Genomic DNA, 142,469 nt, shown 5'->3' with positions numbered 1-142,469 from the left:
AGAGCCACCACTCTTTTAACACAAGCTTATTCCATTTCTTTCATTAATGTCACCAAATGTAGTCGAAGCAAATGGAACACTTTTTCATCCATTCTTTCAACTATTCTTTCTCACTATCTCGTTCTTTTTCAGGCAACCTTCCAACACACACACACATCACATGCATTTTTCACTTGTTCACTTAGCAACAGTTGTTCAAAATGGTTTGGTATTTGCGAATCAAACCATTCACTTTCCCTATCAAACTGTCCCTCCATTTTATTTTAAATCGAATCCCCCCTCTCTCTCTTTTTTTGTGGTCAACAGGTCTTTCTATTTGGAACAGAGAGGCAGATAAGTGACAAAGCAACAATAAAGCAGAGGGTGGGCCTCCTTGCACACTCACGCAGCAAACAACTCAAAGAACTCAGCCTTAAAAATGCAAATATATAAAAAACAGGAATGAGAACAGTAAATGTACAAGTAGTGTCGGCTCCGTTGATCTCGCAATCAAACACACACATACACATACGCACGCTTGCCCCACTATGCTACAGTCGTGTGTGTGCGTGCGCGCAAGACACACTCGCGAGCCAGCAGATGCCATAGGATGCTCTTTTTTTCCCTTTTAACTACCACTGGGTATCGTCATACCCTTCTTAGGCCATTTTATGAAGGTCACTTTAATTTCTACAATTTATTTAATCTCTTATTATTGTTATTTTTATTATTATTATTATTTGTATTTATTTTTTCAAAGAGTGCTCGAGCCTCTTTATTTTAATGAAACTGTCCTATGATTTCGAATGAGGAATCCCAGTCTCTAGGATTCTCTGAAAAGAACGAGACAATGTCCCAGTCCAGAAAGTTTTGTGCTGGCCTCAACCTTACCGGTGTGTTCTGCCAGCCACAGGATTTACAACCTTTTTGTGTCGGCACAACCTCCGAACACAGGGCACTTCTTAACCCTTTTTAGAGTGGTACGCCCACACACTCCATGGGTTTTCAACCATTTAGGTGGGACGCGACGGTTACCCACCAGGGCCTCGAACCCAGGACTGTACCACCCAGTTTCCCCTACTGTTCAACCGGCCAGAAACTACTTTTACCATGGACCCATAGATATAAAAACCTTGTGTTACTGGGCAGCTCTTGTCTTCTTCTTTGGGCTATCCTTCCAGAATACACACCTCTCGCGTGCGGCAGATACCTAGATAAGACCCGGACGTTTGTATTGCACATTCCTTTGTAATAAATCCATTTGCTGTTAACTTTTTCTAATCATTTGTCATCCCTTCCTCGATCAGCGAACACGCATAGGTTCCAAACTCGCAAATCCCTACAATTCACACAGTGTCTTGGGAAAGTATTCGGCCCCCTTGAACTTTTCAACCTTTTGCCACATTTAAACAAACATAAAGATATAAAAAAAAAATTTTGTCAAGAGTCAACAAGTGGGACACAATCGTGAAGTGGAACAAAATTTATTGGATATTTCAAGCTTTTTCAACAAATAAAAACCTGAAAAGTGGGCGTGCAATATTATTCGGCTCCTTTACTTTCAGTGCAGCAAACTCACTCCAGAAGTTCAGTGAGGATATCTGAATGATCCAATGTTGACTGATGATGATAAATAGAATCTTCAAGTCTCCGTTTAAATGCACCCACTATGGGATAGTATCAGGGTTCTGTTTAGAGTGCAGAGAGCATCATGAAGATCAAGGAACACACCAGGTAGGTCCGAGATACTTTTGTGGGGAAGTTTAGCGCCACATTTGGATACAAAAAGATTTTACAAGCTTTAAACGTCTCAAGGAGCATTGTGGAAGCAATCATATTGAAATGAAAGGCGTATCAGGCCACTGCAAACCTACCAAGACCCAGCCGTCCCTCTAAACATTTACCTCAAACAAGGAGAAGACTGATCAGAGATTCAGCCAAGAGGCCCATGGTCACTGGATGAACTGAAGAGATCTACAGAGGACAACAATCAGTCATACACTGCACAAACCTGGCCTTTATGGAAGAATGGCAAGAAGAAAGTCATTTCTCAAAGATATCCATAAAAGGTCTTGTTTAAAGTTTGCCACAAGCCACCTGGGTGACACACCAAACATGTGGAAGAATGTGCTCTGGTCAGGTAAAATCAAATTTAACATTTTGGCAAAACGATATGTTTGGCGTAAAAGCAACACAGCTCATCACCCTGAACACACCATCCCCACTGTCAAACATGGTGGTGGCAGCCTCATGGGTTGGCCTGCTTTTCTTCAGCAGGGACAGGGAAGATGGACAAAATTGATGGAAAGATGAATGGAGCCAAATGCAGGACCATTCTGGAAGAAAACCTGTTGGAGTCTGCAAAAGACCTGAGACTGGGACGGAGATTTATCTTTCAACAGGATAATTATTTAAAATATAAAGCTAAATCTACAATGGAATGGTTCACAGATAAACATATCCAGGTGTTAGAATGGCCAAGTCAAAGTCCAGACCTGAATCCAATCGAGAATCTGAGACATACTCCAAGCGACTGACAGCTGTAATTGCAGCAAAAGGTGGCGCTACAACGTATAAATGCAAGAGGGCTGAATAATGTTGAATGCCCCACTTTTCAGGTTTTTATTTGTTAAAAAACTTTAAAATAAACAATAAATTTCATTCTACTTCACGATTTTATCCCACTTGTTGTTGATTCTTGACCAAAAAAAATTATATCTTTATCTTTCAAGTCTGAACTATGGCGAAAGATTGAAAAGTTCGAGGGGGTCGAATACTTTCACAAGGCACTGTATATACAGTATATTACTAAAACTGATTGGACCAGCAGGATATGAATGAGTGAGCTAGCATGGCACAAGGCAGAAAAACAGTAGGTTCGCTGATCAAGAATTCAATGATTTAATTGCAGGTGGGAAAAAACTTTTCAAATGCATGCTACTTTTGTCTTTCATTGATCTGTAGCGCTTTCCCGACGAAAAGAGCTGGTGCCCAGGATGTGGAGGATCTGAAAGAATCCTGCCTGCTCTGGACCGAGTTCGCATTGCGTGTAAGACCTTAAAAGTGGCTGGAGTGGTGCCGATAATCCGTTCAGCCGTTTTGATTGTCCATTGCCGTCGAATTTGTCCTTTTTTCTGGCGGCCCTAAACCAGACTGTGATGGAGGTACCCAGTACTGATTGGATGACCGCTGTGTAGAAATGACTCAGCAGCTCGCGTGACAAACCGTGCTTCCTCAGAAGCCACAAGAAGTACATCCTTTGCTAGACTTTTTTGAGAATGGAGTTGATGTTCGTCTCCTTTCTCAGGTCCTTTGAGACTGGCTATCATGCTGCACACAAATGGAATAAGTTGCCAACAGAGGTGAGGTCAGCCCCAAGTGTGAATGTCTTTTAATCCGGCTTTTTTCTCATGCTTTTTAAGAGTTCCACATCATATTACTTGCACTGTAAATGGTTTGAGTTGTCTTTATATATATATATATATATATATATATATTTTGTTTTCAAATGCTTTTATCATGTAAAGCACATTGAGTTACCTTGTGTATGAAGTGCGATATACAAATAAATTTGCTTTGCTTTTTGCTGTCAATGTTTTCATGTAACTAAAACAGCTTAATTCTTTTTTCCAAGACTGGTATACCATCAGCAATGCTTCGAAGGCCATATATTGCTGGGCAGAGCATTTCCTCCAAATACTGTACATGTAGTGGTTTCATGTTTACTATAGGTTCCACAAACACTTGTCATATGTTTATACATTTTTTGTTAGAATATATGATTATTCAAAGAATTGAGTAAGACATTACTATGTAGTCGAACTCTTAATTACCTGTTGAGGCAGTGTAGGCTTAAATACTTCTCTTTATGTATCTGCATTGTGTATTTTCTTATATTGTCATGGTATTGAACAGGAAACTCTACTATTATTGGGCTTTTTGAAGGAGAACCCAGCCATTTAGTCCCATTAGCCTCTCACTTTTCTTGTTGCAAGTGACATGTTCTTAGAGGCTTCTAAGTACCATATAGAATTCTTTCATTCACGTAGGACTTCGCCTGTCAGGATTTAGCCCTGCTCTTGTTCATGTTCTAATGGGGGGCAGTCCTGAAACGGCTACTGTCACCCTGGAGGACTGCCCAGACCTAGACATCAGAGAAACAATCAATCTTGTATGCCCCCAATTAAAAAAAACAAAATTACAACTTTATGTGTATTACTGTATTGTAGTCCTCGCTTCAATTTACTTTCTGAGTTGACTGTGTTCTTGTTTTGCAGATCGTAGGAGAATCCAGGCTCTCTGATACACAAAAAGAAAAAGTGCAGAGCTTGACATATTCTTGGGACCTTCCTTGCCCCACAGACAACAATAGGAATTGGCTTCTGGAGAAGTTGTTATTTCATCCAGTGAGTCAGTATTAATTTCTCTTGCATGCATTTTTTTTCTTAAACTTGAGCTTTGAAATGTTTTTTTTTTCATACAAATTTGAGTCATAGGAATGGTGCAGTTTAACCATTAATTTTAAATGTTTAAAAGGTCTGCCACCTCTTTATCTTGTTGAGCTTTTTATTTAAACATAATCAAAACCAAAGGCTGCGTTATTTCAAATTGTCTTAAATTGTTCGTCGAATCAGCTCACAGACTAAGGAGACTACTTTTTCAGCTTCAGCTCCTAGCCTGAGAAACGGTCTACTACTTTCTCTGAGGTCTGCCAAAACTCAGTAATTCACTTCTCAAGACTCATCTCTTTATATTTACTGTTAATTCTATTCCTGTATTTCATATAACGTGAATTAGTAATATTTTTGCATACACACTGTTTTATCATCAACTGCTTTGTTCACTGTTATCAGTTTCAGGTATCAGGGCAACACACTGGTTTTGTAATGACTTTAATGTATGAGTTGTTTTGTAATTTTTTTAAATAGGTTCTTGGATGTATCGCAAGACAAATAAAGCAGCTTAGGCGAGGCTTGAAAGAAACTCCAGTATTGGCACAAGTGACTCGGCGGCCAAATGCTTTACCCGTGCTTTTTCCAAAAGAGGATGCAGCCCTGCTGTTAGAGTTATCGTTAATATATTTATTATGGACTTGCAACAAAGCCAAAATATCATCCTTGCTTCGAAGAGTCTTGTTCACGAGCTCCTACACACACATGCAACAGTATCTTCCTACAAGTGGCCAACTACAACTCCATCATAACCAAAGAATGTGCCACATCATCACTAAAACTGTACCTTTGTTCATTTCATCTGCTCACCCCTCCTTTTGACCTTGTGTGTTTTCTAATAAAAAAAATAAGTACGTGAGAAGCTGGTTCAGAACGTGTTTGGAGACTGTAACTGGCCTGTCTCTCACATCCTCCTGATCACAAGAAAGACGACTTCTTGTCCATTATTTGTGGAACTATTCCAGCAAGTTAGGTGATAAACCTAACACCTGTGTCCAGAGGTAACTTTGAAATAATTGGAATTATGGTCATCAAACATCTTTTACAAAACAGACATTCTTCTGCAAACACACTAATGTTTGTGGTTACATTTTTAATTACCTCAACCCTTGTGCTGTCTTGCGGGGTCAAAAGTATTTAGTGGTCCTCAACCCTGGTCTTCAAGAGCCACAGCCCTGCATCTTTTAGAGGTTACCCTGCTTCAGTATACCTGATTCTGATTAACAATCACCATCAGTTTGTCATCAAGGTCTGCACAATTCTGTTGATGACACAACTACATATATCATGGTGTGCTGAAGCAGGGTAGCACCTAAAACGTGCAGGGCTGCAGTTCATCAGAACCAAGGCTGAGGAACACTGTGTACTTTTGACCCTGCAAGACAGCACAACGGTTAAGTGGTGGGCAGAATAGAAATGTTAAGCACAGCACAATTAAAGTGTTCCTGCTGAATTCAGGGTGTACTTCAGCATATCACTTGGCCAGAAACAGAAAACAAAAGTGATGAAGAAGACGACGGCTCAAATGAAACCAAATCCCACATTTCAGGATATCTGAGACAGTTCGTTGCAAACTGTAAGTGTACCAGTGTCTGATTTAGAGGTTTTCAAATACTTTGGAATGAGGCATCGCTTGAGGAATGATTTTTTTTTTTTTTTTTTGGTAGTTAGCACGTGTAACTCACAATTCAGTTTCAATCTTAGCTCCAGATTCAAACTAACAATGGAGTTTGCGTGTTCCTGTGTTTGTATGCACTCTCTTTGTACCTTAGCTCTATAACAACACGTGGATTTTAATCAAATGTAAAACTGTCCTGCAGATTTCCATTTACCGTAAAATCCTTCAAATATACTAATTTACCAAGTAAATCTTCTGGTTGTATGGTAAATAAAATGTAGCATTTTGATTGTATTGTTGTTTTGTCCTCTTTCAAAGCCACACCACCTGAGCTAAAAGATCTCGTGAAATTCTGGAGTGGATGGGAGAATTTATCAGCACGTCTATCTGTGGAGATTGTCCAAAGCAAGTATCCCACGGCTGTTTGAAGCAACCTCAGAACAAAAGCTAAAGACCACGTGAAGATGCTGGATGAAGCTGGTTAGAAAATGTCATTGTCAACAGTTGAACGACTCCTCCATAGACATGGACTGAAAGGCCACTCAGTTCGAATGAAGCCATTACTCCTAAAGGAAAAATAGACAGATTACAATTTGCAAAAAGACACCAGGACAAAGATCTTAACTTCTGGAGACATGTCCTGTGGTCTGATCAAACTAAAGTGGAGGTGTTTGGGCGTGATGACCAACTTTACATCAGGAGGAAAAGGGTGCAAGCTTGTAGACCTGAGAACACCACCGCAACTGTGAAGCATGGAGGCAGCAGCATGATGTTGTGGGGCTGTTTTGCTGCAACATGAACTGGAGCTCTTCATTAAATAGACAGCATCATGAAAAAGTACATGACATGGAGATATTCAGGCAAAATCTCAAGACATCAGCCAGGAAGCTAAAACTTGGCCATAAATGGGTTTGGAAGTATTTGGAAGCAAATGGACGATGACCCTAAGCATGCTGCCAAAGAGGCTTGAGGATAACAGTCAATGTCTTGGAGTGGCCATTACAAAGCCCTGATCTGCATCCAATCCAAGATAAGTGGGCAGATCTGAAAAGGCGTGTGTGAGGAGGGGAACCGTAAAACCTGACTCCTTTACACCAGATCTGTTAGAAGGAATGGGCCAGGATTACAGCATAGTAGAGAAGCTTGTGGAAGGTTACGCAAAATGTTTGACTCACGTCATGCAGTCCAAATGAAATGCTAATCGATACCAAGGAAATGTATGTAAACGTTTGACTTTGAAGACAGTAAAACAAATCTGGAAGAAATTCTCTCATTATTGTGGTATTTAACAAAATGAAATTTTGGTGATCCTGACTGACCTGAAAAATGAGAGGTTTAGTCTGATTTGACTACAGACAGTGAGACAAAAAAAATGACACGTGTTTTTGAACAGAGTATGTCAACCTCTTGCTTCAAATGTACATTTAACATTTCATCTTAGGAAGAGCCCACCAATAAGACAAATGGGAAACAGCAAGATGATCATTTATTCCTTTAGTGTTTTATTGACAATACAAAGTCTGAGACAGTTGATTTACAGAATCACCAGTGCAGTTCTGACACGCTTGTATTTACATGAGTCATGCAGAAGGCCAAATATACACAGGATGCAGTCAGAAGCGAGACAAGCTGGTAGAGGTCACCACATCTTTTTGCTTAGACGCAGAACATCACACATACAAATCTTATGCACTCCTTTCAGTCCTCACAAAGCTCTCTGAAATGATTTAAATCATATTTATATAATCATCATTATGTAGATTTGTGCAGATTATTGCATCCAGTGGTGTTAAAGCAACAATACTACAAGAAAAAAAAAAGAGCGGCGGCCAGCCCCGTGAATATTTTCTGAATAAACAACAGTTATAAAACAAAAATTGCTCTTGCACAGTGTACACATTTTGAGTGTAGTGGCTACAAAGTTCAGTGTAAGAAACACAAACTGACTCATTTCAGTTCCAGTGGGAACAAGATGCCATCTTAAAAAAAAAAAAAAAAAATCACATTAAAGTCGCATTTTCTGGTATTTACAGGTGAAGCGCAAAGGGAGGTCTAAAGACAGAACTTGGTGGTTGTTTCACAGGAATGCACTGGGGTTCGCTCGGGGGTCCTTTTGGTTCCTGTAGCGATATGTGAGCCACACGCCCAGAATCTGGCAGCAGGATACAATGACGGTCATATACTCATCATCACTGAAGTAAGATGGCATTGAAATGTATTCTTTGTGATAAGTAGAACCTCTTTGGTTGGACATTCCTGAGTTCATGTCACAAAAATTTTTACCACACTGACATTTTCAGAGATAAAAATAGATAAAGGATAAAAGTTGGTTTTTTCAACTAAAACTTTTGAACAAGTGTTCATTCATTCATCGCACCGCTTTGCCTATAGTGAAAGTCTATATGTTTTTTTAAGACAATAGGTGAAACTAATGACATTTGTGTAGGTTTGTTTTGTTAAAATTATTCACTGTAATGCTTTGTTGCAGAGGGACGGCACAAGCAGCATGAGGTAAGTGCATGCAGATTTATTTCTCCAAATGACCTCATTGTTTTAATTTGTGAATCAATCATGACGCTAAGCCATTTGAAAAAGAATTTGGGAAGATGAAGTAAGTTTTGAGGAAGCATTTAAGGCTTTTTGTACCGCGGTGCTGTTGTGTGACTGTGGTGGACTTTAATATGCACAGCTTGTTAACGATTAATATCATAATTAATATTGCTTCAATCAAACCCCTGCATATTTGAAAAGTTGCCATGAATGGAAATTCACCTTTTAACTGACTTGTAACCGCAAAATGGGACTGTCATCCCTATAAACATTCTAAGATATTGTAATGAAAAATACATGTAACAGTATTCACTTCTGTGTCTATACGAAAAAAAAAAGTGAGCGGAGAGCGCGTCATCCATGCACAAAGTTGCGCAATTGAGGGTCCCTCGACATCCAAGTGGTCACCATATTCGTCGCATCCTCGGTCCTTGACGTCATCGTCACTTCCGCCGTTGAAAACGCGCAGTGCCTGCTACTATGGAAGCCGAACAACATAGATATTCGCATTTTTCCGACGCCCCTTCTGACACCGAAGCACTTTTCGAAAAGGACAACACCACACAACCGATTGACGTTACAGAGGCAATATTACATTATTGTTAAAAGCCCTCGGGGCAATATTACACTATTGTTTTGAGCCATATTCAATGCAGCTCTATGGGGGCAAATGCAGCTCTGTGGGGGCACAAAACAGTGCAATCTGTAGGCCGGTCCCAAGCCCGGATAAATGCAGAGGCTTGCGTCAGGAAGGGCATCTGGTGTAAAAACTGTGCCAAACAAATATGAGCGTTCATCTAAAGAATCCCATACCGGATCGGTCGTGGCCCGGGTTAACAACGCCCGCCCGGGGCACTGCTAACCTGCAGGGCGTCGGTGGAGATTCAGCTACTGTGGGTTGAAGACAAAGAAGAGGAGGAAACTGGATCCATCGTCAGAATAAAAAGAGGAATGCACAAAGCCTAGAACTGAGTGTAGGGACTTTGAATGTTGGGACTATGACAGGAAGAGCTCAGGAGTTGGTGGACATGATGATTAGGAGAAAGGTTGATATTCTGTGCATCCAAGAGAGCAGGTGGAAAGGTAGTAAAGGAAAGGAAAGGAAAGGAAAGGAAAGGAAAGGAAAGGAAAGGAAAGGAAAGGAAAGGAAAGGAAAGGAAAGGAAAGGTAGAGAATTTCTGGAAGGAACTAGATGAAGTAGTTCTGAGCATCCCAGACAGTGAGAGAGTTGTGATTGGTGCAGATTGTAATGGACATATTGGTAAAGGAAACAGGGGCGATGAAGAAGTGATGGGTAAGTACGGCATCCAGGAAAGGAACTTTGAGGGACAGATGGTGGTGGACTTTGCGAAAAGGATGGAGATGGCTGTAGTGAACACTGATTTCCAGAACAGGGAGGAACATATAGTGACCTAGAAGATCTGAGGAAGAAGCACGCATGTGGATTATATTTTGTATAGACGATGTAATCTGAATGAGATTACTGACTGTAAAGTAGTGGAAGGGGAGAGTGTAGCTCGACAGCATAGGATGGTAGTGTGTAGGATGACTCTGGTGTTGGAGAGGAAGAGTAAGAAGACAGAGGTAAAGCAGAGAACCATGTGGTGGAAGCTGAGAAAGGAAGAGTGTCGTGTGGAAAGAGGTGAGACCGGCTCTCGATGGACAGCAGAAGCTCCCGGAAGACTGGACTACGACAGCCAAGGTAATCAGAGAGACAGGCAGGAGAGTACTTGGTGTGTCTTCTGGTAGGAAAGGGGTGGTGGAACCCCAAAATACAGGGAGTCATATAAAGAAAGTGATTAACGAAGAAGAAGTGGGACACTGAGAGGACTGAGGAGAGGCGAAAGGAGTACATCGAGATGCGACATAGGACAAAGGTAGAGGTGGAAAAGGCTAAACAAGAGGCATATGAAGACATGTACACCAGGTTGGACACGAAAGAAGGAGAAAAGGATCTCTACAGGTTGGCCAGACAGAGGGATAGATATGGGAAGGATGTGCAGCAGGTAAGGGTGATTAAGGATAGAGATGGAAATGTGTTGACTGGTGCCAGTAGTGTGCAAAATAGATAGAAAGAATACTTTGAGAATTTGATGAATGAAGAAAATGAGAGAGAAGGAAGAGTTGAAGAGGCAAGTGTGAAGGACCAGGAAGTGGCAATGATTAGTAAGGGGGACGCCAGAAAGGCACTACAAAGGATGAAAAATGGAAAGGCAGTTGGTCCTGATGACATACCGGTAGAGGTATGGAAGCAATTTGGAGGGATGGCTGTGGAGTTTTTGGCCAACTTATTCAACAGAATACTAGCGGGCAAAAAGATGCCTGAAGAATGGAGGGAAAGTGTTCTAGTTCCCATTTTTAAGAACAAAGGGGATGTTCAGAGCTGTGGGAATCATAGAGGAATAAAGTTGATGAGCCACACAATGAAGTTATGGGAAAGAGTAGTGGAGGCTAGACTCAGGACAGAAGTAAGTATCTGCGAGCAACAGTATGGTTTCATGCCTAGAAAGAGTACCACAGATGCATTATTTGCCTTGAGGATGCTAGTGGAAAAGTACAGAGAATGTCATAAGGAGCTACATTGTGTCTTTGTGGATCTAGAGAAAGCCTATGACAGAGTACCAAGAGAGGAACTGTGGTACTCCATACGTAAGTGTGGTGTGGCAGAGAAGTATGTTAAAATGGTACAGGACATGTATGATGGCAGCAGAACAATGGTGAGGTGTACCTGAGGTGTGACAGAAGAATTTAAGGTGGAGGTGGGACTGCATCAGGGATCAGCTCTGACCCCCTTCCTGTTTGCAGTAGTCATGGATAGGCTGACAGATGAGGTTAGACTGGAATCCCCTTGGACCATGATGTTCGCAGATATTGTGATATGCAGTGAAAGCAGGGAGCATGCAGAGGAACAATTAGAAAGATGGAGACATGCACTGGAAAGGAGAGGAATGAAGATTAGCCGGAGTAAAACAGAATATATGTGCGTGAATGAGAAAGGTGGAGGGGGAAGAGTGAGGCTACAGGGAGAAGAGATAGCGAGGGTGGAGGACTTCAAATATTTAGGGTCAACAATCCAGAGCAATGGTGAGTGTGGTAAGGAAGTGAAGAAACGGGTCCAAGCAGGTTGGAACAGCTGGCGAAAGGTGTCTGGTGTGTTATGTGACAGAAGAGTCTCTGCTAGGATGAAGGGCAAAGTTTACAAAACAGTGGTGAGGCCGGCCATGATATACGGATTAGAGATGGTGGCACTGAAGAAAGAAGCAGAACTGCAGGTAGTAGAAATGAAGATGTTGAGGTTCTTGCTGGGAGTGAGCAGGTTGGATAGGATTAGAAATGAGCTCATTAGAGGGACACCCAAAGTTGGATGTTTTGGAGCGATTCGAGAGAGCAGACTTCGATGGTTTGGACATGTTCAGAGGCGAGAGAGTGAGTATATTGGTGGAAGGGTGCTGAGGATGGAGGTGCTAGGCAAAAAGAGCGAGAGGAAGACCAAAGAGAAGGTTTATGGATGTGGTGAGGGAAAATATGAGGGCAGTTGGGGTTAGAGAGGAAGATGCAGAAGATAGGCTAAGATGGCAAAAGATGACACGCTGTGGCGACCCCTAACGGGACAAGCCAAAAGGAAAAGAAGAAGATGTGAGAGACCGATTACGTGGTCCACCCCAAACTATTATTTTTTTTTTTTTGGAGCTGTATACACACCTACCTGTTATTTGGAACCCACGAACTCTCAACCTCATTTTTTTTTTTTGTGTAGACATTGAAGTGAATATTATATGTAATTTTCATAACAATATTAATTTTACAATGCATATAGGGGTGTTGGTAGACCTTTTAGTATTACATATGTTTCTGGAACATTAATTAGAATATAACTGATTTAACTGATTTTGAAGAATGGTTGAGGCTCACCTCAGTGAAACTGAAAAAAAGTCCTGTCCCTCCTACGAAACGTAGGACTTCATCTGCGTGTTCCTGGATCTTATCAGCACACGGCAAACAGGAGTGATTGGGAAAACAGTCCTGTAGGAAAACACAAGACCATGCACGAACAAAGCTGATAGCTGACGCAGTTGATGGTTGTTTATGATTTTAAAAGTGCATGGTGCATGGCACAGCAAGTCTTTGTGATGATAACGCCCAGACTACAAGAAAAAGGTTAATTTTGTCAGGCTACTATGTTGGAGGAGCACAGAAACAAACGTACGGCATCGCAGGTGGCATTGAGTTCAAGCTGTCTGAAGCCGCAGCAGTTGAGGCTCTTCTCCACGTCTCTTTGGGTGCTGTGGGAGTTATTCCAGCCGACCTCGAGCAGATGATCCTGGAAGTGCACATTAATATCTTCCACATTAATGATATCTGCAGTCAGACTATCTCAGGCTACTGGTCACTACCACCAGGAAAATTTGGATGGATGGATGGATGGATGGATGGATGGATGATGGATGGATGGATGGATGGATGGATGGATGATGGATGGATGGATGGATTTTCTCTTGTTGGCTGATGGTTCCTCACATTCTCAAATTTCACAATTTAACAGTTTGATTTTCTTTTTGCACTCATGTTGCTAGCCTGAGTCCTTAATACTCAGTCATTACGGTCTCATATGCCATTGAAAATAAGGTAACATGCCAGATTTGCCAGATAGACTGTTTGAAGGGCACAAGAGACCTGGCAGGAACAACATATTTCACACACACTCAGCAGTAATATCTATTTCTTCAAAATTTAAGATTCAGAATGCTGCTTAGTCAGAGTTTCAACAAATCACTGTAACTAGAATAGGCTTATTACCATATATCGACTTCTTTTATCAAGCTTGCCAGAAATATTTTTCTTTAGTCCAGATCTCGCGAGACCTGAATGATAAATTTCCCATCTCACTGCAATGTGGAATGCAGCAAGGACTTTTTGCACTAATTAATACCATCTCACCTGTTGCTCTTTGTTGATAGCCAGACATGCACTGGAAACAGAGAACTGCACGATAAACACCATGAACAGGATGATCATGTACTAAGATTCAGAGTCAAGGAATAAGTCCAAGCATTGCACAGTATGAAAGCATCCAGCTTGACACACACGTGTGGAAAAACATCTTAGTGTTGACTTGAATAAACTATGCAGCCTGACACAGAGGACAGCTCTGACCACATAGCTTTGACTAAGGTCCCCCAAAAATGGCACCAACAAAGAGATATGCTTACAAGCGTCATAGGGTTAAAACCCCCATGAATAAACAAGTGTAGCTAATGAACTCGGAGCTTGCTGTTATACTGGGAGTCGACAAGGCGAGGTGGCCCAAGTTGGAATAACAACAAGAGCAATGGATTAATTAACAAAGAACAAACGATCGCCATGAAAAAAAACAAGGAACCAACTTCATTCGCGGGACTTTGCCGTGAACAAAATTAAAGTGAAGTTGAGAGCGATGGATGACAAATGGCGAACACAACATTATCAAGAGGCTGCCGAGTTACGCCATCATTTCTGAAAGGATTGTGGATGCTTGTGCTCACGTGTCTGCTTCCACTTGAGGAAGTAGGAAAATGAGCTTTGCCAAGTCGAGAAGACCAAGCTGAAGTTCTGTGGAAACAAGATGAGGTGGCCCAAGTTGGAAGAACAACACGAGCAATGGGTTAATTAACAAATAACAAACAATCGCCGTGAAAGAAAAACAACATTCGCTCGACATCGACGTGAACACGATAAGCAAAGTGAAGTTGCACGTGGTGTGGGCTATACCATATATGTAGTGAGTTTGGTTGTACTTTATTAATGTCTTTAATAATGTAGCTATACTATAATAGCGATACTCGCTTGAAGCATACGGTAGCATGCATGCACGCTATTTAAAAAGGCACCCGGAGGAAAACCTGAGTTCCGTTGTACTTTAATGAAGTATTTAACATTGTAAACAGTGAACTTTGTTGTACTTTATTGAAGTATTTAAAATGCGTACATATACGCTACCACCGTATGGTTTCGGCTAGTATCTCGATACAGCTATACTGTATAGCTACGTAGTTATAGTTAAATGAAGTACAACTGAACTCACGATTTACACTGTTAAATATGTCAGTAAAGTACGTATCACTGAACTTGGTTTCCTATCCGGTACTTTTTTAAATAGCGTGAATGGATGCTCCCGTATGCTTTAAGCTAATGTTGCTATACGTGTATGTAAATAACGTTTGAAGTGCATGTTTTGTGTTTTATTTTTATTTTATTTTTTTATTTCTTCGCTCATTGTTTTTGTTGTCTGCTGGTTGTGCTGTGGTGTAAAGATTTTGGTGTGGTGTGAAACCATGGATGAAGATGGTGTGTTGACTCGTGACTGCTTCCATCGCTCGTAGTGGGAGGAAAAAAAGTGTAGGTTTGTTCTTCTGCTTACAAAAATAAATCTGCAATTGTGCCTCACTGCTTGGCAAGCGCCACCCTGCCTGCGCCTAATAAATTGGTGCGCCTTGTACTTGTTTTAAATACTGGAATTGCACCCTGGATCTGAGGATGCGCCTTTTTATACGGTGTGCCTTAGAGCCATGGAAATACAGTAATTGATTAATGGATAATTATACCCATTCTTATTTCTAAATCCTGTACACCATAGCAAAAAAAAAAACGTGGCATTTGCATTCAAATAAATATTAAATCAGCTTTAAAATAACAACATGTAGTAATTTTACCTTTACAAATCTTATCTGTATTGTCATCTGAACTGTTTAAAACTTTACACTATTTTAGCTGGAATAGTAATTGCAGTGCCAAACTGCTGGAAGAATATATGCAACCTTATCGGCAAGAAGTGATGTAGCCAACAAATTAAAGTCTGCGAATAGCAAGAGGAATTAGTCATAGTAGTCGAGCAAAGTAACAATGGCGGGAAGCTGTTTTCTTAAAAGACTGGCTTTGTTTGGGGAAAAGCCATTTTGTGTCTGTCATTCCATTCCAATTGTGACACAAAAGAGGCAGTTTTGCATTGACTAACCCTATGTTCCCCAACAGGGAAGGCGCAAGGGTGCAACGAATATCCAAAGTTACCCGTGTGAGTCCAACAAGTCCCATTTTTGACAGAAGTGTAGATGACATGCAGGGTGCCAGCCATGTAAAAGGATACAAAGAAGAGGAGGACTTGATGGTGTTTCATTGCACCAATGAGACCAGCCAGAGCAACAAAGAAGAGGAAGACCCCCACTCCTATGACGCCACCCACCACCTGGAAACTGGAGACTAGACCAAACCACTTTCCCCATGCTGCAATTCCAATCATCAGCAAGCTCACCATCTGCAGAGTAGCAAGCAAGTGTGAATGCTGCTATGAAAGGAATGTTTGGTTATTTGGAAAACACCCAAAAACGTTGAAAAGGGTGCAACATCTGAAGTCAAACACCCCTAAGGTCATGTGATTTAGAATGGGAGACAGATCAACTGTTGTAGTATCTTCTAATACTGTTGCAAAAAATGTATTTAATTATTCCTGAAGAAAAAAAAAAGAACTGCGACATACATTGTTTCTTCACAAATAAGGAGTAACAATCACAATAGTGAATGCAATCTATCTTGAATATAGAACGCCACCAAAAAAATGTAAAATAAAGTCATTTTTCACTCACAGTGAATTTCACTATAAAATCATGAAGATACTTTATAGAGGATCTCGATATTTACACCGAAAGCTTATGTAAAATAAGGAGCTCTACATAATCCATTTTACAGGAAGGAACAAGTATATTTGGTGGGGTCTCAGGTCAGATCTACATTATTAATTAAGAATATTTCAGTGTGTTTTAATAAAAACAACTTTATCCCACCCCAAAAAGCTGTTTCCAAAACACTTTTTAGTTTCAAGACAGACATTGATGCATTCCTGTATGTTCCACACATTAGTGGGAAAACAGGTCTCAAAAGAACAGAACCTAAAAAGAACTATCGCCGTAGCATAGCAACAAGTGTTCCACATGTCACATGCACAGGCCAAATGTAGCTAAATTAAAAATAAGGCTGAGTTTTTATTTTATTCTGCCATATTTCCTAACATGTCTGTTATTTGATAAACCATAAAACGTGTGACTATTGAAATCAATGTTGCCCTCCCCTAACTCCTGCAGTTTTGAAATCAACAATCATTTTTACGTCTTTACGCTCCTGTTATATTTGTCTCACAGGAACAACAACAACAATCTAAATGGGTCAGTTGGACGTGTTGAATTACCCCAAACCATTAGAATAAAAAAAGACCCCTACAACCTGTTCATTTCCCATCATTAACTTCATGACTTTTAATGTCCTTACAATGTATGTTATAATTCTATTTCTTGAACTTAAAAATAGGTCAATTAGACCCACAACACAGTTCTGCTCCATTGCATCACTTTGCTACTGCTCCTGGTGAAGGTTCCTGGGATTGCAGATTACTCATTCATGAGCAGGTGCAATGTTCACAACAAAACTTTAGGTGACGTCATAATGGAGCTCCCTTTGTACCCAGGAATCATGTGGCACAAGATAAAATTTCAGGCAGGTGTTTATCTTCCTGTAGGTGATACACTTTCATGGTTCCCTCATTGACTCAGTAAGAAAACTGAAAGCAACCCACGACTCACTTGTAACATCCATACAATGGGAGGAAATACTACTGTATGTAAACCCTTTAGAATTTATTACATTGCTACATAAAGTGGTCATATAATGTCTGCTCTTCATCTAAATCTACAAAATAAACTGCTTAAAGTTAAAACTGTTTAATTTCATATTTTTGTAGTGCATAATATAAACATTCACATGACGGGGAGGAAAATGTAAGTGAACTTTTGGATTTAATAACTTGTTGACCCTCTAATCGCACCAATTACCTCAACCAAATGTTTCCTGTAGTAGCAGACAAAATGTATGCAATGATCAGGATAAATTTTGGACCATAACCTCTTTCCAAAATGTTTGCACAGCAGGAGGATTCTTGAGGTAGCTGGTGTGAATAGCTCTTTAGAGGTCAGGTTGCAGTCAGGATTTTGACTTGTCAACTCCAGAACACATATTTTCTTCTTTTGAAGCCATTCTATTGTTCATTTGCTTTGATGTTTTGGATCATTGTCCTCTTGCAACACCAGTACTATTTGGAGCTTCAACTCTTGGATGGATGGCCACAATTCTTCTGCAAAATATCTTGATACACTTCATTCTTCCATTGACAATAGTAAGCTGTCCTGGCCCCAGGTAGGCAAGGCATGGCTGCTCAACCCATGATGCTCCCTCAATGATGCTTCAAAGTTAGGATTGGGTTTTGGTGTGGGTGTGCTGCTGCATTGTTTTCCTCCACACATGGGGTTGGTTTTCCATCTATCCATTTTCTTCCACTTATCCAAGGTCAGGTCACAGTATCTTAAGCAAGGACGCCCAGACTTCCCTCTCCCCAGCCGCTTCATACAGCTCTTCCAAGGGGATCCCATGGCGCTCCGAGGCCGACTGGGAAAAGTAGTATCTCTACCGTGTTCTGGGTCGTCACCGGGGTTTCCTCCTGGTACGACGTGCCTGGAATGCCTCACCAGCGAATCATCCAAATCAGATGCACCAGCCACCTCATCTGGCTCCTCTCAAAGTGGTGGAGTACCAGCTCTACTATGAGCCCCTCCCCAATGACTGAGTTTCTCACCCTGACTTTAAGGATGAGCTTCGATATCCTGCAGAGGAAACTGATTTTGGCCACTTGGATTCGGGATCTTGTTCTTTGGGTCACTATCCACAGCTCATGACCATAGATGAGGGCAGGAATGCAGATCGACTGGTAAATTGAGAGCTTCACCTTACTGCTTAGTTCCTTCTTCACCACAACAGACAGATACAAAGTCCCCATCACTGCAGATGCTGCACCGAACCGCCAGTTATCTCCCTAGCCATTCTTCCCTCACACGTGAACAAGACTCTGAGATACTTGAACTCCTCCACTTGGGGCAGAATCTCAACCCTGACCTGGAGAAGGCACATGACCCCTTTCTGGCTGAGGACCATGGTCTCAGATTTGGAGGTGCTGATTCTCATTCCATCCGTTTCACATTCGGCACTCTACTGAGAGTTGGAGATCACGACTTGATGAAGCAAATAGAACATCATCTGCAAAAAGCCACGAATCAATACCGAGGCCACCAAACCGGAACCTCGCTATGCTTTGCCTGTGCCAACACATTCTGCCCATAAAAGTTATGAAGAGAATTGGTGACAAAGGGCAGCCTTGGTAGAATCCAACCCTCACCAGTAATAAGTCTGACTTACTGCCAGCAATGCAGATCAAATTCTGACACCAGTCATACAGGGACCGAATAGCAGGGATTCACTAGCTCACACTGCCGAAGTAACCCCCCACAGGACTCCCTGAGGGACACGGTCAAACGCCTTCTTCAAGTCCACAAAACACTTGTAGACTGGTTTGGTGAACTTCTATGCACCCTTGAGGACCCTGATGATCCTCATCAACTTTCCGATGGACTCTCCTCTCCAGCACCCCGGAATATCCTTACTAGGAAGGATCCCCCTGTAGTTGCAACACACCCTCTGGTGCCCCATCTTAAAAAGCGGTTCAACCACCCCAGTCTGCCAATCCAGAGGCACTGTCCCCATTGTCCACGCAATGTTGCAGAGGGGTGTCAACCAGCACAGACCCACAACTTCCAGAGCCTTTAGGAACTCAAGGCAAATCTCATCCACCCCCAGGGCCTGGACTCTGAGGAGCTTTTTAACCACCATGGTGACCTCAAACCCAGAAATCGGAATTCCCACCTCAGAGAACCCAGACTGCTTCCTCCGGTGAACTGAAGTCGAAGTATTCTCCACAGTGAATCAAAACATCCTGAGTCAAGGTCAGCAGTACCCCATCCCCAGTAGTGTTGATTGTGCACTGTTTAACCCCTGCCTTATTATTAATATTATTTTTTTGCTTCAGTGACTGCCAAATCTAGCTAGCTGGTTGGTTGCCATCAACTGCCTCAGGAGTCCCACAGCCCAAAAAAAAGCCCTAGAGGACTTTCTTCAGCTTGACACAACCCTCACTGCTGGTGTCCCCCAACCCAATGGGTTTAGGGATTTCCACCACAACAGACACCAACCAGCTCACGACCACAGCTCTTGTCAGCTGCCTCAACAGTGGAAGCGCAGAACATGGTCACTCGAACTCGATGTTCTGTCAGAGGTAGGTGCCAAATTTTCTTCTGACTGGAGATTCTGCCAGACGGTCCCAGCAGACTCTCACAATGTGTTTGGGCCTGCCACATTGGACCGACATCTTCCTCTACCTTTGGACCCATCTCACCACCATGTGGTGATCAGTTTACAGCGCCGCCCCTGTCTTCTGCCGAATGTCCAAGAGATGCAGTTGCAAGTCTGATGAGACAACCATAAAGTTGATCGTCGAACTGAAACCTAGGGTGTCCTGGTACCCAATGCACGTGTGGACACCCTTATGCTTGAACATAGTGTTCATTAAGGACAATCCATGATGAGCACAGAAGTCCGATAACAGAAGACCGCTCAGGTTCTGATCGGTTGTGGCGTTCCTCCCAATCACGCCCTCACTGTCTTTGCCCACGTGAGCATTGAAGTCCCAACTAGAACAATGGTGTCCCCAGCGGGAGCACTCTCCAGCACCTTCTCCAGGCATCCAAAAAGGTGGGTACTCTGAGCTACTGTTTGGTGTATAGGCAAAAACAACAGTCAGGACCCATCCCCCAACCCGAAGGTGGAGGGAGGCTACCCTCTCGTCCACCAGAAGGATTTCCAACATACAGGTGCCAAGCCGAGGGGAAAAAAGTATACCCACACCTGCTCAGCGCCTCTCACTTTGGTCAACTCCAGAGTGGAAGAGGTTCTAAACCCTCTGAAGAGGACTGCTACCGGAGCCCAAGCATGTGTGGAGGCAAGCCCGACTAAATCTAGTCGGTACTTCTCAACCTCAGACACCAGCTGCCAGAGAGGTGACACTCCATGTCTCTAGAGCCAACTTCAGTAGCCAGTGATTTGATTTCCAAGGTCCGTGCCTTCGTCCACTACCCAGTTCACAGTGTACCCCATTTGGATGGCCCCTCCCACAAGTGATGAACCCATGTTATCATTTTGGGCTGTGCCTGCCTGAGCTAACACCCATAAGGCCTTTGAGTCCCCCCTTCAGGTCTGGCTCCAGAGGGGAGCTTGGGTGGTGTGTGTCTGGGCAAGGCAAACCTCAATCCGTTAATATTTTTCATCGTAGGGGTCTTTTCCTGGTCTTTATCTGGTCTCTCACTGTGGACCTGTTTGCCATGGGTGACCCTACCAGGAATTTGAATCCCCATGCAACTTCGTTCCTTAGATCACGGACACACAAACCTCTCCACCGTGATACAGTGACACCTTCCATGAGGGTGTTTTTTTCCATGAAATTCTTGAATTGTCTTCCCCAAACAATTGAACTTTTGTTTCATCTGTCCACAGAAGATTTTACTGTGGAGCATTCAAGTGCACTTTAGTAAACGTCTAAAGTTCAGCGATGTTTATTTATTTACTTTTTTAACAAATACAATATTTTTGTTCCTTGGTCTTTTTTTAACTCTTTTTTTAAAATACTCTTTAAAGGATTACCACTCCTTCAGAGACAAGAGAGAGTGCGAGACATTCTCCCGTTATAGACATTATTGAAAATTTGTCTAAGTATGAACAGTTGAATGAATGACATTGGATAAAATAACTATGAACCGAGTAACATTGACTTTTTGAGATACATTTTTAACCTTTTCAAACTTTATACAATCAATAATCAAAAAAATCGACAATTTGTAATTAATTGCAGGCTTTCTGAGAGCTCTTTGAGGAGAGATGGTACACATCAGGCAATACTTCTTGAAGAGACAATTCTACACTGATGTTTTCTAGTCGTCGGAGCAGCATTGAAGGACACCTTCAATCTTGTTTTATTGATTGGATCCACGTTGATTGACACCATAGCTAAGAGGTTCCCTTCCTTCTTCCTCCATCTTGTGGATGTTTATGTTCAGTAAAAATCTTAAAACATAATTGTTTGTGTTATATTAATTTAAGCAGGGTGGGACAGTGGGCGCCGCTGTAGACCGTTGGCCACACAGTTGTGGGGACCGGGGTTCAAATCCTAGCCTCCCACTGTGTGGACTTTACATGTTCTCCCTGTGCCTGCGTGGGTTTTCCCCAGGCACTCCTGTTTCCTCCGATATCCCTTAAACATGCATTAATTGGAGACTCTTTTAATTGGAGACCATTGTCTGTCTACATGTTCCCTGCAACCAGTTCAGGGTGTACCCCGCCTCCTGCCCGATTAAAGCTGGGATAGGCTGCTGCACACTCGTAACCCCTGTGAGGATAAGTGGCTCAGAAAATGGATGGATAGTTTAACCCTAGAGAACCAAAGACATCCAAATCTTCTTTTAAAATTGTGACCTCATGGGTTCTCTAGGGTTAAGCAGACTGTTTATTCTTGTGAAGAACAGACCACATTTTGTGCCCAATTTATGGAGAAATGTAAGAAATTCCAAAGAGTTCACATGCTTGTTTTCCAACCACTGCATTAAAACTATTACAATTTTGATCTTTTTTTTTTTTTTTTTTTTTTCATAAAAATAAAAAAATGTGCTGACTGGTCTCTTCCAGGCAACAACTGGTAGAGGACGAGATGGCAGACAAAGATAAAGAGACAGGACATCCTCTTAAATTTCAGTATAAAAAAAGGGCGGTGGGAGGAAATTATCTTTTAATGACTGACTCTGTTACTATACTGTAATAGCAGACAAGCTTCTATTTTTTTTAATGATCAAACAGGGAGAGGATGCTCAAGGTTCTACGACGAATAAATGATTCAGCAAGTGTGCGACCTTATCACAAGACGTTTTCTATCGCTATATTTACTCGCACCCAAGAGAGGAAACACGCATCGGTATATACGTCAGCAATTTAGTCATGGCAACAATCCATATGTTGGATACTTACAACATAGAGGATGTTGAGCGCACACAGGGAGTGTTTGGAGCAGGTGAATCCAGCGCAACCCATTTTGGACAACAGAGCAAACAAATAAATAGATAATTAAATTGGGAACACAGGCTCACAATAGTGCGATGTCCAATAAAATATCGGTATCGGGACGAGCCTGAACGTTTTTCAGCAGCAATGAAAGTCAATCCGGCAGACAGAACGTCCAACCTAGAAACGCGACGCGTCACTCCGCCTTTAACAGATAGGAGTGAGGAGAGGGAGGTGAGTGGCTCAGACTAACAACGGAAGTGACACAACTTGTTTTCAAAATAAAACAATAACAATTTACGACACACGCTGACTCCCAAATTACAATGACAGAGTACTGTAGTAACAAACACAAGAACAATTGTATGATAGGCTAGAAATGGCCAATAATGGGTTTCACTTCACAATCGTAATAATTTTTGCCACGCACAAAAATAAAGATGATAAATCCCATAGTAACAAAATATAGAGAACAGAATCACAACTGAATTATATTTTGTGTCTATTATAAAGTTTTCACATTTCGCAACAATATTGTCAGCACGCTTTATATAAAAAAGTACAATGTAATTTTGTATGTAACGTCCTTTAAACAATATTAGATTAAATTATTTAGTCCATTATTGCTTTTATTTTCCAAATAGATTGTGTTTCCGGTTGAAATTCGCTTTTAAACTCTACAACTCGACACCCAAACTGTATGACACTAAGAGGGCGGAGCCTCCGGTCCTAACGCACTTTGTATTTATTATTATCTTTGAGGTAAAAAAATAAAAATAAAAATAAAAAAACAGAAGAATCGTTGTTTCATGTGAGACAACCTCTTTACTGTATTTGTTGCGCAACTAGATTCCAGGAATAGTGAGCTGTTAGAATCTCTGTGGAAGAAAATAATCGTAAATACAAGGCCACTTTTATGAAAAGATATTACTAAATAGTACTCGTTGGTGCATTAAAATTTCATGTGTATTGTAAATTACACTACAATAAAATTATACATACACTTTTTTAATATACAGTACCTATGAGTACTTCAGTACCTATATTCGGACGGAACGACGATTGGGGTGTGTGACGTCAGCAGAGATGTAAGATTAGGGAACACAAAAGGACATTTCAGACGATACCAATGACGTAGAATAAAAACTGCACTGCGCACAGGCCTTTTTCACGTGCTCAACTCCCAATCAGGGCAAAATCTTGCTTTGAGTACAATTTCACCTAAAAATTTACGTCCTTTGACATCCTTAAAATTGTACATTGAGAAACATAATACGATCGAATTTAATTGGAATACGGTAGGTTTAGTTTTTTTTTTTTTGCGCTCTTGACTGTCAAAACGGATCACAAAGAACCAACTTTTTACCGTTGTGTTTCAGCTTAACCTTCATAATTAATTATTATATATTTATTGCATCGTTTTCCATATGTGTGTATGTTTACCATACTTTTTGCCCTGACCAGAAGTCAGAGCGTGTTGACCATGGCGGAACCAATGATGTATGCAGAGTGCGCAGTCCAGTTTTTATTCTACGTCATAGGACGAGACTGAAGTGTCATTTGTCATTTGGTATTGAATGTTGGTGCATGACAGAGAATGAAATTGGGTATTTCGCATGCTCACAACCAAGTAAATATTTTTGAGTTACCTACACACACACACTCAAAAACATACTGTATTCGCTGGCTTTTCGATTTTCAATAAATATTGCAGTCCAACATTCATCCAGTCATCCATTTTCTTTGCCGCTCATCCTCAAAAGAGTCGCGGGGAGTGCTGGAGCCTATCCCAGCTGTCAATGGGCGGGAGGCAGGGTACACCCAGAACTGTTTGCCAGGCAATCACAGGGCAAATTGAGACAGACAACAGTCACACTCAGAATCACACCTAGGGGCAATTTAGAGTGTCCAATTAATGTTGCATGCTTTTTTTGGGGGGAGGGGGGGTGGAAACCGGAGTGCCCAAAGAAAACCCACACAGGTACAGGGAGAACATGCAAACTCCACACGGGCAGTTCCGGGATTGAACCTGGGACCTCAGAACTGTGAGCCCAACGCTTTACCAGCTGCGTCACCGTGCTGCCACAGTGCAACATGTAAATTGTAATTTCCTGTTTGTGAACTGATTAAATAAAGTAGAGTTTGCATCAAATCTACTCACCTTATCATTGATTAGATTGTTTCACACTGAAATGACAACAGCGCCCCAACGGGGTTACCAGATTGGTGTTACTTGTGGGTTTCTAACATTTCTCAGCAAAGCATGACTACATGCTGATGATTGGTAGGTCGACTATTCAACCATTTGCAAGCCTTTTTCTGGTAACAAGACTTCCTGATAAAAAAAAAATGGCTGAAAGAAAGGAATTGGAACTCGTTGTTGAACCACAGTGTTAGTGTTAGTTAGCAGTGGTGGTGCAACACCATAAAAGTGTAATTTCATTACTGCCACATAATTATGATTTTCCTTTGTAAGGTGTTAGTTGTTGTTGTTGTTACTTTTTCAATTTAAACATGAGTAATACAGTTTTACTAGCGTGGTCGTAAATCGGTCATGGGGGTTAAAGGACTTCTGTGAAAAAGATCTGGACAATGTAGTGAACTCCTCTTTGATAATCTGATTCTATGATTCAGTCGACTCAAAAAAATTGCTGTGCCCATCACTACTGGAGACTTTTTTTTAATGCCTCTAGTCTCCCACATCATCTAGCTAACTAAAGAAAATCTCACCTGTTCTAAATAAAGAAGACTTTACATCTTGCACATCTGTGACTCTTATAAGGAATAGTTCCTATATACAGAAATGTCTCTTGTTCTTTTGTTCTTGTGACCTTGTTGTTCTTTGTTCTGAATGTCATACCAGGGCACCATAGACTGCCGGAGAAAACTTCCATGTGTGTTTATGCACACTTGGCCAATAAACCTGATTCTGATTTATAGAAGTGAAATAAATTTTAATTTTGCCAAGTCACTGGTGACCTTTTTTCAACTGCAGCAGATGACGTTACCCTGTTTAAAAGATGTAAAAAGAGAGAGGTCAAGTTAACCTTTGTTGAAATCATGATCGATGGACATCTTGGGAGTTTTAATCAGCTCAATAAATGAGGACAGTCACAGAATGGAGGAATCTGAAGCAGGGAGCATTAATGATGAGGCAACATATTCTTGACGCACGATGATGACATCAATGACCTTCCTTTAAAGAGTAGTTGGACTTTATCAGCTCCTAGAAAAAGCAATTCATGTTTTCTATGTGTCCTCAAAAAGCAGGAGCTTACATAGTTAAAAAAATCTATAATTTGAAAAACTGCATAGACGTATGGTCTATATTTTCAATAATTATTTACTCTGTGGGGTTTCTTTATTGTTGTTGTTACTTAGTTCACATTTTTAACACATCTTGACAACAAACAACGTTAGCTGAACTTGCTAACTAGCACTTGGTTTAAAAGAGGAGACGATGATAATGAGATTTTCTTCTATTTTTTTCATTATTACATTATTGTTCTTATTATTTCACTATATAACCCATCTATGGGTGGTTTATGAGGTTATTGAAGCTCAGCCAGAGGGCATAAATCCCTTCCTTACAAATTATACTGATGAAAATTGTTCATCCTTTTTTTCAAATTGGATAGCCATACAATTATTTTACAAATATCCATCCATCCATCCATTTTTTATCCGCTTATTCTCACAAGGGTCACGGGAGTGCTGGAGCCAATCCTAGCTGTTAACGGGCAGGAGGCAGGGTACACGCTGAGCTGGTTGCGAGCCGATTGCTGGGCACATACAGTGAAGAAAATAAGTATTTGAACACCCTGCTATATTGCAAGTTCTCTCACTTACAAATCATTTTCATCCTAGGTGCATCTCCACTGTGAGAGAGATAATTTAAAGAGACAAATCCAGAAATCACAATGTATGATTTTTTTAAAATGATTTATTTATGTGATACAGCTGCAAATAAGTATTTGAACACCTGTCTATCAGCTAGAATTTTGACCCTCAAAGACCTGTTAGTCCGCCTTTAAAAGTCCACCTCCACTCCATGTACTATCCTGAATCAGATGCACCTGTCTGAGGTCGTTAGCTGCACAAAGACACCTGTCCACCCCATGCAATTAGTTAAGACTCAAACTTGTAACATCGCCAAGACCAAAATGCTGTCCAAAGACACCAGAGACAAAATTGTACAATTCCACACGGCTGGAAAGGGCTACGGAGAAATTGCCAAGCAGCTTGGTGCAAAAAGGTCCATTGTTGGAGCAATCATTAGAAAATCGAAGAAGCTAAACATGACTGTCAATCTCAATCGGAGTTGAGCCCCATTCAAGATATCACCTCGTGGGATTTCAATGATCCTTAGAAAGGTGAGGAATTAGCCCAGGATTACACGACAGGACTTGGTCAATGACCTGAAAAGAGCTGGGACCACTGTTTCCAAGGTGACTGTTGGTAATACACTAAGACGTTATGGTTTGAAATCATGCATGGCACAAAAGGTTCCCCTGCTTAAACAAGCACATGTCAAGGCCAGTCTTAAATTTGCCAATGACCATTTGGATGATGCAGAGGAGTCATGGAAGAAAGTTTTGTACTCAGATGAGACCAAAAGGGAACTTTTGGTCATAATTCCACTAACCGTGTTTGGAAGAAGATGAAGGATAAGTTCCATTGCAAGAACACCATCCCTACTGTGAAGCATGGGGGTGGTAGCATCATGCTTTGGAGGTGTTTTTCTGCACATGGGACAGGACGAGTGCACTGTATTAAGGGGAGGATTTTGAGGAACAACCTCTTTCCCTCAGTCAGAGCATTGAAGATGGGTCATGGCTGGGTCTTTCAACATGACAATGACCCGAAGCACACAGCCAGGAAAACCAAGGAGTGACTCTGTAAGAAACATATCAAGGTTCTGGCATGGCCCAGCCAGTATCCAGACCTAAACCCAATAGAAAATCTTTGGAGGGAGCTGAAACTCCGTGTTTCTCAGTGACAGAACAGAAACCTGTCTGATCTACAGAAGGTCTGTGTGGAGGAGTGGGCCAAAATCCCTCCTGCAGTGTGTGCAAACCTGGTGAACAAGTACAGGAAACGTTTGACCTCTGTAATTGCAAACAAAGGCTACTGTACCAAATATTAACATTGGTTTTCTCAGGTGTTCAAATACTTAAATACTTATTTGCAGCTGTATCACACAAATAAATCTTAAAAAAAATCATACATTGGGATTTCTGGATTTTTCTTTTTAGATTATCTCTCTCACAGTGGACATCCACCAACGATGAAAATGTCAGACCCCCCCCCCCCCCCGCCATGATTTCTAGGTTGGAGAACTTGCAATATATCAGGGTGTTCAAATACTTATTTTCTTCACTGTAGAAACAAACAGCCAGACTCCCAATCAGACCTATGGGCAATTTAGAGTGTCCAATTAGAGTTGCATGTTTTTGGGATGTGGGAGGAAACCGGAGTGCCCGCAGGCACAGGGAGAACATGCAAACTCCATACAGGCAGACCCGGGATTGAACCTCGGACCTCAGAACCGTGAGGCCAACGCTCTCCAGCTGAGCCATTGTGCCACTGTTACAAATATGCTTACTGTAAATGGAAGAGACCATTTGGAAAGTACATCACATGCAAGTGGGCTGGACGCAGCTTGCCTTCATATTTAATGTTTTACATAACATTTATATATATAATTTTTTTGTATATGTGTTTACCGAGCCAATGAAGTAATATGAGTTACCAATGCAAATAACAACATATGCTACGCCCTTTGTTTGCTCGTGGTATGATCCAAGAATGGCTCAACCTTCTTAAGTAGACTTGTTTCCTGCACTTCATTGGTTCTTTTGAGAAGATTTCTTATAAGGGTTTAAGCAAGGTTTGTTCACATTGACTGAAGAGAGCATTAATATTTGAACAGAACTAAAGAATGGCTGTAATTAACAAGGGAGAACTTACAGCATCTGAGAGGAAAATTTTGCAAGTAATTGAAGCTGGTGAGTAGAATTTCAATGTACCTCTATATGTGATACCCTATGTCTTGTTATGAACAGTATCATATCTGTTTATCAACATATTTAGTTAATATTTATGGCTAACATGAGTTATATCCTATTTAAGTGACTGTCATTTGTTGTAGTGCTCTTTTTATAAAATACAACTTTTTTTGTTTTAATACAGCATACAAATTTCAGTCCCTGAATGGAAACGCACGCATGCAAAGAAATATGTTCCAGTCATGTGGTCTACAAACGGGACTGCATCCTTGAGCTTAGTCTGGAGGTTTCGAATTAAATAAGTTAGCATCTCTCCAACCACTTTTATTTGTTGAGATGTTTTTTTTCTCCATAGGCCTATTCAAACAATGAGCTTCTCATTATAAAGATGTAATTGTTACAGGTGACATCATACGGACCCAAAAATGACAATATTTGGGGTATAAATATAGTATATATATATATATATACATACTATATTTATATATATATATATGTTAAATATATATATATATACTATATTTATATATATATATATATATATATACACACACATATATATAGTATATAGTAATGAGTAAAACAGTATTTTGTATATATATGTATCATTATGTCTTACTCCTAAATTTCTGATCAAATTCATTTGTCAAAATATCGTGCCCTAATTCAGTCACCAAGACATTTATAGAAGTGCAGCAGTGTATGTTTTATTTCTTTTTTTCCATGCACATTCCTTCTCAGCTTGCCCACATTGCACAACAAATTAATACATGTTACACCGTAGCTTGGCTGCTGCTCCTACCTAAATAAGTATTTATGTTGTATTTTTGGTCTGCAGGTGATGTGCAAGAAGCAGCCCAACTGCTTACGAATGAAGACGTTCGAGTCAACTGTTTGGATGAGGTATTTAAACAAATAAATATTCATGTATCAGAAGATGGCAAAAAAAACATACAGAGTGAAAGAGAGAATCTAATTGGAAGCAATTGTAAAGATGCATCGTTGACCATCACAGCTCAAGCAAAGCAATAATTCCACATTTATTAATGGGCTTTCTGTGGCAAGTTAGGAATCATAAATTCTCTTGGCCAGGTTATGAATAACAGAACAGTTATTGCAGCGAAACATATGTTGTCCATTGTGATGGAGACATATGGAGATGACTCATGAGAGGCAGATGTCGCCTTCAGAGCTTTTGGTTGTAGAATGGCACCACTACAAAGGCTCCTTCAAACTGTCTGTCTGTCACAATCAGGTGACAGAGCTTCACGCCGTCACCCACAAATATAGTAGACAAATAAATGAGTGTGACATTATTTTAAGTAAACCAAAAGGAAGTGGAGAAACCAATCATGGGAAACATAACTTTTGCTTCCTTTTAAAACCAATGTGCAAGGGACTATTGTGTTTGTTAGATGCGATGATTAAAAAAGAAATTAACCCACTTTTTTTGTTTCCCCATCTTCTTTCATTAAGTGTGGGATGACGCCGCTGATGCACGCGGCCTATAAGGGCAAAGCCGAGATTTGTCGCCTGCTTTTGCAGCATGGGGCTGATGTCAACTGCAACCAACACGAGTACGGCTACACCGCACTAATGTTTGCCGGTTTATCAGGTGAAAACAAAACACCCCAAGAAACATTTCATTTGTCATTTGCCATTAATAGTTTAATGCATGAATGTGGAAAATACTTTGGAAAATATCATGAGAACATAGCAATAGCCTATTAATTAATTGATTGCTTCACTTTGCAGGGAAGACAGACATCACATCTATGATGCTGGATGCCGGGGCCGAAACGGATTTGGTGAATTCTGTGGGTCGCACTGCTGCTCAGATGGCAGCCTTTGTAGGTAAGACCGGCACAAGTTTGGAGTACGAAATGTCGAAGAGAAGACAAATGCGTCAGTGTGAATTTCATTGACAGGCCAGCATGACTGTGTGACAGTCATCAACAACTTTTTTTCACGGGCCAGGCTGGAGTATTACACAAGACCACAGGGGCTGGAAAGGGAGCCCAAGCTACCACCAGGGTTAGCAGGACCCCTGCACAAGATCATTATGACAACCAACCTCAACCCAGTCAAAGTGAGGCCTGCTAGACTCTGTCTTGCTAGTGTACCAAAACTTGATGTGCATACAGTCTATCTACAATATGTGCTGTATCTCACAAAAATCTGCACACTCCACTCATTTTGTTGATATTTTTATAGTTCCATCATTAGACAATAAATAAGACTTTGTTTCAGGCTAATGTAGTCAGTGTACAGAGTGTATAACAGTGTAAATTTTATGCCCCCCTCAAAATAACTCCACACACACACAGCTGTTAGTGTCTAAACACTGGTAACAAAGGTTAGTGCATGCCTAAGTGAAAATGTCCAAATTGGGCCCAGGGATCCGTCAGTGTGATATAAATAGCTTACACTGAGAGCAGTTGGGCGGCGCGACAGGTTAGAACATAAGCCTCACAGTTCTGAGGACCGGGGTTCAAATCCCGGCCCTGCCTGTGTTGACTTTATATGTTCTCCCCATGCCTGCATGGGTTTTCTCCAGGCACTGCGGTTTCGTCCGATATCCCAAAAAACATACATGGAGACTCTAAATTCCCCCTAGGTGTGATTATGAGTGCGACTGTTGTCTGTCTCCGTGTGCCCTGCGATTGGCTGGCAACCTTGCCTCTTGCCCGATGATGGCTGGGATAGGCTCCAGCACTCCCGCGACCCTTGTGAGGATAAGCGCCAAAGAAAATGGATGGAAGAATATTTATTCCTTCAATAATTGTTTTATTAATATCAATATTTGTATTTTTCAAAATATTTATGGATGGGTTGTTTTTTTACTATCTCACATGAGCCTCCCTGGTCTATTGGGTTCCTCCACTATATCAATTTTAGATACAGAGTGTATGATTGGTACTTTGTTGAAAATATATCTCCAATTTCACAAAGAATGAAATTGTGGCTTGGGTAGGTTAACGTACAAAACATTTCGGGTCATACATGTATAAATATTTATCTAACACTGCGATCTGACAGATAGTCATGCTGGTGAGGGAGAACCCGGCTCTTGTGGATGTCGGGGCCCTGGAAAAGTGTTACCAGGTGATGGACCTGCTGTGTGAGCAATGTGTGACGCAGCAAGACATGAACGAGGTCCTGGCCATGAAGATGCATTACATCAGCTGTGTGCTACAGAAATGTGTCGCCTTTCTACAAAAGCGAGATGACAAGTTGGACGCGCTTGTGAAGAGGTGACGAGATGATTTGAAAAATTAAGTACAGGTACTAATTAAAGTGTTATGTATAAATATCTCACTGGACCGTAGTCTCCTAAGGGGGAGAGACAGTGACGGGTTCCCACAGTACCAGGAGAAATTCATTCGAGACTGCATCAGGAAGTTCCCTTACTGTGAGACCACACTGCTTCAGCAGCTGGTGAGGAGCATTGCGCCGGTAGAGATTGTAAGTGAAGATTAGAACTGATCATTGAAGAGGTCCATGTGCATACAATGTGTGTGTTTGAAAGACAAACAAGTCAAGATCATTTTAGAACTATTAGGTTATATTGAATGAACCGAACCTTAATGGTCAAGTGTCATCCCAATAAACATTCTAAAATAGATATTGAAATGAAAAATACATATCACATTATCCACTTCAATGTCCATATGAAAAAATAAATATGAGCGGAGAGCGCGTCATCCGTGCGCAAAGTTGCGGAAGTGTCATTCGACATCCAAGTAGTCGCCATATTGGCTGCCTCTACTGTCCGTGACGTCACCTCGGACATTTGCCATTGAAAACACACTGTGTCCCCTATTATGGGACACACCCCTTCAGACACAGAAGCTCAGATGCGAGTATCCAGGGCAATATTAGCCTATCGTTTCGAGCCATGTTTAGATGATATGCGGATTTCTTCTAACAACAGACTCCCAGACAGTATATATGACTCAGCCCGGCCGAAGCCGTGCTCGTCCGCGAGGCATGGCTTGGCCGGCAGCTCGTCCGCCCACCTACCAAGAGATACAGAAGCTCTTTTCAAAGAAGAGAACATCTCACAATTGAGTGAAGTGTCCGGGGCAACATTACCCTATTGTTTCGACCCATATTTAGGTGATATGCGGATCACTTCTAACTAACAATAGACTCCCAGAGAGTGTGTATGAGCCAGGTCAGCCAAAGCTGTGCTAGTCCGCAGGGAATGACGCAGAAGCCTTCGCCAGTGAGCCCAATGCAGAAGCCTTCACCAGCGAGCCTGACGTGGAAGCCTTCGCCGGCGAGCCCAACGCGGAAGCCGTCCGACGCGCACATCGACACATTTAGCACCCCTGTCATACGGACGCGTATCTTTTGTTACGTTATGAGAGATGGATTACGTGGTCCAACATAAACTATTATTTTTTTAGTAACTTTATACACATCTATCTGTCATTTGGAACCCACAAAGGTCTTATCCTTTGCACTTGTGCAATCAATTTTTCACGACGAACCGGGTCTCTTGGAAACTTATGAAGGGCAAATCCATCCTCTCAAGTATTCGAGCTATATCCACCAATGCAACTAGCCGGGATTTTGGCTAACACTAAGGAACGAGCTATCTTCCCGCAGGTAAAACTAATAGAAACAAACGAGTCCGCTTGAGCGCGCTACTGCCTTCACTTCCTGCTTCTTGTCAAAAACAAATCCCTTGAGAGGATTTTCATGGCAGGAGTTACAACAAGCCATATAAATCAAAATCATGTTTTGTGGTTAGAAAAAGGATGGGTCCATACCGGCTGCCATTTTTTTTTTTATTAATAACATACTAAAAATCATCCATTTCATGACACTTGACCTTTAAAAAGAATCCTATGGATGAGTGTGTTCATTTCAATGTACATTTGCCCTTTTTTTAATTCAGGGCAACGACCCGACTGCGTACTCAGTACTAACTCAGGCACTGACGGGTCAGATGGCCTTTGTGGATGCGGACTACTGCGCTACATGTGGAGAGCGGGGAGCTGACAAGCGCTGCTCCCTCTGTAAATCTGTAAGTGAAGCTGTAACATACAAGTAATAATATACATACAAGACATATATACATATAGTATACCATACAAATAATATAATACCAAAATATCAGCCTTCTGGGTCATCAAACACAGATGCGCTCTTGTTTGGCACTGTAGCAAACTTACAGTGCCGTGAAAAAGTATTCATCCCCTTCCAGTCCAGAGTCAGTAACCAGGCAGGCAATCCACATAGAGCAGCAGTGATAATTACGACAGGCATACAGGGCAGGTCAGGAGACAGGCAGGGGTCGGTAGGCTGGGAGTCAAAATCAGAGTCGAGGAAGTGCGGGAATGAGGCATCACTGGCAACGATCCGGCAAAGCCAGACCGTCCACTGGATCCTATAAGTACTGCAGGTAATTACTGGGGATGAGGCGCAGGTGTGGGCCTCCTGATGACTGCCGGTGTGTCAGGGGAACTGCACAGCCAGGGCTAGGACCGGCAGGATCATGACAGTAAACCCCACCCTCCCCCACCCCCCTTAACGACCGGCCCCAGACGGCCCAGGCCCATGGAAGTCCCTAATGAGCTTGGGATTTACCACAAACTGGAACGGGATCCAGGAAAGCTCTTCCGGGCCGTCTCCCTGCCAGTCTGGTGGACTGGACCCCCCTCGCTCTACAGCGGGACGACAGGAGCCGATGCACCGAATATACCGAGCCTCCATCAACCATGCGGTGGGGTGGAGGGGGCTTGGCCGGAAGGACAGACGGAGAAGGGCGAGCTGGCCTGAGCAGGCTCACGTGGAATGTGGGATGGACTCTCATAGACCTGGGGATCTTCAGGGAGACAGCGACTGGAATAATTGCTTTGGTGATGGGGAACGAACCCGCGAACCTGGGAGCTAGCTTGCGAGACTCCATTCAGAGTGGAAGGCCCCTTATGGACAACCAGACGTGTTGTCCCACCTTGTATGTCAGTGCCCTCCTCCTCTTGCTGGCTATTCGAAACATCATCCTTTTGGCTCGCTCCCAGGTCCGCTTGCAGCATCTCACAACCGCCAACTCAGATGGCCCCGGGGACTCGGCGCCAACGAATGAGGAGGGAAAAGGAGGGTATCCATGGACAACATGGAAGGGAGCCATATCTGTTCCTATGGAGGGCAGCGAATTATGGGCATATTCCACCCATCCAAGGTGCTGGCTCCAGGTGCTGTGGTCGTGTGAAGCCAAGCAACGTAGACCGTATCGTGGTTGATCCCCTCAGTCTGACCTTTGGACTCCAGTTGTTGGCCCGACGTTAGACTTGCCTTTGCCCCGATAAGGAAGCAGAACTCCTTCCAAAAGGGTGATACGAATCGGGGCCCCCTATCCAAAACCACGTCGCTCAGTAATTCGTGATAGCGGACGACCCTATCAAGCAGGAGTTCACAGTACGTTTGTCAAAGGGGATTTTCGGTAGTTGTATCAAATGGACCATCTTTGAGAATCGAACAACCACCGAGAGGATGGCAGTGTTACCCTTAGAGCATGGCAGGGCAGTCACAAAGTCCAGGTGTATGTGGGACCATGGGCATGAGGGAACAGGCAGGGGGCGTAGCTTACCCATAGGTCGCAGCCGGGAGGTCTTGTTGGCCATGCAAACCGGACATGCGTTGACGTACTCCCGTACATCCCTACCGAGATTCGGCCACCAAAACCGCTGTTCTATCAACAAACGGGTCTTAGCCATGCCGGGATGCTAAACAGTCCTATTTGTGTGAGCCCAGTCTATGACACTCCCCCTCAATGAGGGTACAATGAACAGTCGATTGGCGGGACATCCAGCGGGCCTGAGAGAGTCTTTCAGAGCATCCCTTACCCCGGTCTCGATCTCCCATGTGAAGCCCGAGACAAAGCAAGACTCAGGGAGGATTGGAGCGTGCTCGTGGATTCGGGATAACGCATCAGGCTTGCCGTTCTTTGAACCAGGACGAAATGACAATGTAAACTGAAACAGGGTGAAAAATGGAGCCCACCTGGCCTGACGGGCATTCAGCCTCCTGGCAGTCCTGAGATATTCGAGGTTTTTGTGACCGGTTAGCACCAGGAACGTCACCTGGGACCCCTCCAGCCAATACCTCCACTCTTCCAAGGCGGTCTTGACTGCAAGCAGCTCACGGTCCCCAACATCACTGCTCTGCTGGAGTCAGCCTTTGGGACAAGAAGGTGCAAGGGTGTAGTCTCCCATCCCTTGCGCTCCTCTGGGAGAGCACTGCCCCCATCCCTGAATCCGACATGTCCACCTCTACGACAAATAGTCTCTCCGGATCAGGTAGGATGAGGACCGGGGCTGACGTAAAGCTGGATCTGAGGCTGCTGAGCCTGGCAGGCTGTGTCCCACTCAAATGGGTTGTGAGGTGAGGTGAGTGCGTGCATCGGCGCAGCTATGGAACTGAAGTTCCGGCTGAACTTACGGCAAAAGTTGGCAAAACCGATGAACCTCTGAACCTCCCTGCGGTTGGTAGGAGTAGGCCACTGGAGGACGGAGTCGACCTTGCTTGGGTCCATGGGGATCTCTCCTTCTGCTAAAATGAAGCCCAGGAATGTGACAGAAGGCTGATGAAACTCGCATTTCTCCACCTTGACGTAAAGGTCATGCCGCAGTAGTTGCTGTAACATCTCTCAAACGTGCTTGACATGGGAAGCCTCGTCTGGTGAAAAAAAAACAAAATATCGTTGAGATAGACAAACGTGTTTGTTCAGCATTGTGCGCAGTACATCCTTAATAAAATTTTGGAACATAGCTCACGTGTTGGTCAGACCAAACGGCATCACAAGATATTCATAATGGCCCGTTGGTGTGTTGAAGGCTGTCTTCCACTCATCCCCTTCCCTGATGCGCACCAGGTGCAATGCATTTCGTAGATCCAATTTGCTGAAAATCCGGGCACCTTGCAACAACTCAACCGCTGTGGCAATCAGGGGAAGAGGGTATCTATTTTTGACGGTGATGTTGTTCAATCCTCTGTAGTAGATACAGGGACGTAAGATGGCATCCTCTTTATTAACAAAGAAGAAGCCGGCTCCTGCGGGCAAAGATGACGGTCAAATGAGACCCGCCGCCAGCGACTCCTCCACATATGTCCTCATGGCTTGGTGCTCCGGGCCTGTTAAAGAAAAAAGCTTCCCACGTGGGGGTGAGGTGCTGGGCAATAAGTCAATAACGCAGTCATAAGACCGGTGAGTGGAAGGGACTTGGCCTTTGCATCAGAAAATACTTTTTTTAAGTCCCAATAGCAAGACGGAAATAGTCACGGTCCGATTCTAGTTGTGGCTCCCGTAGCTCTACTGGGGCGACCTGCGGATTCAACTCGTCTGGAGAACCGAAGCACGCCACGCCACACTTCGCACCCCATGCTCTGATTTGGCCGGTGGACCAATTGATGTGTGGATTGTGTCTCGTGAGCCAGCCGGTGCCCAGAATAATGTCACTGTTTTGGGAGTCAAAAACGTGAAAACATGCCTTTGGTATCTTTGTCTGTAAAAGTCATGTTCAGGGATTGCGTACGGTGACGGTACGGTCATTTGGTACAAGAATTTTCCTTGTTGTGTCTGGAATATCTCTGCGGCCAACAAGTCGACTACACAGATTTAGCAGGTTCTCGTTTGACCCGGAATCTATTAACACAGTAGCCGTGCAGGTACGTCCACTTCATCTTAGCGTAATCTGAAGCAGAGACCGATTCGACCCAGCCCCAGTGTAGTTGACACTCACCGGTGTAGATATCTTGAGAGCGGGGCGCGTTGGCCTGACAGGGCAATGGGCCACTAGGTGACCCAACCGTCCACAGTAGTAGCATCGACCCTCTCGTCGGCGTTGTTGCCGCTCCTCAGCCGGATCGTTGAGTCCCTCGACTTTCATAGGCTCTGTCTCAGATACTGGCACCGGCTGGAGTGCAGGCTGCGGTGCGAGGGTCCTTGCTCCTCCTTCTGTAATGTGTCAACCCTTCCCTGGATCGCTAGCCTCCTATAAATCCTGAGGGTCAGGGCGATGAGCGAGTCCAGGGTAGTGGGCAGTTCTACTGCGATGTGATGGTTATGAATTCGCGGTGAGAGTCCCTGATGGAAGGCGTCGAGAAGAGCCTCCTCGTTCCACTGACTCTTTGCTGCTCGAATGCGGAATTCGATAGCATAGTTTGCCACGCGACGTTGCCCCTGCCAAAGCGTGATCAATGAAGCCGCTGCCTCGTGTTCCAGGGAAGCGTACTGGAACACCTGCATCATCGTGCACACGAAGGAGGTCCAGGTGCGGCAGCTGTCGGAATTGCGGCTCCATTCGGCAGTAGGCCAAGCCTCCGCCCTCCCCGTCAGATGGGATATATCACGAAGGCAATCCGAGTGCGGTCAGTCAGGAAGGCGGAAGCCTGTAATTCAAAATGGAGATCACACTGGACGAGGAAGGGGTTAACATTACCAGTGTCTCCGGAGAACCGCTCGGGCTGAATGAGTGGCGTGCATGCCAACCGCTGGACATCCATGACTGGCGGGAAAGCGGGCGCGAACAGGCCTGGAGTCGGAGCGGTGGTGGGTGTTGTCGGACTGACAATGGCAGCGCTGGTCTTGGACGTGAGCCACGGTTCCAACCGCGTGCATATTTTGAGTGGTCTCTTGCCTCGTTCCCTGGAGAGCAGCCTCCTGTTCGGCCAGGCATCTGCCCTGGATCTGTAGGGAGTGATGGATCACAGCTGAGTCAGCTGGGTCCATGTCATAGCCAGACCGTTCTGTCATAACCAGAATGCGGAGTTGGACCCAAATGCACAACTCGGGAAACGTGGAGGCAGTTCGGGTAATATCTTTATTCAGTCAAAAGTCAGTAACCAGGCAGGCAGTCCACGACAGCAGCAGTGATAATGACGACAGGCTTACGGTGCAGGTCAGGAGACAGGCAGGGCTCGGTACGCCGGGAGTCAAGATCACAGTTGAGGAAGTGCGGGAACGAGGCATCAATGGCAATAATCTGGCAAAACCAGACCGTCCGCTGGGTCCTATAAGTACTGCAGGTAATTACTGGGGATGGGGCGCAGGTGTGCGCCTCCTGATGACTGCTGGTGTGTCAGGGGACCTGCATAGCAGAGGCTAGGACCGGCAGGATCATGACACTTTCCAGCAAGAACTGCCCGTTTCAGGTCACACCACAGTACCTCAATTGGATTTAAATCCAGACTTTGACTAGGCAAATCCAAAACCTTGATTTTGTTTTGGTGTGGCTGGTGTGTTCGGATAGCTGTCCTGCTGCATGATCTATGGGCACTTGAGTTTGAGGGCGTGAACTGATGACGAAGCATTCTCCTTCAGGATTTTCTGGTACACAACAGAATTCATTGTCCCATGAATCACAGCAACTAGTCTTGGTGCTGAGGCAGCAAAGCAGGCCTTGACCATCACACTATTCTTCACTGTTGGTATAATCTTCTTTTTATCAAATGGTGTGTCATTTTTACGCCAGATGTAACGGGTTGCACACGTTCCAAAAAGTTACATTTTTGACTCATCAGTCCACAGAATGTTTCTCCAAAAGTCTTGAGGCTCATCAAGAGGTTTTTGACAAATGTGAGCGAGCCTTCATGTTGTTTGCGGAACTAAACAAGGCAACAAAGAAACACTTCAATAAATCTACAACTACAACAACAACAAAAAAAATGACTGGCAAAATAACTGACCTGACACAGATGTGCAGAAACAATGGAACAACCACGAATAAAAGAAACCTGGGAGTTAAATACACTGAATGACAGGACAACGGGGAACACCTTGACAAGCAACAAGTGGCTGGGGGGAGCTGATTGGTCAACACAAGGGAGGAGGTAAAACACGAACAGGTGGACTAACAAAATGAGCACACAAGACATGGAAAACATTGAAACAAAAACAAACCAAGAAATAAATAAATAAACATAAATTTGAATTCAAAACAGCACAGAAAATATATCAAATTCAAAGCTTAAAAAAATCTACTTTGCCACCCAACGTACTCAGTGAGTGGCCAGAATAAGCAGCACTTATCACAATCTCTCAGGAGAACAAATATAAAACAGAGTTCACCTCTGGAATGATTATGATAATGCTGCTCCCTAACTATGTTTAAAAAAGATGTTGAAAACAAGGTCAAGCAAAATCGTCTGATTTCACACAAAGTCATCCATCATCAAATGATAATTTTCTGTATTTTAAGGACAGGACAGGTGGAGACATGAACTACATCACACTGTCAGTTATTCCTAATAAAACCATATGATCACTTTGTTTGGTTATTGTAAAAAAAAATATTAGAAACAACTCTTAGTATGGTACACTACTACTACACACATTTCTACTTACACAGTAGAAATGCTAGAGTTACAATATTAAACAATTTACAAAAATCTCCCAGACACTGTCAGTAAGAATTTGACATTTTCATGATTCATTGTGAAAAAGACTTTAAAATGATAATAAATAATAATTAACTGATAAGGACATACTACATAGTAAATACATCGTAAGCAAAGAATAACAATGAAGACCATTCAGCATTTTGTGTTCTTTCTATTTGCCATGTGATTATTTATTTAAAAAAATGTTTAGGAAAAGTGGTCTTTTGTTTTCCTTCTATTTCATTCCCATAGTCAAACAGAAATAATAATTCTCAATGAACCCATCAAGAGACTGTGGTATGTCTAGCTGTTAGGTACGACTGTGTATCAAAGCACTTGGTACCCGAGCATAAGTGTGCCATAAAATATAGTATATTTTGTCATTTGTGCTCTTTACAACTTTGTTGAAACCATACTAACAGCGATGCTTGATGGAAGTAGGCCTTTAGTGTCAATACAGTCATTTCATTTTTGCACAAACAGTGCTGAACCTCTTGGGGAAAGTGCCTTGCTTAAGGACACCTACATAGGAGCCAGGAACGTTATTAGCATCTCTCCAACATCTCGTTGCCTTTTTTGTTGATCTGACAGATGCTGAATTCCCAATGTGTGACTTTACCTTGCTGTTCTTGTCTTGAAGGTGACTTACTGCAGTTTGACTTGCCAAAAGCTCCACTGGTTCACCCACAAAAAGATGTGCCGCGCTATGCAGGAGCAGAATGCAGATTTGGAAAGGGACGCCCCAAGGCTGAAAGAGCTCAAAGGTGTTTACATGTTACATTACTCAAGAGAAGCAATGGAAACACCAACATATAACTACTTTTTGTAGTGTTATTGAAGACTTTGGAGGAGACGTCCAACCCTTCATGTCCACACTGCTCATAAATGATGCATGCTCAAAGCCACCAGTGGCTAATTTCACCACGAAAATTCAATTAAATTATCTTGACTCCATGTTAGATGATGAGAGTGATCTGGTGTTGGAGACAGCCAACTTCCTTCAGGAATTGTGTCTGCGGGCCGAGGAGACGGTGGCTGCCGCTGGTGGGTGCCCTGCTAAGCTGCTCGGATCCCCACCTGCGCCATCACATGAACCATCCAGCTCCCAGGAATGAAGACAGACCCTGAGAGACATCGATTATATGCTTTGCGAATGTTTTATTTTTTTCCCCACAAATATTTGCAGAGACGTGATGGAACAGAATGGCAGAAAGGTACTGTTTTTACATCACAGACAAGCAGTTGATATAGTCGAGTTTTTATGATTGCTAGCATTGCTTGCCTATAGTGCTGAACAGAGCACAGACTATTCTCAGGGTTATGATTGTGAAGTCAGTAAAATGAGGTCCCAACCTTTCCCTCTTGAGTGTGCTAGAGAGCCAAATCTCAGATCCAACTAGAAAACCAAGGAACGCCTCGTTGAGGGCTTTGGGCTAAAGTGCCACCATAAGCATATTCAGAATCAGAGTCTGAATCAGCTTTATTTGGCCAAGTGTGTAAAAGAACACCCAAGGAATTTTTCTCTGGCATACGGTGCTGTCTTGGTACGATATACAGAACAAAGAACAAAAAAACAGCAAGAACAAAGAACAAGAGACATTTCTACTATATAACTATCTCTATATCTATAACTATTCCTTATAAAAGTCATGGAGGATGTAAAATATTCTTCGTTTAGAACAGGTACGAGATAAGTGTGCCAATGTCCCAGATTGTTTAAATCCTGTACAGAGTCCCTTTACCTGTTGGCGGTTCCCGTAATAGACCAGTGCAATGACAGTGGTGCAAAGGGAGCAGGTTAAAGTAACGAATCGTGCGATAGTCTACAAAATAAATTACTAATATGATTGATTGATAATTGATTGGACCAGCAGAATGTGAGTGTCCCAACAATGGCAAAAGGCAGAAAATAGTAAATGTGTTGATCAAGAATTCAATGACTTAATTGCTAGAGGGAAAAAAAACGGTTCGAATGCCTGCTAGTTTTGACTTGCATTGATCTGTAGCGCTTTCCCGATGGAAGGAGCTGGAAGAGCTGGTGGCCAGGATATTGAGGATCCGAAAGAATCCTGCCTTCTTTGGACCTAATTCCCGTTGCGTGTAAGTCCTCAATAGTGGGTAGAGAGGTGCTGATAATCCGTTCAGTTGTTTTGATTGTTCATTGTAGTCTGAGTTTGTCCTTTTTTGTGGAGGCCCCAAACCAGACTGTGATGGAGGTACACAGTACTGATTGGATGGCCGCTGTGTAGAACTGTCTCAGTAGCTCTTGTGACAGGCCATGCTTCCTCAGAAGCCGCAAGAAGTGCATTCTTTCCTGGGCTTTTTTGAGGATGGAGTTGATGTTCGTCTCCCACAACAGGTCCTTTGAGACTGTAATTCCCAAGAACTTGAAAGTCTCGACAGTTGCCACAAGACAGTTGGACAGCTTCAGTGGCAGTTGTGATGAAGTATTGCTATGTTTAAGGCCTGCCCTGATAGAAGAGAAAATTAATTTGTATTGTCATACTCTGAACATCATTATAAGACGATCCGGCCCACCCAACGATCGTTGAACCCTCCAAGCATTCGCTACTGGTCAGCCATTTTTGGCCAGTGGAGCAGCCTAACCCAGCCAGGCTGCTCCGTATGATCCTCCAAATGGACGGCGATATCCACCCAAATCCGGGGCCATGGACCTGCCCGGTGTGCCATCGCCTTGTCACCAGGGCTCACACCTCTGTCCAATGGGTTTGCTGCACGACAGGTCATGGACCCAGCTGTACCATTTAAGTGCGGTGGGAGGGGCTACGTAAATTATAAACATCTATCGGATATACGCAAGAAATTCACATAGTTCTAAGTTATTTGTGGGAATGAGTGACTGGTCCCACACCCACCGAATAAGTCCCAAGGGTGTGTGTCTGCTGAGACATGAAAGTGAATTGACTCTGGTTCACATGCACAGAAACCATCAAAAGTTTCCTATAATTGTTGTTTCCTGCACTGTGAGGACTGAGGACCCCACCTAATCGGGAGGAGGGGTCGGGCCCAGGAGACCACTGAAGAGTGGGGCAAAGCGGATGGGACACCTCACACACTGTGATACCCAAGGTAGGGTGAATGAGTAGAGCAGAAGGAACAAGTACGGAGCCAAAAACTTTTCAATTCCATCCAGAATGGAATGAAGAATTTTCTCATTTTAGAAGTGTGTGTGTGTCTGATCTTTCCAATGAATGACTGCTATTCTGCAGAAGGGAATGAGTAGTGGGACTTTCTGTTGGATAATTTATTAAAAGCAAGCACAACATAGCTAAGCTATTTATAGGATCAGTATGCGAAGACAGCTTAAGCAGAGATGTCCGACCATTGGGGGGTACCTAGACCAATTCACACGGGAAGCGTCCAGGAGACATTAATACTATCCAAGCCTTATCATCTTGTGCTTCTCAATGCCGAGGAGCACCTGCGGTACTCTGAGCCCCTCCCAGATGAACGACTCACTCCATCTCATTGGGAGATAAACTGATTTTGGATGGATGAGAAAAAAATTACGAACTATGTTTTACTTGCGGTGGCACGGTGGCGCAGTTGGAAAGCCTCACAGTTCTGAGGTCCGGGGTTCAGTCCCGGACCTCCCTGTGTAGAGTTTCCATGTTTCCATATCCCAAAAACATGCAACATTAGTTGGACACTCTAAATTGCCCCTAGGTGTGATTGTGAGTGCGGCTGTTTGTCTCGATGTGCCCTGGCAACCAGTTCAGGGTGTACCCTGCCTCCTGGGATAGGCTCCGGCACTCCTGCAACCCTCGTGAGGATAAGCGGCTAAGAAAATCGATGGAGCGATGGATGGATGTTTTACTTAAACAAATTAATCAGGTTACTGACAATTTCTTCATTAAACGTTCACACGCCTCTTTTTGAAATCCTTCTTTTCATGCAGTGAGTGCAATTTGATCTTAAGGCTAACTATTTCTGCTTGCTCTATGCTTCACCTCGGAAAGAGTGAACTTTCGGTTGTGCTTTCTCTCAAACTACATGAACGCTATTCACTCTAAAATATTGGTTCTACATTAAATTAGATTATGCCTTTCCAGAGTGAAAAGTGGGAGTGGTTGTGTTATGAGGAGGCGGCCATTTGCAACTCCTTACCAGGCACAGATTTTAGTCTGTTGTTTGAACAATTGGGCCAAAATTTAAACAGCCTGCTTACATACAGTATGCACATTCTGAGATGGGCATACAAAAATAAATGAAAAATATAAAAATATTACAGTAATTGCACTCTTGACAGATGGGCAGGCAATGCAGAGACCCAAATAAAAGTATACAAGGAATTGAAAAGTGTTTTTTTTTTCTTTTAATGTTTCCACCTCTAACAAGACATATACAGGAACAGAGAGATGAATGAAGAATTTGGGTTTTAAAAAGACCAAAGATTTATCTGGCTTTCTTTGCACACAATGAACGTCCTTCGGCAATGCCTTGGATTTCAGTATCGCGCCGTCCTCCTGACTACATTGTTCTTCACGTTCCCCAGCTCATGCTCCCACGGGAGCCAGCTGACCCTTGTCACCAGGGGTGCTTCATATCGCACACCAGCAGAAAAAGAAAGCATGGCTGCTGTCACACTACCTGTCAATAGAGTCATAACTCATCTTCTCATTCCCACCCTATTATTCGCTATCCTCTCATCTATGAATCACACTTACTAACTTACTCGTGACTGCTTGAAGCACCAGAGCTGAAGTTCAAATTTCCGGTTTGTGCGTTGTCAAAATCAAGAAAATATTCTGTGCGATCAAATAACCCTGATAGTCATGTCTTGAAGACCCTCAGGTACTACCCTTGTGACCCCTCCCCTTTTTTCCTTTTTTCATGAGATTCCTATTATCTAAGCGTTCTCTGTGTAACTGGAATGTGACAAACATCGCTTTTTGGAGGGTCATTGGAGATCATTTTGAGAGTGAGATGGGAAAAAAGTGTAATAATAATGGCATCCGCCACACAAATTTAGATTGGGTTTATTTTCTATGGAATCAAAAGGGGAAATGTTTTTCAGAGAAGCCTGGGAAAGCCTCGTAAGGAGACACCTTAGGTGACCTTTCGGCAAAGTTTCGGCAAGATGAAGACGGGGGGGGGGGGGGTTTGTCTACTGTAAGATACGGATAATGGACACAAATATACAGGACATCATCATGATGAGCTAATCACCACCGCTTTTTATAGATAGCTTAATAGCCACAAACATGGAATTGTCTGACTAAAAAGTCACTATGCTCCCTTCCTGCTATCATTGGTTGCCAAGACATCAAAAGCCTTAATCAGTATTTGCATGAGACAGAACCCTCCCCCTAAACCACAGTTTCACTAGTAGATTTAAAGTTGTGCTGTAATTTTGGAATTTTTGTGTATTTTGACAGAATATTGTGAGAGAAATATTGTCAGAAAACATTTTTAACATTCAAATTTTGTCTTTCCTTTCCTGGTATTAACTGCATAATATTTGTGACTGTGTATTTTAATAAATTGAAGCACTTGTGAGTCCTTTCTATGAGAAGTTCTATATAGGGTAAACACAATTGACTTTAAGACACAGGAACTTTTTTAAATAGTAAAAACTATGCAAAATACGTCTCTTTTACGGGGCAACATATTGGAGCATGTGGTTAGCACATTTGTCTGACAGTACAAATATGGTAGGTTTGAATCTCTGCATAGGACTTTCTTTTTTGAGTGTGCATGTTTTGCCTGTGCGTGTGTGGGTTTTCTCCGGGTACTCCAGCTTCCTCCCACATTCCAAAACACGCAAAAATGGCTGGATGGAATGTTTGCTTTAAGTATAAGAAAATATGTTCAAATTAATAGGTTGAATAATTTGTATTATTTTTTATCAATATTCATAAATGTTATTTAACAATATTCTAATTTGCATATTTTATGTAGTGACAGCTGATTTTTGTCAGTGATAGCCATCTCAAAATGATTTTCTACAGTGCTGTCTTATACGTGAGAGGAACAAGTCACCATAAAAAGTCACCATAAAAACCCATTTGACAAAAAAAACATAATAATAGACATTTTGCTACTATGTATCGATACTGAGTCCTGTGGGCATAATGTTGTGTCTTGTTTTTAACTGTAATTCAAGAGCACATAGAAGGATGAGCTCATCGTCAATAACAAGGCTATCACATGCACTTTGAGCTTTCTGCGCGTTGCCACCTAATACGTGATGAGGAACAAACAGCACTGTTGTGTTCTGCTCTTGTCTGCAGGGTGAGCGGGTGTATTACAATAAGTCAGCCTCGTGGAGAGGAAAACCTGTATCCTTAATCCTTCATCCTTAAACTGTCGTTGCTTTTGATAATGTGATGAATTGTGTCTCTTGAGCAGTTCTCACATGTGTTCACTTGACACATTAAAGGTATAATTCCACAATTCAACTATTATGAAGGTTCAGCCTTCACGAAAGTCAAGTAATATGATAACATTAATATCAATAAAAGGTATTTATGCATTATAAAATGTTTAGTTCTGTGGAAACATTTTCTTGTTGTTACAAAACCACGCTTTCAACCAAGTACTGTGGTTTTTACTTTACTAGGTTGTGTAAAAATGACATACAGTTCGAATAATTTTGGGGATTCCACCTATGGACAGTTCAGAATTCCATACTTACGTTACTAATAGACCATATTACATGTTATATTACATATTTCAGATCAGATTAGTAGCTATTAAACAGTGTAATAATAATTTATGTCAGAGGTAAATACTGATGCAAGTAAAATATATCGTTCCATCCATTAGCCAAGCCGCTTATCCTCACAAGGGTCACAGGAGACCTAGACCCTATCCTAGCGAAAGGTGGACTACACCCTGCACTGGTCACCAGTCAGTCGCAGTGCCATGCTCCTGGCTTCCAGCCCGGGCTGGGCGTGGCCAGCCAATCAGTAGACACACACCTGCGCCTCATGAACGCTAATGACACTCAGTACATATAGGAACCGGGGTACAACTAGTCCTCCACCAGATCGTTGACTTTGATGCCTCGTTCCCGCACTCCCGTTTGCCTGACGTCTACCTTCCGTGTACCGACCCAGGCCTGTCCCCTGACCACCCTCGTAAGCCTGCCGTTACGATTACCTCTGCTTGTTTGGACTGTCTGCCTGGTCCTCGACCTTGGAACGAATAAATGTTTCCTCTGTACTGCCTGCTTGTCTCTGGAGTCGTGCATTTGGGTCCGCCCTCACGCCCCGTTCGTGACACGCAGGGCAGATATCAACACCATCACTGTGTGGGAATCGATCCCACGCTGCTCGCATCAAAGTCAAGCGTATGTACCTCTACACCATTAGTGAGTCCGTGAGTAAAATATAAATGCAACAATTGATCGCATATTTAAACTGAATTACCATAGCAGGTATACTATATGCTCTTTTGTATAGGATCAATCAACCTATTAAAAAAATTATTCAGTTTTCCTACCCTACATTAATATATCTGGAGTCAATGAGAGCAGAACATGCAAACCCCACAGAGGCGGGACCAAGATTTAAATCCCAGTCCTCAGAAGTGTGACCCCAAAGGTCTAACCAGGTGCTTCACTGTGCCGCTGTTATTGATATTATTTATGTATAAAGAAGAAGTGGTTCTACAATGGAACACGGACCCATTATTTTAAAGTGATCAAATTATAAACAATGTCACCAACCCTGACAGTCTCTTTGTGACCTCAACGATACTTCCTGTACCAAGCAAACACCTTTTGGAAAAAAAAAAAAAATTGTTAAAATGAGCTCCTCTTTGGAGCCTCCCTGACCTTCACTGCAGTCAGCATGTGAGATCACTGAGACCCTCAATAAAATGTCAAAAACGTTTGCATCCCGTGAGAAGCTTCGAACAGACGCATCCTAGTGTCGTTTGTTGGTTGAGGATTGTTTCCCAACATTGTAGCTGCTGTGTAACAGGCGTGTCTGCAGGAGCAAGAGCAGTCGCTCCACGATTACTGCCATCGACTGCACAAAAAAAAAAAAAACAGGCCTTTGTATGATTCTATTTTAGTTTTGACTTTGTGTTGTAGAAGAGCGTGTTGTGTGTTTTTTTGATGTGGTGTACATCCTGTCTTTGATGAACAGCTTCTGAAAAGAAGACTACTTAATCACAAAAATGAAAAATAAATGTCACGTCCCATCGGAACGAGAGTAGGACCCAAATGCAGGACTCGGAAGATGCAAGGTAATTCGAGGGTGAAACGTTTATTATATGCAGAGGTCGGGGATCAAGCAGGCAGTCCGGTGCAGCAGCGGTAGTTGGGACGTCGGGCGAAGAGAGCAGGTGAGCGGGCAGGCAGGAGTCGGTACACAGGAGAACAATCAACGCAGGCAGAAGTATCGAAGGAGTCAGGCTTACGGGGTTGGTCGGAGAACGGACGAAGGTCGGTACACACAGGTTCAATCAGGGATACGAGAGTGCTGGAAAGGGACATGAAGCTCATTACGAACTGGCGCCGGCCAGTTGTCATCGCGGTCATATAAATCCAGCATAATCAGGCTGCATGAGGTGCAGGTGTGCACCTCCCAATCAGCGCACCTGCGCGGGCACCCGCACAGCTTGTGCTGGAGCGGCAGGATCATGACAGTACCCCCCCCCCCCAAAGGCACAGCTCCCAGACGTGCCTAAACGAAAAAAACAGACAATAATTAACACAGGCCGGGGTGGGCAGAAAGGGTGTCCGGAGGAGGGCACGCCCCCCCCCCCCCCGAATCCCAGTCTGGTGGCCATCCAGGCCACCAAACACAAGGCGTCTGGGTGGACAGGTCAGGAGGACGACCCGGACGCCAAGCACCAGGGTCCCCAAGGGGCGATTCGGGCGGACGACCTCTGTGAGGAACCAAACGGCGAAGCAGGAACCAGAACGAGGCAGGCCACTGCTCCGGACAAGAACCTCCCACACCGTGGTTGCAAGACGACCAGGGATTGGTCGCCACCGAGGCTTGGTCAGTAGGCAGCCGTGGATTGGTCACAAACGAGGCCAGGTTATGAAGCGGCTGGGAGCCATCTGGAGCGAATAGGATGATGGAGCGCAGGACCAGAGCCATGACCACCATCCTGAAGTCTCTCCAGCTCCAGGGTGGCTCCACAGAACTCCCCAGCTCCTCCTGGATCTCAACGTGAGAAGGCGGCGACACCATCGCCTCCTCCTGGACCGCAACGTGAGAAGGCGGCGACACCTTCGCCTCCTCCTGGACACCAACCTGAGAAGGCGGCGACACCATCGCCAACTCCTGGACACCAACCTGAGAAGACGGCGACACCATCGCCACCTCCTGGACAGCAACGTGAGAAGGCGGCGCCAGTACCACCTCCTCCTGGACAGGAACATGAGAAGGCGGAGGCAGCATCACCAACTCCAACTCCTCCTGGATGGGAGCGTGAGGCGGCGTGAACGAGAGTAGGCAGAGAGTCAGTCGAAACTGACACGTAGGCGTGTCTCGGGAGCGGGTCAGTTCCAACTGCCACGTGAACCTGCGTCAGCAGCGAGTCCATCGCCGTTGCGACGTCAGCGTAGCTCGGCTGGTTCGCCAATCCTTGCCGGACCTAGGCCGTGAGAGGCGCCAATTCCGCGCTCTGCCGCTCTATCTCCGCCCGTATTTCGTGATTTGGCGATTCCTCGTCCCTCTGGGCTGGAAGCTTCGCCACCAGCTGCGGGTCTGCCGGTTTCGCTGTTGCCGGCGAGGTGTGGGAGGACGATGTCTTAGTTGCCGCGCAGCGGGAGGCACCGAGGAGCGCCCGGACGGGGCGTCTCCTCTGGCCGTCACGCGGAGGTCCCGGGTAGATGGCCAAGCGGGTTCCCTCATACGGATTGGTGTACTTAAACCTACCGGGCGAAGACGTTCGGGTGCTGGAAACGCGGGGAGGTGAAACAAACTGACTGGGATGAAAGATCGGACGAGCAGATTCATAATCAGAATAATCGGAGTCGTACTCCGGCAGCCGGTCATACATATCACAGTCCTCCTCATACTCCGAAAAGTCAGAGTCCAGAAGAATATGAGGAGCCGGACGGGTCGCGTACGGGACGTATTCATACCTCGCAGGCGCAGCGTAAGACACGGAAGCGGAGGACATCAGGGAGCTTACCCAGATCGGACAGGCTTGGTCCTCCGGCAGACGATCTACCTTGCGTCGGTCCCGGCGACGCCGGGTCTTTCCTGCTGGGTCCTGTGTTGGCCAGTTCGTTCTGTCACGTCCCATCGGAACGAGAGTAGGTCCCAAATGCAGGACTCGGAAGATGCAAGGTAGTTCAAGGAGACACGTTTATTATATGCAGAGGTAGGCGATCGAGCAGGCAGTCCGGTGCAGCAGCGGTAGTTGGGAGGTCGGGCGAAGAGAGCAGGTGAGCGGGCAGGCAGGAGTCGGTACACAGGAGAACAATCAAAGCAGGCAGAAGTAACGAAGGAGTCAGGCTTACAAGGTTGGTCGGAGAACGGACGAAGGTCGGTACACACAGGTTCAATCAGGGATACCGGAGCACACGAACGGGACATGAAGATCAACGAACTGGCGCCGGCCAGTTGTCATCGCGGTCATATAAATCCACAGCATAATCAGGCTGCATGAGGCGCAGGTGTGCACCTCCCAATCAGTGCACCTGCACGGGCACCCGCACAGCTCGTGCTGGAGCGGCAGGATCATGACAATAAAAGGCTTTTATAAAAAGCCATGTAGTATAGATGTTATTCTGCCAGTATTAGACGAATATTTCATGACCAATTACCTTCACTTTAATGTGAAGACTTGAGGTATCTTTTGGTTCCGTTGTCCATGAAGCTTCATTATTTTGGATGTTTTAGGATTGTTCGGCCTGATCAATTCAGGTAGCACCTACGGTCCTCTCCAAAAGTATTGAAACATTGAGGCCAAAACCTGTACTTCATCTTTGTGCAGCCTGAACACATTTGGGTTTTAGATTAAAAAGTGAATATTGGAACAGAGCTCAACAGTTCAGCCTTTATTTCCATTTGCCTCTGTTTCTACCATTCCATCGATTACAATAGTGATGATTTATGGTTTGATGATTTTCAGGCCAATGCAGATCCTCAAGTCTTGGCGCATGAGGGACAGGTGTGGGCGGGGCTAGAGAGTGTGAACCGTGGAGTACGTCAATGCCTCTGTTAATCTCGCTGCATCCTCCTCTTTTCCATCCCTCTGATCTGACTCCTAGTTGAGTGTTTGTTTTATGCTCCTTGTTTTCTAACTGCAAGCTATGGCATTTTCATAATCTTTCTTCTTGCCCCTTCCATCCTCATTTAGTGTTTCTTTTTGTTTGCACTTTATCAGTAGCTATTTTTACTACTTGTCTGGAGTGGTTCGTTTATTAATCTTTTCTTTTATACTTTGTACATTTATTGTCCTACTGACTCATCAGTCGGACTTTTATTTTTACTTTTCTGAAATAAAGTCACAGGGTTCTGTTTTTGTGACTGACCTAAATCAGATATGATTCATGGCCTAACTCTGCATGAATGTGGCTTAGACCCAGTGTTGGTTTCAGGGTCACGCCCACCCCAGCCCATCATAAAGAGAGACATTTGCACTGGTGTGGCCGTGATCACAGGTGACTTAAACCTGTCGAATCAAAGCAGCTCCTTTTATTCCCTTTAAAGGACGACTTTGTCCAAAATTCATATGTACAATAAACCCTCCAATGTGAAGTAATATTATCATTACATATGTTTTGGACATTAATTAAATAATTCAAAATAAAGAACATTTTTTAAATCCATGCATTATCTGGATAAGTACCAGCTTTCACAGTCAGACCTGGAAGAAATGTCCTTGACCCTGCCCCGTGACGTCGCCGGTGCTTAGCATTACAGACCATTCGTTCAAGCTAGCCCAAGATGCCGACGTGTTGTACACCAGACTGCAACAAAACTGAGAAAATGCACCCAAATGTGTCCTTCTTTAACCTCCCGTGGGGTCAAGCTGACAGGATAAAGCTGTGGCTGTCACAATTGAGGGTTGTTCATCAGCCGGGGAAATTTGAATGCATCTGCACCGATCACTTCGAAGGACGGTTTCTGCAACATGACCCTAAATTTTCCATCGCGCCACATTTTTACAGCAAACAGGAGAAAACACTAACAGAGGACGCCTATCCTACTATTTTTTAACATAAAAAACAGTCAGCCGCGAGAGAACTATCGATAAACAGACAAAAGAAACGCAGAATAAAAGATAAATTGTATTTGTGCACGTGTTATATGGGGGACAATCGAAGCTAACATCACCATTACTGGTTATTAGCTGCCCAGCTACAGTCTCTGTGCTGGTACTGTAGAAGCAACAACATACTTTATGAGGCGGCACGGTAAAAAAAGTGTAGTCACCGATTTTCCACTGGCTGGACAAGTGGTCGTTTTGTCAAACTGTCATGGATCATATGTAAATTGATATGTAACACATCATCGTCCAAACAAACAACTTCGTATCTATCTGAGGAAGTTATGGAGACATCTTGATCGTGATCCAAGTTCATTCCGATACGCTCCATTTTTTGTTCGAACTTTTCAAACTCATGACAACACAGGCATTCCACCACAGTTGGCATTAGGTCACAAAGAGAACACGAACACCAGTCTTTTGAAACGGGCCTGTCTAGAAGATCTGCGAGGTCCATAATTTGTGGTTGTTGTGCTCCTTCGTCAGTGTCATGCCCCCTCTACAACACGTCAAGTTCAGCCTGTGTGTATTCTGGTTAAAACGCATAGGCTTGAACATTGTACATTATGTTATTTTTGTTGTGTTTGTTTGTAATTATTTTTCACAGAAATCGGCCACAAAATGCCAGATAGTGGACGTTCTCTGTTAGGTGAAACGTATCTACAAGCAATGTGGGGTCAGAACAGGAAGCACTGCAGACGCGGCAAACGCTAATTGGCCATCAGTTTGCCGGCCAGGGTCATTGGAATGTCTGAGCGAGAGAGGAATTTCGAATTTAGAGATGTTTCTAGGTGAAATCTGTGGATAATTTTGGAATTAAAAGAAGCACTGAACCCTCATCTACTAACTTTTAATGTGTGCTCCCATTCCTGTTTCTTTCGACAAAGTCCTCCTTTAACTGCAATGGTCTCTGTTGAGAGTCCAGACATCTCTATGCAAAAGAGGACAATACCAAGTGCAGCGGTGCGTGTGTTGTTGCAGCTCTTGCTCGCTGTGGCAGCAGAGAACATGAGTGGTTGGCCTTATTATATACAGAATTTACAAGTGATAACCAAAGCGTTTGATGCCCACTGTTCTCATATTTATGAACGCAATACATCTGATATCAATCACACATACCCGTGGACGTCAGAATCTTTCTGCCTTTGCCCCGATCTGATTCATCAAAATCCAGGCCAGCTTCACCAAAAGCCAGACGTGGTCCCGTCAGGTCTCGTTTAGACCCACTTTCTGCCAAGGCGGATCTCCAAGAATACACCATTGGTACGCCGGAATGCCCAGCCTGGCACAGACCAGCCTACCAAATTTGCAAACACGTGCAATGATCTTTGCGCTTCCACAAAAGTCAAGATAGCATTTTTTTTAGTCAAACCTCAGGAGGGGAAATGTGTGAAATATATTAAAAATTTGATTTTCCCAATTCTGTCCTCGAACAACACACATGAGCGGGTGTGCACAGCCACACAGAATACATTTCTATATTTACATACTTCACATGATAAACAATGACCTGCCAGTCGTTTTCCTCAATGTACTTGCTGCTTTGTCAAGCTATCCACCATAAATGATTGCTTGCTAGGGTTCATTGTTGACTTAGTAGTAACATTTGATAGTTTTGTGAAGTAATTGTAATCTGAATACTTCCATTAGTCCAAGAACATGTTACATTGCCCATTTTGGAGCAACTTTGTAACGCGATAGCAGCATAACTGGTTATTAGAACTTGTGGCCCAAAAGTTCTTACAGCTCCTGTGTTTTTCATCAAGTACGCATTGAAGAAAATCGCAATCTTTCCTTACTTCATGAATGTTTGGATATAACGATTAGTTTTAAAATGTTCGTTTTAACATTCATTGTTGTTGTTGTGTTGATATGCGGACTGCAGACTTTTAACCTTGGCGGAGGTGTACAATCTACTGAATGCCTTTCTACTTACATTCTACACAATATAATATGAAGGTTATTTATAACAAAGCATCTATTGTGGTTCCAGATGGTAGGCTGCCTCAAGTATAATTGTTATGTTGTAAAATAAAATCTTTTGATTTATTATCAATGGCAACATTTGCGCTTTACATCTCTAACAAAGAAATCACTATGCTTCCCCCCCGTGCAGGTAATGCAAACATCCTGTCGCTATCCGGCACAGGTGATTCTATTCACCACGTACCATCACCCACAGCTTTCAGAGTTGGAAAAATGAGAGGCTTCGCAAGACAATGAAGTCTCTTAACATGTTGCCGCAGCTGGAATAAGCCACTCCGCTTGCCTGAAGGTGAAGGTATTCCCTTCACAAAACAAAGTATGACATCTGATGAAAAGAGTGTTTTCATCACTCGACTAAAGCCTCTGTTATTAGTTTGTTCCTGTTTAGAGGGTTAGGTCTGACTGGTGCAGTATGCCTGCAGCATTATACAACAAACACCACTGCTTCTTTTTCAACTCTTTATTTTAGACACACTTATGAAAGGGACTGTACCTGTTCTTCACGTATAAAAAATAAGTTATGCACTATTTACTTATAAAAAGCATAAAGTAAGCAAAATTACAGCAGTCGACACATGTATTTCTTAAGTTAGGATATGCATGATTGCTTTATACTTTCAATTCGAATACTTTTAGAAATAAAAGGTGGGATATTTTCACAGAATAAGTTCATATGGCATAATTGAAACAGTCTTCGGCCCACATTTATTACGGCACTGCCCAGCTGTTCCTTTAACCTCCATGAACCACGAGTAACAAGGCTTCTAACTAGCAAAAGGCTAATGCTACTGTGGTACATTATGTGTTGCTAAGCAGTTCATAAATTATTTTTTTTGTTTGGTCTATGTTCCATTTGATGACATTATGTTTCTATATCATTACAGTACTACATTTCTCAGGCAAATGACCTTTTTTTTTTAACCAATCTAGCACATATTGTATAATCTAAATATAAAAACAGTAATTGGCTGCATATGACACTTTGAGGGAAATGCAGAGTAGTGAGTGTTTAAGACTAAACCTGCAGCACTTAGTCCCACTTTCTTATTACGTGTACATGGAAAGAATGGAGACAAGGGCGGCTTTTGGGTGATTTCTTTTGTGTTTGTGGTTTACTCCTCCGGGAGTTAATCCCTCTTGTGTTTTCTCTTCTGACGGCCACTGTGGACTGCAGCGTCCTTGTGTCCCGAGTCATTCTGCTGTCTGGAGTAGCGTTTGCACTTGCAGGAGGTCACCACGGTTATTCTGTAGGTTCTGGTGCTGCTGTCCTCACACTGGAGCCAGATTCGCTGGGTCCGGGTTCGGTCGATGACGCAGCGCCACTCCTGGGTCTCTCTACGGCTCCAGTACCTCCCGGTGTAACTGCCGCCAATCCAGTTGGGGAGCAGGTGAGCCGGCAGACACTCCCCAGCGCAGACCAGCTCTTTAATGGGGTTGATGCTGGTGCACTGGCCATCTGAAATGTACTTGGTTGATCTCAACTCCCTGCAGCCCACCTGGCTTTGATCTGGTTCTGGGGCACGGGAAATTAATTGGTTAACATTAATTTAACAATGTCTTAATCATTATGAAGAAAATCTACAGCCATGGAGAGTTTCATTGCATCATAGGAATAATTCTTTCTCTTTTCTATTCCTATCTCATGGTTAGAATTTAAAGTACTGAAGTGCTCTGTGTTTTATAGTATAATTCCACACCACAGCACCCTACACCCTCATAAATCTTTTGCTCTCTGGGGTTTTCAACAGGGTTAAGGTCAGGGGAATTATAGAGGACAGCGCATGAGTTTCTCTCCTTTTAGGCCTATTACAGCAATGTCCGTGTTTCTTTCGGCTTGTCCCTTTCAGGGTCGCCACAGCGTATCATCTCAGATGAACGCATATATATGTTTGGCACAATTTTTACGCCGGATGCCCTTCCTGACGCAACCCTTCTCAGGGAGTGGAGGATACGAACCCACAACCCCTGGTTTACCAAACCAGTGCTCTAACCACTGGGCTACGGGCCTCCTATTACAGAAATGATGGAGAGGTATTCCTTACTATATTGAATTGTATGCATTTGCAGTTGTCCTTCAAAGACTTTTGTTGTACATTTTGCAAAATAAAAGTGATATCCATGGGTGTTGGAACTCTGTGCTTCGACTGCCATTTTTCTGCAATTACACTAAAACTGCAATCATAAGCATACATTTCTGACAGTTTCATTCAAAACCGAACATTGTTATCTTGCTTACATTAGATTGTGCCGGGTTTACCAAATAAACTCTCCATAGAATTTGAATTTGGATAACAGATATAATAATCCACTAAAACATTTGTCAGTGTGTGAAGGTACATTACTCACCAGTATTGACTTGTTCAGACTGCCGTCTCCCACCATTCCTTGCTTGGTTTGTATCTTCATTAGCTGGCTCCTCCTGAGGGACATTGGTTGGGTGTGCATTGAGTGACTCTGTGGCGTTATTGGAGAAAGAGGTGCAACTCCTGCTCAGGAATATCAGGAGCACAAGGAATTGGACTCTACCAGTTGAGAGGGTCATGACTGCAGCAACTAATAATGCAAGAGATCCTGATGCAGCTTCTGCTTTTATATGCAGGTGTGTACCCCTGACTCCACTTTATGAATGAGCAAGGCACACCCACCTGCCCTCCAGGCTGCCGTTGAATTCCAGCATGTTGATACGCAGCGAGTGAATTTTAATTAGCATGTTTGTTTCTTTCCACTTAATTAAGGAGCATGTTTCGACTAAAATTGCTTCAAAGTCATTGAGTGAGTTTACGTGTTACTTTATAATTTGGTCTCCCCTTTGATGCACCAATACATGAAGAACAGGTTAGACCCCTCTGGTAAGACTTTCTGAATGTGTCCATTGAAATGTTGAACCAATCCATCCATCCAACTCACAATCACACCTAGGGACAATTTAGAGATTCCGATTAATGCATGTTTGGCGATGTAGGAGGAACCCGGAGTGCCCGGAGAAAACCCACGCAGGCATGGGGAGAACATGCAAACTCCACAAGGACGAGGCCGGAATTTGAACCCCTGTCCTCAGAACTGTGAGGCCAACTCTCAACAGCTATCCACCATGCCGCCCATGTTTAACCAGTCAGCATGAATAACATTTGTGAGGTGCCGTTTTTCAGTGACCGTACGCATTTACTGACCCGAACCAGACGGTGGCAGTATTGCTCCCAATGGTTAATTAACAAAAACATCGAAGAAGAAAGGGGAAGTGTTTGCCGAACCTTCGAAGGCGCTTGTCTCAATTCTCCTGCAAATTTGTTTTCGGTTCGTTGCCAAAACGTCGTACGCAATGAGGTAGGAAAGTAAACTGTTTATACTCAAAGCTTGTATTCATGTGTGATTGACTCTATTGTGCAGGAATTTGTTAATTGTTTTCCCAATCTTTTGTTCTCCTGGCTTCACATTATTGCGGGCGATAGCTTAGCCTAAAATTGGCCAGTGATGTTCAGAAAGGATTTTTTTTTTAAATATGTATTGTACATTCTGGGTCCAATTTAGCTCGAGTGTCTCAATGTGTCCGTTTATATTTGAGTTCCTATAATTCCGCTTGTTGTAAATCTAGATGAATAATTTACCGGTTAGCATATCTATTCGCCAAGATGGTTGCTAGCTCGCTGGGTGGGTGATTGAATGAATGAAGGACTCACTTGACACGTGTTTATATCAATACACATTTCCCCCTAAAATTTCTGACACGAACATTTCAGAAACGATTTTATGTTTGTGTTCAGAGGGGACCGCGGCAGGGGTAGAGGAGGCCGCTTTGGGTCCCGTGGAGGAATGGTCCAAGGGTGAGTTGAGCTGCCAGGTTGCTGTGCTAGTAACGGATAATGTTGCAGATATTAACAAAAATCAGTTGTCGCTTAGTATATGATTATTATGTACCACACGGTAGTAATTATACATCACCCGTTAATATGATATTTCATTCTGTATATTGTTTACATTTGGTATTTTTCCTTTGCTGTTAAGGTAATACATAACTTTGTATGTTTCATTCCCTATTTAGGTATCGTCCATTTGTTCCACACATCCCGTTCGATTTTTATGTGGTAAGTACATAAAATATTGACTGAATCGCATGGCAATTATGTCATATTTGCTTTTACAGCATAATGTCAGGTTTATGAGTTCATTTTTAAAATTGTTCAATGTAATAAAATGTGGTGAGATGTCTTGAGTTTGTGTTGAAAAACCCCATGTCTGAATTGCACTACTTGCACCATGCTGTATAAATCCACTCCAAGTTACTGCTAAAAGAACAGAGTAGTGACTCAATAACTATTCTAAAAGCACCGACTCAAACAACGTCAAAATAGTGATATATTTTTTTAATAATGACTCATAGTGAGCTGGAGATTTTTGACAAATTTGCAAAATGTTGATCAATTCATTTAGCCCCTTTTTTCATGAGTGTCATCATTCCTGGCTTACAACTATAATTTCAGCATTCCATAGTTTTTTTGTGACTTGATTGTGTCATTCATGTAGTTTATATTCCAAGAAATAATGTTTCTCGCCAGTGTGAGATGGCCTTCCCCAGAGTGAAACCAGCACCTGATGAGAGTGCTTTTAGTGAGTGTTTGCTCAAAAGAAATCAAGACCTTAGTCCGACGCCGACAGAACAGGTCAGTCACAGCATTGTCATATTCACTATGACTTACCGTTGTTCAAACATGTTTCAATTGCAAAGTACATGATATGACTTGCGTTTTAACTGTCTGTATCTACACTTACAGTCGTCCATCTTGTCACTGGTCACGAAGATCAACAATGTCATCGATAACCTGATTGTTGCACCTGGTAATTTTGAAGTGGTGAGTAATATCTCAATCAATATTTTAATTACTGTTATAAAATCATGGAATAATTTTAGCTGTAAACTTGACTGCAGTTTGAGCATGCTACATACTCCAACACCAATGCAAGAGAAAGGGCATAATCACAGCAAATACAAACAGTATCTGAGTTACAACTTTATTGGTTCCGACAAACCAGTCATAAGTCAGACTGGTGGTAGATCGGAGCATATACAAAATGGCTGACACAAGGGTTATACTCTATGGTAGGAGTGGCCAACCAGTCAGATATGAAGAGCCACATTTTTTCATCCGTTACCCCAAAGAGCGACATCATACACATCAAAGAATCATCTCATATACATGGATAGCATTCCCTTTACTCACATACCTTTGGTCAACCACATTTATTGTAAATGTCACACACCAACAAAATGAGAAAAATCCACTTCTACATATTACAAAGACCACAGGCCAGTAGTTAAAAAATAATCAGATTGTGTGCTCTCTCACTTAGGCAAAGCACCAGTTCAACCAAGTCTTGTATGCCATAATTCTCATGTAATGAAACACTAAAATACTCACATGATAGGAGGTCTGAGTGCAACTGTGAATCAGTAGCCATGCTAATGTCCAATATTATCTGTTCAACACTGTGGCAGGACTGTTTGCCACCCCTTCTCTAGGATATCAATTTATTGCATTTCTAAGTACAGTGTATACTCTGTTCTCGAACGTCCCCCCTCTCGAACAAATCTGCTTTCGAGCGAAAATTTCCAGAAAGATTTCCTTCCTCGAACGAAAATCCAGTACTCGAACGCCCCCGAAAAAAAAACAGAACTAACATAACGCGCACGACCGACCAGATGACCCACAACGTGCTATGTTATTATGAATTGGGGTGCTCGGGAAAAAACTCAGAAATAAAATAACTTATGCGGCCCGACCAGCTGACCCACGACTCGCATTGTTATTGTGAATTGGAACGCCCCAGAAATAACATAACGTGCGCAGCCCGACCAGCTGACCCGCGACGCGCTTTGTTATTGTGTATAATGCAGCCTCTATACGCAGACATGCCCCGGTAGCTACATTTACTGACAGTTTTTTTTTCTTCCTATTGAGGACTATTAACCCCCAATCATGGCTCCAAAGAAGTGGTACTAGATAAATTAATTGGGAAAAGAACTTCCACAGGGCAAGTCAACCCCACCAAAGAGATTTGATAGTTTTGAATTGCTTTTTTCTTGTGAACTTTGTTGCATCAACATTTCTGCATTTTTATTTTGTTTCAAAGATTTCATTAACTTGAGTTAATGTTTTTTTATGTGCCTTTTGTAAAAACAAAGTAGTGGTAGGGGAGAGTGTAGCTCGACAGCATAGGATGGTGGTGTGTAGGATGACTCTGGTGGTGGGTAGGAAGATTAAGAAGACAAAGGTAGAGCAGAGAACCATGTGGTGGAAGCTGAGAAAGGAAGAATGTTGTGCGGCCTTTCGGAAAGAGGTGAGACAGGCTCTCGATGAACAGCAGAAGCTCCCGGAAGACTGGATTACGACAGCCAAGCAGGGTTCGCACGCGGCCCTAAAAGTCCCTAAAAACCCCTAAATTTTCGAATGTGCATTTAGGGGCTCCTAAAAGTCCTTAAACAGGGTTCGCACGCGACCCTAAAAGTTCCTAAAAACCCCTAAATTTTCGAAGGTGCATTTAGAGGCTCCTAAAAGTCCTTTAAAAATCTGCGAAAACCGGTCAAGCCCCTAAAAAGGCGTTAAATTAAAAAAAAATCAAAGGGAGGACCTCTACCGCCAAAATTCTCCCTAAAAAAATATATTTTATTTAAAAAAAAAAGCGATCTGTCTGGCATCCAAAACAGCTGGAAATTGTCAACAGAAGTCACCCTGTTGACAACTAGTCGCCATCTTGTCGATATTCCATTGTTTACTTCCGCGAGTAGGCATTTCACTTCGTCTTCGTTACGACGTAGCGTAGTTCTTTCATCGATCCAACTTGTATCACGGGGAAGTGCATTTTTCAAGAAGCTTGGGTTGAAAGTAAGGAGTTTGGGAGCTGGGTTTGTCGAGATCAAAAAGATCGGCACGTTGTACTGCCATCTGTGCAAGCAGAGTTACCAGCTTGAAAAGATGGACATCAAAGCGTTGGAGTCGCACCGGAAAAAATGGAGACACGCTGATTTGGCGAAGACTCTCTCATCTTCCGTTGGTATGAATCTGTTTCTAAAATATCAAGATAGTGAAGCATCAACTTCAGGCAGTTGTACTAGCAGTGCATGCGCACCTACAGTTGTCCACCCATCGACTTCAACCAGCCAGAAGTCAGGCTTTATGAACGAAGTTCAATACACGAAGACGGACTCGTTAAAGGCAGAGATCGTGTGGACTTTAAAAGTGATCTGCAGGCATTACAGTTACAACTCTTGTGAAAATAATTCGAAAGTGTTTGCAGTCATGTTCCCGGACAGTGACATTGCTAAAAACTACCAGTGTGGGGAAAGGAAGACTTCGTACGTGGCTACATTTGGCATCGCTGCCCACTTTTCATCTCTACTGCCTCAAAGCCAAAAAAGCCAGAATAGAGACTGACATATCGACGCTTATTGAGAAGGCTGACAGGCTGTGTGAGGAGGCAGAAGAAAAGAGGAATCTGAGGTTTATCACCGAGGCCAATGCACTCAGAGGCAGAGCAAAGGACAAGAGAGCCACTTTGGGACCTCTGCAGCAACAAATAGAGGAGGGACTGGGTAGGTTTAAGGAGCTACAGTAGGGGTGCTGAGACAGACATCAGTAGAAGACATTTGTGTATATAGTTGCAATTGTAGTTAGAATCTGTTTTTCTGTATACTGTTATGTGAAGACGTTGACAATGGTCATATCAATGAGAAGTACCACAAGGGGCGACAGGTGATCACTGTCACAGGTACTGAGGTACTGGAAAATTTGATGAACTAAGAATGGTTGATGCCACCATTGGGTGAGTCTTTTTTTCCCTACTGTTGATTTCCCACAAGGGCCCAAAGTTTTTCGTGTCTGCCCTAAATTTTTTCCGTGTCAGCCCCTAAGAATGCCTCTTAAAAGCCCTTAAATTTTTTTGGTCAGACTGAATATGAACCCTGTCAAGGTAATCAGAGAGACATGCTGGAGAGTACTTGGTGGTGGAACCCCAAAATACAGGGAGTCATACAAGAAACGAGATTAGCGAAGAAGTGGGACACTGAGAGGACTGAGGAGAGGCGAAAGGAGTACACCGAGATGCAACGTAGGGCAAAAGTAGAGGTGGCAAAGGCTAAACAAGATGCATATGAAGACATGTACACTGGGTTGGACATGAAAGGAGAAAAGGTTGGCCAGACAGAGGGATAGAGATGGGAAAGATGTGCAGCAGGTAAGGGTGATTAAGGATAGAGATGGAAATGTGTTGACTGGTGCCAGTAGTGTGCTAAATAGATGGAAAGAATACTTTGATAAGTTGATGAATGAAGAAAATGAGAGAGAAGGAAGAATTGATGAGGCAAGTGTGAAGGACCAGGAAGTGGCAATGATTAGTAAGGGGGAAGTTAGAAAGGCACTGCAAAGGATGAAAAATGGAAAGGCAGTTGGTCCTGATGACATACCGGTGGAGGTATGGAAGCAATTTGGAGAGATGGCTGTGGAGTTTTTGACCAACTTATTCAACAGAATACTAGTGGGCGAAAAGATGTCTGAAGAATGGAGGAAAAGTGTTCTAGTTCCCATTTTAAGAACAAAGGGGATGTTCAGAGCTGTGGGAATTATAGAGGAATAAAGTTGATGAGCCACACAATGAAGTTATGGGAAAGAGTAGTGGAGGCTAGACTCAGGACAGAAGTAAGTATCTGCGAGCAACAGTATGGTTTCATGCCTAGAAAGAGTACCACAGATGCATTATTTGCCTTGAGGATGCTAGTGGAAAAGTACAGAGAAGGTCATAAGGAGCTACATTGTTTCTTTGTGGATCTAGAGAAAGCTTATGACGAAGTACCAAGAGAGGAACTGTGGTACTGCATGCGTAAGTCGGGTGTGGCAGAGAAGTATGTTAAAATAGTACAGGACATGTATGATGGCAGCAGAACAATGGTGAGGTGTGCCTTAGGTGTGACAGAAGAATTTAAGGTGGAGGTGGGACTGCATCAGGGATCACCTCTGAGCCCCTTCCTGTTTGCAGTGGTAATGGATAGGCTGACAGATGAGGTTAGACTGGAATCCCCTTGGACCATGATGTTCGCAGATGATATTGTGATATGCAGTGAAAGCAGGGAGCATGCAGAGGAACAATTAGAAAGATGGAGACATGCACTGGAAAGGAGAGGAATGAAGATTAGCCGGAGTAAAACAGAATATATGTGCGTGAATGAGAAAGGTGGAGGCGGAAGAGTGAGGCTACAGGGAGAAGAGATAGCGAGGGTGGAGGACTTCAAATATTTAGGGTCAACAATCCAGAGCAATGGTGAGTGTGGTAAGGAAGTGAAGAAACAGGTCCAAGCAGGTTGGAACAGCAGGCGAAAGGTATCTGGTGTGTTGTGTGACAGAAGAGTCTCTGCTAGGATGAAGGGCAAAGTTTACAAAACAGTGGTGATGTACGGATTAGAGACGGTGCCAGTGAAGAAACAACAGGAAGCAGAAGTGGAGGTAGCAGAAATGAAGATGTTGAGGTTCTCGTTCGGAGTCAGCAGGTTGGATAGGATTAGAAATGAGCTCATTAGAGGGACAGCCAAAGTTGGATGTTTTGGAGACAAGATTCGAGAGAGCAGACTTCGCTGGTTTGGACATGTTCAAACGCGAGAGAGTGAGTATATTGGTGAAAGGGTGCTGAGGATGGAGCTGCCAGGCAAAAGAGCAAGATGAAGACCAAAGAGAAGGTTTATGGATTTTGTGAGGGAAGACATGAGGGCAGTTGGGGTTAGAGAGGAAGATGCAGAAGATAGGCTAAGATGGCAAAAGATGACACACTGTGGTGACCCCTAACGGGACAAGCTGAAAGGAAAAGAAGAACACTTTTTGTAAAAATAAAAAGCAATTTTCTTAGCTTTTTTCCCCCCGCCATTATTGCTTGTTTAAAGTTATTCTCCAATTTTGTCAATAAAAAAAAAAAGTTTACAAGGATGGGGGCTGAGTCCCTACAGATACGCCAATGCACTCCCAACCTAGCTTACTTTACCACTAATAGCATACATTTTAAGCAAAAAAAAATGTATTAAATTATTTCATTATATAAAGTATTTATATAGTATAGTATAAATATTTAAACTATACGTATATTTGTACTATGCAGTTTATCATCAGAAACAATTAAAACTAAATGCTTTAAAAAGCCAATTTTTTACGCTTGGAACGCATTATTTCTTTTTCCATTAATTGGAATGGTAAATATCGATTTGGATTTCAAACAAATCACTTCTGGAACGGATTGTGGTCGAGAACCAAGATTGTACTGTACTCGCGTAGTGTTTCACGACTATAAGACACACTTAAAAGTCTTACATTTTCTCCAAAATGGATTGGGCACCTTATAATGCAGAGTGCCTTATGTGTGCACCGACGTCCAAAACCCATAACTGACTGGCAGCATTTCCTGCCGACACGCTGCTTATATCGAGGAAAAGTGGGCGTGGGAGAGGACACTCAAGGCACCCCCACACCCCCAGAAGGTATATAATGCCAATATGTGTTTTGTGCAAAACAACATCGTGTTGGCTAAGCACCCCCATAAATGGCACCAACAAAGAGACACTTTTACGAAGCACAGTTTAAACTACAAGCTATCAGTTACACGGAGGGATATGGGAATCGGATCATTCACGAGCGAATTCAAGATTTTTTTTTATTTTTACAGTAAATTAATATAAAATTGTACTGTATAAAAAGAGATGTTACTGTGGCGGTATCTATTTACTTAGTGAAGTGTTCGAATGCTGCTGTTATTGTGAGATGCTGCACTGCCATAACTGTCGCAGACAATGTAATGTTGCCACAACTATCTCATGCACTTTACTTTAAAATCATACCTAATAGGCATCTGCCGGACGTGGTCGTGAGTATGGGCGGTCATAACTCTCCCACATCGTAACTCAGACACTGATTGTAAAACCACCCAATGAAAACTGGTGGTACGACAGTGAGTGTGCCTTCTTGTGCTGTGCGATGATGTAATTTTATGGGGTTATGGCAGTTTTTGTTTTTCATTCAGTAGTGACAATAATGTTTGTCCGCGTTGTGTTCTGGGATTACAAACCTTTTGGTTAACAAATTTCTCTAATTTGTAATTTTGAGAATTTGCCTTGAAAAAGCAACTTTGTCACATTTTCATGGTTACCAAAGGGTCAAATCCATCAAAAAAAAAAAAAAAATACTACTGTGAAGTACATAGTTAACATGTCAATGCTGAAATGTGTTTTCCTTTGCAGCAAATTGAAGAAGTGCGTCAGGTGGGCTCATACAAAAAGGGTACAATGACAACCGGCCACAATGTCGCTGATCTGGTTGTGATCCTCAAGATTCTTCCAACATGTGAGTGCAGGGACCGGTGTTTTGAAAATCGTTTGTATTGAATATCGAATACAATAAACATGGTAATGAATACTAAAATGAGAATATAATAATGAAATAAATACAATAAACGTAAAAAATACACACGGAAAAATAAAGAACAAGAACCAGCCATTCCAAATGTCATTCTCTTTTATCTAAATATACCTACACAACAGTTCAACTTTTTTTTTTTTAAACACTCCATGAATGTTATTTTTCAAAAGCTGAAATAAATTTGTCAGTTTGAACCATTTCCCTCTTTTGGCAACCACACCCCTAGCTCTCTCTCAACTGGTCGGTGGAGTAACGTTTTAACAAGCCTTCAAACTAAGATACAGATACGCCACGAAAATGAATTTAAAGTGCATGAAAATTTTAACTTACCATAACGTTAAATCAATGGGAGCCCTGAGCTTGTTTCTCTCCAGTGAGATATATCCAGTCTTATTACGTTGTTTTGTTTTGGTTGCTGTCACCCCAGAAAACCCCGGTTCACAGATATGTCCGAAATGAGAGAAATCTTTGCAGTAGCTCTCATAATATGAACACGCCTGTGAGCGATTTCCCTCTGGATAACCATCTTATTCCCGTGTGTAAGAAAATCTCTTCACAAAGCTCCTAAAAAGAGTGCGAGTTAAAGGAGTGTTTTGATGTGCTTAATAACTTTCTTTTTCTTGGAAGTTGTAGGCTCTTCTTCAATCTCTTCACTGGGCCTTTTCCCCATCGAAAGGAAATTTTCCAAAGAAATTTAGGCTATAAAAGCATAAAACTAAAGGAATTATTCGAATTTCTGCCCACAACACCGTGTTAAAATGATCTTTGGACAGGAGGCGGGGTACAACCTGAACTGATTGCCAGGGAGTTGCAGGACACACAGGAACAATCAACCATTTGTACTCACAATCACACCCAAGGGAAATTTAGGGACTACATGTTTTTGGTATGAGGGAGGGGGCAGGAGTAGCTGGAGAAAACCCATGCATGCACGGGGAAAACATGCAAACTCTTTACAGGCAGGGCCAGGATTTGAACTCCGATCCTCAGAAATGTGAGGCAGACACTCTTTAACCAGTCGGTCACCGTGCCGCCTCATGTGAATCCAGTTTTACTCTATTCAGGTGCAGAGTGTTATGTAATTGTGTAATTCCATTGTTATTAAACAAATTATGTATGTCGGTTGAAGTCCATCTTTCAGAGGCTTAACGAAGCTATTCTGTATTTCACGATGCTCAATATTGACCATTTGCACAAAGAAACTAGTTTCACAGTATAAAGGCAAAATGGAAAAATACTATGCATTTTTACATCCAGATGTCTTAATATTGGAATATGTTAAGACACCATGGCACTATAATGAATTGTAAAAAAAAAAAAAAAACCTATTCTCCCTTAAGTTTGATTCTGTGTTTTAGTGGAGGCTGTTGCAGCCCTGGGCAACAAAGTGGTGGATACTCTTCGCACCCAAGACCCTGCTGAAGGTATCCCTGGAGCACTTAAAACATAGTGAAAATCCATCCATCCATCTACTTGAAAATTTGATGTGTTTATCAGTGCTGTCAATGCTGACCAACGAGACAGGCTTTGAGATCAGCTCAGCGGACGCTACTGTTAAGATCCTCATCACCACCGTCCCTCCCAACCTACGCAAACTGGACCCAGAGCTACACTGTACAAGCCACACCCACATGCTCACATACATAAAAGACAAGTCATGCCTGTTAAGTTATTTTACTGTTTCCTCTGCAGTGGACATCAAAGTTCTGCAAAGCGCCCTCGCTGCTATCCGCCACGCCCGGTGGTTTGAGGAAAATGCTTCTCAATCCACGTGAGGTCCCTTTTGCTTTTGATAATACTTGGCATTCTCCAAAAGCCTTCACCAAAAGGTTTTGCGTCATTTCCTGATATTCAGGGTTAAAGTGTTGATCCGCCTTCTGAAGGACCTCAGGCTGCGCTTCCCTGGCTTTGAGCCTCTCACTCCATGGATTTTGGACTTACTGGTAAACTCATACACAATATACAAGACTGTCAAGTTGTTATTGAATGTTCGTATTTTGTCGCGGAAATTACTGGTCGCTGACTATATAATCACAGCAATTGTTTTGGATCTACAGTCCCTTGTGAAAGTATTCGGCCCCCTTGCACTTTTCAACCTTTCGGGACATTTCAGGCTTCAAACATAGAGATATAAAATAAACATTTTGTCAAGAATCAACAAGTTGGACAATTATTAAGCGGAATGAAATTTATTGGATGTTTTATACTTTTTTTTAACAAATTAAAAAAAAATGAAAAAGTGGCGCATGCAATATTATTCGGCCCCTTTACTTTCAGTGCCGCAAACTCACTCCAGAACCTCAGTGAGGATCTCTGAATGATCCAATGTTGACCGATGATGATTAAATAGAATCCACCTGTGTGTAAACAAGTATCCGTATAAATGCACCTGCTTTGTGATAGTTTCAGGGTTCTGTTTAAAGTGCAGAGAGCATCATGAAGACAGGTCCGAGACACTGTTTTGGAGAAATTTAAAGCCGGATTTGGATACAAAAATATTTCCCAAGCTTTAAACATCTCAAGGAGCAATGAGCAAGCAATCATATTGAAATGGAAAGAGAACAGAGGAGGTAAATTGTCTGGGGCTTCATCCTCCTGGTAGGGTCATCCATGGCAAACAGGTCCTAGGTGAGGGACCAGACAAAGTACGACTCCAAAACCCCTATGATGACTACAAAAATTGAATCTTGGTTTTCCTTGTCCTGACGCAGGTTACCGGGGGCCCCGTCTGCAGCCAGGCCTGGAGGTGGGGCTCGAAGGCCGAGCGCCTGGTGACCGGGAGTGCACTCATGGGGCTCGGCCCGGCACAGCCCGAAAGGGTAAAATGGGTTGCCCTTCCCATGGTTCACCACCTGTGAGAGGGGCCATAGGAGTCGGGTGCAATGTGAGCTGGGATGTGGCCATAGGCAGGGACCTTGGCAAACCGATCCCCAGCTACAGAAACTAGCTCTAGGGACATGGAATGCCACCTCTTTAGCAGGGAAGGAGCTGGTTGGTGCATGTAGTGGAGTTGGTGCATGTGGTCAAGACGTTCCGACTAGATATAGTGGGAGTCGCCTCTACGCACCACTTGGGCTCTGGCACCACTCCTCTTGAGAGGGGTTGGACTCTGTTCCACTCTGGAGTTGCCCACGGAGAGAGACGCCGAGCAGGTGTGGGTATACTTATTGCTTCACGGCTCGGGGCCTGTATGTTGGGGTTTACCCCAGTGGATAAGAGGGTAGCCTCCCTCTGCCTGCAGGTAGAGGGACGGGTCCTGACTGTTGTGCTGATGCACCAACAGCATGCAGTGGACCCACCCTTTTTGGAGTCCTTAGAGGGAGTGCCGGAGAGCGCCCCCTCTGGCGACTTCATCATTCCATTGGGGGACTTCAATGACAGTGAGACCTGGAAGGGCGTGATTGGGAAGAACGGCCCCCCTCGATCAGAACACGAGTGGTGTTCTGTTAGTGGACTTCTGTGCTCATCGCGGATTGTCCATAACAAACACAATGTTCAGGCATAAGGGTGTTCACATGTCCACATGGCACCAGGTCGCAGTTCGATGATCAACTTTGTAGTTGTGTCGTTGGACTTGCGACCGCATGTCTTGGACACTCAGGTAAAGAGAGGGACGGAGCTGTCAACTGATCACCACCTGGTGGTCAGTTGGCTCCGATTGGTGGGGGGAGATGCCAGTCCAACGTGGCAGGCCCAAACTATTGTGAGGGTCTGTTGGGAATGGTTGGCAGATTCCCCTGTCAGAAGGAATTTCAACTCTCACCTCCAAAAGAACTTTGCTCACGTCCCAGAGGAGGCGGGGGGTATTGAATGTGGACGTGGACGATGTTCCGCGCCTCCATTACTGAGGCGGCTGACCGGAGCTGTGGCTGTAAGATGGTCGGTGCCTGTCGTGGCGGCAACCTACGAACACGTTGGTGGACACCAACAGTGAGGGATCCTGTCAGGCTGAAGAAGGAGTCCTATTGGGCATTTCTGGCCTGTGGGATTCCCGAGGCAGTTGATAGGTATTGGCTGGTCAAGTGGAATGCAGCTTCTGTGATCGCTGAGGCAAAAACCCAGGTGTGGGAGGAGTTCGGTGAGGCCATGGAGAACAACTTTGAGGAAATTCTGGTCCACTGTCCGGCGTCTCAGGAGACAGGGTTCGCACGCGGCCCTAAAAGTCCCTAAAAACCCCTACATTTTCGAAGGTGCATTTAGGGGCTCCTAAAAGTCGCACCGGAAAAACAGGAGACACGCTGATTTGGCGAAGACTCTCTCATCTTCCGTTGGTATGAATCTGTTTCTAAAATATAGCAGTGCATGCGCACTAGGGATCGCAAAAAAACGCTTACTTTCATAACCGGTTTTAACCGAACAGCTGTAGCAAAAAAAAAAAAAAAAAAAAGCGATTAACCGGTTTTAAAACCGGTACCATAGTGGTTTACATAATTCACCCGCGGGACCTCGACTTGGGGTGCGGTGTTCCGCACGGACTGTTTTTGTTGTTGCTCTTCCGGAGTGACGAGTTCACAGAGTTCCCCCCGTAATGCGAGTAGTGTTTCGATGTCTGCCAATAAAACAAGTTTACTCCCATACTTTGGAGCGTTTCCTCGATGCCATGTTTGATGTTTCTTTGATTTAACTGAATGTTCTTTTGAGTCCAACATTACTCTTACAGCGAAACTTGAAAAAAGTGGAAATGATGTTGAAAAAATAGCACAATGTGGAGTACTGGAACCGGAAGAAATGATTGGAAATTTTAACCGATTTCGAAAGTCCGATTACGGTTTCGGTTTTAGAAAAAACGGTTATAACCGGTTATTTGTAACCGGTTGCGATCCCTAATGCGCACCTACAGTTGTCCAGCCAGAAGTCAGGCTTTATGAACGTAGTTCAATACACGAAGACTGACTCATTAAAGGCAGAGATCGTGTGGACTTTAAAAGTGATCTGCAGGCATTACAGTTACAACTCTTGTGAAAATAATTCGAAAGTGTGTGCAGTCATGTTCCCAGACAGTGACATTGCTAAAAACCACCACTGTAGGGAAAGGAAGACTTCGTACCAGGCTACATTTGGCATCGCTGCCATCTCTACTGCCTCAAAGCCAAAAAAGCCAGAATAGAGACTGACATATCTACGCTTATTGAGAAGGCTGACAGGCTGTGTGAGGAGGCAGATGAAAAGAGGAATCTGAGGTTTATCACTGAGGCCAATGCACTTAGAGGCAGAGCAAAGGACAAGAGAGCCACTTGGGCACCTCTGCAGCAACAAATAGAGGAGGCACTGGGTAGGCTCAAGGAGCTAGAGTAGGGGTGCTGAAACAGACATCAGTAGAAGACATTTGTGTATATAGTTGCAATTGTAGTTAGAATCTGTTTTTCTGTATACTGTTATGTGAAGACGTTGACAATGGTCATATCAATGAGAAGTACCACAAGGGGCGACAGGTGATCACTGTCACAGGTACTGAGGTACTGGAACATTTGATGAACCAAGAACGGTTGATGGCACCATTGGGTAAGTCTTTTTTCCTTACTCTTGATTTCCCACGATGGCCCTAAATTTTTTCCCTGTCGGCCCTAAATTCTTTCTGTGTCAGCCCTAAATTTTTCGTGTCAGCCCCTAGGAATGCCCCTAAAAAGCCCTTAAATTTTTGGGGTCAGACTGAGTGTGAACCCTGGGAGGGGGGAGCAGTGCACCGTCAACACTGTGTACAGTGGGGACGGGGCGCTGCTGACCTCAATTCGGGATAGAAGTCGGTGGGGAGAATACTTCAAAGTCCTCAATTCCACCAAAACGCCTTCCCATGAGGAAGCTTAGTCTGGGTGCTCTGAGACGGGCTCTTCTATCTCTGGGGTTGAGGTCACCGAGGTGGTTAAAAAGCTCCTTGGTGGCAGGGCCCCGGGGGTGGATGAGATTCGCCCGGTGTTCCTAAAGGCTCTGGATGTTGTTGACTGTCCTGGTTGACATGCCTCTGCAACATCATGTGGACATCGGGGACAGTGCCGCTGGATTGGCAGACTGGGTTGGTGGTCCCCCTTTTCAAGAAGGGTGACCGGAGGGTGTGTTCCAACTATAGAGAGATCACACTCCTCAGCCTCCCTGGTGAAGTCTTACTCAGGGGTATTGGAGAGGAGGGTCCATCGGGAAGTTGAGACTTTGATTCAGGAGGAGCAATGTGGTTTTCGTCCTGGCCGTGGAACAGTGGACCAACTCTACACCCTCTGCAGGATCCTCGAGGGTCCATGGGAGTTCACCCAACCAGTCTACATGTGTTTTGTGGACTTGGAGAAGGCATTCGACTGTGTCCCTCGGGGAGTCCTGTGTGGTATTCTTCAGGAGTATCAGGTACTGAATCCCCTGATACGAGCTGTTCGGTCCCTGTACAACCGTGGTCAGAGTTTGGTCCGCATTGCCGATAATAAGTTTTACTCGTTTCTGGTGAGAGTTGGAATCCGCCAAGACTGCCCTTTGTCACCGATTTTGTACATAACTTTTATGGACAGAATTTGTAGGTGCAGCCGATGCGTAGACTGTGTCCGGTTTGGTGGCCTCAGCATCGCATCTCTGCTCTTTGCAGATGATGTGGTTCTGTTGTCTTTATCAAGCCATGATCTCCAGCTTTCACTGGAGCGATTCATAGCCGAGTGTGAAGCGGCTAAGATGAGAATCAGCACCTTCAAATCCGAGACAATGGTCCTCAGTCAGAAAAGGGTGGCGTGCCCTCTCCAGGTCGGGTATGAGATCCTTCCCCAAGTGGAGGAGTTAAAGTATCTTGGGGTCTTGTTCACGAGTGAGGGAAGAATGGAGCGGGTTGATCGACAGACAGATCGATGCAGCGCCTGCAGTGACACGGACTTTGTATCGGTCCGTTGTTGTAAAGAGGGAGCTAAGTCGAAAGGGCAAGCTCTCAATTTTCCAGTCAATCTACTTTCATATGGGCATGAGCTGTGGGTCGTGACCGAAAGAAAAAGCTCCCGTATACAAACGGCCGAAATGAGATTCCTCCGCAGGGTGTCCGGGCTCTCCCTTAGGGATAGGGTTAGAAGCTCGGTCATCAGGGATGAGCTCAGTGTCGAGCTGCTCCTCGTCCGCATTGAGAGGAGCCAAAACGCCTCGGGATCCCTCCGGAAGAGCTGGAAGAAGTGGCTGATTAAAGGGAAGTCTAGGTATCCCTGCTGAAGCTACTTCCCCCGATCTTACCTGGAAAAGCGATGGATGGATGGATGGATGGATGGATGGATGGATGATGGATGGATGGAACCACTGCAAATTACCAAGACCCGACCGTCCCTCTAAACCTTCACATCGAACAAGCAGAAGATGGATCAGAGATGCAGCCAAGAGGCCCATGATCACTCTAGATGAACTGCAGAGCTCTACAGCTGAGGCGGGAGAGTCTGTCCATAGGACGACAATCAACCATACACTGCACAAATCTGGCCTTTATGGAAGAGTGGCAAGAAGAAAGCCATTTCTACAAGACATCCATAAAAAGTCCCATTTAAAGTTTGCCAGAAGCCACCTGGGAGACACACCAAACATGTGGAAGAAGGTGCTCTGGTCAGATGAAAACAAAATTGAACTTTTTGGCCACAGCAAAACGATATGTTTGGCATGAAAGCAACACAGCTTATCACCCTGAACACAACATCCCCAGTGTCAAACATGGTGGTAGCAGCCCCATGGTTTGGGCCTACTTTTCTTCAGCAGGGACAGTGAGGATGGTTAAAATTGATGGAAAGATGAATGGAGCCAAATGCAGGACCATTCTGGAAGAAAACCTGTTGGAGTCTGCAAAAGACCTGAGACTGGGATGCAGATTTATCTTCCAACAACAATGATCCAAAACATAGAGCCAAATCTACAATGGAATGGTTCACAAAAAATGTATCCTGATGTTAGAATGGCCAAGTCAAAGTCCAGACCTGAATCCAATCAAGAATCTGTGGGCGGAGCTGAAGACTGCTGTTCACAAACGCTCTCCATCCAACCTCACGGAGCTCGAGCTGTTTTGCAAGGAAGAATAAATTTCAGTCTCTCAATCTGCAAAATTTAGAGAGGCATACCCCAAGCGACTTGCAGCAAAAGGTGACGTTACAAAGTATTAATGCAAGGGGGCCCCAATAATATTGCATGCCCCCCTTTTCAGATTTTATTTGTTAAAAAAGCTTAAAATATCCAATAAATTTCGTTCCACTTCACAATTGTGTCCCACTTGATTCTTGACAAAAAACTGGAAAAGAAACACTGGGAGTTACTTGGTGCACAATATTTGATTTGCCCCCTTGGCTGCCTCGTCACGGAGTTGTTAATTGTCTATGACTCATTGATTGGCTTTGCAAATTATGCGTCATCATAAATGCTCTTTATCGGCCAATGTCACCAATTAAGTTGGTGTAAAATCTAGTTTAGTGTATAGCCTAACACCTGATGTGCATGTTCCAGGGTCATTCTGCAGTGATGAATAATCCATCCAGGCAGCCACTGTCTCTAAATGTGGCCTACAGGTCAGCTCCTGCTCACCTTTTTCCAGACACTGTCATGTTAGATTGTGAATTAACCCCACCACCATCTCACCGTTTGTTTCCTACGAAATGTTTTGAAGGCGGTGTCTGCAGATGTTGGCCGCCGGTCTCTTCCTGCCCGGTTCGGTGGGTATCACTGACCCCTGTGAGAGTGGAAACTTCCGAGTGCACACAGTCATGACTCTGGAACAGCAGGTAGATCTCTTCTTTTTGGTCTCTTTATTTGTACACTGGAACCCTGACTTCTGTGTTTAATTTGTTCCGTAACCAAGCCCTTACCTTGGTTTGTTAGTTAATCTCGTGACATTCTTAACTAACTTAACTGGTGTTTTTCATCCTATTTGTGGAAACAAAGTTCTGTGGCTTTGTGTATTTTGTGCAGGACATGGTGTGCTTCACAGCTCAGACACTGGTGAGGGTCCTGTCACACGGAGGTTTCAGGAAGATCCTCGGCTTGGATGGAGATGCTAGTTGTAAGATTTATAGGCCACAATAGATACACGCCTAAACATTGTGGTAGGTAATCATTTTATGTGATAATTATTGCAGATCTGGCTACCGAGATGTCTACTTGGGACGGTGTGATAGTGACCCCTTCCGAAAAGGCCTATGAGAAACCCCCGGAGAGGAAGGAGGAAGATGAGGCTCTGGATGAAGGAGGGGATGGAGAGGATGACAGCATGGAGACCCAGGATTGACACAGATGTATGGCTCACTGTTATTGTCTTAGTGAACTTAAATGTTTTGTTTTTTTATCCCCTCTTTCCAGTCTCTTGCTAAATTTGAGAGCTGTTCAGATGTTACCGGGACAAAAACACCAGCAGGATTCTGATTTTTGATCACATGTACAGAAAAAAAGAATTGGCTACAGATGTGACTTTTTTTTTTTAAGCGTTATTCTGAATAAAACTTTGCCCTAATGGAAGCAAAATTCTATTTGCCAAAATGGTCCACTCAACATGGTAAATTCACTGAATGGGCAGAAATAATTTTATTTCAATGTAAGATATTACCTTTTCTCAATACAGTATTACTTGTCAAATGAGCACCAATTTGATGAGACCAAATGGATGACAACTGTTCATGTACAAAAACAAACCCTATTTAAAGGGTCATGTTGAATAAAGATCTATTTTGAGGGAAAATCAGAACCAACATAGTTACCAGTGTAAGAATTTCAACAAGGCTTAATATGTTACCTGCAATTGTAAAGGATTATCTGATGCCAAAAATCTACCTATTTTCAGTTAAATTGCCAAATGTGTAGTCTGGGTCAGAACTGGTTGAAATTTGCAGCTCCTTAACCTCCATACCCTGAAGTAATATTACAATAGCCTTTTTGTTTTCACACGTTGCAAATTGTAGGAACAATAAAAACAAGCCCCCCCCCAAAAAAAAATACCACCAAATTACTACAAAACCACAATTTATGGCAAACAAGGATGCACACAATCTGTGGGCCACTAAATCAAATGCGTAAAATGTTGACAATGACGAGATTAAGTCGTTACGACTTAAAATTAATGTCTGAAGAGTGTCAGATTTCTCTTGACAACACTATCTCTTGTACATGGTAGATATTTTTTTCCAAATTTCAGCCTCTGCGCATTGCCAGATAAATCTAATTTGCCCTTGGTCTTTAGAATCAATATTGCCAAAGTGACAGACTACTAGCAATGAGACTAATGATTCAGATTTCGATTATCGTTGCAGGGCCAGAACGCTGCCCTTAATGTCAACATTTCTCTGTCTTTTGTTTGGCGAGAGGAAAACTTGGTTACAATCCAACTTTAACAAGCAGAAGACATCTGTAGGGAATGACACACAATACTTTTACAAATTCTCCAGATAATGTACTGAGCATAGTTGCATGCATTTATATTCATTTTTGATAGTTTCTAAAATTGCAACTTGTATAAAGAGGTGGTCAGTCTATACTAAAGGCCCAGGTACCAAATATACAACCCACCACCGACTCTGAGCTGATCCAAGTCTTAACGAAACTCCATTAAGTCATCGTTCCTCAATATCCATGACTTCATGGCTTGAGTTTAAGCCAGGGATGGACAATGGTGAGGATGGACAGCAAGGAAGAGGCCAGCCCACAGGCACCGACAAAGCCTGTCCCAGTGGGGTAAATGGCCAGGCGGTCCAGTGGGATGAAGATGTCGCACGAGTTCTTCAGCAGATCCAACAGAAGTGGTGGGTTGCCGTGCAGCACTGTCGCTAAAAGGTGGAGCCGCCCATGTAGCCACGTGGACAGGTAGGGCAGGGCGGCCGAAGCGGCAGCAGCTGGCGACGAGGGGGAGGACAGGTCAGGGGCCATCAGTGTGGGGCCCGGGTCACGTGAGGGGGGAGATTTGGCCGCTCTGTGGCGTCCTTCTCGCTCCATGAGAAGATGTAGTTCATACACATCACGAGTCAGGTTGAGGATCAGAGCAAAAAGGTAGTACCTGCAACATATGAGCACAGAAACATTGTACACACTATGAACAGAATGGCAACTAATGAAACAATGAGCACTATAAAAATGGCTTGTTATGGTCGCTGTGTACATAGTTAAGACGAAATTGTACAATGGTAAACCAAACTGAGATCCACCATATGGGAGAAACATGGTTATGGAAACACCAGTGACTGAAAAGTGGACTGACTTAAAAGATCTCTGGCTCCACTTGTGCTGGTCCAGTTTGGATATGAGGCCCGTCTTCCCCGCCCAGAGGACATTGTCGCAGGCGAAGTACATTGCTCTGTTGAGGTGGCTGACTGTGAGGCAAAGCCTCAGTATGCCGTCAGAGAGATGGATAGCCCTCTTTGCTGCCTCCATTGCCTCAACCGAGTTCCCCAGACGCAGCACTGAGACACAAGCACAATGTATTCACAACCTGGATGAAGTGGAAGAATTTACCTCGAAAGTTGCACACGGAGTTCATCCTTTGCATGAATAATTCTCTAGGTGTACTGGTACACGGGCTCCTCCTAGTGGTACGCTAAAGAATCACTGCCCGAGTATAGAGTGGGATTTCATTTTTTGTACAATATTAAATAAATAAAATTGTCTGAAGTCAACCAGCTCCACCTTAAAGGTTCAATTTCAGAGCTTCTACTGTATTTGGCTTACACTTCCTCGTCAGGCTCATGTGTGCTTCCAGTTGACTAACAGTTCTGCGAAGTTCTGCTCCTGCTCCACCTTTGTGCAGTGTGTAGCCCAGTAGTGTGCAGGCATATTGAGCAGCCCTGTAAAGCAAAAAATATATATTTTTTGGGGGGGGATTGCATAGTTTCCGTTTGGTTTTCCTCCCACAGTCCCCAAACATCCTTGTAAGGTTCAATCTAAATTATCAGGCATAAATAGTTATCTTTTTGTGCTATGCGAAATTATGTCACAACCACCGTACTTTTTTTGCACCCACATTCGATTGGGGCTGTTTAAGGTTTGTGGAACAACCTAAATTCACTATTTATGGCGCGTCAGAATGGCGCACACAGGTTCGAGCCACAAGAATGGAACTCCGTCGTAAATGTATTTTGATTTTATGTATTTATAACAGTGCACAGACTGGCGTGATGTTAGAACATCCGACCCCTCCATGTCAGCGTCGCAACTGCAGACGATACAAGTCGACATGGATGTGCTAAAATTTTATTTGACAGGTTTACGAACTGGCACTTCTTGAAAAGTTGCTAACTCCCAGTATTTCCGGTCGCATCAAAGATACTGAGCGTGTAACAAACGCAGCGAGGTAGTGAATAATATTACCGTATAATCCTCTCCTTGGCTTGGCTTTGCGAGTTGAACTGAACCCAGGAGTCCATTCTGGTTTAAGACTGACAGCTACTTGCTGGTCTCTTGCTACGAAGTTTTGGCTGCCAAGCCCCAATCAACGTCAATGGCTTCCCAACAGCGAGGGCCTTGATTACGCTTTCACACTTGTAAAAACTGGACGATAATCGTCAACTGCTCGAACATGGCGCTTATCCATAGACACTAAATTATTTCTCTAAAATGTTCTACTGCACATCTTTTCCGGATCGGTTTCACTACTACTTTCTTCCTCGCGGATTAACAAGGGACTGTTTGCTCTTTTCAATACATCTACTGCCCTCTCGTGGCTACAAAAAAGAATCGCCTAAAACACATTGAACAGGCCTTCTGAAAGATCTATCCATCAATTTTCTGAGGCTCTTCTCGGTGGGAGAACTTGCAATATAGCCGGGTGTTCAAATACTCATTTTCTTCACTGTAGAAACAAACAGCCACACTCACAACCATACCTACGGGCAATTTAGTGTCAACTTAATGTTGCATGTTTTAGGGATGTGGGAGGAAACCGGAGTGCCCAGAAAAACCCATGCAGGCACGGAGAGAACATGCAAACTCCACACAGCCTGTGTGTTCACAAGACAGTAGCCTACCTAGATTAAACTTAACAACAATTATGTTGGAATATTGGTGTTTTTATTACAATTTATTTCATACTGATACATACAGAGTACTATACTGAAGACAGATGCAAATGTAACACAATCAAACCATCAAATTAATCAATCATTTAGTGTGCAGTGTGGTTTCCATGACAACAGAACCTTAGCTTCAATGACGGTGCTGAACTGGCCTGATGATCGGGGGGGTTTGAATAAAGCAGTCGTACATCATGAACATTTCCATCATTTAGTTAGTAGGTACTGCTCATCTAGGGCAAAAAGGCAAAAACTGAACATTATGTACAAACAAAATACAGAAAAGTTCATCAGGATAAAATAAATAAAAAAATTCAAATGGACATTGTTCTGATTCCCTTGGATTGTGGAGGATACAAAAATCCTTGAAGTATTAGGTACTGTACATGATGATAGCGAAGCTTGGTTTTAGTAGTTGTAAACTGCAACTTTTCACCAACATTGTTCCCCTAAATTAAAACATAGTGAAAACAAACAGAGTGGTGGCAACATCAACGTGATCTAATGGCAATGGAAAAAAAGTTTTTAAAATAAAAAGATACATTTGCTCACTGGCTGAGGACTTGTATTTCCCTGAATGCGGGCTATATTTTTCAAATGAGCTCTGTCATTATTTCACACTCACAAAAAAGACTAAGGCAATAAATTACACTACTCTGATACAATGGGTACTCTCTTAATAGTTCTATTTCTATAAAGCAGTTTGACATTTGATGATTTCAGATACCTGAGGGAAGCACAAGATGTCATCAAAACTTGGTACAAACCAAATCACGACGCGCAACGACAGGAATGGTAAAAGAAGAGAAGACAAACCAAAACTGTGTTACAATCCAGTGTTTTGGCGCATCTACGGTTGACAACAAAAGGCACAAATCACAAATATGCATATTATGGTCGTGTGGGCTCGTCTTTGAAAAGCAGCTCATTTCCAAACAGTTCTAAAAGTCAACCCAGGACCTCCTGACCTAGACTGACAGCAAGAACACCAGTTGGTGCAGTTATTTACATTTGGACCAAGTGAAGCAACAATGTAACCACGTGCCACTTTTAGCTTTGGTCTCGTCTGTTTCTATTTTTATTAGTCTGGCAGTCATCACAACTACATCTTCAGAATCTTAGAGCAGTTAAGTAGAACTCGAGTGTGTTTCCTGCATCAGAGTGCAACTGACCTGGATCAAATGTGCAGTATGGCTACACAGTGTTGGTAAAGTTCCTTTTATTATTTTATTACTATTTTATCTGCTTGAAATTGCCTGTTTTTTTTTACAACTTACATACAATTTATTCATTTTTCGTAATACCAATTATGCAATTGTTTGCTTATATTGTTTTTTTTTATCTCTAATTACTAATATTCAGAATGATTATTTACAATATGAAAATATTGTTTAACTCTCTACACTTGAATGAGGGTTAAAACAACAGGTGGCAAATTAAAGAGTTGCCTGAGAGCTTCTCAAATGTCATTTTGCGCAGCCAAAATTTGCTGATGTTTGTTTTGTGCCATCAAATATTTTGTCTTCCATATCAGACATCTGCTGTGGTCTCTAAAACAATGGCAAAAAGAGGTCTCATCATTTTTCTTTGCATGTGGTTTCAATCGTACGCACATTTTGATTCTCACCCAACAATGTAGATTGATTTTTTTAAATATTTTTCCAAATATAACGAGGTCGAAGCACCACCTTGCGGTGCTATTTATTAGTTAGTCCGACGATTTGAAAATCCCAAGACTAAAAATTACACTTTTGAACACAAAAGAATATTGATTCTTTTATCGGCATAATTTTATGGAACATTTACTTATCTGGGCTGTCAAGAGATGTCCAAGTTATGTCGATTCGTCATGATATCATGTACAATACAATTCAAGCCACACAATTTTATTATGGATTAACATTTTAGCATGTTTTGTTATCAGTTTATTATTTGTGTAAAAACAAATTTGTTGTGAATTCCAAAATAATGATCTATGCTTTTAATTCACTATTTTTAGAGAAAACAACCAAGAGTCCTGTTGATGCATTCATTTAAAATTAAGAAGAGTCATGAGAATATACTCAAACATATTTCATGATGTTATTTTGAGAAAGGAACTGTAACCAACTACAAACTGACTTGGTGTTGTGTAACACAGTGATTAAGAAAAGAAAACATACCAGGGTTCTATTAATCTTGAGAGCCATTCAGAGATGGTGTTGAGCTAGAAAGGCACTGGTCTTGCAGGCAAGTTTTTGGTAGGCCAAGACAAGGACTCAGTCGTCCGCCTCTGGTGTTGCCAGTCGCTTGCCAAACATTCTGAATCACATTAGCATGCTTTCCTACGTCTGAGATGCTACAGAGTAACATCCAGTAACAATGCAATTGTACATATAAAACCCACAAAAATAGAGTGTTACAGCGAAAACTTGGTTGTTTGATAGAGCAATTCTGAATTTTGAAACTCAGTCAGTTATGAAACGAGGAGTTGTGGAGGAAAAACTAGTTATGAAGTGTCGCTTATGAGGTATTCCAGCTTTGGTGATTCACACCAAACATTTGGTTAAATACAGGGGTAGCACTGGTTCATTACGAAGACCAACAACACCACTTTAAAGCTAAATGTTTTTGGCTTTTTAGTCTTTTGGTATGAAAACAAAAATGGATATACTGTATACTTGAGCAGACCATACGAAGAGGAACAACAAGCGAGAGTTCAGGTCAACGGACAGTGACGAGCACGGTACAAGCACAGAGGTGACAAAACACGTTCTTCTCTCATCCACATTTACACATCACTTCAGTTGTTCGTACGACACAGAGAGGAAAAAATAATGCTGTTTGTCTTCAAACATCCTTTTCTAGAGGTATTCAATTGTGATTTGAACTCCTGCGAAGAATCCTGCATTATTCTATATCGTATGGAATTTAAAGTGATAAAACTGCACAAAGTGCAGAAAAGGAGATCTGGATTTCTGATTGGAGTTTTCGGGAATAAAACATCCCCTATTTTCATTATTTGTGTTCTGTGTGTTTGTGTAGCAGTTAGTAGCCGATCAACCACAATTCGCAAACAGTCTGGAATTGATTTATAAAAAAGAATTACGGCCCAATCTCCAACTGAATTGTAATTTTGGAAGTGTATTTTATACGCAACATAGTGTTTTGTTCTCAAAACACATCTCGTTGATAGCATTCGTTTTTTGCTGTGGCATGTCAATGCAATGTGACTCACCATGGTGACACTCATTTCTGTGAAGTGTAAGAATCTACGAAATGTAGTGTGAAGGTTTTGTCTCATGTCAAACTACATGAAGTGTAGAATGCACTGTAAATTGATTGTTACAAGCATTAAAAGGGTTGTTGGGCATTTTTGTTTGTCTTCTGTTTTTTTTTTCATTTGGAATTCCTGTCTTTGAGAGAAGCTACAAAGCAAAAATATCTAAAGGCCTGTGTGTTCACATTCAAATAATCCAGATCTAAATTTCAGCATAACGATTCTCAGTTAGCAGGCCCTGGATCAGATAATGGCATGGTATGCAACACCTCATCCAGAAGCTGCAAAGCACGGTGAAGGTGGACCTCCACCCAGCAGGGCGTGTGTTTGATGCTCTGCCTGGGATAGTCCGGCCCCCAGCCCTTGACAAAGCTGAGCCGCAAGATACATAGTCGCCGAAGGTCATCCACGCCAATCCCTGCTGCGGCAGACAGACCTGGAAGTGAGGAAATGGGGGACATTTTCTCATTAGATCGCTCAATGAAGGTCAAATTAAAAAAAATGTTTTTTTACACTAAAGCCCACCCAACACTGGGCGGTGTGGCCCAACGCGACCGAACTGTACAATCACGGAAAAATCTGTCACTCTTTGGTACACATAACGCTACCGGTTCACCGGCAGGGGTGAGGTGAGGCTGCTCGGTGAAGACCTCTTGGCTCACCAATCTTAGGCTGTTTTATGGGGGGCTGTAAGTGATTCATGGAATTTAAATTAATTTCAGTATGGAAATTGGATTTGATATACAGTACATGTACATTAAGTTACAAGTTTGGTTTATGAAATAAATTGAACTTTTAAGTCAGCATCGACTAGTTTACCAGCATATTTTATACTGTTTTAACATTAAATACATCCGTCCTTCAAATTTCGGATCCACTTGTGCTCACAAGGGTCGCAGGATTGCTGGAGCCTATCCCAGCTGCTATCAGGCAGGAGGCAGGGTACACCCTGAACTGGTTTCCAGCCAATCGCAGGGCACATGGAGACAGACAAAAGTCACAATCACACCAAGGGGCTACTTTCTGGTGACACTGGATGTTCTGGTATCCAAGAGCACACATGACAGAAACAATACTCACTGACTGCGGGCGCGATGCCTCCAACACTGCCTGGGCCCGGTATATTTCCTGCCACCGCAGCTGCCTGTGCCGCAGCGGCAGCCTGAGCTGTTGCAGCCTGCTGCTGCATCTGTCTGTGGCACTGCCGTAGGTCGAACACCTAACAAACAGAAGAGAAATGTTGCATTAAAGCTGTTGTTATGTACACTTTTTTTGCTCACATTTTCTATGCATTTAACACACATATTAGATGAGTGGTGAGAAATTGAGAAATCTGGTCCTATGTGGGGGAAGGTGGAGCTCTGTCGTTACAAGCTATGTTTGAGTAAACATGTTCCAGTGTCTTTTTTCAAAATGAAATCTCCTGACCAGCAGACTCATGGTGTTTCTACTGGTTGCTAGTGGCTCCATATAGCTACAATGGACTATGCACAGGGTCTAGGGAATGGGTGCCAAAAGCAAAAAATCTGTAAATAATTGACACCGCCTCTAAAAGGGATTTGTAATTGTTTATATATGCCACAAGATGGCAGCAGAGTACCTAAAACAAAAAGGATTATAACCATTAACACTAGGCATCAAGCAAAAACACAATATGCATTTTTTTTGCGGGGAGGAGGCTAAAAACAGAGCATTGATCTCTTAACTGGTGGTGATGAAGAGTGGTGGTTGATCCATTTTGTTTGCCATAGATCGGACATTCGTAGAGGAAATGATGGGCACATGGAGCACGAGCTGTGCGCACAGGTGCGCTGATTGGAAGGTGTACACCTGCGCCTCATGCAGCCTGATCATGCCATGGATTTATATGACCACGATGACAACTGGCCGGCGCCAGTTCGTAATGAGCTTCATGTCCCGTTCCAGCACTCTCGTATCCCGATTGAACCTGTGTGTACCGACCTTCGTCCGTTCTCCGACCAACCTTGTAAGCCTGACTCCTTCGATACTTCTGCCTGCGTTGATTGTTCTCCCGTGTACCGACTCCTGCGTGTCCGCTCATCTGCTCTCTTCGCCCGACGTCCGAACTACCGCTGCTGCACCGGACTGCCCGCTCGATCCCCGACCTCGGCATATAATAAACGTGTCTCTTCTTGAACTACCTTGCGTCTTCCGAGTTCCTGCATTTGGGTCCTACTCTCGTTTCCGATGGGTCGTGACAGAACGAACTGGCCAATACAGGACCCAGCAGGAAAGACCCGGCGTCGCCGGGACCAACGCAAGGTAGACCGGAGGATTGGCGAACCAGCCGAGCTACTCTGACGTCGCAACGGCGACGGACTCGCTGCTGATGCAGGCTCACGTGGCAGTTGGAACTGACCCGCTTCCGAGACACGCCCACGTGTCAGTTTCGACTGACTCTCCGCCTGCTCAGGTTCATGTTGCCGTGGAACCCGACCCGCCCCCTTGCCAAGTGCACGCCGCAGTGGGAACGGACTCGCCATCTCAAGTGAACGCTGCGGTGGGAACGGACTCTCCACCTCAAGTGCACGTCGCAGTTTTGGCTGTTCCGAGCAGAGTTCACGCGGCAGTCGGAACTGACCCGCTCCCAAGACACGCCCACGTGTCAGTTTCGACTGACTCTCCGCCTACTCAGGTTCACGTTGCCCTGGAAACGGATTCGCCACCGCGCCACGCCCACGTTGCTGTCCAGGAGGGGGCGGTACTGGCGCCGCCTTCTCACGTTGCTGTCCAGGAGGGGGCGTTATTGGCGCCGCCTTCACACATTGCTGTCCATGAGGGGGCGGGACTGGTGCCGCCTTTTCACGTTGCTGTCCAGGAGGGGGCAGTACTGGTGCCGCCTTCTCACGTTGCTGTCCAGGAGGGGGCGGTACGGGCGCCGCCTTCTCACGTTGCTGTCCAGGAGGGGGCGGTACTGGCGCCGCCTTCTCAAGTTGCTGTCCAGGAGGGGGCGGTACTGGCGCCGCCTTCTCAAGTTGCTGTCCAGGAGGGGGCGGTACTGGCGCCGCCTTCTCAAGTTGCTGTCCAGGAGGGGGCGGTACTGGCGCCGCCGCCTTCTCACGTTGCTGTCCAGGAGGGGGAGGTACTGGCGCCGCCGCTTTCTCACGTTGCTGTCCAGGAGGGGGCGGTACTGGCGCCGCCGCCTTCTCACGTTGCTGTCCAGGAGGGGGCGGTACTGGCGCCGCCGCCTTCTCATGTTGCTGTCCAGGAGGGGCCGGTACTGGCGCCGCCGCCTTCTCACGTTGCTGTCCAGGAGGGGGCGGTACTGGCGCCGCCGCCTTCTCACGTTCCTGTCCAGGAGGGGGCGGTACTGGCGCCGCCGCCTTCTCACGTTGCTGTCCAGGAGGGGGCGGTACTGGCGCCGCCGCCTTCTCACGTTGCTGTCCAGGAGGGGGCGGTACTGGCGCCGCCGCCTTCTCACGTTGCTGTCCAGGAGGGGCCGGTACTGGCGCCGCCGCCTTCTCACGTTGCTGTCCAGGAGGGGGCGGTACTGGCGCCGCCGCCTTCTCACGTTGCTGTCCAGGAGGGGGCGGTACTGGCGCCGCCGCCTTCTCACGTTGCTGTCCAGGAGGGGGCGGTACTGGCGCCGCCGCCTTCTCACGTTCTTGTCCAGGAGGGGGCGGTGGGGTCGCCGCCTTCTCACGTTCCTGTCCAGGAGGAGCTGCGGAGTTCTGTGGAGCCACCCTGGAGCTGGAGAGACTACGGGAGGGTGGTGGTCATTGCTCTGGTCCTTCTCTCCATCATCCTATTTGCTCCAGATGGCTCCCTGCCGCTTCTTGACCTGGCCTCGTTGGCGACCAATCCCTGGTCGTCTTGCAACGACGGCGTGGGAGGTTCTCGTCTGGAGCAGTGGCCTGCCTCGTTCTGGTTCCTGCTTCGCCGTTTGGTTCCTCACAGAAGTCGTCCGCCCGAATCACCCCGTGGGGACCCTGGTGCTTGGCGTCCGGGTCGTCCTCCTGACCTGTCCACCCAGACGCCTCGTGTTTGGTGGCCTGGATGGCCACCAGTCTGGGGTTCAGGGGGGGGCGTGCCCTCCTCCGGATCCCCTTCCGCCCACCCCTGCCTGTGTTACTTATTTTTCGTTTAGGCACGTCTGGGAGCCGTGCCTTTGAGGGGGGGGGGGGGTACTGTCATGATCCTGCCGCTTCAGCACGAGCTGTGCGGGTGTCCGCGCAGGTGCGCTGATTGGAAGGTGTACACCTGTGCCTCATGCAGCCTGATCATGCCATGGATTTATCTGACCGTGATGACAACTGGCCGGCGCCAGTTCGTAATGAGCTTCAGGTCCCGTTCCAGCACTCTCGTATCCCTGATTGAACCTGTGTGTACCGACCTTCGTCCGTTCTCCGACCAACCCCGTAAGCCTGACTCCTTTGATACTTCTGCCTGCGTTGATTGTTCTCCCGTGTACCGACTCCTGCCTGTCCGCTCATCTGCTCTCTTCGCCCGACGTCCGAACTACCGCTGCTGCACCGGACTGCCCGCTCGATCCCCGACCTCGGCATATAATAAACGTGTCTCTTCTTGAACTACCTTGCGTCTTCCGAGTTCCTGTATTTGGGTCCTACTCTCGTTTCCGATGGGTCGTGACAGTACATAGTCACACAGAAAGAAAAAAATTATCATAAAATACAGCATAAGCATCGATGGATTGATGAATGATCCCTTGAGATGCATTTCTAATCAAATGTAATCATGAGGTTTAAAATCCAATAATTTAATAAAATTATTTCAAAACATTTTGTGATGCACTCCCTTACAATGACAAGAATATCTGTGATGCTCTTGAAGTTTTAACCTCAGTGTCGACACGCACAGCGGAAGCCCGAGTAAGTATGTACAGTGAAGAAAATAAGTATTTGAACAGTTTTCCTGCTTAGAAATCCTGGAGGGGTCTGAAATTTTCATTGTGGGTGCATGTCCACTGTGAGAGAGACAATCTAAAATGAAAAAGCCAGAAATCACAATGTATGATTTTTTTAACGATTTATTTGTGTGATACAGCTGAAAATAAGTATTTGAACACTTGTCTATCAGCTAGAATTCTGACCCTCAAAGACCTGTTAGTCCGCCTTTAAAAGTCCACCTCCACTTCATTTATTATCCTGAATCAGATGTACCTGTGTGAGGTCGTTGGCTGCATAAAGACACCTGTCCACCCCATACAATCAGTAAGACTCAAACTTGTAACATGGCCAAGACCAAAAAGGCGTCCAAAGCCACCAGAGACAAAATTGTAGAACTCTACACGGCTGGAAAGGGCTACGGAGAAATTGCCAAACAGCTTGGTGAAAATGTTCCATTTTGGTCATAATTCCACTCACCATCTTCGGAGGAAGACGAATGATGAGTTCCATCTCAGCAACACCATCCTTACTGTAAAGCATGGGGGTGGTAGCATTATGCTTTGGGGGTGTTTTTCTGCAGATGGGACAGGATGACTGCACTGTATTAGGGAGAGGATGACCGCGGCCATGTATTGTGAGATTTTGGGGAACAACCTCTTTCCTTCAGTCAGAGCATTGAAGATGGGTCGTGGCTAGGTCTTTCAACATGACAATGACCCGAAGCACACAGTCAAGAAAACCAAGGAGTGGCTAAGTAAGAAGTATATCAAGGTTCTGGCGTGGCCTAACCAGTCTCCAGACCTAAACCCAATATAAAATCTTTGGAGGGAGCTGAAACTACATGTTTCTCAGCAAAAGCCCAGAAACCTGTCTGATCTAGAGAAGATCTGTGTGGAGGAGTGCGCCAAAATCTCTCCTTCTGTGTGTGCAAACCTGGTGAACAACTACAGGAAATGTTTGACCTCTGTAATTGCAAACAAAGACGACCACTGTACCAAATATTAATGTTGGTTTTCTCTGGTGTTCAAATACTTATTTGTAGCTGTATCACACAAATAAATCGTTAAAAAAATCATACATTGTGATTTCTGGCTTTTTCATTTTAGATTGTCTCTCTCACAGTGGACATGCACCCACAATGAAAATTTCAGACCCCTCCAGGATTTGTAAGTGGGAGAACTTGCAATATAGCAGGGTGTTCAAATACTTATTGTCTTCACTGAAATTGAAGGGGAGAACGTATCTATAAAGGTCTGACAAAAGTATTGAAGCAAGATTCAGACCTTAATGTAGGCTCCAGGGTAGATCTTGTGCACAGCATCACCTGGGGCTCGCCCTGCCTCCCTGTCAAGATAGTAGCTCTGTACAAACACAGCATGGTCACTCATACACCGCATCCACACGTCGCCCTCGCCACGACATTCCAGCTGCACCCCTTTACCGATGTGTAAGCTGCAACAAACGGGAAGGGAATAAAACGAGCAAAATATTGGTAATACAACCTGAGAGTTGGGAACCAGAATTATAACTACCTCTATGTTTTAAAGTTGTGATACACGTCATCCTCAGGTTACATCACAATATGAACAATTGTAATACAGTATACCCCCCGATTTCATGACACAACCCTTGATTTCAGGGGAATGGTCAAAGCGATTTTATGCACATACCGGGCTCTCTCACTGGCATCTGTGCGGTGAACATTACTCAGCTGGCCGAGGCAGAAGCGGTCGCCTCCCGACGGGTCGACATAACCATCCACCGTCACCACGGGGCAGCTGGATGGCACCTTAAACATCTCACCCACCTGCACGTCCATTTCAAAGTACGAGATCGAGCACCAAAACTCTGGTCCTGCATAGGCAATAAAAATGTTACATGCAGTGATCATAAAACTATTTACATTAAATATAAAGAGAGAGCAATTGGAGAGCTTGTCTCACTCAAAGAGAGAGAGTAACTAATTGTATAAATGCGTCACAACACAACAACAGTACAGTACTCGACTCTAACCTGGATGATTGGACACAGATGGGGGGAAAGAGGTTGAACCATGATGCTGAGACCCTGCAAAGAAATACGATACATTACAAGAAAGAAGACATTATAAATGAGCCCAGCTGCATGGTAAAAGAAAATAATTCACTTCTTTATTATTCAATCATTCCTTTCATTACAATAACTGAATAAAAATCTGCATTTTTCCCAATTGCTCAATAAAGTGTTGAGAATGTCAGTTTACTGTTCGTAAATGTGTTCTGAAAAGGGCTATGTGTCCTGTCCATCATATCAATAGAATAAAATCAATCGAATATCGAAAAAGGAGGTTAGACTACATACATGGAAAATCTGTGGTAAGTTTTAATACATTTCCAATAGGTCAAGGCTTCCAGATGTTTTATAAGACAAATTACCTATTTTAAAGAGAGCATTTAAGGAACGGCAGCAAGGTGATAAAATGTTAAGTACGTCAGCATCAGTCAAGAGATGTGGATTCCACTCTTCATTTTAACATCTCTGTGTGAAACTTGTACTTTCTGCTCGTGTTTGATTGGGTTTCTCAAGGTACTCCGCTGTGTGATCGTGAATGTTTGTCAGTATTTGGCGAGCACGCTAGGCTGTACAAAATTGATCTGGATGGATTTGAGGCACATCTCACAATGTTGGTTTGGATGGTGAAGGGGTGTTGGCTGATGACCGCGACCATTCTGCAGAGGTCCTATTGGCGTATAGGAGGCTGTGTTGCTGCCTGTCCACACCGCTGCATTACATGGAAAGCAAAAAGCACACGTTCAATGTGTTATTGATTATTCTGTAAGCCATAAACCTGTGCAGTCTAATATGAGTCAATACAGCAGCTCTTACATGAGTGTGGTTTTGGTTTTTATGGTTTATTTATTCCTTGTGTTGAACAAAAATCTGAAAAGTGCATCATCGACCGTAACACCCCCCCCCCCCCCCATCACAAAACACACACTCATAAACGGGTATTTTGCAATTGCGGTTTAGCATTCACAAATTCCACTAACTGCAGACTTTTTTCCAAGGGGGAAGGGGGGGCATATTACTAATACTTTGGCACCATCTTGTAGCATTTTTGTGGGAAATAATTATGTAGTAATGAGTTGAGGAGTTTCATTTGGACAAAAAGTGTGATATGCCATCATCTTGTGTCAATTACAAGCAGTCATAAACCTTGAAGGACAACGGTTATTGCAGATTTTTGCTACTTACATACACAGAACACTGTATACCAAAAGTAATGAAGTGCCTGGTAAGTACACTGTATATACAGTCCAATATATTATGTACATAATACGCATTGCAACTCACTGTGGAAGGCAGCCTGGCTCTGTGAGTGTTTGCTGCTGCTGTATCCATTCTGACCATGAGATTGAGGAGGAGGTAGAGAGGATTGTTGCGGGTGCGGGGCTTGAGGTGGTTGGGGAGCTTGTTGCTGAGGAGGGGGTTGATTTGGAGTCGGGGAACGTGGTGCTTGAGTCATAACTTGAAGCTGTGGGGAAGCAGTCTGAGGGCGGGCATCGACGTGACTGCCCTGTTGTGGCAGCATGATGCCAGAGTTTGACACTGCGAAGGAAAACAACCGAGCATATCAATACCGTGACTAAGGACCGGACTTCAAACATATTATGTCATTTTCAGCTCTTCTGCATCTTTTTGAACTTCCACAGCCAACAAAACATGACTTCTGGAATGTTTCTGTTTCTGTTTTTTTCCTCTGTAATTCGACAATTGTAGTACTGTTAATTTACACAGTACATACTTTCAAGGTTTTTTTCTTCATCTATGGTGTCATGAATTGTCCTCATTCACTTTTTGTGCCAAGTGAATAAAGTTTTGTCATGTAGAAACTGGTGATGTATCTTACTGACTTTAACAAACATAATGCCAAGTAGATGAAGTAAGAAAGGCAGAAATTCCAAATTGGGTAATTAAACTCTTACATCAACAGAAGCATGACATTTTTAGAAGGCTTCACCAACTTTTCCACTGGAACAACCTGCCATGGACAACAAACAACATAGTAATGTCGCTCCCTTCCAGACAGCCTGCTCTTCTGTCCAAAAATTAATTAAATAAGCCTGCAATAGTCACAACTCGTACATGCCATTTCACAACTGAATCCATCATACCTATTCACTGGAAAAATAAGTTGCATTGCAAATAATAATGAAAAACATTCACCATTTTAATTATAATATTACAGAGACATGAATGGTATTGACATGAATACTGACATAAACTGGGGAAAAAATACAAATTGGCAAAGATTTTATGCTATGAAAACAAACCCATTCAGAAAAATGAGCGAGACACATTCGATTTGCTTTGGTGGGCCACAAAAAAGATCTTGAGTTTAGCATGTGATCGAAAACATTCCAAGCAACTGTACAATATAAAAACTGGATATGCGCATATTGAGAAAAGATAATGACAATTTTGGAAACTGAATCTAAATGTCATGATCCTCCCGCTTCAGCACGAGCTGTGCGGGTGTCCGCGCGGCTGCGCTAATTGGGAGGCACACACCTGCGCCTCATGCAGGCTGATCATCCCCTGTATATATAGGACCCGGTGACGACTGGTCCTCCGCCAGATCGTTGAGCTTTATGTCCCGTTCCAGCACTCTCGTATTCCTGACTGAACCTGTGTGTACCGACCTCCGTCCGTTCTCTGACCAACCCTGTAAGCCTGACTCCTTGATACTTCTGCCTGCGTTGATTGTTTCCCCGTGTACCGACTCCTGCCTGTCCGCTCATCTGTTCTCTTCGCCCGACGTCACAACTACCGCTGCTGCACCGGACTGCCTGCTCGATCCCCGACCCCTGCATACAATAAACGTGTCTCTTCTTGAACTACCTTGCGTCTTCTGAGTTCCTGCATTTGGGTCCTACTCTCGTTTCCGATAGGACGTGACACTAAACAAAATGCAAAAAAAAAAAAAAAAAAAAGCTGGGCTATATTTTCGTAGGCTGCATCTACAATTGGGCGCAAATGCTGCCGTATCCAATTTTTGTGCCAGCGCAAGATTTGCCAAAATTTGTGTTTGCCAATTTCGCACACCGGTGTGTGCTGCAGCGTCCTTAGAAATGCGCTTGGTAGAATGACAATTTGGTAGCAGAAAGACCATCTAAATCCAAACCTGGTCAGACAATGCCTAAATACTAGTGCAAGGTAGGGCCTTAGTCTCACGGATTTTTTGTGACTTTAATCAGGGTACAGGTACACAGATATTGAGCTCCACAGGTCAGCAGTTTTTAATAAGGGTACTCGCTCGCATTGTCTGTTACCACACTGACGAAGAGCAGTGATCATGAATCGCTGCTACTACGCATCGTTCTCTTACACACAGAACTGTCTCTCTCAGTTGAGACTATTACACCACATTTAAAGGGAATGAGAGTAGCTGTTCAATGATCAACTTTGTGGTGGTTTCATCGGACTTGCGGCCGCATGTCTTGGACAGTCAGGTGAAGAGAGGGGCGGAGCTGTCAACTGATCACCACCTGATGGTGAGTTTGCTCTGATGGTGGGGAAAGATGCTGTTACAACCTTGGAGCCCCAAACGTATTGGTAAAGGCCCTTCTGGGAACGTCCGGCAGGATCCCTTTATAGAAGGAGTTTCAACTCCCACCTCTGGCAGAACGTCACTCACGTCCCAGGGGAGGCGGAGGAAATTGAGCCCGGGTGGAGTCCCCGAACCTGTTGGTGAAGACCAGCGGTGAGGGATCCCATCAAGCTGAAGAAGAAGTCCTATTGCACCCAAAATGCAGCTTTCGTGGTCACTGAGACAAAATCTCGGGCGTGGCAGGGGCTTAGTGAGGCCATGGAAAATTAATTCTGGATGCCTTTGAGGAAGTTCTTGTCCACCATCTGGCATCTCATACGGGGGAAGCAGTGGACTGTCAACACTGTGTATAGTAGAGATGGGGTACTGCTGACCTCGACTCAGGCGTTGTGAGTCAGTGAGGGGAATACTTAGAAGACTTCCTCAAATTCCACCAATAAACTTATCCATGAAGAAGCTGAGTCTGAGATACCTGAGGCAGGCTCTCTTATCTCTGATGTTGAGGTCACTGAGGTGGTAAAAAGCTCCTTGGTGGCAAAGATAGATGAGATTCGCCAGGAGTTTCTAAAGGCTTTGGATGTTCAGGGGCTGTCATGGTTGACATGCCAACATTGCGTGGACATTGGCAACAGTGCCTCTGGATTATGATGGCATGTTCCAACCACAGGGCGAATGACATTCCTCAACCTCCATTAAGGTCCATTAAGGGGTGCCGGAGACGAGGGTCTGTCAGGAAGTCAAATCTCATATTTACAAGGAGCAGCGTGGTTTCCATCCTGGCCGTGGAACAGTGGACAAGCTCTACACCCATGGTAGGGACCTCAAGGGTGCATGGGAGCTTGTTAACCAGTCTTGTGTTTTGTTTACTTGGAGAAGGCGTTCATTCGTGTCCCTCGGGGGATGTTTTGGGAGGATGGGGTACTGAACGCCTTGATATGGGATGTTTGGTCTGGTATGACCTGTGTCACAGTTTGGTTCACATTGGTGGCAGTAAGTGGTACTTGTTTCAGGTGAGGTTTACATTCCGTTGGCCTTTGTCACTGATTCTGTTCATAACTTCTATCGACAAGCTCTCAATTTACTGTTTTATCTACATTCCAAGCGCATCTACATCATCGAGCTCACAGTGCCCTGGGAGGGGTCAGTCAAGGAGGCGTATGAACAGAAGCGGCTGAGGTATGCAGGACTTGCGGCTGAAGTGCAACAGCAAGGCTGGAGAGTAGAGGTACGCCCGGTGGAAGTTGGCTGCAGAGGGTTTATAGCCTCCTCAACATCCAGGCTCCTCGGAAAATTTGGAGTCCAAGGGAAGTCCCATTGGCAGCCAGTCAGAGGCAGTGGAAAAGCCCAGCCAGTGGCTGTGGATAAAGAGGAAAGACCCCAATTGGGCCTACAGGAGAATTGATGGCACCTAGCGGGTCAACCTGGGACGCTGGTATTCACTGCTGAACCCTCTCTGGAGTGTCGTGGACCCATCAGCAAAACACTTGATGATGGAAGGAAGCCCACTTGATAACCCGTAGGGTGCCATCACTTATTTGAACATCCCACAGAGCCTCATCGGAGCCGAAATATGCATGAATAGAGGGATATTAACATCTAGTCCTAAATAATTAATCTCCCCTCATTTATAGTCTATGGCTGTGGGTCGTCACCAAAAGAACAAGATCCCGGATACAAGTGGCCGAAATGAGTTTCCTCTTCAGGGGTCTGGCTTTCCCTTAGAGATAGAGTAAGAAGCTCGGTCATCCGGGAGGGCCTCAGAGTAGAGCCGCTGCTCTTCATTGAGAGGAGCCAGATGAGGTGCGTTCAGCTTTTGATTAGGATGGCTCCTGGACGGCTCCCGGAAGAAGACCCAGGGCACACTGGAGAGACAATGACTACTGGTTGGCCTAGGAACTCATCAGGTTCTCCTCCGGAAGAGATTGAAGAACTCACCGGGGAGAGGGAAGTCTCGGCTTCCCTGCTAAATCTACTACCCCCGCGACCCAATCTCAGATAAGCGGAAGAACATAGATGGATGGATCATGGAGCCGCTTTCAATGGCGAGGAATGAAATCGTCTGTAAACACACCCACAATATTGCACGCCGCCCACTCCTGGATCTTCCGGCCTGCGCTGTTGTACGAAATTACCAACACAGGTCAAATGCTACGTTCACATATGACATTAAGCAAACTTTCGTCTGGGTTACTCGCCGGAGTTATTTATGAATGCGCATTTGCTTCATCTGAGCCAGATTGCTATACTCCTCATACATGGGTTTGTGCCCATTCACACGTTTGCGTTGACTTCATATATTACCACGTTGCGTAAGTATTGACTAGTTAATTTTTGGGTCCGTGGCAAACGCAGTGTTACTAATTTCTGGCACATATTGCAACCCCTGTTGTTTTGGGAGCATTGTTGATTATCCATCCATCCATTTTCTTTGCCACTTATCCTCACAAGGGTCGCAGGACGTGCTGGAGCCTATCCCAGCTGCCAACAGGCAGGAGATGGGGTACACCCTGAACTGGTTGCCAGCTAATCGCTGGGCACAACGATACAAACAGCTGGACTCACAATCACGCCTAGGGGCAATTTAGACTGTCCAATTATTGTTGCATGTGTTTGGGATGTGGAAGGAAACCAGAGTGTCTGGAGAAAACCCACACAGGCACAGGCAGAACATGTAAACTCCACACAGGCGGGTCCGGGATCAACCCCGGGACCTTAGAACTGTGAGGCCAAAGCGTTCCAGCTGCATAACTGTGCCGCCCATTGTTGATTAGTTTGGTTTTTTTTTTTTAATGTCCTGTTCGAATATGAGATCAAGCAGAATGGAAAATTGGAAATGGAGAAAAATCACCCCTTTTATGCCAGAACAGTTTGACTGTGTCACAGCTGACATTTTAAGATTCCCCTGTGATTACTTAGTATTTTAATTGAAGTTCATTGAGAATCAGTCGATCAGTCGAACAGAAGAGAATTTCGGAGGCTGGGGGGACAAAGACAAACACAAAGCGCTAATTTAAACGGAATGAGAAAAATAAATAATCGCACATCCACAACAAGGAAACATTAAAAATGGATGTTGCATGACATTGTAGCACTACACCCTGTGAAGGAACGATGGGGCAAGATAGGACAGGACAAGAGAAGAAGCATGCAGGAGAAGAAGCATGCAGGACAAGCGCCGTGAACCAGCCGCCTATATGACTAAAGTGTGATGGGATTGACTAAATGAATTACAGAAGATTATGGAACGAGAATATTATGTGGGGGGATACACGAGCAATTTGCGTGTCGCATTAAGTGAATGGTCCCACACCCAGTTAAATAATCCCATGGGTGTGTGCCTACGGATACATGCAAGTGAATTCACACCGTTGTGCAAGCAAAAATGCTGACAAAAATGTCCTATAAGTTCTGTGCCTGCAACACAGAGGCTAAGGACTCCACCCAATCAACTGAGGACAGGAGTGGGACAATGGGTCCACCCGAGAGCAACCCGGTGGACATTATATATCCCAAGCAAGGGACCCAGGGCAGCCCCGACAACCGGTCACTCGGTGGTGGCCGCAGGAACCAATGCCAAAGCCCCCCCACCCTATCCTCAGGAGAACAGGTTACCCCGACAACCCATGACATTGTTAATTTGGAGAATGAACAATCATCACTCCCCCCTCACCCCAATATCAATGTCAACATCCATTTTTGGAACCACCCTATCCCTCAGAAGCACAGCTAACCTTTGGGTGAAACAGGCAGCTGTGTATATCTGGTGACCGGTGGGGGTCCATGAGGATCGGAGGTCAGATGTGGAGAAGGCAGGGGTTGGCCATAGTGGTCTGGAGGAAGCATCTTGCATGTTGCTTGGTGGTCAGACAGCGGCATACCAGGTGGAAGATCCATCTGTATACAGTCATGAATATACTCTTCTTTGATCAGACCACCAGGTGGCGCTGTAGGATGTGACAGAAGGTTGGTTGAGCTTTTTTTTCCCCCACTGACCTCACAGTCATAGCCAAATGCGCAACCCATAAAAATCCATTTTCACCAACTTGTCACTTAGCAACAAATCTTGACTATAATGGATGGGGAAACTTCAGAGTTGGCATAAAACCAACAAAAAAAAGCATGAACAAGATGACTATTAATGTCATTTTGTGCACACTCTAGTTTTAAGACAAACGATGTTAAAGTTAAGTGGGAGTCCTTTTCAACTATTTAGGGTCTACAGTGTATTGCCCTTTGGTCTCAAGTGGACACTCAACCAAGTGATCAATTGCGTTATAGACTTTATTAGTGCTGAAAGTATTCAATATGTATGCATTATTTAAGGAAATATGGCGCATCATATTTGGCAGGGGTTGAAGCACAGATTGTGTAATAGATGTGTCAAATTCTGTATAAGAGGTTTCTTGCACTGCTGGTTCACTTCCTTCCACTTGTTTTTGGGTAAGAGAACCCAGTGGCGTTTTGGCACAGACATATTACCTTGGCACAGTTGTCTTTTCAAATGTTCAAGTATAGATGAAGATTAAGAAAGAGTAAATACACACACACACACACACACAAATATATATATATATTTTTTTAATGTTTTTTTTTATGGTACATTCCTGTATATGGTAGACTGAAACTTACCTGTGTTGTGAAGACTGAGACCAACTGTCAAAGAGTGCAGAAAATTGGGAAAAAGAAAAAAGATTAAAGATACCACATCTGCCCATCAATGTAAACTACTTTGGCAAAGCCAGTATGGTACCTTGGTGGAAAGAGACTTTGAACCTACCAATGCCTGGAGACACCACTCTCTCATAATGGTAGGGGTTTACGCACACATTGTCGTACTTTAGGTCAAAAGCATACTGGCAGAACTTGACATGCTTGAGTTCATTTTTGTGGAGGTCAGGCCAGCGCCACAGCCGTGCATAAATAACATGAGGAAAACCTTTCCTCCCTGCCACCTGAGAAGTGACAAAGAATTCACACACACCATATTGATCTACTCCAAAGACTGACAAGCAACCTCCTGCAGTTGTCCTCTCCCAATTGAGCACATCCCAATGAGCAGGATATTGATTCTTTTGGAAAACGCTTCAACATGGAAATTCCAATCCAACATACCTTGTATGAAAAATAAAAGTCATAAAAATGCAAAAAACTAGTGCAGATCTCCAACTCATGACTGTGACTGTGTGAACCTTGTGAAATTGACTTGACTTCATAGTAACTAACCTGCAGTCGTCCATCAAGCGTCCTTTGAATGGTGACACACTTGCTCGGGTGGATGCCATTTGTGGTGATAGCAGTGATGAGCGAGTCCAACTCGTCTTTCTTTTCCTTCAGCTTCTTGACCAGGCTCTCGATGGCGCGCTTAGCGAAGCCCTCGTTCTCCCCGCCCTGCCGATGGCACATGAGGCTGTGGACGATGCTGAGGCATGCGTCATTGCTACTTGGAGGGTTCACAGACATGATGCTGCTGCAATGACACAAAAAAACACCCGATATCCTAAAAAAAAATCCCTCACCAATACATCTGCAGAGACAAATGTAAGAAACCATGGTATGTGTTTACCAGATTCCAGTCTTTTACAAAGATTGTGGCAAGATTCTAGCTGTGGGTCCATTCCCTTTGAAGAGCATTTGTGAGGACAGATGTTGGACAAATGGACCAGACTACAAAATGAACCTTGAGATTTCAATGTGCTTTGCGGTGTGCTTTTCTTTAGTACACATAATGCAGGCAAATTTGAAAAACCCACAATGGCCACTGAAATAATTGACAAGACTGGAATTTTTTAAAATGCATTTAGACAAGTCATGAAGCTATTCACAGGACACAATTTACAGATATGCAAATGAAGCATACGTTCAGTGTTGCTTTGTAGCTTCCCACACATGATATCTATCTAGAATGTATGCAAGGAAAAATGTTTGCATTGAAACATTGCTAAAAGTCCAATTTTTATTCAACTTATGTGTAATTCATCTCAACTGAATCATTATTTATGTCTGAGGGTTTTTTAAATTATTATTTTCCTATTTAAGCCACGGTGTTACAGTGGCCTATAAATTTCAAATAAGTTTTAGGAACAAAACCTCTGCCTCCTTTTTGCTGAATAATTAGGCCAACTATGCCACTGTATTTTAATGTTGGATGTCGATACTCGGGAAAAAGGAGTTTGCATTTTTTTAGGTGATACTGAAAAAATTTGACAACCACTGGTATACTAGGTCCTACTTGGAGGAAAGGAGCTAATTTGTAACCATTGGAAGTTCTCTATCTCAACAAATGGCAATGACCTACGGGGTCCCTCAAGGGTCAGTTCTTGGACCTCTCATGTTCAGCCTGTATATGCTACCCTTGGGTCAAATTTTTTAAAATATGATTTTGACTATCATAGCCATGCAGATAACACACATTTGTATGTAGCAGTGTCTCCAGATGACTGTAGTTCAATTGAGGTGTTGTGCTACTGTCTAAAGCAGATATATAACTGGATGAGCCAAAATTTTCTTCAACTAAACCACAACAATACTGAGACATTTTTTTTCTGTCAGTAAAGTAAAGAGAATTGCTGTTCGTAAACACCTCTACTCTCTAGCTTTAACAAACCAAAGACCAAGTCATAAACCTTGCTGTTCTGATGTATTCCGACGTGTCTTTCAACAGTCATATCAAATCAATTACAAAAACTGCCCTTTATGAACTGATGAACATATGTAAAGTGAAGGCTTGTATGTGTCAAGCAGACCAGGAAAAGCTCATTCCTGCTTTTATTTCAAGTAGACTTCACTACAGTCTTCTGACTGGACTCCCCAAAAAGAACATTAAACAGCTGCAGCTCATTCAAAATGCTGCAGCTCAGGTTCTGACCAGAACAAAGAGGTCAGAGCATATACCTCCAATTATAAAGTCCTTACACTGGCTTCTGTTCAGCTTTAGAATAGATTTTAAAGTTCTGCTACTGATTTATGAATCACTCAATGGTTTAGGTCCTGAATACATGAAAAAAATGCTTAGAGAATACAAACCCAGTAGAGGTCTGAGATCGAGTCACTCAGGTCAAATAGTGAAGCGCAGAGTCCAACGCAAACCTGGTGAAGCAGCATTTAGCTATTATACTGTACACAAATCAAATAAATTGCCAAAAGAGGTGATGTCAGCCCCAAGTAAGAAATTTTTAGTTCAGGTTAAAAACTTGTTTTTTCCTCATGCTTTTTAGAGTACTTCCATGATTAATATTTCTTGCACTGTATGCTGTTTTTTCTTGTACTTTTATTTTTTCATTTATAAATCCATCCATCCATCTATTTTCTTGACTGCTTATCCTCACAATAGTCGCGGGGAGTGCTGGAGCCTATCCCAGCTGCCAACGGGCATGAGGCGGGGTGCATCCTGAACTGTTTGCCAGCCAATCGCAGGCAAACAGCCGCATTAAAACCACACCGAGGGGCAATTTATTGTGTCCAATTAATGTTGCATGGTTTTGGGATGCGGGAGGAAACCCACACAGGTACAGAGAGAACATCCAAACACCACACAGGCCAGTCCGGGTGTGAACCTGGGACCTCAGAACTGTGAGGCCAATTCTTTCCAGCTGTATTCAAATCCTTTTAATCATGTGAAGCACATTGAGTTGTTTATGAAATGTGCTATATAAATAAATTTGCTTTGATTTGCTTTATTTCATTCACCAAACAAAGAGCATTGCACATTAAAATAGCAGTGTTGACATGCCGGATAATACATTCAGGCAAGATGCTGACTTATTTCTTGTGTAAGTTTATCTTGGTTCAAGTGCTCCTCTAAAAACATTGACGAATGGCTTTCACAACAATGAACTCAGCCATCATTTAAACAAATCCCTTTGAGTTTAGGTCTAAAGTCAGTGATTTAGATGGCAAATTGAGATAAATTATGTGTTAAATGTCATTTTGGGGGAAGTCGTGTGCAGCAGCTATTATTGTGGCAGATGTGGACAAACCCAAACAAATCGCAGACTGATAAGAAGAACCCCAAACATACAATCCGACAACTGCACATGCAGGACAGTTCTGAGCATGCTTGACGCAGAAAGTTTTTGCCTTGCTGGCAATAACGAAAAGAGCAGACTTGTCTACCACGGTATATTCACTCCAGACTATTTCTAATAGTGAATGTGCACAGTCCCTAAAAGAAAAGAAAAAAAAATCACATGGGTTACAGTAGTCACGTGAAATTTTCCAAATAAGCACTGAGTCATCTTTTCCTTTATCTTGGTGAATATTTCAGTTAGCTGAGTCGAGGTTGTACGTACAAGGCCACATGCCTTCCCATAGTTATATCCTAGCAGACCTGGTCTCAATTAAAACCGCAATCAAGCATTCAGATAAGTAACAAAATACTCAGTCGTAACTTTAACGATGAATGAACAACATAACGAGCTATGAGTTGATAACTCACTTCTATTAACTATGAGGAATAAAAACATCTAATTTAGAAATGTTACAAGTGTGTGCAACTCCTCTTCATATGACTGCCCAGTAGAAAATTTATTGTATATTAATGATAAAAAACTCAAATGAGTGAAACTACAATATATGATTGCTGAGATTATCTTTCTGTGTTTTCTTCTCGAGTTTGGTCTATCTGTGGCTTATGAGCAACATGACCACCTCACACATCAGTGACGTCATGGCACAAAGCAAAAGTCTCAGCTTTCTGTAACGTGATCAAGGACTTATCAGAATCAGCGTAATCTCTTTAGTATTGATGCAAGTGAGTCTGTGAATTGATTCTCTGTGAATCGAGAAATATTAATCCAAATATTAATCACTAACATTCTTAAGAGATGTTTTTTCCAGTAATCTGAATGAATACAAACAAATGAAACGCAATGAATGGCTGTTTTGAATGTTGAGAAATATTATTTGCTAGCAAATGTTCCATTCTAATTTATTCATCTCTTCAACTGGTCTCCGCAACATTCTGATGTCCTGATCAATGTCATGCATGATCGCAGTTCAAAATTTAAGTCTTGTGCATCTTTACAGGTGAATATTTCTTAAAAGGTTGGTCAAATTATGACTTATAAGACTTCATGGTCATTTAACTACACAGATAGAAACGAGTAGGTTTATGGTCTTGCTTACCTTGTATTAAGTTGGTCAGCCAATGAGTGACCAGAAGCTTCACTGGGATCATGATGGCGCAGTTCTGAATCAGTCCCTGTTGGCAAAGTGAATGAAGATGCAAATCACATTTCATTTTAGATTCTTTATATGCTTAAATTTTGTCATTTCCCTTGCATCTTGCAACATTGTTAGATCCCTTCCTCTTCCCCAGGTTTTCCTTCACCTGAACAGCAGCTGATCAGTTCTGTCAATGATCCCGGTGTCTCCATATCCCTGTACACCTGCTCCTTGTCACCAGTCCCTCAGTACTGCCTCATGAGTTGTTGACAGCTGTCAGTTTCATTCAATTCTTTTTGCTTTATTTTTGAGGACTTGTTTTACATATTTGCAGCAATACCTGCTTGCTTTTAAGTACTGTAGAAGGAAATTAGTCATTCTGTCTCTGCATTCCAGGAGGTCAATGTGTTGGGGAAATTTTGCTAATGTCGCAAAATTACACAATAAAAGAAAAAAAACATACATATCTTACAAATGTCAATAGATTGCATAAGTGGTTAATATCCAAACCACATTGTTTGTTTGTTGCTGACTTTGACAGTTCGATATGAGCCAAGAGCCACCGCAATGCTGATAGATGAGAAACTTTCAGAAGAGCCAACTAATCACTCTCAAATGCAGTAGCTAGAGCTTCTGTGTGTTCAATAATCGCAACAAGCGCTAAGCTGTATGTGTTGTATAAGTTAGATATTTAAAGAAAATCCCACTTACCGTCAGCCTATTTTGTGAGACTTCACATAAGAGGAACAATCAACCACAAGACACAAGCAGACAAACGACCATTCACAGCCACATTCACAACTACGGGCAATTTTGAGTCTTCAACTTAACATGCATGAATTTGGGAATTTGGGAGGAAGCAGGAATACCCAGAGAAAATCCACATGAACCAAGTCAAGTCCATTTTAGTAGGAATTTAGAAGTCCAGTCCTGCAGGCGATTTGGAAGCAGTCCTTCGCCCTGGCTGCTCAGTCCAACGTGACAATAACTCAACAAGTAGAAAGAAGTAAAAAACTGGAGCGAGTGACTGACACCAACTGAGACACATTTAGTCTCGATTTGAACAGTCACCTCCCGAGTACATACATTGATCTGATAGAACTTGTTTATTAGACCAAGCCTCCCCATGTAGCATCTAGCATGTACAGTATACCTATTGTAAATGAAGGTTCAGTGCACATCTTATTAGTTATCTTGTCAATTATTATTATTATCTTCTTAATCAAATTTTACACTAATACATGATTAATTATCATATTTTACACTCAGAATATTAATGTTACACTTGTCATTTAATAAAAGAGTTATGATAACTACACACCCTCAAACAAATTCAGTTTTCATTATTTCCTATGCTATTGTTTTTTTTCCAAACCCGAACAAATTAGAGTCAGTGATGGCTGACGTATACTAAATCCATATCTTTGGATTTTTATTGCACTGTCTTGAGAAACATTTCAACCAGATAGATATTTTCTTGGTTGGGCCAAATGAGAAACTTTTAGAATCAAATTTTAGAATTTGTAATTGATTCAGTGGGTATATGGACGACTGGTTAGCACGTCAGCCACAGTGTTCTGAGAACCTGGGTTCAAATCTTAGCTTGTGTGGGGTTTGCATGTTCTCCCTGTGGTTGTCTGGGTTTTTTCCAGGCACTCTGGTTTCCTCACACATCCCAGAAATATGATTTAATTGGAGACTCTAAATTGACATTAAGTGTGATTGTTAGTGTGACTGGTTGTTTGTTTCTATGTGCCCTGTGATTGGTTGGCACACAGTTTACCCTGCCTCCTCCCCAAAGTAAGTTGGGGAGGCTCCAGCACGGCTGCAATCCCACTGAGGATAAGCAGTGTCGAAAATGAATGGATGGATGAAGTGATTCACTAAATCGTGAAAAATATGTAGCCATTCCGTTTGAAAACATTGAACCAAAAAAACACAACAATACAAAATATGTGCACCAGCCATCCACAACACTCCCATAAGCTTGCAATACAAAAGCTGTTTTTAAAAACAGATATGTACTGAGAGTTTTGTCAATTATTTTGGCAGAGCTATGAATTTGTATTGGATGGTTCACATGTACTAAATGTTTGTTGATGTGTTATGCAGTATATGATTAGAACATCAGCTATTTCAGAGTCAATGCTTAAAACTACATTACAAATAACGTACATGTAATTATAATGTTTGTTTTATCCATATAACACAGAAATACACAGCTCTAACATGAACGGACCCCCAGACATCACATAGGTGAACCACTTAAATACTGTCCACAATATAGATGGAACATGAAATACAAATTTGTTTGTTGGTTTGTATTGGACAGTTGGCTCGGCAAATCGAGGCAAATGGTCAGTGAGAGGTCAAACCCAGGGCTAGAAACAATGTGCAGCAATATTATTTTAGGCTGGGGAAGAGCTCCAAAGGCATTCTTAAAAGCCTGGCATTGCAGGCTCCTGACGACAACAGAATATGAAAATACTTCCTTACTTACTTGAAGGACATTGAGAATTGTAGTTTCCAGCAAAGCTGCACTCCATTTGTGTAGCCAGACATTCAAGTTGTTCATGGGAGAGTAAACCAACAAATAAGTATATACCTAATTTGTGGGCACAAATGTGGCATAGTGTTTTTTCCCATGTCATGTCTGGGGCTCCGTAGCAGTCTGTGCAGACAGTCACAGGTATTTATTGCTGCCCCCGCCCCTGCCCCCTCCCCTCTCCTCAATACACTCTACTGTATGTTCATCCTACAGGCCCCAAGCTCGACAGTTGGAGGATACACTTGTCCAAATGAAAACTTCCATCACCAGTTCCCAGGAAACATGGAGTCATACTGACTGTCAAATGTAGCCAGTGTCCAGGCTTTTCATTGCCTCCATTATCATCATATGTAACCAGCCATCGACATGTACAAAAAAAAAAAGGACGGTACAGCACTGTGCGTGCTTAACAGAAAAAGTATAGTACGTTTAGTAATGTGAGGTGTGAATTGTTCATGGCCCAAGTTGAAGAGGTAAAACACATGGCCAGTTGGAACCTTTTAAGTCGAAGAAGCGAGCATGCACAACATCACCCGGAATGAACCCGCTGGCAAAGATTTGACACGCAAGATGAAGGCACCAATTTGGCCAGCTAACACGAGCGACTTTAACTTGCAAATATCGCCTGTTGGCCACGGAGGCGACAGCTGCTTGGGAATGAACGTTCACAGCGAATTGATCATACTCACACATCAGACGGACAGAAGAGAGGAACTTGAACAGAAAGAGCTGCCCGACAATTGCTTCCAGCGGACTGAGTGGTGCTGACCAGCTAGTAGGAATGTTTACTCGCCAGTGCATTAGCTGCCTCTTAGCACTGTCTAACCACCGAAATGCTGCTCAACGGCGTCAATGCCTCATACGGTACAGCGCGCAACCTCGAGCGTCTCACACTCGGTTTATCATTTGATCAGTCTTGCTGTCTCCTCGTGCATCCTGGCCGTTCCTCACGCGCACGACACCATAACAATAGAAGGGAGACATCGTGCGCGTCAGTGTCGCGACATGCTCCGGCAAATAGCAGACCGCGTCTCATACGCGCGCTCACCGGCAGCCAGTAGAAAAGCGTCTTTCACTGCGACGCGACGGGCCAGGGTCTGTCTGGTTGGTGGAGATTGACAGGCCCGCGAGACTGTTTTCTTTAAGGTGGCGCCGCCGAGATTAGCGCTCCCCCAACATACAACAACTTGTTAGCGCCGTACCCCAAAGTTCCACAAAACTCAACATTCGGACGTGACTTCAACTCGATTCTACAACTTTCCCGTTAATGCCACGTCAAAGCATTAATTATCTACTTATGAATGCATGGTCATTTATTGAAGTTAACAAAGAAGATGCCGAAGCGTAAATTGTATTTGAGGGTACAACTCTTTTTCTACAGTGGAAATATTGCGATGTCACTTTAGCCCGATAGAATGAAGCCGCTGATAAAATGAAATCCCATATTTTAAGGACCACTACATTAGAAAAAATAACCGTATCACCGTTTGAATATTGATTACTGTCAATGGTTTAACGGGCAATCTCACCAATGCCAAAATAATTTACAACCTAATGACATCGAGCACGAGCCAAACTCGAGAGAAAATGGATGACTTATTTGCAATATTGTACAATCCTGTTTCATCATAGTGCATTGCTCAACAATTGCAAAGATACACTGACAGGGCAAACAAACATGACTGACATGTTCCAAGACTTAACGCATCAGAATAAAATTAAAAGTTGTCAAATCAAAAGCCTTTCTTGTCATTATATGGCTGTGCATACATCGAGATAACGAGCGCTACTCCACAAGGTGCTTAAACGAATGTCAGTTATTGCAAAAAGAACTAAAAAAAATAAGATGTCCACAGTTTTATTCCCCATGTCCAGGCATGGGTAAGATTGTTACGCATCTGTACCCCATTATTTCCAAAGAAAGTGCAGTTTCATAGGTGTTAGAGTGGTGAGGTAGTGATTATATTCAGTGCTCTTGAGTTCAAGATGTTGATGGTTCTAGAGAAAAAAAATCTGTCCAGGTTTCGTGGGACCTAGGACCTCGGAAGTATGGAAGTCACCATTGTTGTTTACATGCTTATGTTGAACCGAATAATAAATTTATTTATGGGTGATTTTGAGCAAGCTTGAAAGTGGTTATCCTTTTGAAATTTTTGACAGTTTTCCCATTCAGAAAATCTTAACACCTGATGTGATTTTATCAATGCATTCATTAAATATATGGAATGTCTGTATAAAGAATGTCTCAATAACAAAGAAATTATATTACATAATAAAAAAATGTTTGTGGAGCTATAAATTGTAATTTTCTCAAAATTGTATTCACATTAAATAGGTATTACATATATGGTCTGCTAAAGCTACTGCCCCCGCATCCTGACCTCGGATAAGCAGAAGAAAATGGATGGATGGATGGTCCCTTACCATCGAGGGGCCTTGCGCTTCACGAGTTAGAACCAGAAAAAGGATAACTTCTATAATCCTTGAGACATTTTTGCATTATCTAATGATAAATGATTGACTGCCCTGGATACTGTATATGAGGCATTCCCTAACTTCAGAGAAGAGGTACAGTACATTTGAAAAGTATACACACCATGTTCAACTGCCAGGTTTTTGTGATGTCAAAAAAATTGACCAAGATTAAGATGCATCATTTGCTGGAACATGAGTCACATATAAAAAGAAAACCTTTTCAAGAGGGGAAATAAAAATAAACAACTGAAATAATGTGGTTGCACAAGTGTGCACACCCTTGTAGGGTAATGTGACTATGTTCAGAAATTACCAGTCACAGCCAAAATCAAGTTGAATGGGAATCAGCATGTACCTGGCAACCTTTAAAGTGCCTCTGATTAAAGTCCAGCTGTTGTAAGGTATTGTTCTGCTATTTGGAATTGTTCACAATTTCCTGCATCTTTGAATCAGGCCCCAGATACAACTGAAGAAAAAAAGCACACACGGGTTTTGGGAGATTTCAAGTGTTTTTGGAAAATTTTGCCAGGCTCGGATGGCTTTGTGATATTGAGCTTCCATTTTGCCCCTCTGCTCCATAGCATTGATATACAGCATCTTTGGACAATCAATTTATTTGGCTCCAGTCAGTCCTGTAAAATGAGATGTGACTCCCAAAGGACAAAAAAAAAAAAAAAAAAAAATCAGAAAAGCCGACTAGAATATATGAACTTCATTGTTGTTTATTTTTACCTCCCCACTCAAAAAGTTTTTTTAAATGTCAATTTAGCTGTACAGGTTAGGTCCAAATAATAGAGGGGGAAAAAAGTTTTGAAATTATTCCTCTAGGTCTCATTATTTAAAATTCTACTTCCGAATAAAAAATTTCCTAGTTTTCAATTAACCCTTTTATCTAATGTGCTACTGTATTCTTAATCCAATCATGGTGGTGCTACTTGGGAATCATTTTTTTTTTTTCGGCAGTACTTGGTACAAAAAGTTTGGAAACTACTTGATCAAAATGCAGTTTTTTATTGGTATACAGTCACAAAAGCAACCAAAACAATTGAGGGGAAAGGATTAGGAAAAAATTTTTGGTTGGCATGATCACAAACATATTTCCAATCTAACTAGAGACATCACAACAGTTCTTCATTGTAGAACTGTTATGTTAGCTCCAGAAGTATTAGTATTAATTCATTTGTACGATAATACCCATGTATACCATTATAATGGAAGTATTTGCCTTTAAAAAGTTGCTACTGGAGTTGGTATTTGCAGTAAATCATCACATGACAAATATAGTGGCGGACAATTGCACAATGTGAATATTAAGTAAATAATATTCTGGTTCAAATATTTTTGGGTGCCTGAAAAAGGATGCAATATAGTGATATACTTTAACACCCAAATAGTAAATACATAAGTACATAAATGTGAAACCTCTTGAAGTAAAGGTAAATTCCCTTTTGTGGTGTGTAAGGGAAAAAAACTACAAAAGTCCTGCCACTGTCCAAATATTTACGCCAAACAGTTTACAAAATTGATAACATATTAGGGGTTCAGAATTTTGGAAACAGTTCCTCATAAAGACAAAACTAATCTGATGATGCAGCGCAGGACATCGGCATATCCCCAAAGAGCAAACTTCAGATCAATGGAAGAGTGAACTTGTTCAAGGTACAGCTGCCGGTATTGATGTGTCCTTGTAAATTGGGGCAATCCACGATATTTGCTGTGCAGAGGACATGGATGCTCAGGGTTTACTGGGAGAACGTGACGTGAACACTCCTGAGGCCTCCAACATGGTCTTTCTCCGTGCAGTCTCTTTGGCCACGTTATGATTGAGTCTTCTTAGACGTTCCTGAGGACACAAAAAACATTACGTTAATGTTTGTGTTTACTCCATGTTTTATTCCATTGCCATTTCTAAAGAATTGATTTTTCAAAAAGCACCTGCCTGCTGCTTCTGCTGGAAATGCGCTGGTGAAAACAGTTAGTAAAGCAGAGAACCACAACATACTTCAGGCGTTAAAAACTTTTAAGTGAACTGTAGAATTTGCATTTAAAAAATGTTAAAACTCATTGTTATTAAATCACACTGCACGGGGCCCCAGTTTAGAGCATCTAAGGATGAACTTAGCGTACTTTTGATTAGATTTGGTGGCTATAAAATCAAAATGTGGATTGCCATCAAGAATGATGTCACAAACAACCTCATCCAAGCCATAGCCTATGAAAGCTCAGTTTGGTGAGCATCACATAGAGATATTAATTCTGTAAATGCATTTTACGTTGATGATGTGTCCACTGCATGCCCCATATGAATAGATTTCCTACATAATCTCCAAGTGTATTTCAGTTGCTTGATATTAAAATGTGTATCATTCAATCATGCAGCTTGACTGGCAATGGAAAATTAAAAGACCAAAATTATCTATTCATGTGGCCTCGAACTTTGGTAAAGAACATTCGTCCATTAGTACCTGTCATCATTAACGAGAGCCGTACTTGGGTTATCACCACTCACAATGCAACACACGGCTGCAGAGTGAGTAGAATGTTTAGCATGCTACCATATGTTTTAAGATAGTGTCGCTATATAGCTACATTGTATATCTACATTGTTAAATACTTCAATAAAGTACATCCAAACTCACTGTTTACATTGTTTAATAGTTCAATAAATTACAACAGAGTTCAGTTTAGCTCCCAGTGCCTTTTTAAAGTTCAAGTGTCATGAAACGGATGAATTTTAGTATGTTATTAATGAAAAAAAAAAACCGCAGCCGGTATGGACCCATCTGTTTTTTCACCACAAAACATGATTTTGACGTATATGGCTTTTTGCAATTCCTGCCATGAAAATCCTCTCGAGGGATCTGTTTTCGAGAAGAAGCAGGAAATGGCATACGGGGCAGGAGCGCCCTCCAGTGGATTCGTTCGTTTCTATTAGTTTTATATGCGGGAAGGTAGCTCGTTGTTCCTTCGTGTTAGCCAAAATGCCGCCTTGTTGCATTGTTGGATATTGCTCGAACACTCAGGGGGATGGATTTACCCTTCATAAGTTTGCAAGAGACCCAGTTCATTGTGAAAAATGGATTGCATTACTGCAAACAACGAGAGCTTCGTGAGTCCCAAAAGACAGGTAGGTGTGTACACATCTATTAAAAAAAAATAATAGTTTGGGGTGGACCACGTAATCCGTCTCTCTTAAACGTAACAAAAGATCCGCGTACGTATGACAGGGGTGATAAATGTGTCGATGTGTGGATCGGACAGCTGCCGTGTCGGCTCGCCGGCGAAGGCTACTGCGTCGGGCTCGCGGACAGCGGCGGCGGCTATGAACAACGCTGCTGGCAATAGCGCACTCAGCCGGATGCGACAACAATGCCATAAAGTGGCCCGGCTTGGCGCCGTGATAAACCACTTCGGCCCCGTAAACGAGCCACCCAGACAAAGCGGCACCTGGGCGCGATGGCTCATCTCCGCCACGGAAGTGGATTGGACTGGGTGGCGGTTTGGCCGTGAGTCGCGTGTCTAAATATGGCTCGAAACAATAGGGTAATATTGCCCCAGTAACTTCACTCGGTTGTGAGATGCTCTCTTCTTCGAAAAGAGCTTCCGTGCCAGAAGGGGCGTGTTCGTCTCCTACAGTCGGGGCCACAGCATGTTTTCAATGGCGAAAGTCCGGGGTAACGTCACGGACAGGAGATGCAGCCAATATGGCAACCACTTGAATGTCAAATGACACTTCTCCAACTTTGTGCATGGATGACGCGCTCTCCACTCATATTTATTTTTTCGTATAGACATTGAAGTGAAGAATGTTATATGTACTTTTCATAACAATATCTATTTTAGAATGTTTATAGGGATGACACTTGACCTTTAAATAGCGTCCATGCATGCCACCGTATGTTTTAAGCTAGTGTCGCTATATAGCAGTATGCTTTGCAGCATTAAACATGTATGTAAATAGCATTTGAAGTGCATCTTCTTCTTCTTTTCCTTTGCTTTGTGTTAATTATTTCTTCACTCATTATTTTGGTTGTTTTGCTTGTTCTGTTTTTCTTCTTTTCTCTCTTTGTCATGGCACTCTATGTAGTGGTCATAAGAGTTGGAATTTGTGTTTGGCAATGCTACGTGCGACAGCGCTACACTTAATGACTGTGTAATTCGGCAGATTGGTGATGAAATGCTGCCTCCATGAATGTAGGAGCAGACACAAATCCCCTTCACACCCACCCCAATGACAACTTCACAGGTACTGTTGGGCACAGGCTAATCCTGTTTGCTAACAGTAAACTGTGCATCCAACAAAACAGCAGCTCTGGTTACATTTTGGCTTTTACATGTTTCAGATATTGTAGTAGCTAGAAAGTATTCGGCATGCCTTGCTGTGAAGTAAGTCATAGGTAGTGATAGTGTGTGGGTGGGTGTGTTTTAGGGGCTGGGGGGGGTCAATTTTTCACAAATAGGCAGTTACTTGGATGTTTGATTTCATACTTGATGAAAACACCAGATAGCAATTAAACAGTATATTATTAACCCCCCACTGAGATCCCTATATACATTGTAAAATAGATATTGTAATGAAAAATATATATAACATTCACTTTAATTTATATACGAAAAAGTAAGTATGAGCGGAGAGCGTATCATCCATGCACAAAGTTGCGGAGGTCTCACTCGACATCGAAGTGGTGGCCATACTGCCTGCAATGTCATCGGCAGATGTCACACCGGGACATTCGCCACTGAAAACACGTAGTGGCACTTGCTATGGGAGAGGAACAACAGAGATTTTCGGATTTTTCCGATGCGCCTTCTGATATGGAAACTCTTTTCGAAAAACAGAACATCTCACAATCGTGTGAAGTTACCGGGGCAATATTACCCTATCGTTTCGAGCCATATTTAGATGATATGCGGATCACTTCTAACTAACAACAGAATCCCGACAGTATGACAGCACGTAGCATAGTCAACCGCGAGCGACAATAATGCCGCAAGGCAGCCCAGCACAGCGCCACGATGAGCCACCTTGTCGCAACGATGAGGCACCCTGGCCGAAGCCGTGATCAGCGGACACGCTGCCAAAGCCGTGACCGGCGGACGCAGCGTAGATTCGCAGATCGACACAGTTAGCGCCCCTGACTTACGTACATGGATATTTTGTTATGTTCTGAGTGGATTACGTCCCCCCCCAACTATTTTTTTTTTTTTTTTTTAGGAGGTCTATACACACCTACCTGTCATTTGAAACCCACGAAGCTCTTGTCCTTTGCATCTGTGCAATCCATTTTTCACAACGAACCCGGTCTCTTGGGAACATATGAAGAGCAAATCCATCCTCCCGAGTATTCAAACAATATCCAGCAATACAACGAGCCGGCATTTTGGCTAACGCAAAGGAACAAAGAGCTACATTCCAGCAGGTAAAACTAGTATAAACACATGAGCCTGCCTGAGTGTGGTCCTGCTGTTAATGTCACTTCCTGCTTCTTCTCCAAAACAAATCCCTCAAGAGGATTTTCACGACGGGAGTTACAAAAAGCCTTTTATGTCAAAATCATGTTTTGTGGTGAAAAAATGGATGGGTCCATTCCAGTTGCCTTTTTTTTTTTTTTTTTTAATGAAAAACATACTAAAAATCATCCATTTCATGTCAGTGGGGCTTTAATAATATGCCAGATTTTGGCTTCAACAATCACACAATACTAACCTGAGCATTCTGGAGTATGTTATTTACAAGTACTACTCTTCGTCTTGCATTGAGAAGTTTCTTTACATATGGATCCAGGTCAAGGGCCACCTTTTGATGTTCATTTATCCGGCATAATTCTGTAAAATAAACAAAAAACAAATGACACATTACAAAGTTAAATACTTATAAAATTATTCATTCATGTTACACTTACCACAAATCCACACTGGGTCAAATTAGGTACATATGTCAGAATAAAATGCTACTACTGTATGTCCATTTATGATGAGTGTGTGTATGGTAGGCTTCAATGTGTCATTTAGTCAAATTCGAATAAAGCTCATTACCTGTGGCAAGATTGTCAATGTGTTCCCTTAGTTCAACTTGGCTCTCTCTGTAAATTTAAACAAATTGTCATTAAACACAAAACAATGGCGCAGGTCACCGTTTAACATTCTTGGAGATGAACATACGGGTCACGAGACCCAGGAAGCTACCATGCAAAACAAAACTTCGCGGTGATGTGATGAAAATGACGATGAAATAACATCAAGTCAAGCTGTCGATGAGGACGCACGTTTACCTGACAGAGTGGACATGCAGGTCCAGTTGTTCGATGGCTGGTTTTAACATGTCAAGCATCCCCTCAGCAATCACATCTTGGCCAGTGGAACTGTCAACAACAACAACTGCAGACGCCATTTTCATTGTCAAGCGAACAGTTACACCGGAAAACGCGTCATCGTGACGTTTGACATAAAACCCTCTCCATTTTCTTCCAGCCATATCCAGCTTCAAAGGCAGCACCATTTTAAAAAGTCACTTTGTCGGAACCATTGTATAACGTTTCCGTGTCGTTGTAAAGAAAGTATACCAGAAGGCATTTACTGTTCGTTGTCTTTTTAAAGCGTTTAGTTTGGTGGAAAAGAGTTTTTCGTCGACCTAAAAGGGACAAATAAAGCACTCTCGGCCTGTTTCCTTTGGAGAAGCTAGCTCTTTAAGCTAAGTTTAGCAAACTAGCTTTTCTCGATCAATGCAACATTCATTGTAAGTAAAACCCAATGACGTGACTCGATCTATTGTTAATTTAACCGGACTTGATACTTTAAAATATCAGTGTGGATATGATGTGTCAAACGCTAATGCAAAGTCTATTTCGGGATGAAAATGGTTCCCTTTCAGGTGGTCCTATCGACGTATTTTTAAAACTACAAAAGCAACTATGCCGACGAAACGCCACGTAGCCTACTCCTGCTAAACTCAACACTAAATTTATCTTTGCCACAGTGGGAAAGAATCTTACAAAATCTGTTTAAAAGTACGTATTAAGGAAGGAACCCTTATGTAGTGTAAGGTCTTCGCGGTTTGTGGCGTGTAAAAAGGGGCAAATGATTGAATGACAAAAACAGGTGGTGATTCTTTATATACTCCTTTTGTAGCCCCACAAGGTGAACGACCCCCAGGTTGCAGGTTTTCTGCCATCGGTGATTTGAATAGTTTTTGCTAATAGCATTGTAGCTGCAGATCCAAAAGTTATTCCCTCTACACTTGTTAAATACTTCGAACTTAAAATGGGTTGGGTAACAAGTGACATAGTTTAAAGTTAATGGGAAATAATAGTAATTGGACTATATTGCACATTTCAGCGTGCTTATTACTTCAGTCACATTGATTCTGTATCATATTGCAATGTCATTCTTCTCTCTTGATGTAACCACCTGAAAAGCGTTATTTTGTCTTCATTTTGTTTCCAGGAGCCTGCAACAGAATACAGTCAAAATGAGTGCTGCATCATCTCAAAAAGTTGTCCTGAAGAGCACCACAAAAGTGTCCCTGAATGAGCGGTGAGGCGCCATGCACCCTGTCGGCAGTTTAACACCAGACCCAAGGGCCATCCTTGGTGTTAGAAGGTCCTCTGAAGAAGGCCATTGTCAGGGACATGGGCCAAAATGGATGCAGTTTTCAATTACCCTCGTGTGTGTGCACTGCTCACTCAGCTTTGTTGGACCTGTGGAAATTTATTGGGCATAAGATGAAATAAGAACATTGCAAGGCACTAAATGTGCTCGCCCAGGCCGGATGCTGTGTGTGAGCAGTGCACAAAAGATGAAGTGGTAATACTTGCTAGGCCTATACTGGACCAGGCCACTGTCCTGAACATTCCATGGCACCTGCACTCCGTTATGTACATGGTACAGTATACATGAAGTATACACAATAGAAGGGAGTGGACATGTTGCACTTTTTAAAGCTCTCAAAAGTTTCTCTTGCTCTCAAACCAGTTGAAGTTAAGCACCTTCCATTTTTCTGTTCTATTACGCCTTTCTCTCTTCTACACAAGTTCAGGTACTCGGTCCTAGCTTGGACGTGACCGAGCACCTTTCACTGCTGCCTGTCATCCATGTCACGGTCCTTGCTGTAAGAGGCCGAGTACCCAAATGTAGCCCATGGCCTCCGCTTCTGCAGGATCACCCAATGAGCCAGTCAGCTTGGGGCCAGTAAGCGGCAACTGTTGTCACTCTTTGTCTTTTTCTTCCTTTACGGTCAAAGCTTCCTCTTCACTCTATTTTCTTCTGTGCTGCTTATGCCTGGTTTGGAAAAAAAAAAAAAAAAAGTCTATTTTCCAGAGAGAAATGAGTGCCAGCAAATGGAATATGAATGCCATGAGAGCCACGAGTAAGTGTGGCCGCATCCATGACTTGAGAAATGACTTGATGTGGAACCCTGCTTCCTCCTCTTCTGTGTCCCCTATCCTCGTCTTTTACTTGCTCTTTTCCCTCCCACCTTCTAAAGCTTCACTAACATGCTGAAGAACAAGCAGCCCACTGCGGTTAGCATTCGAGCCACCATGCAACAGCAGCATATGGCTAGTGCACGCAATCGCCGCCTGGCCCAGCAGATGGAGAATCGCCCCTCGGTGCAAGCTGCTCTGAGTCACAAACAGGTGAGCCAAACTATCAGACACAGCTCTAGGATCTTTGGACATCCATCTTACATAGGATGTGGTCTTCACCAAACTGGTTGTCATGGGAGAGGTCAACACTTTGTGTGTGTGTGTGTGTGTGTGTGTGGTGTGTGTGTGTGTGTGTGTGTGTGTGTGTGTGTGTGTGTGTGTGGTGTGTGTGTGTGTGTGTGTGTGTGTGTGTGTGTATTATATGTATATATGAGAGAGTGTGTGTTTTTCTGCAATGTTCCAACCGTAACCCGTGCCAGAATCCAAACCCGTTCTCGTTGGATGGAATGAGAAATCGTTGATACAGTTGGGAAGGAACTTACCAGTCCGTTAAGCTACTTCATTCGCACAAGCGATTGACCTGGTAAAGCATTGTGCACATGTGGTCAGGATACAATGGATAGGTTTCCAATTATGCAATCTTGTGTGTCATAGATGTCATAGAACACAGTTGGTAGGTGAAGCGTGTTCACCTATCATTAATTTATTTAATTGGTCTAAGGGTGGTGGTGACGTCATTGGAAACCTATCCATTGACTATGGATCAAGAGGTTTCAAGGCATTGGAAGTTCATGTGAAACGTCAAACAACTGAAAGCAATGAAAACGAACTTTTCCATAGCTGGTACACATTGATGTCAACCCAAGGCCAACAACCAACCCAAGTTGCAGACTGTGAGCGTTCAGAAACAATTACTTGTAAAAATGTCAGTGTTATTTACTGATAGACACATGACATTAATGTCAAATTATGTGTTTCAATCATTTACTAAAACAAGAAATTAAAATGTTTTTGAATGGATACAATATACACGCTATGAAAGCATGCTTACATGCCATGATGCAAATCTGAATTCAAGTTAATTTACTTAGTTGAATTTGTATTTGAAATTTTTTGGTGGTAAAGGTATGCACCTAAAAATTGAAAGATCATATTGTGTACATTTTGAAAACAGAAGAGCATTTATAGATGTACTAGATATACTTCATTCATAATACAATTTCTAAAACTGGCACGTTAAAATTGGTGATCATCCCTTGATCATGCTTGCAGCCCCCAGACCAACGGCTATTTTTCAGTCTATTTTCATGCAGTCAAATCACATGTCTGAATCATGCAACGGAATTGCTTAATGTTTGGGGGAATTCAAGTGTTCTTTTGAAGGGCGTGACCAGATAATCTGACTTTAAATGAAGGAAACTGAAATGAGGTTGCCTTGAATCCCTTCTTCAAACTTGTGCATGATTAGGAGCAAATTAAAGAAATTGAGAAGATGCAGCATTAGGTAAAACGAAAGGAGCTATCCAGTAACTGAAGTCCAAGATTGTATAGTGTCACTGCATAAACATTTACCACGTGGGAATCATTATTCTTCAGTGAGATGTCTGCCGCTTGTGGCGTGCCATAGAAATCATTGGCGAGTTATGTTAAGAAGCGAAAATACTGGTTATGTTCATACCAAGTGTGGTATGTTCATACAAACAAATAAAATATATTTTTTTTTCCCTCAGTAATTACCACAAGTGTTGGAAAGCGGTCATTCACTATTTTTATGCACCAAACAAGATCTGTCTGTTCAAAATCAAGATGTTTCTGCCGCCTCCAGGTGTGTGACAAGAGTGTACGACACAAAAGTTTCGGAGGCACGATCTGGTTTCTTCGTCAATGCCTAATATATGAAGAGCTCAAATCCTGACTCAGGACCAGTTCTATCAGAACTTCCATATTGGAAGAGCTTGTCTTTAAACCACGTTTGAAATAATTTGTCAGAGCCTGAAGCAACGACTGGGGAAGAGCAACATCCAAGCAAGGTTGGGTCGGCCAGTTGGGATGGGGATGCGTGGAGGTCCTGTTGGTGTCAGAGGAGGAATGCGTGGTATGACCAGAGGAATTCGCGGAAGAGGCAGAGGAGGAATGATGAGAGGTGCTCTTTCCCTGAGAGGTGCATAATCAGTTTTAAACAATCAGATCATGTGTCCGCGACATACATGCAAGTGGCATTGTTCATCTTTGTTCTTAACGGTTTCTTTTGAATGAAGGAAAGCGAATGGCTCCAACTTTCCCCATGCGAGGCCGTGGCTCTGCTGGTCGAATGGCAATGCGTAGAGGAGGACGGCAGCGTGCAGGATTTCCTGGCCGAGGGGGAGCTTTGGGGAGAGGAGCACCCCGTGGAGGAGTATCCAGAGGTAGACTTTCTCTCGTTAATAAATTCTTTCAAGTTTTTAATCTTTCCACTCACCTTTGGTTTGTGGACAGGACGCGGTGGTCTCCGTGGGCGCGGCGGTTTTGCTGGCAGACGTGGCCGTGGCAGAGGTGTTGGACGACCTGCTGTGACCCGTGAGCAACTGGACAACCAGCTGGATGCTTACATGTCAAAGACCAAAGGTCACCTAGATGCTGAACTGGATGCCTACATGGCCCAGGCAGACGCAGATAGTATGGAGTGACGTCAATGACACCGGACTTGAGTTACTGCGACACCTGTATAGCTTCTTTTAACACATACTGTGTAGTGTTGTTTACTTGTTCTCAGAAGATGAGGTGAATCTTTTTGAGAGCATAAACAATTCAGGACTCTTAGGACAAGCAGAAAATCAGTAACTCTGAATGTGTTTTCATCCACATTTACTTTTTATAGCTGTTCCTATGAAGCCCATTTTGACTTTTATAAATCTTGAGCAACTCTGTCATTTTTTTTTTTTTTTTTTTTTTTTTTACACTGTGTCCTTTTAAAACCAGTACAGGGTCTGTTCATGTGTAACCCACTTTGTACTTATTGTCACCTTTCACTTTGTTTCTGGCATTGCAAATGTTCTATTTTTGAGCACACAATTTGGTCCTCTGAAACATATTTGTTGGCAATGTTTCATAAGTTATGTCAAAAGAATGTGTAAACAAACTTTTCAGTCAACTATGAATATGTGTGAGAGACAGAAACATTTTGGCTTTTATCTGGTCATTTACAGAAAATCTTTCCTGTTGAATTCAAAGAAACTGCAGGTTCAACAGTTGGATAATATAATTGAGGAAACCAAGCAAGCATAACTTGCTACCAGTAGTTATTTTGTACGTGGGTAAATGCTCTTGTGTACAATGTAGGCATTAGTGACGGTGTTTTTATTTTTTTGCATATTTTAGTTATGCATGAATTTTACAAAGTTGCTAGTCTGTCATTTTTATGGTTATTGTCTGATGCACCAAATGAACCATCTTAGTTTGTTTTGACTTACACTTTGCATGGCCTACATAAAATGTACAGCTGGATGCTTGGCTACAGAGTGTGCCATCTCTGGACAGAGATGAAAACATTCACGGGTGTGATTTTCAAAAGACTTGATGGTGCATTTGGTTTGGCAAAACTACATGGGTAATTGATTATAACATCTGCCTCAGAGGTCTTATGTGGCATTTACATGTCCCTGTGCCTGTGTCTTCAGGAAATCAAATGTCTCCCACATTCAGAATAGATGATAGGTTGAGGACTTTTGGCTGTAGATGTGAGCGTCAATGGTTGGATGGCTGTGTGTTAAGTGGCCTGTGCTTGCATGACTGGTGTCCAGTACCAAATACCCCTACCTCTGGTCCAAAGTGCAGAGAGAAAAAATGGGTTTGACAAAGAGCACTTTTATGACCATCTGAATTTCAGACACCTATTACCCCAACTGAAGGTTTTGAACAGAAAAGACTTGATCAAGGGTAGCTGGACCCCTTCGTTCCAGTTGATGAAATCTATAACGCCAATCTCTGTTATCTTATAGAGTTCTGTATGAATAGGGAAAGGATCTTACGGTTCCAATATGTTCTGTGCCAATTTTTAAGTGAGGACCCTCAATGTATCGCTCGATAAGCATTCGCCTCACAGTTCTGAGATGCAGGGTTGGATCCCGGCCCCGCCTGTGTGGGGTTTCCATGTTCTCCCCATCCCTGTGTGGGTTTTCTCTGGGCACTCCTCTTTCCTCCTAAATCTCCAAAACATGCAACATTAATGGGAGACTATAAATTGCCCCTAAGTGTGTAACTGTTGTCTGTCTCCATGTACCCTGCGATTGGGAGGCAACCAGTTCGGGTTGTGCCCCACCTCCAGCCTGATGACATCTGAGATCGGCTCCACCACTCCCGCGACTCTCGTGAGGATAAGTGGCTCAGAAAATGGATGGCCCGTACAGTGCCTTCACGTCAAAACATCTTGGGTTATCGTGGATTCCGGGAAATTTAACCTATTTGGAAAGTGGGTCCTAGAGTATGTGCTTCAAACATAAGTGCGTTTGTATTTATTTTGCGTAATGGCGGAAAGACGAGGTCTGAAATGTACTGTGAAAGGGACAGATGGGAAAAAATGTGCCTTCGTGATATACTTTCAAACTTGAAACTGTCAGGGATGCTTATGAATCAAAACTTAGATTACATGTACTGACTATTCTGGCACAAACTAAGCTTTCATTTTTAAGCCCTGTCCGAACACAAAATCGTAACAGATAAAACAAACACACGACAAGAGAATGGCAGTAACTCTTTCTTTTAATTTTTTGAAGCAGGAAGCCCAATTTTTCATTTATCGTAAAGTACTTACAAATGTCGCAACGCGCCGTATAAATAGTTTTGCAGCAGCCTCAGTTGTTCCTTTGAATTCGGACTTTGCGGGCTGGATCTCCAGAGTAGTTATTGTCGGCCGGCAACCAGCAAGCAAGTTTCCTGAGGCATAGGTACAAACACCTAAACTAGAATAATGTGCTTTTTGGAAAGGTGAATAATACTGGACGGTGACGGAAGTATTTTGGGGCCATTTATACGTGTTGTACCCCCGACGTTAGCTTTCGCCTATGCTACCTCGATTGTAATACCTTTAATCAGCGATAATTATCATGGTTGAGACTTGATTGGCAATGCCTACCTATATAAATCGTATGGTGTCTGGAAAGATAAAGCAAATTATATGTGTGACTGGTTATTTGTTAAATCGCTGAAATAGTCGAGCAAAAAAGGCCTTGGGCACGTGGCTCGTCTTAGTTAACCAAATGTCCACCGATTTGACAAGATTTCCACGATCACATCTGTAAACTGTTTCAGTATTAAATTATATATATATATCTTAAGGTTCACGGTGCCTCTCAAATTGGCATCCTTCCTGGAGAATCGTTTTAATTTATCACGTAGTTAAAATTCATGTTTAACGTTCAAATAATCTCATTCAGTCTCCACTGCCACACATTTTTCATATTTTGGGAACGGTCCAGTTCAGTGGGTTCTTCCTATGAGAGCGGTGGTCACATTACATCAGGTTTTGCTTTCACCTCAGCATTACTGGTTGCTGCACGGTGTCAATGAGGCCTGATACAGCCCGATTCTCTGTTTATAAGTTCATGTAATTTTGGTTCTGGTATTTGCATGAGTAGTCTTTACTTAAACTGCCCAGAAAAAAAACCCACACCAGAATGTAAACTTCTCTTGCAGGATGGTATCTCATTGCTCTTGTGGCTAAGGATTGAACCTGAGATGTAAGGTTAGTACTGCTCATGTGTGTTTAAAAAAAAAAAAAAAATCGTCAAAGTACCCTATTCCTTTTCTGTAGTGCCCTGTGCTGTAATGGATTCCCCCACCTCCATGCACACCACTAAATGAAAATCAAAAAGTATAATCACAAATGTGTTTGTTGTGATATCTTGAGCTGTATGGTTGAATACAAAGCTAATTACCGAATTTTGTTGCATTATAAGTAGTGAATTGATTGCATTAAGTATTGTTTATCAAATGTCTTGTCTCACAGCAAGTGCTGTAGTCCTGTTTGGTGGGCTGTCAAGCTCTTGCAGTGCGAAGAGCAACAAATCCTCTTGCAACCCACTGCAGTCCACTGTCTGCTGTAGTGTTACTTACGAGAAATTACACTTGCTAGACATGCTGTCAGTTGTTGTTCTGATGAGATCTTTGTATCTTAAAGTCGTCTTTTTTGTTGTGCCAGGTACAAAAATAGACACTTAGCCAGCCGGGTAAGTGGTTTGCTTGCATTTTGTCCACAAGCTACAGTTTATGATGATTGGCTAAATATGTTCAACTGCTCTGACTTGTGAGTGACAATTGCCTTTCTGAACAATGTGAGGATTTTGTAATTGTGGAATAAGCTTGGCATCGAAAATTCAATCTTCTGCCTCCTACAGGTGTCACCTGCTCTGAATCTTGGTCTCCCTGAGAACAGAACATAATGTGAGTATAGAAAGTAAAACTGGTTTCAATAAAATTAGGCTGCATAATCAAAATATAATGTTTCAATAACCTGCCATAGCATGTGATCCAATCATATAATTAAAAACATCATTTTACAACAAAAAATGTCCTTCTCATTGCCACCTAAAAATACTCAAGTACCAAAAAAATGAGCAGATTGAAATTGTTACATATTTGGTCAAAAAGTTTTATTCCTAAAACTACTATATGACACTGTGCACAAGTTTCACATTAAATTGAATTAAATATGTAGTGCCCATAGGTTAAATAAAAAAAACTTAGAGAGAGAGAGAGGCATTTAAAGATAACCATTTGAGAAACAATTGTACTTAAAAGAAAAAAAAAGTGCTACACTTGAAGTGTTGAGCATTTGTTTGTTTTATGTTTAAATGTTTTGAATTTTATTAGCATTTAATACACTGCTACGACACTTGAAGATTATGTGAGTGAGGCATTAGCTTTTGAGCTGGCAATTGTAATGCCTCTCGTTTGTGCTCATAGCTGTTGTAGGCCAGCGTGCATTTATTTGAATGAATGATCAGCACTGTATGGTGTCTGTAGCCAGCTGCTCCATCAGCAGGCTTGTTCAAATGTCAGTGCCAGAGCAAAGTCAGCACATGGCATCGTTGGTCTCCTCGCTGCGTGTGTGGGGAGTCCTGGTATGACTGACACACCACATTTTTGTCAAAAGTCGATGAATACTCTATTTTATTGTTAGGCATTGTGACCAACATTTTATGTTAGAACTAAGTGCAGAATGGGAATGTATGCGCTGACTAGTTAAACTGGTCTGAACGATTTCTTCCCCCCTCATTCCGCCCCAATCGTGCTTCCTCCAGATTTGGATGTACCTGTATGTACCCTTCAAGGAGGCATTGTTCAGCCAAGGTCATTCTGGATCATGGACACATGACTTCTTAACTTTCATCCATGCTATGGTTTGTCTTTTACCAAATGTACAGTTTTCAGAAATATGCATGTCCACGTGATCCTTAATGAATTAACTTTTTAAATGCTGATTTATTGAATAAATCATTTAATCATTCATGTACTTGGCACTGTTGGTATCTGCAGCCTGCTGCTTCATCAGCGGGAATGTTCAAAAGTAAGTGCAAGAGCAAGTCAACGTCTGGCATCGTTGGGCTCCTCACTGCCTGTGTTTGGAGTCCCGGTTTGACTGTTGAAACAAGCTGGCCCTCAGTGTGCATGCTGCTTCGTGGTGGGGGGGGGGGACACACTGTTAACCTAAGGAGTTTTTTTTTTTTTTTTTTAAATGTACGTAATTAAATACTGCTGGTTTAAAAAAAAAAAAAAAAAGAAATCATGTAAATATCTATTGGCTATACTACAATCGTGTATTTCTGTTCTTGCAGTTGACTGATTTGTAAATAAGGTTAATTTTTCATTATAAGGACTTCTATTACAGATAGAAGCTTACTTTTTAATATTTGTTTTACTTTTTCACATGGATTTTATTTCTTTTGCAGATTAAAAAAAGAAAAATGTTTGGCAATTAAAAAAGATGGGTGACCAAGAAGCATGCTCCAGGATCGAACAGCGGTCTGTTATCAAGTTTTTGGTTGCTGAAGGGTGGAAACCAGTTGAGATTTACACGAGAATGTCAACTGTGTATGGTGCCACATGTTTCACCTGGGGGGGGGGGGGGGGTGTCTTCAAGTAGGCTAAATTGTTTAAAGAAGGACAGAGCAGTATTGAGGATGAAGACAGGCATGGAAAGGCCTACTGAAGTGAGCTCTTTTGAGGTGATTAAATCAATGACTTCATTCAGTCTGACAGAAGGATGACATGGCAAGGACTTTGAGCTTAACTGTTGGGATAGCACACAAAATTGTCCATGATAACCTTGGCTACTCCAAGGTCAGCTGCCGGTGGGTGCCAAAGATGCTTACTGCAGAGCACAACAGTGGAGGGTCGAGTTGTCCTAGCAATGTCTCTCCTGCTATGAGGGGGAAAAATGGGTTTCTGAATGGTCATGTTACGAGAGAGAGAGGTTTGGCACTATGAGCCTGAGTCCAAACTGCAGCCCATGGAGTGGAAGCACACAGGCTCTACGGTGAAGAAGTTCAAGTTCCAGCCGTCCACAGAGAAAGTGATTCCTCGTACAATGTGTGTAAGTAATAACCTCATTACTGCTTTTAAATAAGTTGTGTATTGGTCATATACCAAGGCTTTCAGGTAGTTCTGTTCCTGACTTGCTGTGGACTTGACCAGAAATGAAATTCATCCCAGTGGGCATCTACAGTAATCTGCTGAGATGACTTGTTGGGAACACAATGTTAATGGCTTTTTATGTTGAGTGGAGTACTGAGTTTTTTTTTTTTTTTTTTTTTTAAATCTTTACAGAACCCTTGATGAAGTGAACAGTGGTTGTTGCATCATAATATTTGCAAATATTTTTTAATTTGCTTTGCTTTTGGTGTGTAAACAAATAAAAGTTTTAGAACATGTCGTTGTTACTGGTCTTTTTTTTTTTTAAAGCTCAAAATTTAGCACTTGTAAGTAGTACAGTGGGTGTCCAGCATGTGGCAGTGGATCCCCATATGGCGACATTTCAGTAAGCCTGTGTTGTACACTGCACATGGACAAAATAAATCTGCATGCTGTTGCTTACTCAATGCTCTCCAAATTGAGTTTTCAGCCTTGGGCTGGGGAAGCTGAAATGAACATTTCGCAAAGCTTTTACGTTAAAAGCTAAAGTTGTTTTAAAGTGTTACATTTGTCTTGTATTTCACTGGAAATTAGTTATTCTCGTGAGACCATGTGAAAACAGCATACCAAAACCTGCTCATGTAGTCGTCCAGAGTTCAGTTGTTTACATAATGACCAAATTGTTTCCTTTTCTCAAGACTAAAGACAGGACTTCTGCTAATGTAAACTTGCAACACTTTTGCTTTCACAGTGCTCAGCTTGACCTCAAACGTTTACCTTCTGGGGTTATTCCCAGAGTAGTTTGTTAGTTTGGACATAAACACGAAAATATTGAACTAATGCCAGCAGTAATTCATAAGCTGTAGTTCAAACAATTCTGTTCTTGGCTGTATACACACACACACTGGCCGTGACAAAGAGGTGTTCATTTGTGTTTACAGTGGTGAAGAACGGCACAACATATGATACTGAGCTGCTCCTAAAATACTGGCTACTTACCATATTTGGCCACATGAGTGTCAAGGTCTTTATAGAACTCAAGTGGCAGAATGGTGTGTAATTTTTCACATATCCTAAAAAGTGAAGCACACTTTGTACTGCAACAGTGTTGAAATTGTATTGTCACTCTTTTGTGTAAAATTAGATGGTCGGTGGGAGGCTCAGGTCCCTGGCACAATGACATTTTCCTTCATTGCTCCTTTAATTGTATTGTGCATTTCTTTGTATATCTGTGCAAACGTGTACCACAGTTGGAACCAGAGCAAGTATGTTAACACATTCATGTTTGTCTACATTACATCACTTTGTTTTGCACCTTTAAACAGCAGTGCAACTGGAAGTCTAAATCTGGGAATGGGTCTGGCTTCCAATGCTTTTAATCTTTCTTGGAAAGCGGACGTGGGCAGGCGCAGACAAATTCTCTCCATACACCCACCAAGGTCTATCCTCTATCCCACAACCCTTCACCTCATTACTTATTACACCTGCTGTTCTGGGCACACACTAGATACTGTTGTGCTTGTCCTGATACTGTGACAATGTGAAGGAAGAAGATCATATTAAATGCTGCTTCTGTCAGTTCCTTCACATACCAAAATAAGTGACCAGATCATCTGTCCATTCCATCCTTGTCCTTATTCGGGACTGGGGTAACTGGAACCTATTTTAGCTAACTGGGCGAGACCTTGGATTGGTTGCTAGTTCATCCTCAGGGACGTATGGACAAACATTCTCTCCTATGAGCAATTTAGAATTGTAGTAGAGGATATTATGGGGATGTGTGATGAAGCTACTGGAGGAACAGGAAGAACATGCTAATGCTACACAGAATTTATGACTGTAAGGCAAAATGAATGAATGGACAACAACAATTCATAAAAAAAAGACTGGGATTTTTTATCAACAGTGGATTCAAAGATATCATTGAATGTCTTTACTAGCTAGAAAAAGAGGAATCAATTTACCCCATGAACCCGAAGGAAACACCTTGCTATTACAAGCTAAAAATTCACAGGGAAGGAATGAGGTCAGCCAGCATGGTGGAGCAACTGGTTACAGGGTTGAGGACAGTGGTTAAAATCTGGGCCCCACCTGTGTGGAGTTTGCATGTTCTCCTTGTGCTTCCGTTGGTTTTCTCCGAGCACTCCGGCGTCTTCCAAAATCCCCCAACAATCTGCATTAATTGGAAATTAAATTGCCCTGAGGTGTATTTATGAGTCTGGCTGTTGTCTGTCTCCGTGTGCCCTGCGATTGACTGGTAACCAGTTCAGGGTGTAGCCTGTCTGTGCCCGATGATAGCTGGGATAGTTCCAGCACTCCCGTGACCCTTGTGAAGATAAGTGCCTTAGAAAATGGATGGATGGAATTAAATCTCCCACCCACAACATTCCCAAACATCTACCCACTGCTCAAAGTCAGAAAAGTACCAATTATTGGGTGACTCAAAAGGGATCTTGAGCAATTAACCAGTTATGTGCATTGTATTGAAAGTGATGTTCCTCCCTTATCTTGTGGGGGGTGGGGTGGTGTAAATGTTAAACCTGTTCAATGTGTAATCACAATTCTTGTGCGTAGTCCATCCACAGACTCCATGATTGCGATGTGAAATGTAACAACAGACAATTCGGAAGCAACCTCAAGCTTGTGCTGTTTCCTTCACAAATGAAGAAGCAAGTGCTTGTTTTGAGTCTTTGTGTAGTGTCCCCGAAGATGTTCACCACAATAAAAAGGACAAGAAGTGTTTGCAACCACAATATATTTTCACGATAAGTCTGCCTTCTATTTCTTATTCTATTACTGTACGACAATTTCTTATTTGTATTTTCCAGCAGACTATGCCGAGGTTCCTTTTACAGGTCAGTCTTGATCCTACAACAGAGCGATACAGTTTCTGGACAAAAAAACAAGACATCGAATGTTCTGGTCCCTTACATGGCTGGATTCTCTGGGAAACTCTGAAGGATTTTCTCCAAACATTCCTAATGGACTTCAAACCTTCTGACAAGAGCTGACTAACCACAAGGACAAAAATCCTAAGAGGCAACATCAACAACGTTGTTTATGCTGTGCGCTATACCAAGGAAGCCAGTGACCTCTCCAGAGACCAATAAGATATCAATTTATATGAGTTAAGTACTCATGATTAACAGATTTGATATACAAGAGTAAAACACATATATCTATAGTATAGTTTCCCATTCACCAAAAATATGAAGGTGCAGTAGTGTGTACATATAAGTAGAGGGTGAGTGGCTCAGCTGTATCTAAAAGTAACCAGCAGGTATAAAGTGGTCAAGCATGAAACATTTGCGTCCCCTTAAAGTAGGAGCACAGTTCAGTGTACACATTAGAGCCTTTCAGCACGAAACAGTGAAGACGCACAGAAACTTTTTACGCTCAAGAGATAAACAGCTGCCTTATCTGCCACACAGCCAAGTCAAAAGATGTCAGCAGTTCAGAGGACGGGGACATTTTTAGGAGCAATCGTGAGCATACTGGGCTGTGAAAATGTATGAACCAAGGAGATCAATACCTTCTCAAATTCTTACACTGTATATTTGCATAGGTAGTCCACTTTGTTTAAAGAGCATTAAACAAATATAAGAATTAGATGATGATGACCCAAGTATACATACTACACAGTTTTTAGATGGGGATTTTTAGTAAGAAAAAAAACTATCCAAAACTACCTAACCTTATGTGGAAAAAGGAATTGTCCTGATTGTTAAATCATGAATTAACAGTGGCTAGTCGTTTTGTTTCATTTTCTCTGACTCCACCCATGCCTGGTTCCCCAGTCTGTTCAATCAATAAATCATTTAAATAAAGCCTGTCTTACAAAATTAATTGATGAGAAACAGATGAGAAATAAATTAATCATCAGTCTGGAAATGGTTAAAAAGATTTAGGATTCCCGTGAACCATGTTGAGAGCCATTATCCTCAAATTGAAAAAAAAACCAAAACAAAACATGAAACTGGTGAAGCATTCCAGGAGTAGTGGGCCAACAAAAATGATCCCAAGAGCACAGCAAAAACTCCTCCAGGAGGCCACAAAGAAACGTGGGACAAGATCTCAAGAACTGCAGGTCTACCTTGCTACAGTTAGGGTCAGTGATCATGATTCAACAAAGAGGAAGAGACTGAGCAAAAATAGCATTCATGGCTGAGTTCAAGTAAAAAAAAACCCCACTGCTGATCAAAAAGAACAAAAACTCTCATCTTACTCTTGCAATAACAAACAAACAAGTAAACATTTTCAACTTTTTGGGCAATATTGTATGGATTGATGAGATAAAAGTTTAACTTTGTAAAAGTTTTTGTGTACATGCAACTCAACATTGGACTACCAGACATTCCTAGCAGAACCTCAGAATATATCCGGGTCTACCAGGACGAATAGGCATCTTCCCTCACCATCAGAGACAAATCACCACGAGGTGGTGGACACTTGACAGCTCAGCCCCTCTCTTCATCCGACTGTCCAAGACTTGTGGCCACAAGTCTGATAATTACTTCGATCATTGAACTGCAACCTAGGGTTTCCTGGTGCCAAATGCACAGGTGGACATGGGGATCCTTATGGACAATCTGTGGTGAGCAAGAAGTCCAATAACAGAACACCGCATGGGTTCTGATTGGAGAAGGCCGTTTCTCCCAATCATGCCCTTCCAGATCTCACTGTCCTTTCCCCCATGAGCACTGAAGTCCACTAGTGGAATGATGGATTCCCCTCCAAGGACTCCATAAAGGGCGGGTACTCTGAACTGGTGTTTTGCGCATGGTATATACAGCAGTCAGGACCTATCCACCCATTTGAAGACAGAGGGAGGATACCCAATCATCCACTGGGGTGAACCCCAATGTACAGGGCCCAAAGCAGGGTCCAATGAGAATACCTACATCTACACTTCTGACTGTGGGCAACTCCAAAGTGGAAGAGGGTCATCAACTCTCAAGAGGACTGGTACCAAAGCCCCACCTGTTTGCGTGGCAAGCCCAAACATATCTAGTTGGAAGTTCTCAACCTTACATATGAGCTCGGGCTTCTTCCCTGCCAAAGAGGTGACATTCCATGTCCTTTGAGCCAGTTTCTGTAGCTGGGGATTGGATCGGCCAGGTGCCCGCCTTCGGCCAACGTCTAGCTCACACTGCACCATTCCTTTGGCCTCTTCTACATGTGGTGAGGCTAGGGGAAGTGGGACCCATGTTAGCCTTTCGGGGTGTGCATCCGATGCACCCCATGAGTGTAGGTTTGGCCCCCAAGCACTCACCTTCGAGACCCTCTCCAGGGCCTTGCTCCAAAAGTCGTCCTGGTGACCTCTGTCTGTCCAAGAGAAACTTATTTCCATTCATTGTACTCATTATAGGTTTTTTGGGGGGGCCGTGCTTTGTTTGGTCCCTCACCTAGAACCTGTTTGCCATAGGTGACCTTACCAGGGACATGAAGCCTCAGATATCTTAGCTCCTTGCCTCTTTGGGACACACAAACCCCTCCACCACCATAAGGTGACGACTCAAGGAGGGGGTCTTCAGTATTCAGAAAAAATGAAGTGACCTACCCACTCCAGTATTTTTTGAGGGTACTGAAGTTTCTATCGAAATATTTTTTTAATCCAAATATTCTTAATTGTATATAAAAAGTCAACACACATCTGTTCCTATTCCAGCAATGAAATCCTGGTAAGTGATTGATCTCTATCCTGATAAGGCCTTGTTTTATCAGTAAGGGTAGACCTCTGCCAAATTAATTTATTGCTGTGTACTCAGAACCTGAGCAGTATTTACTTATTTGATAACAGTCATTCCAAATCATCCATCCATCCATTTTCCAAGCCACTTATCCTCAAAAAGGTCACAGGATCGCTGGAGCCTATCCCACCTAACTTCTGGTGAAAGGCAGACTACACCCTGAACCAGTCAATCACAGGGCACATATTGTCACCATCACTGAGCGGGAATCGATCCCACGCTGTCTGCACCAAAAGCAAGTGTGTATACCACTACACCACCATCCATTTAAGCATTAAGCAATTTAGAGTGTCCAATTAACCTTGCATGTTTTTGGGATGTGGGAGGAAACCGAAGTGCCCGCAGAAAACCCACGGAGGCATGGGGAATGCAAACTCCACACAGGCGGGAATGAACCCGGGACCTCAGAACTGTGAGGCCAATGCTTTCCAGCTGATCCACCGTGCTGCCCCTAGACCATCAGTGACTAAAATAATTCTCTTCACTAATAAAACTCCAAATGTTAATCTTACTATTTTAGTATTCTTGTTCACTTGTGGTTGCCAGAATTTTGACTAGATTAGAAACCATAAAATTAGTAGACTCCTCTCCTGCAGAATTAGGATATTTTTGAGCAGACTAAAATAAAGCTGGCTATATCAAGTCTGCTCTAATTGCCCTTTTTGTAAAAAAATGCCTTTCTTTGTTCTTCCCTATTGTAATAAGGCAGGCAGCAGGCGCTTCAGTCTTGTAACGTTTTTCTGTATATGGACAAAATACACATTTCTGCTTGTGTTAGATCTTAGCAGTTCTGACTTATATTTTTGAACAAACAAAACACAAATTGGGGTTCCGATTGTTTTTTGCTGCCTTTGGCATGCGGTTACAAATGCACCAAATCAACCTTTTTTTTTTAAAGGTCAAGTCAGCAGGACTACTAACTTAGCTGTTTTTCTTTTTCTATTGACAAGTATTTATTCACAGTATGCAGCATTTCACATCTTAAATGTATAATGGGCTACATTTGGAAAATACCTCCACTTGGTGCTTAACAAGCAAAATGTAATTCATGGGTGAATTTCAATCAGTGCAAAATGGACAGACAGGAAAAAGATTTTTTTCCAAAAACTGTTTATTACAAAAACATTAAAAAAATACAAGTATCAAAGATGAATAATGCAAACACACTTTTGGTTTTTACTAATCAGTCTTGGGTTTGTGTCCTGATTACAGGAAACTGTGATACAAAAACAGCAACGATCTCGAAGTGAAAAGTGAAATGTTGTCCAGGACAACAGAAAATCAGGTATAGATCATTTTTTTTCTCCATTATCCCAACATTTAATAAAATGTTCAGTTGAAAATAATTATGGCAAGAAGATCAATAGTATGTGACCTTTAAAAATCCTGTTTGGAACTGACAGGGTATAGAAAAGTGCATGTGGTTTTTTGCAAAGCTCATGTAAGGTTCCATCCACCACACATCTTAACCTACCAAAAATTCCACATCAGATTCAAATAAAAAGCGCTACAGGCAGTAGTACAGCAAAATGCATCCAAAAAAGTGCAACAAGCTTCAACCGCAAACCTCTTCAAACAAATATGTTCATGAAAACAAATATACAACAACGAGGTTCGATCAGCATCCAGGCAGGATGATACTCTAACGTCAAGAGTAATCCTTCCCAAGCCCCAAACAAATGCTAAGTGTAACAGGTAGAAGGAGGGTTCGTCTATTGACAACCCTGGAATGGCAACGCAGGGTGAGGAAGTAAACCCTCACCAGAATCGGGACAAAAAGCAGTTGGGGCTGCCACTGTAATCAAACAATACAGTGAACGCCAACAAATAGAATTGGGATAGCTTATTCAAAAGAGTCGGAGTGTGGCACACTCGCCAGCTCTCGGCCCCACATAGGAAGCCTCGGACGACCAGGTGAGGATAGAACAGCTCACAAAGTGGGAGAACTCGTTTCTTGCCCACTGCATCTCCCAATGCTTCGGAGGTCCTTTCTCTTTTCCACTAGCCTTTACTCTAATGGTCTCTGAGAACTGGAGCACAGTTGTACAAGACGCTGATGCACTTCAACACACTGGCAACATGTGAGCATTGATGTTGAACTCCTCCTCCGTCTGTAAACGTTGGAAAGTTTGGTTAGAAATGGGCAAAAACGTTCGCATATGCATAATGATTGGTAAGATTGAACACAAACCTCGGTGTACACCGGAGGCGGTGGGAAACAGAACGACGGCGGGTTCATAAAGATGGGGCTGTCGTCTCCGTCAAAGGCATCCAGGAGCGGCGTGAGCGGCTGGTCCATTCGGATGTCGCTGGTGACGTCGCTGTAGCTGGGGAGCTCGGGCATGCCGAGCGATACCCAGCTCACCGAACCGTCCTGGCTGCTCACGCTGCTGCTTCGGCTGCCCAGACCGGCTGTCCCGATAACCAAAGGCAGCTCCAAGATCAGCTTTTCACTCCCGGGGATGTGGATATAAATCTAAAAAAAATAATAATAATAATAATAAAAATTCAACAACACATTCATGGTTATTATTATTTAGTTTCTAGCATAGGTATTGGGTTACTTTTGAAAGTATCTTACCATTAAAGCATACTCCATGCGGATTAGGTCGCAGTCCAGTTTCGATGGTTTGATCTTCGGAACGCGGATGGTTTTGCCCTGCCAGGCGTCACACATTCCGGAGATGATGTGGTTCCCTCGCACCGACGACAGCTTCTGGCGGAAGACCTTGGTGCGGCCGTTAGCCTGGTAGGTGTGCTTGGCGATGATGGCAGCCTTGGGAACCACGATACGCGAACACGTGTTCTCGAACTTGGCGTTGATGCAGATATCCTCGCCCTCGCAAAACCCACGGCGGTCTATTTTGGCGTTGAGTGACACCTGGCCGTCTGGAATGAACATGCAGGTGACTTTCTTCTCTTTCATACCACCGGTAGGACACTGTGGAGATAGTTACGGATTAAAATGTTGGTAGCAACTCTTCCTGGTAAATGTTTTGATTTTGTTGAGTGAACCAACCAGAAGGTCTGGCGTGTTGACATCGAGAGGTTCCTCCACCTCAAAGTGTTTCTTGCACTCAAGGATGGGCTGCTGTGGTCTCTCCAGCTTGGCCTTGACATAGTAGTGGACATACCCAAACTTGCCTTTGTAAGATGACACCAACTTCCTGTAAACAACATACATGTGTATTATGACAGTTCTCTAATTAGAAGGTAATCATCAATTAGACTGCTTTATAATCAAACAATAATAGTTGACACAAGGTTAACAACCTGATGTCCTCAGGTTCAACCAGGCAGGCAATTTTTGTACTCAATATGTCAAATGGGAACAGCACGTATTAGATCAATAATAAAGAATTGTGCCATTTGTTGTTTGGTGAGATTTCAATAGAGTTGGGGCCCAATCTGTTGATGTTGATAATATTTACATAAAACTTACTAAGTAGCCGCAATATAAAGTCACTAAGAAATGACACTGACCCTTGTTGAGGGAGGTCGAATCCAAAGTTGTATTCGTATTTGTTGCCTGGCCTCAACAAAACTGAGCCGTCAAAGTCTGGAAAAACAAAGATAGTTATGATAAGCATTGAATGCATTTTCAGCAACACATGACTCGGTTCGTGTTTTCGTCAAGACTCGTGCGACTTTAACTATTGATGTTTTCTTAGCTGTTAACATCGACGAAACATGAGCTTGTCTTTGTTTTCTTGTCTTTTGACAACCACGCAGCGATCAAACATGTTGTTGTTTGTACCTATCGGCTGGTCCTCCAGGCGCAGAACGGCTTCGTGTCGGAGATACTCGGCCTCCTGACGACAGCGCTGCTTGCCTTTGGCATACTCCACTTTGGCGCATCCCAAACCCAAAAGCCTGAGCGCGGACACGCGCGTCAGTTCGTTCACCTCTACTTCCACGCGCCCCGACAGTCTGTCCCCGCCGCAGTAAAAAGTCTTTGAGTCCGTTAAAACAATCTGGAACAGCTTCACTCGCTTCATCATCGCCACCATGTTTGTGCGGCAGGAGAAACGATGGGATGTAGAAAACGTGTCGACTTATTCGGGAGTCAGTTACGTTGCGAGGTGCTAGTTTGGGTTTATAAGCGCCGTGTCAACACTGCCAGCCGATTTGTCCAAACTAGCTCCAGCTGTCCACGCGGAGCCAGCGTGAACACGCGTGGACAACACCGTCATTGGTCCGAAAGGCGTGCGCTCCCCCGGCTCAACCAATCAGGGACCGGCGTGGACGCGTGAACACCGCGTGCTCCCGGGAGCGCATCGGCGTGCTCAACTCGTGCACGCCGGAAGTCGAGCGGGGGTTGCCAGATACCAAAAGTGTAAACAACCCCGTTTGGGTCTGTGACAGCTTGCGAAGTCTTCACGAGGAATTGTTTTTTGATTGAAACGGGTTTCTGCTCGCTAATTGATTTCCGTGAACTCGCAGACGATTTCTCAGAATATCAGGTTCATTTCAACACTGTAAACAAGATTATATTTCGTCCATATTTAAACGTGAGTTGTGCAGGCTGTTTTTGTCGGATGCATTTAACCTATATACGCTATTCTCACTTGTTTGAAAGAAGGTATAGAGTTCTAACTTAGTTATGTGAGATATTCACAAATCAACCAAGTTTACATAACAATCCAGACCCAAGGGCTGCTTTCAGGCATATTCTGTTTTTTTTTTTTTTTTTTTTTTTGTAGGACATCAGAAGACGCTTGGCAGTGCCTTCCCGGAAAACTCAGGATCCCAGGAAAATAAGCGAGTTGGGGTATTTTAATCCTCAAGGGTCTGGCGGAATTAAAAAAAAAAAAAAGCGGGTCACAGGTCCGCATTGCCTTACGACACACTGGAAATCTTTGTAAGACCTCTTTTTGGACTTTTGGGGTTTCTAGACCATTTTTGGGATGTGCTCAAAGGGGAAATCCAGTGCTTTGCATGAACCGTATATGCAATCGGTCATGTAATATGTACCCTATTTTGACAATGTGATGTTAAATTTTCTCTCATTCAATAGTGTTTTGAGAAGATTTTCATTGCCAATTACAAATTTTTAGCCAAAGCTAGGCTAAAGGCCTCCTTGGACGCCGAAGCTCTGCTAAAGGATTCCTCCGAAGCTCAGCTAAAGGCCTTCGCCGCCACCGAAGGCGGGCCGCGATCTCTGGCAGCGGGCCGCGAGCCCAGCTTCGATGTCCGGGGAGGCTGTTAGCCGAGCTTCGGCGACAGCGGAGTCCTTCAGCCGAGCTTCAGCAGCGGCCTTTAACAAAGCTTCGTCAGCGGCGGAGGCCTTTAGCGTCGGCGTCATTCCCATCCGAAGAATCATCCGCAGCTGCCGGCCCGGAGCTCCCGGCGGCCTTTGTTTACGCACTTATGTCGCGCGTAGGCCTCTGAGTAGTCAGACTCCGCGTCATTACGCCCGAAGAACCATCCGAATGTTCAACATTAATTACAGTCACAGGTTCATATCTGTATGGAAGTATTCCTCCGTCTTCCCGATCAACCGATACTGCCATTTTTTCATCAGATGAGGATAAATACGAGAAATCGGCGCTGGGCATAAATGGTGTCCCATGTAAACGAACCTTTGTTGCGGCACGGTACACGTCACATCCGCGTACGTGGGTCATATGACTCACGAAAATGGCAGCGCCCCTGAAAATTCGTAATTGTCGATAAAAATCTTGTCAAAACACGATTAAATGAGAGAGGATTTAACATCACATTGTCAAAATAGGGTACATATTACGTGACCAATTGGATACACTTCATGCAAAGCACTGGATTTCTCCTTTAACCACACCAAAAATTAAATCCCAACAACCATAATGGCTGGGATATTATTCTTTCATTTTTGTTCATTTTGAAACAAGCTACAAAATGGAATGTCAATGATTGTAGTTGTAAATAAAAGTTCATATTGATCAGTGTGGGAAAAAGAAAGCAGGTCACCTTTGACTGCACTAAACAGATAATGTCACGTTTTCTAGTATAATGACAGACAAAAAAAAATGATTGCAGTCTTTAAGTATTACAACTCAAGCCAGTCATTCAAGATATGCAGTGTCTGTGAAATGACTAATTACAGTTTTTGTTGCACCTGTAGTGTTCCTTTGTACACCCCCCATGCAGCAAGTTTCCATAAACATTTAACTGCATTTTCACTCATGGAAGCAGCACTACTTGTGAGTGCAAACTTGAGATTTCAGCACTGCATGATAGGAGTGAACTCAATTCAAATCCCTGTGCAATTAGCAGCAGTTTGGCAAATAGTGATCAGTTTTTCAAAAAGCACCTGTTCAAGCACTTTAATGCCACTCCCACTTGAATTTGGTTGTCAAACTTCACATAAAACTAAGTTACACATTAGTCAATTCTTCTTGTGTCTACACAACTGTATTATACCGCCTCCTGGGAGCCAATATGGACACACCTGAAGGAGCAGCACATTTAAATGAGTTGCAGTATTAAATCACAACTGTTCTTATTTTTGTACTTATATGGGTATTTAACATGATCTGTACAGTCATCTATGATGGTAAACAGAACTGACCTCCAATTAAACCTTTTTTTCCCCTAATGCCTTACGATAGTTTTGACAAAATTGTTTGGAAGAGCTTGCGTCTACGCACAAATAAACAGACACTGGTTGCATCTGGTGCCGTTTCTTGGGCCTAAAATAAAATATCTTGGGTAACCTTTCCCCTACTGCCCTCCCTTTTAAATGCTGCGTTCTGTATCTCTTTCATACTCTGCAGAGTCAAAATCTACTGACTCAGTGTATTGTCACTTTGAGCACTGCAGCATCAGTCTCAAATGCATTAGCCCAGGTATTTATTTTTAAAATGATATACACTTAAACTCTTGGTGCATCACGCAACAAATCTCTGAGAAAAACAATGACATCATAACAGCACGCAGCTGCCGCTCTGTGATTGGCTGAGGCAGCCTGAACACGCGCTTCCTCTGAGCCCGAAGCTTTTGTTCACCAGGGTTTTTGCGTGGTTCTACCGGCACTCCCACACCCAGCATTTTGTTTTCCTGCCTATAACGACTTCCTGTCTCTGTTGTGCTTAAAGTGATTCATCTACAAGCCTGGTCATGAGCTTTAAGCTGCAATGTTTCAGAACATAGACAAGTCCAATCAACGGAAAATCCGCATGACTCAAGCTTGTTGGGACATACTGTGCCTCATAGTCAGGAATTCCGGTCACATGCTGGAAACGTTTTCTAAACTTTTGGGAGACCATTATAATTCAATTGCCCCACTCTCCTAAGGAATCCAGTACTGTACTGAAAGGTCAAGTGTCATCACTATTAACATTCTAAAATAGATATTATAAAGAAATATACATATAATATTATTCACTTCAATGTCTATACGAAAAAATAAATATGAGCGGAGAGCGCGTCATCCATGCGCAAAGTTGCAGAAGTGTCATCCTACAACACCCAAGTGGTCGCCGTATTGCTGCATCCCTTGTCCGTGACATCACCCGGACATTCGCCAATGAAAACATGCGGTGGACCCTACTATGGGAGACTCACCCGCCCCTTCTGACACAAGCTCTTTTCAAAGAAGAGAACATCTCACAACCGAGTGAAGAGACCAGGGCAATATTACCCGATTGTTTCGAGCCATATTCAGATGATATCAAATCACGGCCAAACCGCCTTCCCGTCCGATCCACTTCCGCGGCAGAGATGAGCCATTGCGGGTCATCGCACCGGGCCGGTGTGGCTCATTTTCGAGGCTGCTTTAGGGCGTTGTTCATAGTCACCGCAGTATGCGATGAACAACACCGTCGAGCTAGGTGCTTTACGCCGTTATCATAGCACGTGGCTGAGTGCAGCATTGTCCGCAACGTTCTTCAGAGCCGCCACCGTCGGCAAGCCCATGCGCAGCCTTCGTCGAAGCCGTAACCGGCGGATGCGGCGCCTCAGCCAGTGTGGCTCATTTTCGGAGCCGAGGTGGCTTATCATGGAGCCGAGCTGGGCTGCTTTAGGGCATTGTTCATAACCGCCGTCCGCGATGAACAACATCGTCGAGCTGCGGCGCTTTACAGCGCTGTCGTTGCACGCGGCTGAGTGCAGCATTATTCAGAGCCGCCGCCGTCTGTGAGACCGACGTGCAGCCTTTGCTGAAGCCGTGACTGGCGGATGCAGCGCCTCAGCCAGTGTGGCTCATTTTCGGCACCGATGTGGCTTATCACAGAGCCGAGCTGGGCTACTTTAGGGCATTGTTCATAGCCGCCGTCCGCGATGAACAACACCGTCGAGCCGGGGCACTTATGGCGTTGTCGTCGCACGTGGCTGAGTGTGGCATTGTCCGCAGAGTTCTTCCTTCGCTGGCGAGGCGACGCAGCAGCCTTCGCCGGTGACCCCGACGCTGACACACAAAATCATGTTTTGTGGTGAAAAAATGCATGGGTCAATGTCGGCTGCCGTTTTTTCATTAATAACATGCTAAAAATCATGCACTTCATGACAGTGGCCCTTGGAGGATCAATGCGGGATATTTCCTTTTTTCTTGTGGAATTGAATTTCCGCAAGTACAAACAAGCAAAATATTTAGGGGGGCTCGATACATTTTTAGACCTAGCAAATTCACTACGACAGACCTTTTCATAATGTGTGTAAACGATGGCAGGGTCACTTCTAGGTGACAGAACACAATTGAGTACTGCTGACCTGAACTGATACATCCATCCATTTTCCAATCTATTGATCCTCATAAGGGTCACGGCAGTGCTGGAGCCTATTCCAACTAAATTCAGGCGAAAGGCAGCCTACACCCTGAACTGGTTAGTCGTAGAGCAGATATTGACACCATCACTGAACAGGAATCAATCCCACGCTCCCTTAAAAAAATTGAATTAATCCAGAATCACCTGTGAGTGACGATTAATTAGGTGGATATTGTGAATGATTGCTCAGTGAAGACCACAAGACTGCCAAACAGCTAAAAGATACTTGATACTTTTCGGCAGATCTTTGTTTTTAAATTGTGTTTTAAAGTGTGATTTGAAAAAGATTAGTTAGATTGCCATCATGCTGACATGGGAAATGTACCCGATGATCTTACATTCTCATTTCTATTTCTTGCGTCAGATCACATAGAAGTCAAGATAAGATTCAAATTCTGGTTGGTCAAGCTGGTTAGACAAGAAACACTTTTAAACCCTCTTTGTCTCAGTCTGTGTAATTTGAGTAGGATATAATAGTAATCAGAGACAACACGAAAGAAGAAAAATTGGCAACAAAATGAAGTATTACAAGAAACAATGTCTGTAGAAAATGTATTTTATCTAACATTTATTGATCCAGATGAGGCAATTGAGGTTTTCATTTGTAATGCTGATCTGGAAGTCCCTTCAAAGTACAAATAAAAATTCAAAACTTTGTCACATGACAGAAGAATGTTCTTAACAAGCCTGCCAAATTTGAAGGACTAAAAACATTGGCAAGCACATAAAATGAGGCAACAAAATTACAAATACTGGATCAATCCTCCAAGCTGCCAGAAAATGTGTGCATGTCCAGTGAATGTGTTGAAAACACGCCCCACTCATTTTTCAGCCATCAATTGAACAGTGCTCAGATGTGTGTAGGTCGAGCCTCAGGCTACAAAATGGGTGCTGCCATGTTGAAGAAGCACTGCACTTTACTTGAAGTGTCTCTTATATGGACCCAACGGCCAGTGTTGTTGTCATCCAATGAACATCTTTCAGTTTTTTGTTGTGTGTGGGTTTACAACATAGTGGTGCACCCGTCTAAATGGATCATACAGTAATCCCTCTCTTGTTCGTTTTCACCTATTGCGGTTTCAGTGGATAACATATTTTTTTAGTATGTGATATCACGTGACTAAGAAAGCGTAACTGGATTGGGTTGGTATTGGGTTCTGACCTGCCTTCTTAACACTGAATTTAGATGGTGAATTTAGGACAGTTTTATTTTAGCCAGTTTAATCTCAGGAGACTGAAAATATTGTGTTTGAATTTTTAAGGTTGAATTTTTTTATATGGCGAATTTGTTAACATTGAAAAGTGAAACTGAAATACACCTATTGAAAATGTTATCACTTTGAAATAGCAATATGAATTTTACAACGTAAAATTTTCTGTGGGATTTTTAATTTAAATCCTGGTGGCACATATTTACTTCCATAATTAACACAGTCCACTGGAATCTGATCATGCCTGTCACCTTCTTGCTGTTGCCATCATGAGGGGAGGTTGATCAGGAAGCAGAGTCTTTCGTTCACAGTTCTGAGCTAAGTCAGGATACTGTGGCTTCTTTGGGTCAGACAGACCAGAGTGAGACCTGGCCTGCCTGCTGGGTATCTGACCTTCCTCAAACTCCAGGAGATGATGAGACTGATCAACCTGTCTTTTTGGATGAGGCTCACAGTGATTTAAATCAGCGGGTTGATGATGTCACCAGATTTTATATGTGCGGAGCAGAGGATGAGAAAAGTGCTGACCTACAAGCTCAGGTGGGCCCAGGGTCAGTTGACCGAGGTTCTGACAGTTGCCAGTTGTCTGACCAATCCTTTGATACCCACAGTGTGGAGTCTGGTGTTACTGGCTCTGCGCTTGCAGTTAGGACATCATTTACAGATTCGGGACCTATGAGGGAGTCTTCCGCCATGACCACTGAACAGACAGGGGTGGTTGTGGCACCGTTGGATGGGGGAATCTGCACCAGGTGAGGTAGATTGGTTAGGCCGGTGAATAGGCTCGTTCAGACTATGTCCACACAAAGGATCTAAATTATTGCTTTAACAGATTCTTTGTGTATGAGTATTCTTGGCACTATACAAGACAAATATTTTTGAGGTACTAAATCTGTTCTCTTTTTAGGATGCACTTTGCTGATACTATGTGTCCCGTGGCCTTTAAATATGATTAATTTTAATACATTTTCCTGCGATTAAACATGTGACTGATCATCTCATGTTTGCCTTGATCCTTTGTTGGATAGTTTTCAATACTGCTTATTTTCTTCACTGTACATACTGTCGGGGAGTCTGTTGTCAGTCAGGAGTGACCCGCATATCATCTAAATATGACTCGAAACGATAGGTTAATATTGCCCCGGTTACGTCACTCAATTGTGAGATGTTCTCTTCTTCGGAAAGAGCTTCCATGTCAGAAGGGGCGTCGGAAAAATCCAATAATCTCTGTTGTTCCTCTCTCATAGCAGGTGCCACTATATGTTTTTAATTGCAAATGCCCCAGTGTGACGTCTGCTGATCAGGCAATATGGCTACCTCTTTGATGTTGAGTGAGACTTCTGCAAGTTTGCGCATGGATGACACACGCTCTCCGCTCATATTTACCTTTTCGTATTGACATTGCTGAGGATGGCGCTCCCAGGCAAAAGAGCGAGAGGAAGACCAAAGAGAAGGTTTATGGATGTGGTGAGGGAAGACATGAGGGCAGTTGGGGTTAGAGAGGAAGATGCAGGAGATAGGCTAAGATGGCAAAAGATGACACGCTGTGGCGACCCCTAACGGGACAAGCCGAAAGGAAAAGAAGAAGAAGAAGTATTGACATTGAAGTCAATAATGTTATATGTATTTTTCTTCACAATATCTATTTTATAATGTTCATTGGCATGTCACTTGGGCTTGAGATGCTGTCAGTCTGTTCCACTCATCCAACAGAAGAATTCATGACGTTTGACTCCAGTTGTCCAATCAAATGGAGGCAGGCAGTCACATGACCACGCACAACATCTCTGGGGGCTCACATAAAAGTAAAGTTTTCCAAATGCATCGTTTTTTGTAGAACCTGGTAAAATACAACAGAAAAGAACAACTACATAATCTCCGCCTCGTGAGCATATTGTGGCTTTTCATGAGTACAAATTTTAAAATAAAATTATCATTCAAGACAATTTCTTGTGGGATAAATCCCTGTAATGTTTTTTATGCATTATTTCAATTCAATCGTTAGGCAGGTTCCTTTGGCAGGGTTCATACTCAGTCTGACCCAAAAAATTTAAGGGCTTTTTAGGGGCATTCTTAGGGGCTGACACGAAAAATTTAGGGCTGACACGAAAAATTTAGGGCCATCGTGGGAAATCAAGAGTAAGGAAAAAAGACTTACCCAATGGTGCCATCAACCGTTCTTGGTTCATCAAATGTTCCAGTACCTCAGTACCTGTGACAGTGATCACGTGTTGCCCCTTGTGGTAGTTCTCATTGATATGACCATTGTCAATGTCTTCACATAACAGTCTACAGAAAAACAGATTCTAACTACAATTGCAACTATATACACAAATGTCTTCTACTGATGTCTGTCTCAGCACCCCTACTCTAGCTCCTTGAGCCTACCCAGTGCCTCCTCCATTTGTTGCTGCAGAGGTGCCAAAGTGGCTCTCTTGTCCTTTGCTCTGCCTCTGAGTGCATTGGCCTCGGTGATAAACCTCAGATTCCTCTTTTCTTCTGCCTCCTCACACAGCCTGTCAGCCTTCTCAATAAGCGTAGATATGTCAGTCTCTATTCTGGCTTTTTTGGCTTTGAGGCAGTAGAGATGGCAGCGATGCCAAATGTAGCCTGGTACGAAGTCTTCCTTTCCCTACAGTGGTGGTTTTTAGCAATGTCACTGTCTGGGAACATGACTGCAAACGCTTTCGAATTATTTTCACAAGAGTTGTAACTGTGATGGCTGCAGATCACTTTTAAAGTCCACACAATCTCTGCCTTTTCGTCTTCGTGTATTGAACTACGTTCATAAAACCTGATTTCTGGCTGGTTGAAGTCGATGGCTGAACAACTGTAGGTGCGCATGCACTGCTAGTACCACTGCCTGAAGTTGATGCTTCACTATCTTGATATTTTAGAAACAGATTCATACCAACGGAAGATGAGAGAGTCTTCGCCAAATCAGCGCGTCTCCTGTTTTTCCGGTGCGACTCCAGCGCTTTGACACCCATCTTTTCAAGCGGGTAACTCTGCTTGCACAGATGGCAGTAAAACATGTGCCGATCTTTTGGATCTCGACGAACCCAGCTCCCGAACTCCTTACTTTCAACCCAAGCATATTGAAAAATGCACTTCCTCATGGTACAAGTTGGATCGATGAAAGAACTACGCTACGTCGTAACGAAGACGAAGTGAAATGCCTACTCACGGAAACAAACAATGGAATATCGACAAGATG

General features: G+C 43.1%; 9 protein-coding genes and 1 non-coding gene across 12 annotated transcripts; 4 read left to right on the top strand and 6 right to left on the bottom strand.

The window, feature by feature from the left end:
• Positions 1–7,516: 7,516 nt before the first annotated feature.
• Positions 7,517–22,833, bottom strand: tspan13b (tetraspanin 13b). The gene is made up of 6 exons (XM_061830747.1): positions 22,576–22,833; positions 15,719–15,886; positions 13,537–13,617; positions 12,806–12,919; positions 12,511–12,621; positions 7,517–8,200 (listed from the first exon to the last, which is right to left on the bottom strand). The coding sequence occupies exons 1-6, from the start codon at positions 22,636–22,638 to the stop codon at positions 8,126–8,128; spliced, it is 612 nt and encodes a 203-aa protein (XP_061686731.1). The 5' UTR covers positions 22,639–22,833; the 3' UTR covers positions 7,517–8,125.
• A 5,716-nt stretch (positions 22,834–28,549) lies between these two features.
• On the top strand, positions 28,550–41,122 carry LOC133504082 (ankyrin repeat and MYND domain-containing protein 2-like). Its single transcript, XM_061826270.1, has 10 exons — positions 28,550–28,616; positions 29,455–29,519; positions 30,093–30,231; positions 30,372–30,470; positions 30,545–30,705; positions 31,656–31,870; positions 31,946–32,054; positions 33,523–33,651; positions 40,648–40,771; positions 40,968–41,122. Exons 1-10 carry the CDS (start codon positions 28,550–28,552, stop codon positions 41,120–41,122), a joined length of 1,263 nt encoding a protein of 420 aa, XP_061682254.1.
• A 13,736-nt stretch (positions 41,123–54,858) lies between these two features.
• On the bottom strand, positions 54,859–56,742 carry LOC133503611 (sclerostin domain-containing protein 1-like). The gene is made up of 2 exons (XM_061825383.1): positions 56,547–56,742; positions 54,859–55,713 (listed from the first exon to the last, which is right to left on the bottom strand). Exons 1-2 carry the CDS (start codon positions 56,740–56,742, stop codon positions 55,328–55,330), a joined length of 582 nt encoding a protein of 193 aa, XP_061681367.1. The 3' UTR covers positions 54,859–55,327.
• Positions 56,743–57,368: 626 nt separating this feature from the next.
• On the top strand, positions 57,369–75,024 carry ilf2 (interleukin enhancer binding factor 2). The gene is made up of 14 exons (XM_061830368.1): positions 57,369–57,524; positions 57,962–58,021; positions 58,240–58,282; positions 58,754–58,858; positions 58,970–59,047; positions 65,464–65,566; positions 67,000–67,065; positions 67,139–67,255; positions 67,334–67,412; positions 67,497–67,584; positions 74,075–74,136; positions 74,235–74,349; positions 74,537–74,627; positions 74,704–75,024. The coding sequence occupies exons 1-14, from the start codon at positions 57,520–57,522 to the stop codon at positions 74,850–74,852; spliced, it is 1,161 nt and encodes a 386-aa protein (XP_061686352.1). The 5' UTR covers positions 57,369–57,519; the 3' UTR covers positions 74,853–75,024.
• A 987-nt stretch (positions 75,025–76,011) lies between these two features.
• Positions 76,012–78,234, bottom strand: pex11b (peroxisomal biogenesis factor 11 beta). The gene is made up of 4 exons (XM_061830620.1): positions 77,915–78,234; positions 77,276–77,391; positions 76,809–77,010; positions 76,012–76,607 (listed from the first exon to the last, which is right to left on the bottom strand). Exons 1-4 carry the CDS (start codon positions 77,968–77,970, stop codon positions 76,193–76,195), a joined length of 789 nt encoding a protein of 262 aa, XP_061686604.1. The 5' UTR covers positions 77,971–78,234; the 3' UTR covers positions 76,012–76,192.
• A 370-nt stretch (positions 78,235–78,604) lies between these two features.
• Positions 78,605–105,104, bottom strand: smad10a (SMAD family member 10a). Of its 3 annotated transcripts, none has more exons than XM_061830254.1 (13): positions 105,091–105,104; positions 101,456–101,531; positions 97,556–97,799; positions 97,110–97,284; positions 96,962–96,985; positions 96,064–96,276; positions 90,076–90,330; positions 89,402–89,503; positions 88,756–88,809; positions 88,413–88,596; positions 88,026–88,194; positions 82,955–83,093; positions 78,605–82,310 (listed from the first exon to the last, which is right to left on the bottom strand). In XM_061830254.1, the coding sequence occupies exons 3-13, from the start codon at positions 97,790–97,792 to the stop codon at positions 82,099–82,101; spliced, it is 1,764 nt and encodes a 587-aa protein (XP_061686238.1). In that variant the 5' UTR covers positions 97,793–97,799; positions 101,456–101,531; positions 105,091–105,104; the 3' UTR covers positions 78,605–82,098. The 3 variants fall into 3 exon arrangements, with proteins under 3 accessions (XP_061686238.1, XP_061686075.1, XP_061686158.1); XM_061830091.1 differs by lacking the exon at positions 105,091–105,104 and adding an exon at positions 104,732–105,040; XM_061830174.1 differs by lacking the exon at positions 105,091–105,104 and adding an exon at positions 104,732–105,040 and having other exon boundaries at positions 97,556–97,796.
• Positions 105,105–107,508: 2,404 nt separating this feature from the next.
• On the bottom strand, positions 107,509–113,016 carry snapin (SNAP associated protein). Its single transcript, XM_061829957.1, has 4 exons — positions 112,790–113,016; positions 112,554–112,600; positions 112,225–112,343; positions 107,509–108,360 (listed from the first exon to the last, which is right to left on the bottom strand). Exons 1-4 carry the CDS (start codon positions 113,014–113,016, stop codon positions 108,253–108,255), a joined length of 501 nt encoding a protein of 166 aa, XP_061685941.1. The 3' UTR covers positions 107,509–108,252.
• On the top strand, positions 112,990–122,320 carry chtopa (chromatin target of PRMT1a). The gene is made up of 10 exons (XM_061829840.1): positions 112,990–113,253; positions 113,961–114,050; positions 115,000–115,150; positions 116,930–117,101; positions 117,199–117,345; positions 117,416–119,862; positions 120,611–120,659; positions 121,116–121,143; positions 121,312–121,357; positions 122,218–122,320. The coding sequence occupies exons 1-6, from the start codon at positions 113,240–113,242 to the stop codon at positions 117,604–117,606; spliced, it is 765 nt and encodes a 254-aa protein (XP_061685824.1). The 5' UTR covers positions 112,990–113,239; the 3' UTR covers positions 117,607–119,862; positions 120,611–120,659; positions 121,116–121,143; positions 121,312–121,357; positions 122,218–122,320.
• Positions 121,919–122,054, top strand: LOC133504405 (small nucleolar RNA SNORA8). Its single transcript, XR_009795949.1, has one exon. It is a non-coding gene; the product is annotated as a small nucleolar RNA SNORA8 (small nucleolar RNA).
• An 8,068-nt stretch (positions 122,321–130,388) lies between the features above and the next one.
• txnipa (thioredoxin interacting protein a) lies at positions 130,389–133,433 on the bottom strand. The gene is made up of 6 exons (XM_061829712.1): positions 133,055–133,433; positions 132,781–132,856; positions 132,317–132,464; positions 131,879–132,238; positions 131,489–131,773; positions 130,389–131,408 (listed from the first exon to the last, which is right to left on the bottom strand). The coding sequence occupies exons 1-6, from the start codon at positions 133,305–133,307 to the stop codon at positions 131,361–131,363; spliced, it is 1,170 nt and encodes a 389-aa protein (XP_061685696.1). The 5' UTR covers positions 133,308–133,433; the 3' UTR covers positions 130,389–131,360.
• Positions 133,434–142,469: the final 9,036 nt, after the last annotated feature.

This window comes from Syngnathoides biaculeatus, chromosome 1 (genome assembly GCF_019802595.1).
Source record: "Syngnathoides biaculeatus isolate LvHL_M chromosome 1, ASM1980259v1, whole genome shotgun sequence".
NCBI classification, from domain to species: domain Eukaryota; kingdom Metazoa; phylum Chordata; class Actinopteri; order Syngnathiformes; family Syngnathidae; genus Syngnathoides; species Syngnathoides biaculeatus.
This window is presented reverse-complemented; position numbering and strand designations above follow the sequence as displayed.

Excerpts from the sequence above, each read along its gene's own strand:
- txnipa (XM_061829712.1), bottom strand. The coding sequence starts at position 133,307 with ATGGTGGCGATGATGAAGCGAGTGAAGCTGTTCCAGATTGTTTTAACG. Across the intron at positions 132,465-132,780 it reads TTCGACCTCCCTCAACAAGG|GAAGTTGGTGTCATCTTACA; the intron begins GTCAGTGTCATT and ends TGTTGTTTACAG. Across the intron at positions 131,774-131,878 it reads GCATGGAGTATGCTTTAATG|ATTTATATCCACATCCCCGG; the intron begins GTAAGATACTTT and ends TATTTTTTTTAG.
- snapin (XM_061829957.1), bottom strand. The coding sequence starts at position 113,016 with ATGGTGCTGCCTTTGAAGCTGGATATGGCTGGAAGAAAATGGAGAGGG. Across the intron at positions 112,344-112,553 it reads CATTGACAATCTTGCCACAG|AATTATGCCGGATAAATGAA; the intron begins GTAATGAGCTTT and ends TTTATTTTACAG. Across the intron at positions 108,361-112,224 it reads ACATACTCCAGAATGCTCAG|GAACGTCTAAGAAGACTCAA; the intron begins GTTAGTATTGTG and ends TTGTGTCCTCAG.
- tspan13b (XM_061830747.1), bottom strand. The coding sequence starts at position 22,638 with ATGGGTTGCGCTGGATTCACCTGCTCCAAACACTCCCTGTGTGCGCTC. Across the intron at positions 15,887-22,575 it reads CGCTCAACATCCTCTATGTT|ATGGTGAGCTTGCTGATGAT; the intron begins GTAAGTATCCAA and ends GCTACTCTGCAG. Across the intron at positions 12,920-13,536 it reads CTATCAACAAAGAGCAACAG|GATCATCTGCTCGAGGTCGG; the intron begins GTGAGATGGTAT and ends GTGCACTTCCAG.
- chtopa (XM_061829840.1), top strand. Across the intron at positions 114,051-114,999 it reads AAAGTGTCCCTGAATGAGCG|CTTCACTAACATGCTGAAGA; the intron begins GTGAGGCGCCAT and ends CACCTTCTAAAG. Across the intron at positions 117,346-117,415 it reads CCGTGGAGGAGTATCCAGAG|GACGCGGTGGTCTCCGTGGG; the intron begins GTAGACTTTCTC and ends GTTTGTGGACAG.
- LOC133504082 (XM_061826270.1), top strand. The coding sequence starts at position 28,550 with ATGGCTGTAATTAACAAGGGAGAACTTACAGCATCTGAGAGGAAAATT. Across the intron at positions 28,617-29,454 it reads TTTGCAAGTAATTGAAGCTG|GTGATGTGCAAGAAGCAGCC; the intron begins GTGAGTAGAATT and ends TTTGGTCTGCAG. Across the intron at positions 29,520-30,092 it reads GAGTCAACTGTTTGGATGAG|TGTGGGATGACGCCGCTGAT; the intron begins GTATTTAAACAA and ends TCTTTCATTAAG.
- LOC133503611 (XM_061825383.1), bottom strand. The coding sequence starts at position 56,742 with ATGACCCTCTCAACTGGTAGAGTCCAATTCCTTGTGCTCCTGATATTC. Across the intron at positions 55,714-56,546 it reads GTCTGAACAAGTCAATACTG|AACCAGATCAAAGCCAGGTG; the intron begins GTGAGTAATGTA and ends CCCGTGCCCCAG.
- pex11b (XM_061830620.1), bottom strand. The coding sequence starts at position 77,970 with ATGGACTCCTGGGTTCAGTTCAACTCGCAAAGCCAAGCCAAGGAGAGG. Across the intron at positions 77,392-77,914 it reads GCCAAGGAGAGGATTATACG|GGCTGCTCAATATGCCTGCA; the intron begins GTAATATTATTC and ends TTTGCTTTACAG. Across the intron at positions 76,608-76,808 it reads TGGAGCCAGAGATCTTTTAA|GTACTACCTTTTTGCTCTGA; the intron begins GTCAGTCCACTT and ends CATATGTTGCAG.
- smad10a (XM_061830091.1), bottom strand. The coding sequence starts at position 104,843 with ATGCACTGGCGAGTAAACATTCCTACTAGCTGGTCAGCACCACTCAGT. Across the intron at positions 96,277-96,961 it reads TCTCAGTCTTCACAACACAG|CGCCACCTGGTGGTCTGATC; the intron begins GTAAGTTTCAGT and ends CACATCCTACAG. Across the intron at positions 90,331-96,063 it reads GCTGCCTGTTTCACCCAAAG|TGTCAAACTCTGGCATCATG; the intron begins GTTAGCTGTGCT and ends TTTCCTTCGCAG.
- ilf2 (XM_061830368.1), top strand. Across the intron at positions 59,048-65,463 it reads CACCTGGTAATTTTGAAGTG|CAAATTGAAGAAGTGCGTCA; the intron begins GTGAGTAATATC and ends TTTCCTTTGCAG. Across the intron at positions 67,256-67,333 it reads ACTGGACCCAGAGCTACACT|TGGACATCAAAGTTCTGCAA; the intron begins GTACAAGCCACA and ends TTTCCTCTGCAG.